General features: G+C 45.6%; 1 protein-coding gene across 5 annotated transcripts; it reads right to left on the bottom strand.

The window, feature by feature from the left end:
* Positions 1–61,872: 61,872 nt before the first annotated feature.
* Dicer1 (dicer 1, ribonuclease III) lies at positions 61,873–131,856 on the bottom strand. Of its 5 annotated transcripts, XM_077800069.1 has the most exons (31): positions 131,417–131,479; positions 121,538–121,575; positions 116,508–116,573; positions 115,285–115,380; positions 108,596–108,784; positions 107,817–107,979; positions 106,794–106,924; positions 105,734–105,868; positions 104,759–104,919; positions 101,955–102,123; positions 99,520–99,992; positions 92,683–92,815; positions 91,001–91,243; positions 88,858–89,012; positions 86,965–87,097; positions 86,136–86,211; positions 85,180–85,319; positions 83,507–83,686; positions 83,041–83,254; positions 82,693–82,846; positions 81,302–81,484; positions 80,955–81,060; positions 80,350–80,525; positions 78,183–78,963; positions 75,101–75,256; positions 71,221–72,124; positions 69,315–69,583; positions 66,757–66,919; positions 66,594–66,669; positions 66,083–66,233; positions 61,873–65,701 (listed from the first exon to the last, which is right to left on the bottom strand). In XM_077800069.1, exons 5-31 carry the CDS (start codon positions 108,737–108,739, stop codon positions 65,669–65,671), a joined length of 5,802 nt encoding a protein of 1,933 aa, XP_077656195.1. In that variant the 5' UTR covers positions 108,740–108,784; positions 115,285–115,380; positions 116,508–116,573; positions 121,538–121,575; positions 131,417–131,479; the 3' UTR covers positions 61,873–65,668. The 5 variants fall into 5 exon arrangements, with proteins under 5 accessions (XP_077656195.1, XP_077656197.1, XP_026267571.2 ...); XM_077800071.1 differs by lacking the exon at positions 121,538–121,575 and having other exon boundaries at positions 131,417–131,504; XM_026411786.2 differs by lacking the exon at positions 108,596–108,784 and having other exon boundaries at positions 115,285–115,385.
* Positions 131,857–144,179: the final 12,323 nt, after the last annotated feature.

Genomic DNA, 144,179 nt, shown 5'->3' with positions numbered 1-144,179 from the left:
TGCTCTCTTTGGCTTTGATTTTTTTCTTCTGCCTGTGAAGATGGACATTGCCGTACCTCCTTCTGGCTGCCTTGCTGCATCCCTGTCACTACAGTCCTACCCCTGGGATAACCTCCCTTTTGTTATGCCTACAGCTATTTAATGAACACATACTACATGCCAGGCCCCAGGAGTCAGAGACAAGCAATGTCTCTCCTGCCCAATGGGACTGGAAGGCTGGTAGGGAGGTATAGACCTTGCACTAGCAGTTCCACTAATAATTATGTTAGTACAATTCCAATAACCAGCAGCTGCCTGCAAATACTACTGAAGGACAGAAGTTGAAATAATATATAACTGGACTTGCTTATAAATACAACCCTCTAAATAATCCAGGTCTCGGCTACTTGCTTCTGTCTAGCTGTGCCGCTTTCTGGAAAAGACCAGCGCACCTGGGCCCTCCGAATCACTTGGCCCTCTGCCTCTGTCTGCTGAGTCCATTTCTGCCCCGTGCCTGGCCCTGTGCCCGCTGCTCTTCTTCACTGGAAAGGGAAAGTTTTTGCTTCGTGAAAGCTCAGAACTCATGGGACAACTAGCGAGTGACCCCACACGTCCACGGGATCCTTGGCTCTAAAGGGCCTCAGCCTTTTTGGAGGAAGGGAGGACACGAGGGCACCATCGCGAGCCCATTATCACAGTCCTGAGACCCTCAGCTAACTGCCTGCCCCGGCCAGTCCCCTCCTGGACTGTGGTTTCCTTGCCGCAGCCTGGCCCAGGCAGCGGGGATTTGGTGGTGAAATTGTCTGGGCCTCAGATCTTGCCTGGGACCTGGGGACAGCAGGAGAGGGCATTGGGGCCAGGAGTGGACATCCATGGGGAAGGCTACAGCCTGTTCCAGGAGAAACCTGGAAATGCCGAACCCAGATATAAATCAGTTTCTGGTCAGGACTCCACCGAGCCAGTGGTCAGACAGTGGACACCCTGTTGTCTGTGGCATGAGGGTAAGACGGTCTCCAGGGCCCTGCCCAGCTCTGCCGCTGTGGCTCTTGATCCTGATTCGCCCTGGTGTTCTGGGAACAGATGCTGGGCAGGGCCAGCATGGCTTCCCACCGGGATCAGTCACCGCTGCTCAGCCTTCCCCGGGCATTTCTGCCAGTGCTGCCCCCCCAATGGCCGGGAGAGCCCCTCCCACAGGCTGATGGGGGGTAGCATGAGCATGGGTGCAGACCTTTCCGTCCCCATCCCCGCCAGCATCCTGCTGCTACCAAGCTAGGTGGGTCGCCATCCATCTCCATCTTCAGACAGATCCATCCGGGACTTCGGCCTTGGGATGGGAATTGGAAGGCAGGAGAGAAAAACATCCACCCACAGTTCCTCAGCTCTGCCTTCCCCCAAAATAGCCCCTCACAGGAGGGGCGCCGTTCATAAAGAGAGCGAACTGCCAGCTAAGATTTTCTTTTTCTTTTCACCTTCCATTTTTTAAAATCTGGTGTTTATAATTCCAATTGGTGTAAAATTTCCTGAAGGTTAACACATCACATTACCCACACTTTTGAATGAATGACTCATTCCCGAATAATTGACTAGCTTTGTAATTTGGGAAGTAAAATCACATTTACGAGTCCCCCGAGTGGAAGGTCTATATTGACATGCATAAAAAGTAGATAAATCATAAAAGCAAAATCTGCAAACATTCCCATTAGCCTTTGTCCCAGCACCGAGGCAGGGCCTCTTAAACTCGCCCAGCTGCCTGGAATCGCCAGAGTGCTTTAAAATCGAGCCCTGTTTTATCTTGATGGTAAAATTACATGTTGGTTGCTATAATCCTGTCTGTGTCCAATGGGCCAGCCATGCTCCTCACCCTTTTTTCCAGCCTGGCTTCTCGTTCCAGCTCAAACCAGGCAGGCCACATTGACTTTGGGCGCTTCGTGACCAAACGTGGAACCCCATCAAGAAGAATCACTCCCCAATTAGGACAGATTTGATTACATGCAGCATCCACAAATAATAAATAGGTACGTTGCCGATGTGGGGTTCGACAAACCCACAACATGATCCTAATGAGACCTGACAAGGGTTTTTTTCTAGTGGTCGGGAGTCAACTATTATTACTGTGTTTTAACTACACACATGCGTGCGTTTTTCTGCATATCTATTTTTAAGGGCAAAAAAGTCCACACGCAACCAAAGGGCAGATGCGAGCCTGTGCTATTATGTGCAGAACCCTAATTGTGTTTTTATGTGCTGTGGATTTGAAATCTAGAAGTCTTGGGGATTTTAAGCCTCGGGTTCTTTTTCCCACTTTTCCAGAGTACTGTAAATTAGTTTAGTATGCTTGAAAGAATCCCTAATTGTAACTGTTCTTGTTGACATATCAACTTGAGGCCGCCCAGAGCTGGCTTTGGGACTGTTGCCCTTGGTTTTGTAGTTACAGTGCATTTCAAGGGCCTGACAGGTCCGGTGCTAAGATGTTCTGAATTAGATTTGAATTACAACCGCTAAATGCCCTTGTCAAAGATGGTTAGTCCTGACAGTAGCCATGTACCTTGAGCTGACTATCCGAAGCAAGGCCTCCAGCTTAAACAAAGACATGCCCCCACGTTTCATTCCGGATTGTCAGAACGTAATTGAGTTAAAAAGAGCAACTACAGCGTCGGAATTGCAATCTTTGCTGCTTCTTTTCGCTTTGAAATAAATCCAGCGGACAATTTTTGCAGCACTGTAGGCACCAAACGAGAAGAGCGCCTTTCTACCACGATGTGAGATTCTCAAGAGATAAAAACCCAAGCCCCAGGCCCCAGAGTTCAGGATTAGAATCACCAAAGGCCTTTTCAAATGCCTTTCGGTTTGGGACCTGGTCTCTCCCGAGTGCCAGAAGTAAAAAGCATCAGCAGACAATCAACCCAGCACCATGCCAGATGAGACGGCCACTCGGCAGACGCTGGTCACCAAAATGAATGAGTGTATTGGGAGCTAGATCGTGGGTAGAAAGGTGAGCTGTCAGAGCTAGGCAGCCTGGTGTGAGTCCCCTGCCACTCATCTCTGCAGAGCCTCCCTGGCCTCATCTGTCAACCTGGGGGTGACCGTGCCTGTCCCCCAGGGCATGGATGGCCTTGAAAGCTATGGTAGCTGTGCTGGGACATTCCAGCCAGTGGAACCATTCTCTTTCCTTCCTCAAGAGATCTCCTGCAGCAGGCTTCATAAAACTGCCATGGGAACTCCCAACAGAGTCCGCAGAGGACAAGGTGTGAGGAGGCTGCAAGGAGAGCGTCCCCCCAGAAGCCATGGAGGCCAGGCCGCATGGACATTGGGAAGCCGCCCTCGCCTAGGGGGTGGGAGGGGGATCGTGGAGGCTGCAGAGCGCCTGCTCCATCTAAAAAAAAAAAATCCCCCCATTCAAATTTCAAACACATCATCCAAAATAAACTTTGCTGCCGGAGGATTCAGCCAGGGGCCAACGGTTCGCACCTAGAGGATTTACGCCTCAATACATTTAAGAGAAGGCAGCCCGGGAACCGACACAGGGTGCCAAACGGAATGCAGGATGCCCGGGGAAATCTGAATTTCCCAGACGAACAAAGAGTTTTGTTTTAGTTTAGATAGGCCCCAAATATTGCATGGGCGTATTTAAAAATCACTCATTGTTTATACGAATTTCAGTTTTGCAAAGTGTCTTTTGTATTATTATTTTTAAATTTTTTTCCTGCCAAATCTGGCAGTCCTCATTAGAAAGATCCTAGAACTGGGAATCAGAAACAGACACAGGGCACCGCCCAGCTCCTTCTTATAACGCATGTTGCCTCCCCAAGCCTGAGGTGCCTTGGCTGTAAGTGCCACCAACCCTCGGTCCCAGGGGAGGGGAGGAGTGCTTCAGGGTCCGGGAAGTATTCCGCTGTGGCCCCTGCAGCCCTTGTCCCAGCACTGGCCAGTGCCAGGAAAACACCAAGGGCAAGAGGCTGTTCCGTGACCAAATGGAAAGTGCCCCCCCACCCAACAAAAGTAGGCAGCGTCTCAACTGCACATGGATTTCTGAGCAGGGAGGGAAATAGCAAGTTATCAAATTGCACCGTTGGATTCTTGGACTTGGAACAATGAGCGCAAATCTGGGGAGCTTAACATGAAAAAAATACCGGAGAAGACGTTCCAGGGGCTTGTTGGGGGGATCCCCAGCCAGGGCCAAGGGGGTGCGATGAAGGATGAGGCTCCCGGTCCACATCTGGAAAGGCCATCTCCAGCTCCGAGAGAGAAAAGCCCGAGGCCCCCAAGGAATGTGTGCCCAGGAGAAAGCTGGCGAGCGGGGAGAAAGGGCAGGTAGCAGGCAGGGTGGAGGGCGGCTGAGGCTGGCTGCCTGTACCCGGCCGTGAACTTGGACCCGGAGGGCCCAGAGCAGCCACCTCTTCTTCTCCAGGCTGCACACAATCTCTTCCCTACTCTCAAAGAAATACAAGAGAGGAAAATAATATTTTTCGTGGGTCAGGCATAGAACCCCCCAAAGCAAAATGTCCTCCTTTAAAAAATAAAATAAAATAAAAGGCTAAATTGATGAAGTATGTGTCTGACGGACGGACGGGGCTTTGCAGAGGTAGATGATTTCCTGGGCAGGAGATTGAGGACGCTGGTCTCCAGCCCATCAGCCCCCGGCCATCGAGTCCCCGGTTGGGGAATGAGCTCCACAGGACGCAGGCTGCACCGGGCCTGGCGTCCATTTCCAGTTCCATTAGGAAGCCCCTGGCCCCCAGCAGCCCCTCCTCCCCGGCCCGGCCTGATTCCGAGACAGCAGAGCCCGGGCTCAGGCTGCTGCAGCTTATGGAAGCCTATTTTGACACAGTAATTACAGGCCTCGAACGATGCTTTACATTAGAGTATAAAACACTCATTAAATTAAAATTCTTCCATGAAATCATGAAAATAAACAGTCTGTCCAAACTGGCATCAACAAATTCGCAGGGCGCCTCTGGGTTTTTTCAGGCCCGGCTCCGCTACAGGCCGCGTTCAACCACGAAGTGTGAACGGCTCACATTCCTTTGAAGGGCGCATTCTGCTTCTTTTTAAGATTATGGCTTTAATTGTTTTTACAACTTGTAAGATTTTAAAGCTATTAAGCTTCAAAGTTGGGGAGTGGGAGAACTTGAAATGGGGGACCCTGGTGCCATGCCCAGGTTAGAGGTGGGGGAGGTTAGCCATCCCGAGCCCTGGACCCTTCAGGGACAATTAAAATGCAGGGGGACAGAGGAGATGGGTGGTTTCTCCGTGACCCCTTGAGGGACAGAAAATAAACCTCACGTTTCAAAGGTCTAGGCAGGAGGAGAGGCACCGTGGTTTCATGGAAAAAAAAAACAAAAAAACAGAAGGCTCAGAGCCGGCCAAACTGGGCATGGACCTGGGACCTAGCTCCCTGGAGTTCGAGTCCCTTCTGCACACAACGGGGACAGATGAGGGCAGTGGCTTCTCCTTATCTGTGGCAGTTACGCTCTATCAAGCTGACACAGACCAAATTAGCCAATGCTCAGCCACTGCTCCTGGGAGAAATCCAGGGGAGTTTCCTATGAGGTTCTGGTCCCATTTTCATGAACTACTCAAGGCCTAACCTTGTTTTGTGTGTGTCTCAGTTTAAAGGCACTGCATTGAATGCAGGCCCTTGGTTTATGGACCTTGAACTCATGGCAACAGCACTAGAACTCATGCCCAAGCAAAGGTGATCTAACATAAGTTATTGTCTCCATGAGGCACATCGGGGCCTCCTTGTTCTTGGTGACACTAGCCAACAATTGGCACTACACGTAGGGGGCGTTAAAAATGGTGAAATCGAGCCAGGCACGGTGGGGCTTGCCTGTAATCCCAGCAACTAAGGGAGGCTGAGGCCGGAGGATCATAAGTTCAAGGCCAGCCTCAGCAACTTCACGGGACCCTAAGCGACAAAAGTGCAAAAATATTTTAAAACAGCCACTAAATAGATGGCAATGAATTCGTGGTGTCACTTGCAGGGTGAGAACTGAAACAGGAAAGCAGAGTATCATCTTAGGTACTCCCCTGTGTGTGTCCCCTGTGTGTGTCTCTGGGTGACGGCAAGAATACCATTGAGGTTACAAATAGCTTTCACCAGGGAGGCAAAGTGACAAATACAGAATTCATGAATAATGAGGATCAAGCAGGCTGGATAAGCACAAAAAGGTAGAAGTGTTTTGGGGGAAAAGTTAACCAAGAACAAAAGGAGCCACTTTACCTTCCAACGGAGTATCAGGAGGAATGGAGAGGACAGGCAACATAGTGTGCTTCCTGCTACCCACCGAGGTGGGAGGGAAAGAAGTTGAGACAGAGTTTGATCAAGTTGAAGAAAGACAAATTCTAAGACAAAACACAGGTCTCTAGAAATTGGTCTTCAACACTTTCTTTAGCTCGACATGCTGGTGGACAGAGACTTTGTCCAAAAGGTGGAGGGAGAGTTCTAGAAGGATAATGAGTACAAGCGAAGAGAGTTCAGTGTTTCTGGGGTGCTCGGGAAGAGCACAGGGTTGGGGTGGGGGGTGGCTACAAGGAGGGACAAGGGGCAGCCTCCGCCGGCCCAGCCAGGACAGGTCCCCTGCAGAATGTCCCACGTTCCGTGTCAGCCCGGTGCATCCCAGTGCTACAGCAATCACATTCCTGTGCACGGTCTTCCATGCTGGGTTTTCTTGAAGGAGAAAATCCCAGGTCGAGGGATGGACCCTGGGAAAGGGGCCAGAAAGGAGAGGAGGAGCAGGTAAGCTGGAGAATTCAGAGGAAAGGGGATTGGAAATCTCGGAGATCAACAGGAATGTACGCCTTCCACCAAGGTGACCTTTCGGCAGCACTGGGGACATCTAGGAGGCTGATACTTGGGACACACTGGGCTGTAGGAAAATTCAAGATGACTTTTAGGAAGTGCTCAGACCTCGGGGCTCAGCAGTGGGAGTGGCCCAGGCCTTTGCTGCTGAATGAATGGAGACTGCCTTTCCCTCCACGCCGCCGCCAGGTTTCTTATTGAAACCGAATGATCCCAAAAGTTCGGGTTAAACAGAGTTGGATCGGGTCCTGACTCTGTCACAGGCTCTGGAAACACTGCCCAAGCTCTCTGGACCCTGTTCATTGGTCTGTGAAATGGGAATGATGACACCTCTCTCCTCAGATGGCCACGGCAGGTGACTTAGTCCTGCTGTAACAATGCGCCAGACTGCGTCATATCTAAGCAACAGAAAAGTTCTCTTCACGGTTCTGGAGGCCAGGAAGTCCAAGATGGAGGCCCTAGTGGAGCTGGTGCTGGGGTGGGCTCACTCTGCTTCAGACAGTGCATCCTTGATGTGTCCTCACGTGGTGGAAAGATGGAACAGCCCCTCAGAACTCTTTCCTAAGTGCACTGAAGCCATTCACGACGGCTCCTTGTCTCAAAGGCCCCATCTACTCACCTGCCAGTACCACCCCTTGGGGGATTAGGTGTCGCGTTGGGGAGGACACACACATCCAGCCATAGCAACAGGCCAAGAGACACATTGCATACAAGACACCTGATGTGTCCTTGGAGATGTTCAGCACATGTCATTTCCCTCTCTGCACGTCCCATCCTCCACTCCTGCTGGGAAGTGCCAGGATTTATGGCGTGGCATTAAAAATAGCTTTAAGACTGATTAACTCATTACAACTGTTCCAGGAACTCAGAGGTCTAGAGCCGGCTTTCCATCCCATGAGGTCATCAATGGCCAGGGCCCTCTGTTACATCTCCAGCTTCCTGGTCTCAAAATCAGTTCTCCTCAAAGCAGAAAGCAATCGTTTTCCCAGTAGCCTAGAGCGACAGGCTGCTGTTTACCCCAACCGCAGGGGATCTGGGAAAGTCATTTTAAACTGAGGACTTTGCTGCCCTGAACAGAGTCTGAAGTTCTGTTTGTGAGTAAGAGGAGGAGAACGAGACTGAGTAGGTAATGGTGTCTGTCTGCCAGGAGTTGATACTCTACCAAGAATGTAGCTCTGGGTGCTGCTATAAAGAAATACTTCAAAAAGACTTCGTGTATAAAATCCTTTAATTGCTGAATTACTTTATGATGGTAAAAATTCAAAAACAACTTATGTATCCAGAAATGAGGATGGGTACTAGTCAAGTTATGGGGTGCATGGTACATAGTCACTGTGAAATATTATGCAGCCATTAAAAATATTCTTCAGAAGAATACGAGAAATGCTTTACGCTATTATGTTAAGTGAAAAACCAGAACTTAAAGTCATTTCTGCTCATGAATAAAACATGGTAAAATATTTATGCAAATGGAAAAACACCAAAGAGAGCTCAGAAAAAAAATAGTAGCCATGATGGTGTGGTGGTGGTGGTGTTTATGAACATTTTCTTCTTTATGTCAAAATTTCCTGCAGTGCTCCTAGACGATTTCCTTCCAATAAAAAGCCATACATAAAAATTAAATTATCCCCAAATCAAAGCAGAAAACAGAACCAAATATTTGTCAAAGTCCTGAAGGAGTGATCATTTTCAAAGCTTTGAAGCCCAAAGCAAAATTGCAAAAGAGAAGCCCGGCGAGGTCTGAGGAAGCGAAATGTAAACAGGCAGCAGATCGCAGTCCTTAACCCCCACTCGACTTAGCTATTGAGATGGTTTTAACAGGAGACGCACTGCTGGCAATGCCATGTGGGGACCCAGGGCCAGCTGGCAGGGGGAACTGGCACGGCTCCTGAGGAAAGAACTTGGCCACGCGTCTCAAGAACCGTGAGCAGGATCCCTGGCTTTGGGCTGGTATTGCACCCTGGGGACAGTATGCTGAAGTCACCATTCAACAGAAGATAAAGCCGTGTGCCAGCAGATGTCCCTCGCAGCGTTGTTTACTAGAGCCGTTCTCACAAGGCGGCCCCTCCTGGCCATGGCTTGGGAGAGTGGACCCCACGGTGCTCCTCCGAGTGCTACTGACTCAGCCTTTGGAAGGGATCTCTGTGAAGATCATGCACAAACTGGAAATGCGTTTGCCGTAATAATAGTTGCTTTAAAAATAGAATCAACAGGAACACAGAGCCTACTTATTCAACAACTATTGAGCACCTTCTGGGTACTAGGGATTCACTGGCGGTGTTGGGGACACACGGTCGTTTAAGGAAAAGTTCTGGGTGCGAGGGGAGGGTGGGAGAGGGCTGAGCGGAACCTCATCCGGCAGCGTGACTGTATGTGTGCACACCCGGGTGCACTGTGCGAGGTGTGCAGGGGTGTACCAGGGTCACACGAGAGTGTCCACAGTGGAATTAAGGGTGGTTTTTTCCCCCTATGTTTAAAGTTTTCTTAATTTTTCTTATATAGCTTTGAAAATAAAATTATTCCAGAATAAGATGATCCTGTTCTCGTTCTCTAAGCTCGGGAATCCGAAAAAGGGTGTCAGAATCGTTAAAAAGGCCAACTTCATCCAAAAGTCCCGCACAGAGCTACTGGGGATCGGGGGGCGTCGCTGCAGTTGATTCTCACTAAATCCCAAACCCGGAGCAGAGCGTGAAATGCTCCCCACCACCCTTCCCTACACGCACCCCGATACCAGAGTTGGTCAACACTAACATCCCATGTGTCTCGTCCCTTTTCTGTGGTGGCTGCTACAGCCTGTAGCCAACCGCGTCCCTCTCCTGCCATCCCACCCAACAGCCAGGTCCTAGTGTCCAGCAGGTCAGCGGGTTTACAGAACCCTCTCCTAGTTTGACTTTGTCTTCGGGTGTCACGGAATCACTGGACAATCAGAACCCCGGATCCTTCAGGAAGAGACAGATCTGTAAATCACAAGCCTCCCAAGAAACAGCTGAGGACTAGGACGCATCGGCACGGCACCGCAAAACGCACACCCGGAGGGGGCCTGCCTTTCCTACTCACGTCCTGATTCCATCCGGGTTTTTTTTCATGGTGCAAAGTAGGGACCCATTTTTTTTAGTCCAGTATAAATTGCCATGTATACACCCCACACAGTCTTAATCGCAGTCGCTTGATATTATTAATACCTGCCAGGGAAAATCATAAAATTATACTGGTTCTGTTTCTTTTCCAGGATGGTATATGCCTCCCTCCCTCCCTCCCTCCCTCCCTCCCTCCCTCCCTCCCTTCCTTCCTTCCTTCCTTCCTTCCTTCCTTCCTTCCTTCCTTCCTTCCTTCCTTCCTTCTTTCCTTTTTCCAGAGATTAAACTCAGGAGAACTGAACCACTGAGCCCCATCCCCAGTCCTATTTTGTATTTTATTTAGATACAAGTCTCACTGAGTGGCTCAGCACCTCGCTTTGGCTGAGGCTGACTTGGAACTTGCGATTCTCCTGTCTCAGCCTCCCAAGCTGCTGGGATTCCAGGCGTGCATCATCATGCCTGACATATTTGCTGTTCTTTGATTAGATTTTTTTGTTTACATATTAAACTTTATGACCAAACTGTCAATTTTCTTCCAAGAGGGAAAAAATAGAAAAGGAAAAAGAGAAACCCTCTGGGAGAAACGGCTCTGGGGCCATAAATCAACTTGGGAAGAACTAACAGTCACAAGATGCTCTGTCTTCCCACCTCACGGTTGTGGGACCCTCCTCTTATTCAGGAGTTTTAATGCCTCTCGATACATTTGCAGTTTCCTACTGTCTTGAACTATCGGGCTCATTCAACTTCACGATACCTCGATTCTTACACTGCTGCAAATGGTGTCTTTTATTGCGTTTCCATTCACTGCTGATTTACAGAAACGTAATCAACGTACACACATATGCTGTTCTTAAGCCTAGTATGTAATTTGGCTGGGGCCACCACCCACAGACTGGGCGGTTTAAGCAACAGAAATTTATTTTCTCACAGTTCTAGAAGCTCAAAGTCTAAGATCAGATTGCCCCCAAGTTTGGCAACCCTGTGGGGAGGCCTCTCCGCTGGAATTGCAAGCAGGTGCCTCTCTGTGAGCTTGGGGCCCCTTCTCTAAGCTCAGGAAGAGAGAGAGGGGGTCTCTGGGGTCTTTCCTCTTCTTATAGCAACACTGGTACTTCTGGGTTAGGACCCCAATCTTATAACAATCTCACTTCACCTTAATACTCTCCTTTAAAACCCGATCTCTGAGTATGGTCACATCAGGAGTTAGGGGTTCAACATATGAAGTAGGGGACCACATGGAGCCCAACATCTACAATCTTGCTAACTGCCTTATTAACTCTAATAAATCTGCACATAGATTCTCTTGGATTTTTCCACGTGGCTAAGAGTATCCTCCGTAGTAATGATACTTTTGTCTCTTCCTTTCCAATATTTATGCAATTTGTTTGCTCTTCTCACTGCCTAACTGGGACCTCCAGTTAAATGTAAATAGAAGCAAGGATGGCAGAAGTGGTCGTCTCGTTCCTGACCTGGGGGCGGCGTTGACCTGTCACCACTGAGTGGCATACTTGGTGCCAGCTTTGGTGGGTCCTCTTTTATCCACTGAAGGACTTTCAGAGAGGCTAAGGGATTTTTCTATGAGTTGAATTTAATCAAATACATTTTTTTAAGTATAGTAGTCCCCTCCGAGCCACAGGGGACACACTCCAAGACCCCTCTGGATCCCTGAAAATGTGTGTAATACATAAATACTATGTCGTCTTGTCATACATACACACCTATGGTAATGTCTGAATCATCAATAAGCAAAGCAAGAAATGAACAGCAATAAATGATAGTGAAATACAACTAGAACAATATACTGTGATTAAAGTTCCATGGATATGGATGTGCCCCGCCCCCGTCTCTCAATACCTTATCGTAGGGTACCCACAAATCTTGTAATGATGTGAGGCGATACGTGGCTCCCTGACGTGGTGGTATGAATCAAATGACATCCATTGTGGTGTGGTGTTAGGCCACTACTGACATTCTGGCCATCCATCAGAAAGAGGATGCTCTGCTTCAGAGATCCTAGGTCATGACTCTTGCACTTTGGGGCCACTGTTAAGTCAAACAAGGATTACTTGAACACACACTCTACAAAACTGCAACAGTAAGTCTGACAGCCGAGAAGGCTGAGAGTGATTAATGAGTGGGTAATGTATACAATGTGGATACCCTGGACAAAAGGTGGATTCATTTTCCAGGTGGGATGGAGCAGGGCAACATGAGATCCCTTCATGCCTCCCAGGACGACATGTCACTTAAAACCTATCAATTGTTTATTTTGAAATTTTCCACTTAATATTTTGGATCACATTTAATTGCAGGTAACAAACTATGGAAAGCCAAACCGTGGGTAAGAGGGAGACTATAGTATTGAGATGACCATGTGGTTTGTCTCCTTTAAGGTATTAACGTGCTGAATTTCCCTGGTATGTTTTCTGATGTTGATTCTGCCTTGCCTATCTGGAACACATCTACTTTAATCATATATATTTCTGGAACTAGTTCGCTAATATTTTGTTTAGGATTTTTGCATTTAAGTTCACGAGTGATAGTTACCTGTGATTTTCTAAAATTCAGCAGCGTAAAACAATAAATATTGTTTCAGATTTTTGGTCAGGAATCTGAGCATGGTGGGGTCTGTTCCCATCTGGAGGTTCACCTGGGGGAGATCCACTCCCAGACTCCCTCACGTGGCCTCTGTGCCTCACTTGGCTGCACGGTGGAGGCTGCCCTCTGCTTCCTATCAGGCGGCTCTCTCCTTCCTAAGAATATGGCAGCCAGTTCCCCCCACCGCAAGCGAGCCACAGGGAGGGGGACACATACTCAAGACGGAAGCCCCAGTTTTCTTTTATGATTTAATTTTGGAGATGATGTCCTACTCTTTCTGCTATTTTCCATTGCTAGAAGTGAGCCACTAAATCTAGCCCTCACCCAAGAGGAAGGGAGTCCACTGACCAGTGAATACCAGTGGACGGCACCACGGGGCGCCTGTTGAGGCTTCCCAGCACAGGAGGGAAAGAGGATCCCTTGCAACAGCCTCTCTCTCCTCCAGGGAGCAAGCTCCTCACAGCACCACCCCCACCCATCTCCCTCCCTGGCTCACAACTGGAAAACAGGAATCCTGGGTTTTAGTGCCTGGCAGCATTCACTAGCCATGTGACTCTGGGGAAATCATTGAAACTCACTCCTCTTTTGTAAGTGGAAATAACTTTGGTCTTTAGAAGAAAGAAGTTCTTGAACATGACGTAACGGTATTAGTCAGCTTTCTGCCACTGTAACAAAACACCAGAGGCAATCAACTTATGAAAAGAAAAAGGCCATGGAGCTCCAAGTTCTGAAGCTTCAGATCCAAGTTTGAAGGGCCCCTTTGATTCAGGCCTCTGGAGAGGACACCAGATGGCAATGGTCAGGAAGCAGAGACAGAAGACCAGAACCCCACAGCCCTCTTCAAGAGCACACCCCGGGGTCTAAGGACTCCTCTAAAGCCCACCTCCCAAGGTTCCACTGTGTCACAGTCGTGCCACCCTGGGACCAGGGCCTTAACCATGGATGGAGCTCTGGGGGACATCCAAGACCGCGAACACCGCAGTGGGTCTGGAAAGACAGGCAGAGCGCAGGGCTCACACAGGGTCTGCAGCCAGCACGGCCACCCTGCCTGCCATGTCACCGTCCTTCTGCATCTACAAAGAACAAAGGTTCCAGAGGCCCTTGTGGCTCAGTCCCTATTCAGCCTTTCAGAGGCAGGCAACGAGGGGCTGCGTTTCCCTCCCTGGGAAGGAGGGACAACCCCCAAGTCCCCGGGGGGCCCCTCTTCCAGCGGGAGCCCAGGGGCCTTCCAGCCCTCAGGGAGGTCAGTGCCCAGCAGCTCCAGGGCCGCTCCTGCCCTCTCCTTCCGGCTTCGCGCCCCAGCTCCCCTTCCTCTGGGACAAAGGTGACAAGTGGTGGTGGCAGCTATGGAGTGGAGCGGAGACACCCAAGTTCGGCCAGAGAGGCCAGCGTGGGATCCCAGCCCGCCGCCCTGGGTGGGAGGCTGCTGCAATCCCGGCGGGCGGCAGCGATCTTGGAACCCCTCCCTCCCACCCCAGTCTGCAATTAGGGCTCCTCTGAAGCCGCGCCAGGGGTGGCCGCTGGGTAACTGCGCTCTGCCCCAAGCTGCAGATCCCGAGCCCAGCCGCCAGCCTCGTGCAGGGGCAGCCAGCGCGGCTTCTGGGTTTGCACCCCGCAAATCGGAGACCTGCGCACACGGACATGTCGCCGGGCGCTGCGAGCATGCGCAAACCCCACGCCGTGCAGACCCTCTGGAGTTGGAGGGATGTTCCCGTCCCCTCGTCCCTTCATGGGAACGTCTCTGAGGTCACATAGGGAATGCGTGGGACGTCCGGAACAGGAACTCCCACTCCAAAGCGACTCAACAATTAGAACATGGATTTTCTTATCCAAACAGGTTCCTGCAGAGCGGCCTCGGGGTCAGTGAATCTACCTGCTCCAGGGTGAAACTGGCTTCTGCCCAGTGTCCACCCGGGGTGCCCGTGTCCATGGCCGGCCTCCCGTGGCCGCCATGGTCTCAGCCACCCCGTGAAGATGGCTGAGAAAGGGACCAGCCATCTTCAAGGGGAGATGAACAACATCATTACCAGCAACGGGAGAAAGGGAAAGTGAGTGGCTTTTTCTCAGTATGAAGAGCATCCTCTCCCAGATTCCCCCTGCCCAGACCCTCCTCACGTCTCACTGGGAGAACAGGCCACGTCCACCCTAGATCAGTCAGGCAAGGTCCAGTCAGGATCTACCTCTGATTTCTCACCCGCAGAGTAGACACCAGGGGAGAGGCTGGCTTCCCTGTTGGTAGCCAGAGCCCGCTCCAGGGCAGCCTGGTCCACGAGGGTGTGACCACTCATTCAGCCGCTTGTTGACCACTTCCTAGGGCCAAGCTCCGAACTGGATAAGAAGCAACGACAGAGGACAGAGCAGGCTCTTCCCTTCCGGGAGTGGGAGAGACGGACAGGTAAAGCCTCCATTCCAAGGGAGCAGCTGGGGCCGTAACTGGGATGGGCTCTGGATGGCGGGGAGCCCACTGGAGGGCTTCTTGGAGAAGCTACCTCTAAATGGAGGCTTAAGAAATCTAATTAAGAAATCTAGAACGTGGTTGGGAGCATCAGAGAAAGCCAGAAGAGCAGCAGATGCACAGGCTCAGAGATCGGGAGGAGAGAATCAAATGTGAGTGGGCATGAGACAGGAAGGGTCCTATCATAGAAGGCCTGAGATGTGGATGAGGGAGGGGAGAAGGGCTTCACCCTGGGAACAAAGGGATCTCAGAATGGATTTAAGCCCAGGGAGAATGTATCGAAGAAAGAATTCACTTTACAAGAAGGAAGAGGTGTCAGAAATGTTTTTGGCTTGTTTTCTGAGCCCTAAAGCATGAGCAGGAATTTAAAACCAGAGGCATCCCGGAGGTTAAACCAAGGCAGCAAGGCCAGGAGTGAGCATTGTCCCTGGGGAAGGAGCACCAAGCAGCCAGGGGACCCCGGCAGCTCTGTTGGCTGTGCTGCAGCTCACCAGTGCGGAACAGTGAGCGGGCTGCCTCTGTCCAGCCTGGGCAGCTGGAAGGTGCCTTGGTCAGTGGGAAGGCCACCATCTCCTGCTCCCCATGGCTACCAGGCCCCAGCCACAGAACAGGCCTCACCAGGACACTGAGGCCAAGACTCTGGATTCCACATGCCCCCAAGCCTGAACCATTGAGAGGTGTGGTCAAGGTCCAGTCTACCAGTCCCCGGCTCCAGCCAGAGGGTGTGGGGCTGTCCCACCTGGGATCAGTCAGAACTTTCCAGCTGAAATCATGTGACCTCCCAGCCAGAAGACAGGGTCAGCTCCGCCACTCGCAGCAGGCAGACTCTGGGCACTGGACAGGACCAGGCCCAGGACCAGGCACCGCTGGAGATCTGGGGCTCGGGAGCCAGTCCTGCCTCCGGAAGATTCCTGTGGGAGAGACTGGGGGGGGTACAACACCCCGTGAGCTGCTCTGTCTGCCCATCTGTCTCTTCCCCGGACAACACTGCAGGTCCCCAGGGCAGGGACTGAGCCTTCACTGTCCCCTCCGTGCAGTGGTGAGGGCTCCTGAAGCAAAGAGTATCCACGTTGGAATTTAACCAAGAATTCTGCCCAGGTCCTGCGGCCAGTGAGCTGTAGAACAGGCGCTCGTTCCTCTCCCCTCCCGCCTGTCTTTCCCTCCCCGTCCCTCCTCCCACTCGGTCCCCTCCCATCCTTCTTCTCCACCCCACCTCCCTTATTCCAAGTGTCCCCAAATAAGGAAGGCAGGTGTCTTCCAGGAGACCCTAACGGGCCCTGCCCTGCTGACACCCTCCGTCTGGAAGCTCCTGCATGGATCTAGGACCTGGCTGGGGACATGTGCTCACTACCAGTCATCCCCGAGCACCACAAGGTACCGACCGGGGTCAGGGCTCCTGGTCTTCTCCCAGAAGACCACAGCGCCAGAGCCCCCCCCCCCCAGGACGACCCTGTGCCCCTCCCCCAGGCAGCACCCTGTGCAGAGAGGCTGAGCCCCGAGCCTGAGCCTGCTCTCACCTGGCTCTGAGCACTTGCCGTGTGTCACGTGAAGCCACTGAAGCTGAAGACTGTCCCTGCGCCCCAGGATCCCACTGCTCCCCTAGAGGAAGATGTCGGCCAGTCGCTGGGCCTCAGCAGCCTCATCTGTGAATGGACAGAATGAAGCCTGACCGGGCACTCCCCTCCACAGCTGACTGCCCAGCCCAGGTGTCCAGCCCATGTGCCCAGCCAGCCTGGAGGAGGAGAGAGTGAGGGGGGAATGAAGGAACGGGCGGGGACCGCGAGCGACAGCAAGGCCATCGTGCGTGAAGGAGGTCTCTGCACTGTCCCTGAGGGCTGAGTGTGTTTTCCAGGAAGCTGGACACCAAGGCCCCGGCAGGCCCTGGCTTGTCCTCTCAGTGTCCCAGGGGATGGAAGTTTCCAAAAGTGATTGCTCCTGGGGTGACTGGTCCCTGTGCGGGAGCCAGCTGTGTCCACCACTGGCTCCTGGAGAGGCCGCGGGTCCTGAACAAGGGGCCGCTCTAGAGTTTAGAGCAGAGTCTGAGGGCCAGCAGGGTCCCATCGGGTCCTCCCTGCTGCCTGTGCAGCCAGGAGGGACAGGAGAGGCCCCCGGCCCTGTCTCTTGCCATCAGGCGTCACTTAGAGAAGTGGCCGGGCCTTGGCCTTGGAGGCCTTGGTCCTCTCAGCCGCAGGAGGAAGGGCAAGAGTGCACGCCCCTCCCGGGCCACGGAGGCTCAGTGCGATGAAGACGAGGCTGTGTGAGCTGTGGTCGGTGCCTGCGGGGGCCAGGCTGTCCCCTGGGGTGTCTCCCACATTGCTCCCCCGTGTCCTGAGGAGCTCCCAGAGTGGCCTCTGCCTCGATCCTGCCCCCTCTTCTCCCCTCTCAGGACAGGCCATGAACCTTTCAGACCCAGGCCTCGGGCTCCCCCTGACCTCCCAGCGGCCTCCAGCCCACCCCCCACCCCCACTTTCCCTCCACCACGGCTGCCCCGGAGTCTTTATCCTCTGACAGCTTTATTGAGATGCAGCTCACATCCGGTTCACTCCGAGCATACGGTTCCATGGTGTCTAGTGTTGGCAAGGAGGGTAGGAACAGGCCATGATCTAGTTTGGGAACATTATTATCACCTGAAGAAAACCCTCCCAACCCCTCAGCCACTGCTCCCGTCCCTGTCCCTGTCCCCTCTGCTAGCCAGAGGCAGCCACTAGTCTGCTCTCCACCCTGATGGATTGACCTGCGTGGGGCATTCCTGGGGTTGGAGTCAGACTCAGCAGCATCTCGAGGGTCACCCAAGTTGTCACATGCACCCTACATCACTACTTTTTGTCACCTGACTGTTCTCATCCTATGGACGGGCCACATCTCGGGTGCTCATTTGGCAGTCGATGGTCATTTCCACTCCTCTAGTTATTGGGAATAATGCTGCTGTCCACATCCAGATGCAGGGTCAGGAGCGGACGTGTGCTTTCCCCTCTTGGACAGATACCTAGGAGCAGAAATGCTGGGACATGGTGGCTCCATGTTTAACCCCTTCAAGAAACAGCAGAAGGGTTCCCAAAGCAGTTGCGCCATCTGACTACGCCACCCAGCCTCACAAGGTAGGGATCCATCAAGGGAGGATGATGGGGAGCCCTCTTCCAGGGTTCATGGGACACTCGTGTGTCTTGCAGGAATATCCATTGAAATCCTTTGTCTTTTGTTACAGAGTGTATTTGAACACATCCTTTCATATCCTTTAGACCGTCTCTAGATGACGGGTAATACCTAACACAGTGTAAATGCTGTGTGAATAGCTGTTGTACTCTATTGTTTAGGAAAAAATGACAGCGGGGGGGGGGGGGGAACCTGCACATGCTCCATTCAAATGCAATTTTTTAAAAACGTCTTTTATCTGCTGTTGGTTGAACCTGCAGATACAGAACCCACAGGTATAGAGAGTCTACTGAATATATATCCAATTGGTTCCGGAAAATTCTGACTCATCCATTCGAGCTGGTGTCATCTCGGGAGATTCTTGGATGGCAGGTGCCATCTCAAGGTGCCCTGTGACACCAGGCATCCAGAGGTTCCTCCAGTAGGCCCGATGACCTCAGCGAGGGTCTCCTTGCCTTTGAGCCCCTTACGGCTGTGCACCAAGGGGGACGAGGAGCCCATCCAGGCTCCAGGTTTCCAATCTGTTTCCTTTAAAACCAATGAAGTTCATATTATATGGGAGCCTCTTAAAGACAGCGCTCTTTATCCCATTGAAATTGAGTCTGTAAATGCAAAACATTTTAAAAAATAGCGAATTGGTATTTGATATTCCTATATTCCAATATTCCTTTGATATTCCAATATGAAACTTAAACTGCTGGGGTTTTATGCATTCTTCGTCTTTCCTTTGATTTGGCCCAACTCGTTGCTTTGAATAGGTTTGCTTTAATCACTGGACCATGGAGCAGGAGGGAACGTGCATCTCGCTGGGGGAAGGGCTCAGGGAACAGCCATCTGGGCCCAGAAAATGACTGCCTTCTGCGAATCACCGGATCTTCCTGCTGGAACCCGGCTGGCAGGATTGCCAGGCCCACAGGGAGAGGCAGACTCCCAGGGCCTAGCTCCAGAGGGGACACTGGAGCTTCTACCTTCCTGTTCCAAGTCAGAAAAGCAGAAAGAGCAGCTGCAGGGCCCCCGGCAGGTGCCAGAGCCAGGGCCAAGCTCCTGGGACATCTGATGGGCAGCTGATCTGGAACTCAACGGTCCCCAGGGCCTGCCGGGGAAGCGGGGCCACATGTGGGTGAAAGCTCTCACTGGGTGAGGCAGGCCCTGTCCTGAAGAAAAGCCTCCACAATCATAGTAATAGTGACAAGGACAGTGTTGGTAATAGTGACAAGGACAAGAGTCATGATGGTGGATGCAGAGGCCACATGGAGGAGCTGCTTCCTGTGTCACCACGGTGCTCAGCTCCTTAGAGGGACTGTCGTGTTCTACCCTCAACACTCTCTCCATTTGCACCCCCTGGTACCGAGAGGAGGACCCTCTGGCAAACTGGGAGTCCTGCCCTGGCTGCTGCCGTTCTCACTGCCACTTGTCCCCATGGGTTCCAGCACCACTCAGGGAGAGTCCTTGAGACGGCAACTCCCCTGCAATCCTGAGTGGCAGTTCCTGGCTAGGAGTAACCCCCAGCCACCCCCAGCCACCTGTGAGCCAGGGAACACCCTCAGACCGGGCAGCAGTGACCCGGCAGCTGGGACAGTCCACTGCACTGCAGGTGACCACAGAGATGGTCAAGAAGATATGGCACCAATGGCTACAGAATCTGCTGTGACAGTGTTGGGCCAATATCTTCATTAACTCCATTTGTCAAGGATGACGCTGGGGTTTAGGGGGTGGCCAGATCTTTGTCCAGCTGGGAAATGACCAAACCTCACAGAGACCAGCTCGGCCTCTCCAAGGAGCCTGCTGAATGCCAGGTGAGAAGGATGGATGGTCACACAGTCCTGGTCCTCCAGGGGTCATGCCAGATGCCAGCTGCCATACCCCTGTCCCCAATGTCACCTAGAAGTAAGCCCAGAAGTAGCACGGGGAAAAGAGCTCTCAGCACTGCCCTGGGGAGCCGGGAAAGCCCCCTGGAAGGGCTGACATGTTTGGGGGAGCAATCTGCTGTACATCGCTGTGTTGATATGCGGCAGTCCTCCTTGTTAAGGAAAACATAGAAATCGTCCATACTCCAAATGAGGCACCTCCTGACCCAGAGCACCTCCCTGCCCCGGGTCAACCCACCAGCCCTGGGCTGAGGAGGAGCTGAAGTCCTGCTCCACGTGTCCCCCAGGGGGCCAAGATTGCCACCTTTCTAGGCACAGTGGCTCTCAGAGGGATGCTTGCAGCATGAAGGACTGGCATTAGGGACACTGCCCCCCAGGTCTGCCAGGTGTTGGGAGAGCAAGGAGGGCTGTCTCCCAGCCTCCCCTGGGCAGGGAGGGACGCAGGCTCCCTCTGAAGTGCTGCCGCTGGCTGCAGAAGGGCCTCTCTGGAGCTGCGGGAAAGGCAGTGTGACACCTGGTTTCCATCCTCGTATCCCCCCCGACCAGTCCCGAGCTTCCTTCTCCAAGCCCAGCCTCCCCTGGGTTCCCACCTTCCTCCACAGTCCTCGGAGGCCACGCCATCCCAGCTCCACAGCACAGTGGGAGCACAGGAGAAGCCCAGCCCAGCCTCATCTGGGCAAGTAGAGGGGCGACTGGTGCACAGGAGGGAGCCCATGTGGTCCACCTGCAGGGACAGGCTGACCCAAGGACCCCAGGACACAGGAGGAACAGGGCCCTCTGTCTGGACTCTGCCCCCTGGGCAAGCTTACCCCATTCAGGGTCCTCAAAAGCTCTGAACTCAGTCCAGCTCTGCAGCCAACAGAACAGCCTTCTTCTGGAAGGTTCCAGGCCAGGGCCAAAACAGAGCTGTTATTGGCCAAGCCAGGTCACATGTTGACCCCTGCCCTGTGACCACGGCCAGAAGGAGGCTGGCAACTGGTTGGCCAAATGTGGATCACATCCTGGGTCAGTTCCAGGTGACCCCTAGGAACCAAGACCGACAAACAAGTCTTTTTGTGACCAAGTTGTGTCGTGAGAGGGTGGGTCCCCAAGAGAAACTCAGTCTGTCGACACCAGGAGGAGGACGATGGGGTGCCGGGTCTCCTTGTGTAAGAAGGTTGTTCTAGCAGGAGGGGCGGCTGTCAGTCAGGGCTCTCCGAGGAACAGCACCAACAGGATGCACAGCATACCCTGGAGACAGTGTGGGATTAGTTGCAGACCACTGCCATAAAGCCAATATCGCAATAAAGAAAGTCACATGAATTTTTTGGTTTCTCAGTGTATATAAAAGTTACATTTGCACCGTATTGTAGTCTATTAAGTGTGCAATGGCATTATGTCTAAAACATGTGCAGAGCTTCATCTAAAAGTACTTTATTGCTAGAAAATGCTAACGATCATCTGAGCCTTCTGCAAGTCTTACTCGTTTTGCTGGAGGATTTCTCGCCTGGAGGTTGACCGCTACTAACTGATGTGGGATGGTGGCTGCCGAAAGCCAGTGGCTGTGACGATTGAAGACAACAATGCATTTGGTTGACTGTTCCTTCCATGAAAGATTTCCCTTGCAATACTGTTGACAGCGTACGGCCTACAGTACAACTTCTTTCAAAATTAGAGTCGATCTTTTCAAACCCTTCCGCTACTTTATCATCCAAGCTAAGGTCTTATCCTAAACCCGCTGCTGTCATTTCGACAGTGCTCACAGCGTCTTTTACATTGTGTAAGGACTGCTACTTTGTGTTGTCGAGTGTGCTACACTACGCGATTAGTAATGGGTGCAGAGGCTGGGCGTTCCCATGGGAGAAGCATTTCTTACATGATACAGAGTCTCAGGGTAAAATGGAGTCTGTTTGGTCATTGCCCATACAGCCTAGCCCATGACACCTGGCTCAGCTCAATCAGAGGAATCACCACCTACGACAGCTGTAGCCTTACAAAATCCATTTCTTAAATAACAGGACTTGAGAGTCAAAATCCCCTCCCTGTCCCCCAGGAGGCAGAATGGTGTAGTGCTGACAGGCGCGGAAACAGCACTCATCTCGCTGCACGTCTCCATCGGGGCTCTTGGGTGACCAGGTGCCTTGTCGATGGGCAACAACGTTTTGAAAGGAATCTTTTCCTGAGAGTAGGTCTCAACCGTGGGCTTAAGCTATTCAGAAACCCATGTTGTAAACAGATGTGCTGTCAGGCAGCCCTGCCATTTCCCTTTATGGAGCCCAGGCAGAGAGGTTTAGTGTAATTCTGAGCGGCCCCAGGACTTTCAGCATGGCTTCAACTTTAAGCCACCAGCTGCATCAGTCCCTGCAGGAGAGTCACCTGTGCTTTGAAGTTTTGATTTCTCCTCTTGGCTATGAAAGTCCTACGTGATTTCTTCCCACAGGAGGATGTTTCCTCTGCGCCGAAAATCTGCTGCTTGGTGGGGACGCCTTCATCAACCGTCTTAGCCAGATCTTCTGGAAACCCACCTGAGCTTCTGCGTGTCAGCGCCTGCAGGACCCTGTTACAGCGGTGGCTTCTTGTCCTTCAACCTCAGGAACCAGCTCCAACTTCTCTTCTGCTGCTTCCTCGCCTCTCTCAGCCCTCCTAGGAGAGAGGAGAGTTGGGGTCTTGCTGGGCTAGACTTCGGCTGAAGGGAATGTCGTGGTTGATTTCATTTTCTATCCAGACCACTGAGATGTCACCCACATGGTGACAGCACTGCTCTGCTTTCTTATCATTTGTCTCCACTGGAGGAGCACCTCTAATTTCCTTCAAGAACTTTCCCTTTGCATTCACAGCTTGGCTGATGATTGGGAGCAAGAGGCCTGCCTTTGGGCGGGGGGGCACAGAGAGACTTGCTCAACAGGGGGTGGCCACAGGCCTTCAATTTATTTTTAAAAAATGCAATATCTTCAGAATAAAGTGAGGTAACTCTATATGTAGACGTACAAGGGGATTTCCCAGGGGAGTTGGCTCACATAGGCCCTTGAAGTCCCACCATTTGCATTTTGCAATTGGGAGAACAGGGTAGCCTGTGGTGGATTTAACCCATGGCCAAAGATCTGAGAACTTGGAGCGGGGTGGAGGGAGGGCATCAATGTGAAGGCCTGAGACCCAGACACTCCAGCTCCTGAGAGCATGAGGGGACAAATGTCCCAGCTCAAGAAGAGACAGGATTGTCCTTCCCTCTGCTTTTCTGTTCTCTCTTGGATCTCAATGGATCATTGATAAGGGAAGCTCTTCCTGAGTCTGTGAATTCGAATGCCAGTTTTTTTCCAGAGACTCCCTCACAAACGCACCTAGAAATATTGTTTAACCAGCTATCTGGGCACCCCTTAGCTCAGTCAGGTGCACACGCTGGATTTGCCATCACCGATATCCACACTCACTCTTCCCAGGGAGGGAGAGTAGGAACAGAAGAGTAGTGGAGAGTTGTATGTGTGCAGGTGGGGGTGAGTGTCTCTGTGGGTGACACACAAGGACTTGGTGACACGTGGCACTGAGCATGAGCTTGGAGGCCTGTGGGTGTCTGGAGCAAGGGGTCAGTGTGGGCAACAAGCATGGAGAAGAAGGAGCTTGGGAGGGAGGCCCGAGTGGGATGCAGAGCCTGCCTGGTGAGCAGGTCTGGCCCCCAGGAGAACACACAAGCCAGTCCTGTCACCGCCCCTGCCTTTTCCTGAGGCCTCCAGGAATCCCTGGGAGGGAGAAGAGCAAGTACAGGCAGTGTGGGACCAACAGAGCGCCCCTCAGCAAACGGCAAGATGGCCCACACTACGTCCAGGGCATGAGTGGTTCCAGGGCCGGAGGCTCAAGGACTGAGCTAGGAGCCTGTTCAGGGAGGCTCCTGCCTGCTGGACCTACGTCTCCTGGGACCGAACCCTGGAGAGGAGACGCTCATGTCACGTCCTACGGGGGGACCCTGGCAGCAGAACAGGCCTCTGAGCTCCAGCTGGGTCTGGGCCCAGGGAGTCTTGTCCCTTGCTGCCACTCTCCTAAGCCCAAGCCTCTCCCCTGAGGTCCAGCCCCTGACAGCAAGACAGGTGCAGCCCGAAACCCCTCCGGAGCTGGACTCATCCTTGGCTTCTCTTGAAACAGCCCCTCCAGGGCCTCAGGCTCCTGCGTCGTTTCCAGGGCAGGCAAGAACTCGAGCCAAGGTCTAGACAAGGTTGGCCCTGGCTGGGGCAGGGTCCCAGAACCTGGGTCCCCTGGGTAGTTCAGGAACAAAGAGTCTGCACAGTGTGGTGGCTTCACATGGGAGGGTGCGCAGTCAGGAAGTGTGGCCCACCATCCAGGGGTGAGGGGCCTGGAGACCTGGGGTCCAACTCTCTCCTACGTCCACCCTGATTTGCTTCTCATGGCCCTGAGCCTGCACTAATATGATAGTGACAGAGAGGGTCAAGGACAACTGCTGTGTTGCTAGCCCCTCCGTCAGCTTACCCTGACTGGCTCAAAACCCAGAAAGGACAAGCAGCTGGTCCAGTGTGTGGAATGTAATCTGGAAACAGCTGAAGACACCACCTGGGGAATGGGCAGGACAATGAGGTGACACAGAGGCAAGGGGACAAACCAAGGCCAGGCTGAGGCCCTGGATGCTCTGCTTGTGGGGACAGCAGGCGGTAATGACAGTCCACACCAGCAGTGCTTTGTTCAACCAGGGCCACAATGTGGGGCTGCTCCGAGTGGGGGAGGGGAGCGCCCACAGCCCGAGCACCGTCCCAGGCCCCCACCCGACAGCCGCCCCAGCCGCCTCACGACCCCAGTTCTGCAGCTGGGGGCCCTCTGCATCGCAGGCTCTTCTCCCTCAGGGTGACAGTGGGCCCGACCAGGGCTGAGGGCAGCTCAAGCTCTGCCTGGCAATGAGGCCAGAGTCCCCGTCCTGGGGTCCTCATGGGACACCTGAACATTCCAATAGTGTCCCCTTACCTGCATCCAGGGCCAGGTCCCCATGGTGTCCTGTCCCCTGAGGTCCCCAGGTCCCCATGGTGCCAGCCACCCAGCACCTGTGTTGTCTCATCTGATCCCCTCCATCCTACGAGCTGGCCCTGGGGTCACCACACACCACAGAGGGGGACGCAGGGAGTGACAGTCTGGAACTCAGTCCCACACCAGGCACTGCCACCCTATCACCCACTTGTCACCTTCCTGAAGGTCTGACGAGATAAAGGAGGGGCCAGTCCAGTGTGTCCCCAACCATGGACCCAAGACCAGGACAGCTCACCTGGCGGGCAGCTGTGTCCACACTTCAGAACCTCTGCAAGTAGTGAGTTCATGGTCTATGGGTCCAACACAGCTGACCTGGGAAGCGCACTGGACAGAACCCCAGGGCAGGAGGCTCCTGTCCACTCCGAACCCTCTGATTCAATCCAAAGAGTTGCTCCCTCCAAAGAGCCAGGGTCAGGGCTGGGATTGTGGCTCAGTGGTAGAGAGCTCGCCTAGCACGGGCGGGACGCAGGTTCGATCCTCAGCACCACATAGAAATAAAGGCATTGTGCTGTGTCCATCTACACCTAAAAAATAAATATTAAAAAAACAGAGCCAGGGTCCCCTCCAGGACTGCACACTCCCCTGGGCTGAGTGACGTCCAGCTGGCGGCCGGCAGCTCTCTGACACCTAGCTGGCTCCCGCTCAGTCACACACAGTGGACTCCTCCATGCCAGGGCCAGGGCCTTGACCACGTGCCTTGGAAAGAATATGTCACCTCCATGTCCTTTGTGGACATGAATTTTCATTTTGTGGTTTGTGTAGTCAGAGGGTAAAATCTGATGTGTAACAAATGCATGAGTTCACCAGGAACGGGCCACCAAGAGCCCGCTCCGAGGAAGTCCTATGTCACCAAATAATAAAATATCTCCGTCTGATTTCAGAAGCACTAGACAGTCAGGAGAGACCACAGGGGACCCGAAAACCTTCAGGCAGGATCTGTCTGGCCGGTCCAGCCTCATTCACTGTGACTCAGGACATCACCGTGGCAGGGGCTCAGCGGTGCCAGCACCGCCAGCTCTACTCCGTGCAAAGTGCCATCTGTGGGAAGATTTAACAACCACTTTTGGAGCAGGGAAAGGGACAGAAAAAAAGCCCACGATGCCCAATGTGCACACAGCTGGATCGAGTATCCCGATTGGGAAACGCTGGAAAATAGGGGAAGGCAAAGTGCATCCAACCCAACCGAGGAAACGTGGGCGTCTCTGCCCCTCGAGACCCACAGTGTCATCATTTCCAACCCTTCTCCCTGGGGACTTGCTTTTTAAAACTCCCAAGACCAATATGTAGCATGAGTCATAGATTCTAAAAATGAAAAATGGGACACTCCAGTCCCAACAAACCCAAGAGCCCGGCAGCTCTCTGGGCGCCCACCTCCAGCCTCTGCTACACACGGCCGACCCGCACCCCCAGCTCCCTGCATGGCCACCCCATGCCTTACGGGGTATCCCCTGCCACCCAGCCCTGGCCACATGTCCCTGCATGAGAAGATGCTCAAGGAAACTCAAGGAAGGGGAAGAGATCAACAAGTCTATACGAGCACCTCCCCTGTGCCCGGGGCTTGCTAGGTGCTGGCAGAGCAAGGAGATCCCATCCCCACTGCCTGAGATGAGAGGTGTGAGGGAAATCAGGGCTTCTGCATCAGCCACAGTGGGTGTCACACACACAGGTCCGTTAGGTCCTTGCAATACCTGCAGATCTCGACACACCCATTCCACTAGGAGGAAAGAGAGAAACGGGCTGGTGGTGCAGACAGAACCTAAACTCAGCCGCTGTCTGCGGGACCTGTTCCTGCTCTTTCTGGAACCCCATGCAGCCCTTTCTCCATAACCCGTGGCTCAGACAGGGGTCAGCAGGCACAAAACAGCATGGCCAGCCCCACCCCAGCCTTGGGCTCCGTCCCCCCTGCATGCACGTTAGACCTGCCCCCAGGACCCACCCCTCCCATCTCTGCAATCTGTCCACTTCTCTAAATTGCTGCTGCCAAGACGGTAGGCCAGACCACCAAGGTCATGGTCACAGGAAGCCATCCTGAGTTCCCAGCAAGCTCATCAGCAGCCAGGCTAATCTTTGAGAAACACAAACCAAGAAATGCCCCCTTCCCCCCACCGTTTAAAATGCTCCAGTGGCTTCCAGTCCCCTGGAGATAAAATGTTCCTTCACAAGGACCCAAATGATTCACCCACCTCCCCGCCTGACCTGACTTGAAGCTCCACACATCTATCCGTCCATCTTTCCAAGGATGCACGTCTCACCAACCTCAGGGCCTTTGCAGATGCTGTTCCCTGGCCTGGAATACCATTCCCCTCTGAGCAGTCCTTCTTCCTTGTGCAGGACTGTTGCAACCATTCCATCCAAAGTTACAGTCCTTCCCAGAACCCCACTCTTTCTCTGAAAAGCCTTCACCAAAAGTTAGAGTTGTGTATTTTTCTATTTATTAGTTAAGTGTTTGTCTCCTCCACTGAGCCATGAACTCAATCGATATCTGGAATTGGGTCTGCTTTGTTCACTGTTGCATTGCTCAGACTGCACCTAGTTGGTGTTACATAAATGCATGGAGGGACTATTTGAATTAATGAATAGGATGACACGGCTGCTCAGCCTGTCTCCCCACTAGTAGGACAAGGCTGTGTGATTTTATTCCTTATGGCTGTCTCAGCTGGTCTCTCCCCACTGAATAGAGTTGACAATTTTGGTGGAATTTGGGTTGAAAAAGCTGTGGTATATCCATGCCATGGGCTACTACTCAGTAATGAAAAGGAACAGACTATTGATCCTCGCAACAACTCGGATGAACTGCAAGAGAGTTACGCCAGGTCAAAGCCAATGTCAGAGGGGTTACAGATTATATGATTCCATGCATCTAAATACATTCTTGAAATGACCAAATTAAAGAGACGAGCAAAGACAGGCAGTTTCAGGGTCAGGCCGGGGGAGGGCGGGTGTGACTGCAAAGGGCGAGTGCCAGGGTGTCCCTTCCTCTGACGGGCAGTCTGCATCTCAGTGGGGCTGTGGCCTGGGCCCTTCTGCCTGTGGGCATACAGATCTATACATGGGATAAAATGTCATAGAGCTACACACAAAGATGCACCCCTCCAGAAAAAAAAAAAACCACACAAATGCATGTAAAAAACTGGTGAAATTCAAGTAAAGTTTTCAGCGTAGTTAATTACAGGATATAGTGACGGACAGGGCTCTGGTCTGGGTGATACCCTGGGGTTATGTAAGATTTGTCACCACTTGGGGAAGCTGGGGGAAGGGCACTCAGGACCACACTTGGTACTATTTCTGCAACTTCTTGTGAGTCTATAATTATTTAAAAAAAAAAAGAATCCCTGAGCCACCCGGGCTCAGACTCCGTCCCCACCTTCCCTACCTGCATCCTTGGGACACCAGGTGACTTCTCCTCCCGCTGCAGGGTTCCCCATGGTACCTGCCCCAGGTGGCTGCTCCTCCATCAGGACGCCCTTAGCAGATGGTCATTAGCTGGGGACCCGTCCGCCTATGCCCACAGGCAGAAGGGCCCATGGCCACAGCCCCACCTCCCTGGCGTGGCTGAGCAATGATAGAAGAAGTCAGACGCAGCGCCCACACCCGGCGCCATGCTTCCCTGGATTCTGAGGGAGGATCAATGTGTTTCCAGGGAACTGGAGATAAAATAAGGGAAAAAATCCTCCTCTGGACTTGATGCCTGTCCTCAAAGAGGCCTGGAGAAGGCCAGCCAGGACTCCAACCTCGGAAACCTTCCTTGCAGACCTATCCCCAATGACAGGGACGGAGAATCTTTAATTGAACCATTTTGGAAAGTTACCCGTCAGCGATGCCACAGGACAAGGGCAGAAGAGGCCCTGGTTTGAGTTACGGGTGGAAACTTTGCCAGTGATCACTGGATTCGAGCAGAAGCTCCATGCCCGGGAGCCTGCTTGGGTCTGTGGCTTGGGGATGGGACGGCAAGTCTGGTTTGGGTTCCATCCAGGTTCTGGTGGGGGAAATCAAAAACCAGAAAAGAGCTTGTGGCCACACAGAAAGCAGCAACCGTGTCTAGGCTGAAACGAGCCGGCGTGGGCACGATGTTGTCTTAACCGTTGGCTACAGCCGGAGTGATTGTCTACCCAGGCAAGGGCTGGAAGAGACAAAGGGGGTCTGAAGTGAATTAGGAAGCTGACTCGGCCCAGCGTAGAGCAAGCCCCAGATGAGAGTCCGTAGGGACCCATCTTGGCTCTGCCCTGGATTCACTGTGCAACCGCAATCAAGGTCCTTTCTCTCTCTGGGCCTCAGTTTCCCTGACTTCAACATTTGCTAAGTTCTGAGGTCCCTGTCTGATCCTGACATTCACCGACAGAAGTTTCTCAGCCATGGCACTGTGGACGCTCTGAGCCCACATCCCGAGGGAGCTATGCCCCCAGTGTAGACCAGACACCCTTGTCTCTTTCCACCGTATCAGAATTTATTGACTAATGGTGATTCGCAAGCTACACCCAGTTTCACGGGTTGTAATTCACCAAGTACTCACCTGGCATTCTTGGGCTGTGCAATCGCAAATTCTTTTATTCCCTCTTGATTTTTACTTTCTGCAAAAATCAAGTCACATATCATGCTTGACACAAGCTTTATATGTATGTAACAGAAAGAGTAAGGAAGGGCTAGGGAGGCCACAGGGGCACCGGATGCCGAGAGCAAAGGCAGAGAGGACAAGCAAAGGCCAAGCATCCCCGGTGGTCAGGTAAGGGTGTAACCACAGAATGGTCAGGTGCAATTTCAGAGTGTCGGCCTGAGCTGCGTTATTGTCACGAGCAGGAGAGGCTACGCTGAGCTCAAGCCCAGGGTCGGAGAATCAGAGGTTTGTCTCTGTGGAAGTTTTTCTGAGCAAGTCATGACCGAGTGGCAGGGTCAGTGGACCACCATGTCCAGTCTCGGTCGGGGTCTCCTTTTCTCATAGCTCTTAGGTGAGGGGGCTACAGGTGGTGGGGTTGATAAGCTTTTGTGTCTGATGTTCCTGATATGATTTAAGATGATCCTGTGTCCCAGGTGCTCCTGATTTCATTTGATAAGTTGGTTGATATCAATTACTTATCAATTCGTACCTTTGGTGCTGGGCAGGGGTGGTTGTTGACTGGTACGAACGAGGTGTGCACTCATTCTTCCTTGGTACCTGTGCTCAAAATGGAGTAGCTCCTGGCTTTATAAAGTAGAGCACCTGGGGTCAGGCTCAGCCTGAGACCTGCAGTTCCACTCATCACCAGCAGGGCCCAGCCTGCTCTCCAGGTAGAGCCTAGGCCTGGGGTTCCTGTGGGTGGGGGAATCCGTGGCTCCAGGCCTGCCACCAGCCCCTTGTGACACTCCAGGATCCAGTCTGCGGGATACCTGGGTGGCCCAGTGGGGAGAAGGCTCAGCCCGAGGTGTGGCTCTCTCTGTCCCCTGCTTGCACACAGGGCCGGGGACTTTGGAGTCAGCAGCGCTGCGTGTCCCGGCTCTGTGTTAACCATTCAGGGACCTTGAGCGTCAGCCCTGGAGCCAGCCTCTCACCTCTCTCCACGATGGGGGGATAAGTCACAAACTACCCAGGATGGTGGCCCAGGAAGTCCTCTCCCAGCAGGAATGAACCCTTATGAAGGGGCCCTCTCGATGACCGCAGGACCTGGCTGGGGCCACCACTGTCCCTGCCATGCCCTTCGCGGTTCACCCTTGTGGCCTGAACTCAGAGGCGGAGTGAGCCTTCACAGGGGGCCATTGATGCAGGACAGCAGTGTTAAAGGGAGGACCCCTGTCTGCGGTCCGAAGACCCCAGAGAGCTGGTGTCGTGAGGATCCGGTAAAATGAGGGAGAGATTTGGATCCCTGAAGCCAGAGCCTGAGGTGCGCTGGGCCAGCTGGACGGTACCAGTCAGTCCCGGAGTTGGCCGCACACTTGGAGGTCACATCAGCCTCTCTTGCTCAGATGTCAATGTATTTATTAACAGTGCAAATTAACACATTGACCAGCACATAAATGCAAGCTTGAGGACTGCTTAGTGTATTTGAATTTGTATGTATCTACAACCTGGATAGTATTCATTACAATTATTAAAGAAATCCTTCTAACAGGGACCCAGAGGATGATGTTCTGAAATTGGGTGACCCTTGGACATAGCTCTTAGGAAGTAAATGACAACCCTGTCTGAGCCCTGATTTGACAGGGAAATCCCCAAACTCTTCCAGCAGCCTGTCCCCAAGAGCCATCAAGCCCCTGGCCCTGAGCTAGAGGCGGCCATCCCCACCTGCACACTGGGCAAGGCCATCGGTGACCTCATCACCATCACTGTCCCTCACTCCAGCCCTTGCCTCCCCGTGCCCTCCCACTGCGGTCCTCGGCTCCTGTCCCCATGGATGTGTCACCAACTGTTGCCACCGCTCCTGAACCTTTAACACCCGTCCACCCTCCATCCCTCTCTCCGCCTTGTTTCTCCGTGGTCCTGGTGGCTGGCACCCCGCGTGCCCTGAGGAACACGAGCTGGGAGACTCCCGGGGATCCTGAGGGGGCTCCACGCAGGGGCTCATGGCCGCCATGCAGGCGGAGGACTGCCGAGTCCACTGGTAGGAAGACAGAATAGAACTTTTAAAGGAGGGGGGGAATGGGGGGAAGCCTGACTCTTCTGTCGATTACCTCATCTACACCCGGAACCTGCCAGTGTTTCCAGACCCCATGGTGGAGGTGAGAGGCTGGCTCCAGGGCTGACGCTCAAGGTCCCTGAATGGTTAACACAGAGCCGGGACACGCAGCGCTGCTGACTCCAAAGTCCCCGGCCCTGTGTGCAAGCAGGGGACAGAGAGAGCCACACCTCGGGCTGAGCCTTCTCCCACTGGGGTCCACCTGGTATCCCGCAGGCTGGGTCCTGGAGTGTCACAAGGGGCTGGTTGGTGGCAGACCCGGCACTTGGAGCCACGGCTGTGGGGTCCCCCCACCCACAGGAACCCCAGGCCCAGGCCCTGCCCCTGTTCCTGCCGGTCCGAGCTGTCGGCTCTCATCAGCGCGGGGCCTCTGACGTACAAAACCCAGGCCCTGCCTCGGGCTGGTGTTGGGTTTCTACGACACAGTAAATCGGTGTGTTTTTATTTCTCCATCTGTAAACATCTCTCCATCTAATACGGTAACTGCTGTTTATACAGAGCTATAAAAACAGAGGTCAGAGCACAATAAGATTATAGTCTTACTTCAATACATCCAACCCATAATAAAATAAAATCTTACAAACGATCCAGAGGACCCGTTTAGGGGTTCTTGAAGAATTAATGTCTGTCATATGTAAGGATTCTATCTGGGCATAATATTTTCCACAGCTGTCAGGACCCATTTAAAAGGCAATATCCTTTTGCTGGCACTTGATTTAGACTCTGTTTATACCATGTGGAGGACTGTTAATTCTGTGATGTCTGACTCAGGGGTGTTGGATTACATGAGGCCACCACCAACAGGGTGACACATGACATGGCTGGTGTGAGGTCGGGGAGCAGCCCCTGTCGCTGATGAGGTGTGCCCACAGGGACCAGGCCCGGCCCTGGCAGAAGGGATGTTCTGTTTTCCAGGCTGGTGGCAAGAAGAGCTGAACAGGACGTGGCCAGCCATGTGTGGGGGAGGGGCGGGAAAGTCCCCTTGTCCCCTGAAGCCCCGGCTTCCCGATCAGTGGGTGGAGAACCAGCCGTCCATCTGGCAGGGTGCGGCCAACTGAACTGGGTCCCCCTGCTGTTTGCATGAAGTCCCAACTCCCACTTCCTCAAAATGTGACTGTCCTTGGAGAAAGGACTTTTAAAGGGGTGAGTAGGTAAAATGAGATCACCCAGGTGGACCCTAATCCAGTAGGACTGGTGGCCTTACAGGAAGAGGAGATGAGGACTCGGAACCTGCAGGGAAGGCTACGTGGAGACAAAGGGACTCCGAAGAAGCCCCACTCCTGACACCTTGACGTGGGACACGCAGCCTCCAGAAGTGTCAGAAAATGACACCCCCAGCCTGTGAGTCTTCGTTACAGCAGCCCGATGCCCAAGGCACAGGGGGTTTCAAGGTCCGGGGACACCACGGCTGACGGTGCTAGGCCCTCGAGTGGCCATGCTCATCTTTGTAGTGGGTGTGCACCTGTCCTTAGAAAGAGCACTTCCTGCTCAGGCCACCATGGAGCGTGAGATGCTTTTGTTCCCAGTGAAGCTGATGCCCTTGAGTCCTCTGTCCTTACCCCCTCTAGTGACAATCTCTTCCCATGATGTCCACACCCACCGAGGACTCTGAGATGTTCAACTCTAGCCAAGTCCTGTCCCCTGAAACTCTCAAGGCCTCCTCACCTTGCTCATCCTCCCCACGAGTCTCCTCAGACCCCAGCTGACCACGGCTGGCTCCCTCACTCCCTCACCTGCTCCTCCACGCCTCATCCTTGAGTGCTTGCCGCCATCTTGGGAGTGGCATATTCTGTGGCTCACACCCACACCCACACCCAGCACCTTCAGCTTCAGCGGCCCATTTGTCCAGATCCAGCCACTTCCCACTCCCTCCGAGGAGCTCAACCTGACAGAGCCACCACCACCTGTCACCTCCTTACCTCCACCTGGATGCACTCATTTCCTATGGCTGCTATGACACATGAGCCCAGCCTCAGGGCCTAGATAGGCACACGGTCCTGCAAAGCAGAAGTCTAGACTAAAATCAGGGCTGGTTTCTTCTGGACGATCAAGGACAGAATCCATTTCTTTGCCTTGTCCAGTTGCTCTCATTCCTTGGCTCACAGCCCCTCCCTCTACCTTCAAAGACTGCAGTACAGTGTCTTCCACCCCCACCCCTGATTCCTCACCTGGTTCAGAGGAACCCAGAGGGCCCAGGGGAGCCTCTCACTCAGCTCCTGAGGCCTTGGAACTCCTCTTCTTCCATCCCTGCCATTCACCCCTCTCTAACTCTCTTCTCACAGAACCTTCTGGTTCTTTCTGGAACACACCAAACATCTCCCACCCTCGGGACCTTGGTCCTTTCCATCCCTCTGCACTCTGCTCCCAGAAACCTGTGCTGCCTGCAGGAACCTGCTGAAATGCCCCTGATTTCAGAGAATCCCTCCCAGATCATTCTGTCTATTGACAATCCCTCCCCATCTTCTGTTCTTCCAAACCTCCCCTGGCTGCGTTTTCTGAATGGGCTTTCTCACTGTCTATCGTGTGTCTTTGCACACTGTCTGTCTCTATGGGAACAGGATGTGACCTGCCTTCTCCCTGGTCCCCCCCAGCTCCAGCTAGCCCAGGGGAGTTGCACTCACTGTCATGGTTGAATAGAGAGGTGTGCACTTTGAGGAATCAGTGGTTGAGGACGAAACCTGAGAAAAGTCGCCGCTGCTGTTCTTGAGGCAGAGAATGTCCGCGTTGGAAGACCCTTCAGGATCTCTCTGTCCCACCTAATCCAGTTAAGAGCTCCCCACAGAGATCTGCCTGGCAGGTGGCTCACCTCCTCAGGTGGAAGAGCTGAACTTCTCCTACTTCTCTCGGAGTCCCTTGATGGGGGTAAAGGCCGGCCTTCATCTTTTGAGTTCCAGGATTCCAGTAAAGAACCTAATAGAGATTGTGTTCTCAATACATGCTTGAAAGATGTATGCATGCACGTGTGGATGGATGGATGGGTGGATGGATGGATGGATGGATGGATGGATGGATGGAAGGGTGGGTGGATGGATGGATGGATGGATGGATGGAAGGGTAGATGGATGGATGGATGGATGGATGGATGGATGGATGGGTGGATGGATGGATGCATGGATGGATGGATGGAAGGGTAGATGGATGGATGGATGGATGGATGGATGGATGGATGGATGCATGGATGGATGGATGGAAGGGTAGATGGATGGATGGATGGATGGATGGATGGATGGATGGAAGGGTGGGTGGATGGATGCATGGATGGATGGATGGATGGATGGATGGGTGGATGGATGGAAGGGTGGGTGGATGGATGGATGGATGGATGGAAGGGTGGGTGGATGCATGGATGGATGGATGGAAGGGTGGGTGGATGGATGGATGGATGGATGGATGGATGGATGGATGGATGGAAGGGTGGGTGGATGGATGGATGGATGGATGGATGGAAGGGTGGGTGGATGCATGGATGGATGGAAGGGTGGGTGGATGGATGCATGGATGGATGGATGGATGGATGGATGGATGGGTTGATGGATGGAAGGGTGGGTGGATGGATGGATGGATGGATGGATGGATAGATGGGTGGGTGGATGGAAGGGTGCGTGGATGGATGGATGGATGGATGGATGGATGGGTGGATGGATGGATGCATGGATGGATGGATGGAAGGGTGGATGGATGGATGGATGGATGGATGGATGGATGGATGGATGGAAGGGTGGGTGGATGGATGCATGGATGGATGGATGGATGGATGGATGGATGGATGGGTGGATGGATGGATGGATGGGTGGATGGATGGAAGGGTGGGTGGATGGATGGATGGATGGATGGATAGATGGGTGGGTGGATGGATGGATGCATGGATGGAAGGGTGGGTGGATGCATGGATGGATGGATGGAAGGGTGGGTGGATGCATGGATGGATGGATGGAAGGGTGGGTGGATGGATGGATGGATGGATGGATGGAAGGATGGGTGGATGCATGGATGGATGGAAGGGTGGGTGGATGGATGCATGGATGGATGGATGGATGGATGGATGGATGGATGGGTGGATGGATGGAAGGGTGGGTGGATGGATGGATGGATGGATGGATAGATGGGTGGGTGGATGGATGGATGGATGGATGGAAGGGTGGGTGGATGGATGGATGGATGGATGGATGGAAGGGTGGGTGGATGCATGGATGGATGGATGGATGGATGGATGGATGGATGGATGGATGGAAGGGTGCGTGGATGGATGGATGGATGGATGGATGGATGGATGGATGGATGGAAACCAGTGACATGGAGCTCAGCCTCTTTCAAGGCATCCAGTGGTCACTGGAGAGGACAGATAGACACAAAGCCCTTCCTTGAGTTGCACTGAAGTCCACTTCCCTGTGTGACAGAACTCTGTCTCTCTGAGAACTGCCTTCATTCCATTTCCTGTAGGTTTCTAGGCAGAAGAAAAGGGCGACAGATCTGTAGGTCTCTCCTCTGCTCTGCTCTGGGCTCCCAGCTGCCACTCTGCTAGAACTCTCGCCCACTGGGCTGTAGCCTGTTGGGGGCATTTCCTCCGGATACCACCAGCTATTGACTCCCAGCAAAATGTCCAGGACACCAGGAAACTCCTGTTGAAGGAAGACTGAGGTCCCAAGGGACAGCACCCTCCTACCCCACAGCAGGTCCCCCAACCTGATCTGCTGGTTCACCCAGGGGTGACTCCATTCCAGAAGCACCTCCCACAGGTGGCCACGGGGAGATGGAGTTTGTGACCCCCTTGAGATAAGCCAAGGTCATGTACTTCATGCCTGTTCTCAGAAAGCTTCAGAAAAAAGTACAGGAATGCTTTTTAACTGTATTAAACACCAGACTCACATCTTCACCTCCTTCCCTCTCAGAAGAAACCAGCAAGATGGCTTCACTGCCCGCTCTGTGGACAGGGGAGATGAAGCTGGCTTGGGACTGGTAACAGTGCACGGTGCAGAACCAGGATCCCCGCGAGCCCAGAGCAGTTACCTGTGGAGGGGCTGGACTGGAGGACACGGCACCACATACTCTCGTCTCGTTTCTCTTCCATTCCTCTGAAGCTTCTCGAGCACAGAGTGGGAAACTGGCTCCGGTCGGAGACACAAAGGCGAGCATGGCCGAAGTGGGCCTGGTCTTGGTGTCCTCTCCCCCAGACACCAGCCCTGTCTCCTGCTCTGTTCCTACCTGTCCTGGATCCCCTCTCACCCCCACAGCTCCCCGGCTTGACTCCCCTCCTGGACCATTCTGTGGGCCAGAAGGATCCAGTGAATTTCAGGATGTTCAGTTCTGTGCTCCCACCTCTCCAGCGATCTGCTCCCCAAAGACGAATGACAATTGTTCAGAGAACAGAACCCAACAGGGTGGGTTTATGTGTGATGTCCGAGTGTGTGCGCATCGTTTTATTTAATGATTTGGCTCCCGTCATTACACAGGTTGGTCAGGTCCACACTCTGCAGAGAGGACCCTCAGGCTGGTGCTGTAGTTCCAGGCTGTCTGCTGCAGAATTTCCTCCTGCTCAGGCCAGTCTTCATTCTAGCCATGCCTTCAGCTGATTACCTGAGGCCCACCGACATTGTGGAAGGCGATTCCTCAGAGTCCACGGGTTTACATGATCATCTCATCCAAGGGTCCCCTCTCAGAAACATCTCCTCCCTTAGAAAGGAGTGATGTTTGACCAAATAAAGGCTCCGGCTCCAGGTGTGCCACTGCTCCATCTGTTACCCACCAGCCTGGGGATCTTGGACAGGTCGTCTCGTATGTCTGGGTCATTGATGGAATGTGACAGTGTCCCTGAGAGGTCAGCAGAGTGGCTAGCACAAAAAGGTGTTCAGAAAATGCAGTTCTCCTGCAGCATGTTCCCGTGGCTGCCCGGCTGAAGGCTGCCTTCCACCCTACTTTGACTCGGCCACTGGTCCCTGGGCCTCTCTCATGTGCCTGGACTTTGCTAGGTCTTCAGCTCCACCCCGTCCCCTCCTTGGGCACAGATGGGCCGCTGCCTCCATCTGGACTCCGTGCCTGATGCTCCGGTCACCCTGGCTCCCTGGCAAACCGCCCGGCGCACAGTGAGGGCTTCATCTGTGGTTTTTGTTATTATTATTGGAAAGTGTTCCCAGGGCGCCTGTGCCTGTCCCCCGCGGTCAGCCGGCTGGCTGCAGGGATGGACAGCACACAGCAGCAGCATTCTGCCTGTGAAAACATTGTGGTGCCATTTTCTGACCCGCAAAGATATTTTTACAATGGAAACGCAGGTCTGGCTGGGGGCGGCTCCGTCTCGCTGCTTGTTTAGCTCCTTGGGAAAATAAACAAGAGTGAATTTGTGGACACTCGGGAATGGACTCCAATCACACAAGGCGACACTCTGCACCCCCCACGGCAAGCCCCCCTCCACACACCAGGCCACAGAACCTCCAACCAGGTCGCTGGACCCCAGACTGAATCACTGCCCGTCGCCCGGCAGGTTGTGCAGTGCAGGCCCTGCGGTGGGGGGAGCAGCCGGGGCGCAGGGTGCTCCTCTGACCCTCAGGGGAGGTGACAAAGCCCAGAGTGGGAAGGGACCTGCCCGAGAGCACCAGGAAAGAGCCTGCTGGCTGTCCTATGAGCTTGGATGTCTGGTGATGCTTAAGGAGCACACGCTGATTCCTGAGGGAAGCCAGACCCACTGCTTTCTAAGGGAGGAGAATGTGGTGAGGGGAGGTCACCCAGGCCACCGGAGCCTGGGATCTTCCCTCTTCCCTTTGGGAAACCCTCTCCCAGTCCTGGCTGGCTGTTTCCCCGTCGGTTCACTTTGTCATTGAGCACATGACTTACCAGAAAACTGTCTCCCAGTGCCACGCTAAGTGGACAGCCGTGGCCAGGCCACTACATAAAGAGTGCACTGTCCTCTTTAAGATGGCGGGTCCCTGCAATGGAATGTGACCCAGAAACTAAAGGAACCAACCACCCGTGCACCAACCACATGGACCTCCCAGATGTCACGTGGAGTCACAGACGCCAGGCAGAAATCAGAGGGCACCAGAGAGCAAGCGTGGGCGTCCGGCCTGTGTCTCCAATCAGACATCTTACTGGATGAGGGTGGGGTGCACTTTCAGGTAACTCACCCCGAGGTCCTGAAGGAGGCTGCCCTGAGTGCCTGGCGAGGTCCACTCACACAGGAGACCACGGGAAACCGTGGTTCTCAGCTCTTCCCATCCGTGCCCCCTTGAACTCCCAGGTGTTGAAAACCTTGGGGTGGACGACCCTGGAGACGAAGCTGGGCCTGCCTGGGCCACTCCTGCAGCCCGCGGGGCCCGAGCTCCTGTGTTCAGCCACAGATAAAGGACAGTCTTAATAGCGAGTTCCCCTTGAATACAAAATGCCAGCGGACAAGGCCACTGTTCCTTCTCGTTAGTGGAAAGATACAGCAGTGTGTGCGCTAGGCACAGGGGACCTGACCTAGGCCTGTGTGGCATGTGACATCTAGAGGGCCCGGAGCACCCCTCAGGTACACAGCATTAGACCTGTGACCAGCAGTGCAGCAGGGCTGAGAGGCAGCAGGGAGCTGTTGGGGAGGCCTGGCCTCATCTGGGGTGCAGGGACGTCTTCCCAAAAGACAAGGCACCTCATGGATGAGGTACCATTGACCAGGAGGCAGAAGGTCAGGGAGGGCAGCAAGTGGGGAACCTCGTGGACAAAGCCCTGAGAAGGCTCTGTGCATGGATGGGGGGAGAGGAGCAGGGGGGAGGGGAGCAGGAGGAAATGCTGACCAAGAGGATGGAGAGGGGTGGACCTTCATCAGTCCTAAGACGTGCACGCCTGGTGACCAGCGGGGGGAGGGTGGCAGAGATTCAGCATGGGGCCAGTGCTTCCACAGAGCACCTGCAGAGAGATGAGTTTGAACACCCCCAAGACCCTGCATGTCCTCTCTTTCTTATCAACACCCAATGCCAGCATTTACAGAACCCAGCTCCTGTCCAAATCCTGGCCAGGCACAGAGGCGCTGGAGAAGCAAGGCCAGTCTCAGCCAGCGAAACTCTGCAGGAACGAGCATCTCGGTGAACCACAGGGGCTTGGTACGAAGTTCTGGGTGGCTGATGCAGCAGTCCTTGCCCACCCTGGAGCAGCGAGGGGCAATGCGCACTCTTCTCTGGAGACCTGGGCATCTGTGCTTCCTGCCTCCGTCACAGACCACACGACGATGCAGATTGACTGTAACCTGAGCCCCCCTCAAAAGCAGGAACTCTGCTTCCTCTCCCAGTCCATCCTCAGCTGCCCCGGGAGCCCCACTCAGTTGCCATCGATGTGCTCATGACCACATCTCAGGGCCCCCAGTGTGTCCACCATGGTTTAGAGACATGGAGGCATCTGAGGCCAATAAGGTCAACCCAGAGGAGTTCCTGGCTCTGAGTCAGGGAGACTCATGAAAGTGCCACGGAGTGGGCAGGTGGACGTGCCCGGGGGGCGCTAGGGTGTCTGTGGGTCTGGATGGGGAGAGTCCTGGAGGGAGGTGCTGGAGGAACAGGTGCTGGCCAAGGCCCATGCACACTCATTTCATGGGGCTGCTTGTAACAAAAAGCACAAATCGATGAACTTAAAACAGTGGAAATCCATTATTTCACAACTCTGGAATCTGGAAGTCAAAATCAAGGCGACGGCAGGACCACGCTCCCTCTGAATCTCAGCGGAGACTCCTCCCTCGCCTCTTCCAGTGCCACTGGCTCTGCCCAAGCTCTGTCCCCATCTGACCATGGGCTTCTCCTCTCTGTGAGTCACCGTGTCTTCATGTGGCCTTCAATAAGGACACCCGTCACTGGATGGGGGGGTCCATTTGGGTCAGTACGACCTTATCTCAGTGGCATCTACAATGACCCTATTCCAAATAAGGACACATTTACAGACTTCTGGGGTCGGGGCTTCAGCATATCTTTTGTGGGGACACAATAGAGGAACAGCTCACAATAGAGGAACCCCAACCCTGGGGCCCAGGAGCTCCGCTGCTGCCCTCAGGACAGCCTCCCCACGAGTCCGTCCCCCACGGGCTCCTGCCATCTCCGACCAGCTCCAGCCTGCACTCCCCGTGCCCCTGGGGACCCTCCAACAGTGAATTCCCTGCCTGTAAACTCTGGCCCATTGGCTGTAAACTGTTTGTAAGGTTTTAAATAAACACTCCAACCCCTCTGAAGTCTGGTGACTCACTCACCCGGGGCCTTGGCACTTCTCAGCAGACCCCACAGCCCCAGTCCCCAAAAACAAACCCGTGGGCAGAGCCACCCACAGAGGCCAGTGAGGAGGGCTCCCATGGCAGTAGCCCAAACCCAGGCATGCTGCGACCCTGCCAGAGCCGGCCCCGGGGTGGGGACATAACCCGGGAAACGGGAGGGGCATTTTCCTCTTCTCCCCGTGCTTCCCGCCCAGCACGGGAAGGGGGACCTTGGGGACCTTCCCTTGCCAGCCCTGGTTCCCCCATGTTGCCCTGGGAGGTCCGACTCTGCGGGGAGAGTTCAGTGAACAGCCTTCGGCCCCTCAGCTGAGCGGAGCCGACCACGGGTCCTTCCCTTGCCATTTGGAATTCAGGTACCTCGGTTTCCCTGTCAAAAAGATGGATGCTACTTGTCTCCTAGTAGCATCTTGATACCACTCGATAGCCAGGGTCACCAGCTGAGGGAAAAGTGTAGCCCTCAGATTTTAAATGCTTTTAAATAGTGACCATCCAAGGAGCCCTAGCCTCAAAATCTGAATTTCAGGCTTCCCCTGACACATGATTTCAGGCAGTGGGGAGCAGGCATTGCCTTCTGGGGGCCCGTGAGTGGCAGGGCTGGCGGCTCCTGGTCCTGGGCTGAGGGCCACTTGTGTACACCGTCACCCTGCTGCTGCCATAGTGAAGAGGAAGGGAAGAGATCTTCAAGTCCTGCAGTCCACCAAGTGGGACAGCGAGAGATCCAGGAGTAAAAAGGAAGGCACGGCCTCCACTATCAGACTCCATCTCACTCTGCCCAGCCCAGTCTTTGTGGGGAGACCACCTGAGTTTTAGTCTCAGCATTGTGTTTCCAGAAGGCTCCACCAAAAAGCACCCATAAAACTGGACGTTGGCCTTGCGCTGTGAGCAAGGGCTCCAGACACCCTTGGGAGCTGGACCCCAGCCTCCACCCTGGTTGTGCGGCCTCAGCCTGATTGTGCAGCCTCTCCTAGCTCCGCTCTCATCCGCCAAGAGTGCCTGCTGCACAGAGGAAGCAAGTGGTCAGGAGAACCTAAAGTGGGAGAAATGGTCAGTACGCTGACCGGAGCCATTCTTATGGTTGTGGTTGTTTCTCTGGCTGCTGCTGGTGAAGGGCTTCTGTTTACCTCTCGGGAAGCAGATTTGGGTAGGTTGAGCAGGGGAGGCAGGACCCCAGAAACGCCAGCAGGGAGATGGGGAAATGAGACAGGAAAACAACTGGCCACGTCACCGTCCCCACTCTGTGGACAATGGAAGGTTCTGCTGGGGAGCCCCGGGGACAGGCAGCATCCAGCCCCACCCCCTAAGCATGGATGCTGTGGTATTGATACCCCAAATCCTGCAGCTCCTTGGTTGAAGCCCACTGCCAGGGCCTGGCGACCCCCTGGCCCTTCTGACCAGAAGAGCAGTGGGCAGAGGGGCTTCTGCTGCCAGAGAAAGCTGTCAGCAGGAAAGCACAGCGCGGCACCAGGAGCACAGTGGTCGTCCCTGAGGTTGGGACAGGGCACTCGGAGTGCCCGCAGGTCTGCTCTTCCCCTCCGCATGGGTGCCATGGTCCAGGTTTGATTAACTGGAAAGTGTGTAGGACTCGCCCTCCCCACCAGGAACTGGGCAAAACTGATAATGTGCAGAAGTCCCTCACATTTCCCATGTCCCTTGTGTCCCCTGGATCTCTACTGGACAGGAACACCTGAGTTAGCCCGCCCCTGTTTGTGAAAACTGGACAGGCCATGCCTTCTGCGGGCCCCCCACCGACCTGGCCCATTGGACAGTATTATCCCCAAGGCAGGATGAGGCCTGGGTGTTACGGGGCTTGCTGACCACGGTTAGGATGGGAAACTCCCTGGACGGTGGCCTTTTGGCACCAGAGACCACGCAGGCTACCCAGTGGCTCCCCTAAGTATCCTGTTCAGGGAACTCGCCCAAGGGGTCAGGGGTCTCCTGGGAGGGAGGGGCTGAAGCCAGACTTGTCATTTAGAAAGACCTGGGGGTGGCTGAGCAGGGAGGGGACAGGAAGCAGGGCAGGAGAATGTGGGGGTCCACTTTGTGGCTGGGCTGGGTGGGGAGGAGCCCTCACCAGAGCTTGGATGGGGGAAGAAGTGGTCAGGCCAGGGTTCCCTGGGCAGGGGTGAGGGAGGGTGGGGGGGCGACTGCTCTTGGCTTCTGGTCTGGGCGCTTGGCTGCACGGCGGTGCCTTTACCCAGACAGGAAGCCCAGGAGGGGGAGGGGCGTGGGCTGGCTGTGGAGATGGTCAGTCCTCCATGGGTTGATGTTGAGGGTCGCAGAAGGGGAGATGTCCAGGTGACGGACAGTTGAATAGGTCTGGGAGAGAGAAAGACTGGATGGGAGACTTAGACCAGGAGCCATGGGAGTAGAGGAGATGGCCCATGGGGAATAGGAGGGGGTGAGCCAGGGTCAGGCAGAGGGTGAGCCAGGGTGGGAGACCAAGCTGTGGTCACTGAGACCGAGGGTGACCTGGGAGAGAGGAGGTAGGGCCGAGCATCCCGGGGACTGCTGCTCAGTGGTTGCTCTCAGAACGTATTCTAGACCCAAGAAATGCCTGCAGGCCTCGCATGTCCCAAGGGCTTTGCAGTTTGCAAAGTTCTACCCCAAACAGGGGCCCTTTGACCCTCAGATGAGTCGTTCAGAGCTGGGCAGAGGCTGCAGGCCGAAACCCGGGCTTCAGGGCCTGGGAAGCGGGGTGGACTGGATTTGTAGGTTGTTTTTTTTTTTAATTTTTTAATATTATTTTTTAATTTTCGGTGGACACAACATCCTTATTTTATTTGTATGTGGTGCTGAGGATCGAACCCGTAGGTTTTTTCTAGAGTAATTTTTCGGGCTTTAATCCTGCCCAAGAGTTGGGCCCTTCGCCGGCTCACCTGGGGGCCAAACAGGGCAACTAATTGGTGCCCTGGGGTTAAGCACTTTCCCAGAGCCCTGCTCGGCACCCCTCCCTTGGCCTCTCCCCCTACACACCAGGCTGGTCCCTCGCACCTAGAGGGACATTTATGTGTGAGACCTGATTGGTTTTTGACAAATCCAGCCTGGCCTCTTTTTAGCACCTATTCATCCCCCAGGGGCTGGAAACCTGATATTTAATGATGTGGGCCAGACCCTTCGGGGGTGGGGTGGTGATTTTGTGGAGAAGCGCCGCTGGAGGAGGAGGCCGCTCAATGGGATTCGCAGGTGAGCGCTCTGGGGGCTGGGAAAGCAGGTGCTGTGGGCGCACGCAGGGCCACACCAGTGACCCAGGTCCACCAGGCAAGGGGACTCTTCCTCTCCCGCCCAGAGGGACACTTCCCAGTCCAGAGATGAGAGCCACTGCCGGGAGAGGTCCCTTTGACTCATGACTGGACACACCTTTCCCCTCTGCCTGTGGCCCCAACTCACCTGCTTTCCTTTCTTGCCTACATCCTTTGTACCCTTTCTTAGAATCTCACAGGAAGAAGGAGACTGAAGTTTCACCTCTTAGTTTTAGAAATGAAGAAACTAAGACCCAGTGAAGATAAAAGACTTATCCAAGGTCACACAGTGAGTTGAACTAATCATTACATCCTCGCCATATTCACCCATCACCATGACCACCACCAACACCAACACCACCATCTTCATCACCATCATCATCATCTTCATCACCACCACCGCTTCATCAACACCACCATCAACACCATCACCACCTTCATCACCATCACCACCACTGCTTCATCAATACCACCATCAACACTACCACCATATTCATTATCACCACCACCATAATTTTGACCATCACTACCACCACCAACATCGTTACCATCAACACCACCAACACCAACACCATCTTCATCCCCATCACCACCACCTTCATTATGACCATCACCACCACCACTATCAACACCATTACCATCTTCACCACCACCATCTTCATCACCACCATCTTCATCACCATCTCCACCACCTTCATTATGACCATCACCACCACCATCAACACCATGACCATCAACAACACCACCATCTTCATCACCATCTCCACCACCTTCATTATGACTATCACTACCACCATCAACAACACCACCACCATCTTCATCACCACCATCTTCATCACCATCATCATCATCTTCATCATCACTACCATGTCCATTACCATCACCACCACGTTCATCACCATCACTACCGCCATCATGATTCTCACCACCATCATAATCACCATCACCACTGTGTTCGGTCAGCTTGTCATGGACGTAACAAATACCTAAGAAAACACCGACTCGGAGGAGGAAGGCTTGTGTGGCTCACAGTTGGAGAAGTTCAGATGTTTCAATCTGTGGTCACAGGCTCCATTCCTCGACCCTGAGGCAAGGCAAAACATCATGGCAGAAGGGTGTGGCAAAGGAAAGCTGTTCCGCTCGCGGTGGCCAGGAGGGCACCTGCTTCCTTCAGCCAGGTCCCATGTCTCACAGTATCCACTGCCCCCCAGCAGCCCATTTAGCTCTCCGTGGATCAATCCACTGATGAGATTGGAGCCTCATGATCCAGTTCCCTCCCCAAGGCCCCACCTCTGAACCCTGCTGCCCCGCGGTCCAAGCCTTCACACAGGAGCTTCTGGCGGACATTCCAGATTCACATCATCATAAGCACTACTGCCATGATCCCACCATCATCGTCATCACTACCACCATCATCTCCGTCATCACCGCCATGGCCACCGTCACTGGAAAGTTTTTGTTTGTATTCAACATTATTCCAAAAAGGACATCCCCACTGGCCCAAGATCTGGGTCTCCAGGCTCTGGGGGGCCTTCCCGTCCTGCCATCCCCTACAGGTCTCGAGCTCTCAGGCCACCTCTTCTCACCTCCTCTCCATCACACAGGAGATGGCTTCTGGCACCTCGGTTGTCCCTCGGTTCTCCCACCAGCTTTATTTATCACACTGCTTCTCAAACCCCTCTGTCCTTACTTCTTCCTTTTGCTCGCAGGGTGATTGCAATTAAAAGATCCTGGAGAAAAAGGAGTAGAAAACACGGACCATGAGCACTGTGGTCTCCACCTGCAGTGGCCTGGGAGAGGAGCGCGTGTGCACGGGAGGTCTGCAGCGCCGTGTGGCTCTCACACTGTGGCTCCTTCTCGCCACGTCAGGAAGGGGGCCCCGGACGGGATTCCCTAAGGAGGGCAGAGGAAATACTCAGCACAGCCCCAGCCCCCATCATGTGCTTGTCTCCGGTCTGGGCACCCCACACGGCACTCGGGCCAGGGCTCCAGTGGCACGACCCCTGACAGTCCCTTTCTGGGTGCTTTTCCCTGGAGCCTCGTTCAGTGGGTCCAGGCTGGCTCACGTGGGAGGAAGCAGTGTCCTGCTATCTGCAAGGACAGGCACACTGACAGGGACAGCCTCCAAGCCTGTGCCCTCTTACCTGAGCTCCTGAGCCCATACATCCCCAGCCTCTCCTCTTCCCGCCCAATGCCACCATGGTGTCCTCTGCCCACCCCTCCCCTAGCCCTGGGCGCCTGACACTTGGAAATGCAGGCTCTAGGCAGCTCCTGCGCTGTGGGTCCCAAGGGCTGGGCCCTTGAGAGAGAATGACTCTAAAAACACTGGGCACAGTCAAGCCCCAGACGAGAGTGGGCACTGTCAAGACCAGTTCCCCTTCTTCTCTGGTCAGGGGTCGGACATCTGGAAGGGAGCCTCGACTGCAAGACACACGGACACAGACCACCACAGGCACGTTTACCAGACACTTGCCGGGTATCAGGCCCTGTGCTGAGCCCTCGGAACACCGTCCTGGGGCGCGGGCACGGATCCCTTTGTGGGGAGAAGGAAACGGGTTCAAAGGTCAGAGAGGATTTCCATTGTGCTGGGGGCATATTGGGGTTTCCACCCCAGCCCTGCTCAAGGCCAGAGCCCGGCCCGCCCCTCTGTCACGTGGCCTCTACCTCCTGTCCTCCACTCCAGCCAACCCACTGATCTCAGCAGCACAAGAACTGGGGGTCAGTGGGTACGGAGCCATGGACGGTGCCCAGTCCTGTGTGCCCAGAGGAAAGGCAAACAGAGGGTTCCAGAGAGACGAGCCAAGGAAGGAGAGACAGAGCCAGCTGACAGCCATGTTGGTCCAGCAGAGAACCCAGGCAAGGAAGTGGGGGGGAGTAGGCCTGAAGGAAGGGAGTGGAGGGGGCTGTCTGGGTGGGTGGGCGCCTGGTGTGCTCTGAGCTGTGTTTTTGTGCAAAAATTCTGGTAGTTGCCCAGGACAGGAATAGAAGGAGAGGGGGAAAGAAGATGGAAAAACCATGTAAGACTGTGGGAGAGGTCCTGGTGGGACAGAGGAAGGGCAGGGTTTGCACATATGGTGGTGAGGGTCGGGGAGAACCGTTCCTGAGGGAGAAGGAGAAAGCGGCCTGTGTCAGTCAGTTTTCCATGGCTGCGACAAAGCACCTGAGAAAATCCACTGAAACGAGGAAAGGTTTATTTTGGCTGATGGTTTCAGAGGTTTCCACCTGGGGTCACTCCGCCTGTCACTTTGGGCCTTGGGTGAGGCAGCACTTCAGGGTGGGGAGTGAGTGGTGGGTAGAGCTGCTCCCCTCACGGTGGCCAGGAAACACAAAGAAAGGGATGGGGGACACAGAGAGAAAGGGGCCCCAGCAAGATTTACCCGTCAAGAACACATCCCCAGTGACCGGCTTCCTCCCGGGGACCCGCCTCCTGCAGTTTCCACCACTAGCTGGGGACCAAGTCCTCACACACGAACCTTGGGGAATGTTCTGGATCCAAACTATAGTGGGACCTCAAGTTGCAGAGATGCAGAAAAACAGGGGAAACTGCAGGCCTACTGTGTGGGTGCCGGCGGGGTCAGCGACAGGGCTGAAGTGTGGCTTCGATGCAATCCACACACCTGTCATTCATTCATTCCATAAATAATGTGCTGAACATTTGTTTCAGGCTCTGGACCAGATGGAGGAGGTGACAAAGGGGACTCTGAACAGCCCATGGGCCACAGAATACCTGCTGCAGCACCAGGAGACCACGGAATCCTCACCTTCTCCTTCTTCTCAGAAGGGACCCAGGGACCCCCACGCCATCCCCACTGCTCCCTCCAGGCTCAACTCGAGGTCCCCCGATGTGAGCCCCACCTCCCTTCCCCTCTGATGGAACCTCCCAGAGCTCCTCCCTGTGGTCTCGGAGACGTTTCTCCCTGCTGTGGGGCTGTTTGCCATTGTGCGTCACCTCCCAAACTGGACAGGGGTCACCTCCCTGGCAGGAACCTCCAACCCCACCCAGTGCAGCCACCGTAGGGGTCTGGCAAGCCAAAAAGAGAGTCTGAAGTAGCGTGCTGAGCTACCCTAGAAAAGGACCCAGAGACAGTCATCATGAGAGGGTTCCCTATTTCTATTTAAAAAATTAAAGAAACGAAAAACAAGTCAAAGCAACCCAGCTTCTCAGGGCTGGGGACAAAGCTCATTCCTGGGGACCAACGCCAGCATTTTGATTCTCATTCATTCACCAGGCTGTGGCTACCCTGAGCCAGGCAGAGATGAATCTGGCCCAGAACCGCCCCCCAGCAGCTCCCATGGGCTCCAGGAATGTCAAACACAAGGCTGGCAGAGCGTGCCAGGTGCACTCCTCAGTGTGGAGGCCCAGCCTCCAGCACCACACAGGGCCAGCCAGGCACCAGGAGGAGGCTTTTCTTCAGAGCAGAGGCAGAGGGGTTGAAGCCAGGCCCTTGCCTGGATGGGCTCATTGGAGTGGAAGGCGTCGGTCGGCCAACCTGTTCATAACCTGGGGACCAGGCCAGGCCATTAGGCCATCAGACCCTGGGGCTTGCCAACTGTGGGCTGCTCCAGGGCAGCAGACCTGGTGCCCAGGGGACTTCCCTGAGCGCTGCCTGAAACTGCCAGCCCCCCGCCAGGGCCCCAGCTCCACCTCCCTTTCAAGGTGACCCTGATTCTTCCTCCCTCCATCAGAATTCCCTCCCTCCCCTCAAACTTAGGGGCATCTTTGGGACTGACCTTGGGATACAGGGTTCCCACTGGTCATTTGGGAATCCGAGTACTTCTTTGTCCCTTTGGGGCTGGTAGTGCTGTTTGAGGGAACAAGAGAGGGGACCTGGAAAAAGACCTGGAGGAGGTGACCAAACTGGATCAGGAGTTTGCAAGAGGAAGGGAGGAGGAGGAAGGGACGGTCAGGCAGAGGGAGTATCATGGGCTCCGGGTCGGAGGCACGGAAATCCTTGGCATACGCGGGGAAAGGGGAAAAGTTAGGTGAGGCAGAGGTGTGGGGTGCAGAGGGGGAGGCCAGGGTGTGAAGAGCACACAGAGTTCCCAGGTGCTGATCAGGCTGGACTGTCCATCTAGTGCCCAAGAAGGTGGACACAATGCGTCCCAGGCCCCTGCACAGAGCGCACATCAGGGGACCCAGCAAGCGATGGCTGTCCAAACGCCTGGGGGGGACTATGCCTTCAGCCTGCCCCATCCCCCCCAAAAACAACAGCCTCCTCGGAAGAGTCTCTAACCCACCCCAAGAGTGGGGCGCTTTCCGGCTGCACCCTGCTTAGCCCTCCGTCCTCCCAGGGCTGCGAGCCTGAGATCCTATCGGCCGTCGTCTTTATTTTTCATTCATTCACTCACTGATCATTATCCTCCAAACCTCTGACGCTTCAGACAGGCCGTCCATTTAATTTTGTAAAACTAAACATCACGCTGGGTTCTCTCAGGATGCACTCTGAGCGTGATGTGTTCTGCGGAATGTTTTTTGAGAGCAGTGAAAAATCTAATTTTTGCCCCCCAGTCTCAAGATGTGTCAAACATAATTTATGCCTGGACATAATTCATCCCTCAAGATAAATATTGAAACCCAAGAGAGGAGAGACGGCTGCAGCATTTCCAGGGGCAGGGGAGGTAGGAGAGGGGGTCTCCCTCCTGATCCCACCACCGAAGGGGTGAAAGAGTGTAAACGGAACGAAAGTCAAGTAGCTAACCCGGGTCTGGACTGGGTCTCCTTCTAGAAGGCCTGCAGATTTTTTTTTTTTTTTTTTTTACAGGCCTCTTTTGTGTCTGTTGGACCGTTGCTCTGTCTTGAATAAAGTCTCCTGCAATACAAGTCCTCGGTTAAAGTCACCTGCTGGTCTATGTCAGCTGAGCTTGACGCTGTCAAATAGTGCAGAGCTCCTTAAGCCAATACAAGTCATTAAGGAGGAGGAGAATGGAGATCCGACAGGGCGGACGGGAGCCATACATAATCAATTGATATCTTCCTCTGCCGGAGGCGGGGTCCCGGGGAGCCCTGCTCCCCACCCGCCTCATCCGCTGGGGCCTCCACCCCTGGATCCAATTAGGCTGCGGCTCAGCGGGTCTGAGGTTGCATTGAAAGGCCATCAGTAGGAGAGCCCATTAATAACTCGCCAGAGCCCTGTGTATTGTAATTGTCAGGCTGCAATTTACAGTAATCCTCCAATGCAAAAGCCTAAATCGCTGCAGCTGATTGGAAATTCATACGCCCATTTGCAAGAGAAAAACACAAGCTGCGTGGGTTAAAAGGCCAGAGCGTGCAAGTGTGTGTGTTGAGTGACAGACATTTTAGTACTAGCCTGGGACTATATTTTAAAAGGTCACTGAAAACTCTTGGCTTGGGCCCTCTGACAAACAATGAACGTTCCCTATATTTATTTGCCATCTCTTTGTTTTTACAGCAAGCAGAATAAATGAGTTAAATGACGTTGTGCGGGCCTGCACATTGTCAGCACAGGTTATAAGTCATTATTAAACTCCATCAAATCAAACCAAACCCGGTCAAGGCAATGAGACTAAAAGTTATTTGCATTCCTTCTGTCATAAAAAATCATATCCCCCTTTCTCAAGACTTTCGTTTCTTTATTAAATGCAGCCACAAGAGTATTTCAGGTCTGGCAATATAAGCTCAGGAAAACCTTCTCGGTATAACTCAGTGTAACAGCTTAGACCCGATTCCACTAAAAAGTCCCAGCTGAACATATCTGGGCACTCAATCAAGACATACATATTACTTTTAAATAAGATTAGCCTCTATATTTTGCTGCTTAAGTTAAAACTTTTCATGTCATTCTCTACTTTTATATAAACTCCAACATAATTCTGTTTTAGCAAAATACTTCAAACAAATTAAAAACCTCAAGTAGAACGTGTCCTTCGCAGAGACTTTCTTAATGGCAACGCAACACGTTGGCTGACACTAACACACTTTTAAATAAGATGGATTTCCCCTACACTTCCCTGCGTTTGTAATTAGGGCACTTGCAACCCAGGCCTCGTTACAGCGGCGAAAGCAGTTATCTGTGTTCCAGAAACCGCTTGACCAATAGCTCACCCGCGACCCGCAACATCTGTTTAAAAAATCGCTGCTTGTTCCCTATCTGTCTGCGATTGGGCTCCCCATCGAGGGTGAAACTGGAAGCGATGGGGGAGGATGAGGAGAGAGGAAGGAGGAGGACTCGGGGTCCCCTGAGTGGCACTCATGGTGAACTGTGGTGTCTTCCTGGTCCTGAAGAATGCTGGGGTGGGGGAGGGGGATGAGCAAGACAAGTGGGCAGCGCATCTATTCCTAACCCCAAGAAAGATGTCTGTGGTCATCATCGAGCGTGGGGATTTGGAAAGGCCACCTCTGCGAAAGGGGAACTAGGAGGGACTTCAGCACCCATTCACTCGGCTCTCTCGGATGGAAGGAAAGAACAGATGATCCATCCGTGGTGTCCCCCCTCCCACATCCAGTTGTATTTGCTGTGTCTTGAGGCAGAAGCAGAAGTACACTGGTGACAATCCCACATCTTGTTCTCTCATCCAGGTACTTCCTGCCTGCCCAGGGCACTGTGCAGATGGCACCAGTGGCTTTACAGCCTAGTGCCAGATTTCTACCCCTTTACCTCATCAAGGCTGATGACAGCCCTCTGGGACAGGTGGGGATTACCTTCCTTGTATAATAGGCATCAAAAGAGAAGCTCAAAGAGGTTAGGGTCACTCGGTGGTGTGGCAGGTCCCCCGACTCCTGCTCCTTGGTGTGCTTGCATTGCTAATACCCACCTGGGTGTGGGCAGGGCCTGGGAATGTGAAGAATGTTCTTGCTGTGATCAGACTACCTTATTCAGCAAAGGTGAAAAGTTTTTGCATATGTGATTAAGGTCCCTAATCAGTAGACTGCATTTAGGGGAGTGGGGGTTTGCAGATGTGATTAAGGACCCTAATCAGTAGACTGCATTTAGGGGAGTGGGGGTTTTCCAAGTGGGTTGACCTGAGCCAAGCTATGCTGACTCCAAGCCCCAGTGTGAGACAATGAACATGGGATTTGGGCCACTAAACGTGGTGGCTTGTTACAGAGCAATAGAAAACAAATACTCATGGCCAGGAACAAAGCCAGGGCCCTGACTACCAAATAGGCTTGTCCCACGTTCACACATGAACACTTCTCAACCCTGTGTGTGGACTTCTTCAAACCCTGAAGTCCAAGCATCAAATGGAAGCTTGCTTTTGTTGTTTTTACCGGTTCTTTTTTTTTAATCTTAAAAGATATTTATCTGCTCAATCTACTTCTTGATTTGGTGATCACTGTATTAACTAAGAGCTTCCTTATAATATAAATACATTTCTTTTTCAAAGGCCCAGTACAGCAGTACACTTGGCACCAAAAAAAAAAAAAAAAAAATTCTCTTGTTAAGCTCATAAACATTAGCACCTTAGGAGAAAAGCCAAGCCTTTAAAAACACCTGGCTAAATATTTCATAAATACAACACACAGCCAATTCCTACAGTAGATTCACTAGAGTTACAACCATCAAACTATATTAAACTTACAATATTACGATTTATCCCCTATTAAATGGAGTCTCATTTTAGTAATATCTCACATTTGATCCGGAAGGACCTCAAACACCTTCTACCCTTCACCAGGGCGCCCTACCGTAACTCACGAGGAGGCACTCAAAGACCCCATTGTAACCCTGCCACCTCCAGGACAGCTCACCTACCCTGGGCAGGTGGTGGCTGGAAGGCAGGGGCTGCTGTACAGAATTCAGAAATGGCACCACGGTCCAGACCCTGGCAGACCAGAGAGTCGTGCACCGCGAGGTGGTCCCCACAGGTTTCGGTCCCAGTGATTTTCTTTTCCATTTTTTGGAACCTGGGCTTCCAGTGCACTTGGCAAGCTCTCAGCCTGCAGCGGTTTTCAAACATCAACTTTTGGTGGCAGAGCTGATTCTCCCAATATATTGTGGAAAAAAGAGCAGCCATCCCCCAACAGTCCTCCCTCTGGCCATGGCTGTGTCCCCCACCTGGGCTATGCATTAGGCTCCTAAGGGAGACTCCTTTGAAACCCGATGCCCAGGTCCCCCCGAGAGGTTCTGATCGTGTGGGGGTTCCCTGGTGTGACCAAACACCATCTGACATTTGAGGAACCCGAGACTCCGAGAGGGAAAATGATCTGTTTAAGAAAATAGTTTTAAACGACAACCTAGAAAAACACAGCCCGTCCTCAGGTTGGCAGGGATGTCATTATCCACACGGAAACTGTAACCTGGGGCTAAAACATGTGAGTTAATTTTGAAGATTTATAGTGATCACATACACGTCTTAAATAATTCCTCAAAAATATTCAGGGCTTTATGATATGAGTAAAAACCATAAATGACATCTTAAGAGCTTCCCCAGATCCATCATTTAAAGAATAACGCAGCCTACTAAAGAGACACAATTGGCCATTATACCACTAACCATGACAACGGGAGCAAGATGCTCTGTAAGAACTCCTACTTACCCCTCAAAACCCAGCTGAAATCTCACCCCTTCTGTAAATGTTTTCTCAACATTCCAGACGCCTTCTCTGTGCCCTGGTGGGTTCTTGCTTATCAAAGGTGAAACAGGATGGAAATTTAGTTACACACGATTGTTCCCAGCCCTAAATGTGGGGTCCACGATTCACACCTTTACTCATCTGTGGATGGAAATGGCAGTAGTACCTATTTACACAAAGCAAAGCCTAGTGCTTAGTACGTAAGCACTGGATATGTAGGATCTTTCATTGCTATTGTACAGTAAGCACTTGATACGTGTGATCTATCATTATTATTTAAACTTGGCTGCAAGTTTTATTGCCTCCATAGCAGATATGGATCTCTGAACGCTAGGGGTTTTTCTTGATGTAAGGTCTGTCTCCCCACCCCTTCCCATCCTGCTGGAATTTAAACATCTATGTGTATCGGACCAAAAGGCATTGACCCCACAGTGCCCAGAAGTAAGTTGACCATATTGGGCACTGAATTGAGTCATGAGTGGATGAAGGAACAGAGGGTTCAGCAGAAGAGCGAGTCCAGCCCGGATTCACACCTCCATTCCTTGTGCATTCACGACTCAGGTGCTTGTGGCTCTGAGTATCACCATCTGCGGGCGGATCCCCGGCCAGCTCCATTCTGCAGATGAGGAGACTGAACCACAAGCAGTCCAGGCTTGGCCAGCATGTCTAGGCCAGCCTTCCCCCAGGCACAGGGCCCAGTCCCCACTGGCCAGTGTCCTCCAGGATCCCTGGCACCAGAGGCTTTAAGACCAGCTGTCCTGGGGGCACGTTGGACACTGCAGATGCCCAGACAGGCTCAGAGGCTGGTTGGTGCCTCCCTATGTCAGGGTGGCCGGTACCAGTCCCCAAGGGCTCCAGGGCACCGATGTGACAGTACAGAGCCTACAGGGCAGGATGGGAGTCAGGGAGCAAGGCCTAGGGGAAAAGCAGAGCTGCCATTCACAAGAGCTTTTCATGACTATGAAGCAGCATCCAGGGTTTGGTGTGGCCTGCCCTCCTCCTGGGGATGTCACTGCCTGGAACCAGGGGCATCCCACAATGCCCAGCGCTGGCGCCACGCAGAGGGTGGAGAGAAGTGCCTGGCAGCCTGTTTCAGTCAGCTATCCTCACGATGACAAAAGGACCAGACAAGAGCAACGTAGAGGCATGAGTTCACTTTGGCTCATGGTTTCAGAGGTTCAGTCCGTGGTTGGCAACTCCATTGCTCTGGACCCAAGTGAGACAGGGCATCCTGGTGGGAGGGCGAGGAGGAGGAAGGCAGCTCGGGACATGGCGACACGAAGCAGACAGCGCTCCACTCACCAGGGACGAAATATAAAGCCCCCAAGGCATGTCCCGGCCCACGCCTGCTTCTCCAGCCACCCTACCTGCCTTCAGTGTCGCCCAGTTAGTCCATCGTACCCGTGGGTAGTTCACGGGTGAGGTCACAGCTCTCACCTCGAACCCTTTCCCCTTGGAAGATTCTTGCATTGCCGCACACGAGCTTCTGGGGACACCTCGTCTCTAAACCGTTATGCAATCAAAGCAAAAAGGGGAAATATCAGCTACAGGATGCAGCACCATGTGAACCAGCTGCTCAGGAAAGACACGGGCGTTTCTAGACATTGCTGCACTATGTCCGACTGCCAGGGAGCCGGGCTTCCCCCAGACCGCCACACGCCAATACTCAGGAGAGGGTCTGCTCCTCTTGGTGACTTTTTTTTTTTTTTTTTTTAACTTCTAAAAATTGTCCCAGTTTGCTGGTAGCCCTGCCACTCCTGGTCCCCAGGAATCACAGGAACAGGGGCAGATGGAGGATAGCAGAGCGATGGGAGACGGATGTTGACGAGGGTTGTGCTGCAGTCTAGCTGCCTTAGGGACTGGGAACACATGGTGGGTGGGAGATGTCCTTTGCAACCCAGTGGCTCGGACGTGTGAAGAACTCTGTGTGCTGTGCTGAGCGGGCTGAGCACCTGTAGAGGGGACAGCAGGCTGAGGAGGGCTGGGTGTGGGGAGAGGGAGGTCTGGGAGGAGTCGAAGGCAGAGCAGCACACAGTAGGGCTCCCGGAGAGCTGCGGAACTGTGGGGAAGACAGGGCTCCCATCCCTGGGCGGGCAGGGGCAGTGCCCAGGGGGAGAACTGGTCTGTGTTCTCAGGACCTTTGGAGGTCAACGTCTTAAGAAACTCGTTTCACCTAAAACATGCATTTCAGTAGGAGCTTCACTTTGCAGTCATTTGTTCCAGGCCACATTGAGCCAGGATCCCAAGGACTAGACTCAGCCACCTGAATGGGGAGCCCAAGTGACTCACGGGTTAGAAAACCTCCTGCTCCTTCCAGGCCCACTGCAGGAACAGGGACCGCCTTCAGGTGTGACGTGGCCAGTTGGCCAATCACTATGGCCAGGCTGGGTTCCCGGATGCCATAGAGGTGGCCACCTAATGCCCAGGTGCCCTGGCTAGAGCATGCAGTGTGTTGCTCAGGACACACCAGGGTGAGAGTACTCCAAAGATGTCTGGCCTGGGAAGTTTGGGAGATGCAGCTGTCTCTGAGACCTATTGTGCCTAGCATAATAAAGGACCCAAGAAGTCCTGCCAAGAGTCCTCTTTAATTTCTGTTTACACAGTTCCTCAAACGGTTAACCAAGAAACATTTTTATTTTTATTCCATCTGTTGCTCTTCCTGGAATCTACTCAGATCTCCATCCAGTACAGTAAATTCAGGCAGAGAGGGAAGTGAGGACAGGGCCAGTGGAGAGAATCTTAAGGGAAAGGCAACGTTCAAAACCAAATAAACAGTGCCTGTCTAGCTGAGCCCATGGCGACAATCCCAGTGACTCAGGAGGCTGAGGAGGGAGGATCGCAAGTTCGAGGCCAGCCTCAGCAACTTAGCAAGACCCTGTCTCAAAATAAAGATCAGGGTTGGGGGTGTAGCTCTGTGGTAGGGCGCTCCCAGGGGTTTAATGCCCAGAACCTAAACAAACAAAAATAGGGGACATATGATGTTAGTAAGCTATCCAAGACCCATTTCCTTAAAAAGTTGGAAAAAAGGTTGAGAGAGGAAGAGAGCTTGGACAGCACTGCTTCACCACCTGCACTGCTTGACTAGTCCAGTCACCCATCACCACCCACCACCCCCACCCCCCTGCCCAGCCAGAGGGGCCTGGGAGGACTCCCCAAGCTCAGGAAGTGTCCTGCTCAGTTTGCAGGGGGAAACGGGCACTCTGGCCACACTTCTGCCGCAAGCCCGAGTGTGTGTGTGTATGTGTGTGTGTACATGCGTGCATATGCACTCATGTGTGTGGGAAAAGCACACATTCTGGAGCCAGCGTCGCTCACTTAAGAAAAAGGCTCCAAGCCTTCCCCAGTCACCTGGTCCCCAACAGGATGTTGGGAGAAGCATCCTCAGTCTCGGACCTGTTACGATGACACCTCACAGCATAACAGAGGTGGCTTTGGGGGATTCTCTTTTTCTTCAAAATAGCGGGACAGCGAAGCAGGAGAGGGACCCAGGGGAATGTAGAGGTCAGGTGATACCTGCTTCCCTGGCAGCAGGCAGAGCAGGGTTTAAAGTGAGGGGTGAGCAGCTTATCTTCCCAAGATTGGCCTGGTGCACATAGTCCTTCTGAGGACATTGGGTGTGTCCCTAACTGCAGGCTGCTGTGAGCTAGGCAAGAGGGAGGGGAGGTTCCAACTCTGGCTCTGACAGGCGACCCTAGGATGCCCCTTCCTTCTTTGGAAGATAGAGAAACCATCTAGGTTATATGTGGAGCCACCGTGTTCTGGAACTGCCTCCTGTCTAGCCTTCCTCGCAACAGGAAACGTCTCTTGTGCAGACACACATCCGTATGTGCACACCTTTATTTCAAATACTGTTACACAAAGGCAAACGTGCTCTTGTGTAGTGCTTGGTCAGGCCGTCCTGACTCCCTGTTCTCCAGCAGCTGCCTGTTCCATTCTTGTTCCACCAGCTGAGCCGAGGACTACAGGGACACAGGCACTGGAGACACCGAGCCCCACCAGGGACCGCACCGTCACCCCTTGTGAATGCATTTAGCCCCAACAACTCCTGGTTCTCATTGTATGGATGAGGGTGTGAAGTGGGGACAGGCAAAGGACCCTGCAAAGCCATCCACACTGGAGGACAGAGGGTGTGACTCCAGACTCCGGTCTGGACCTCTATGATCCACTTCCCTCCAAAGTAACCACTTTGGTAACTGGACTGAGGAGTAAATGGCATAAACTCTGTAAAACATTTAGCACTGACCTGGCACGTGTGCTCAAGCTCAGTTACTCTTGGCTAATAAAAATCAGTTCCACGAATCCTTCTGTGACATCTCTGAGGCCAATTTGTTTTCTGATCTAGGATTTACGGATGGTAATTCATGGCCCTCCTCATATATTATTTAACACATGCAGCGGGGTCCACTTGGACAGGTAGATGCACCTCTATGAAATCTATGAGCAGACCCTGGTGGAATGGAGCTGAATGGGCTCAACTCAGTGTAGGTCAGGTGTGTCAAATACATTCCAAAAAAGTTCAACTTTAGTACTTCTGGATTTTGCAATTAGAAAGCTATCTTGGCGGCCAAAATGAGCAGTATTGCGGGTATGCACAAGGCAGCCGGAGGATATTAATCACGCTTTTGTTTCTAACATACAACTGGTAACAATTCAAATATCAGGGAGCAGGCTAAATGAGGGCAGTGCCTCCAAATGCTGCACGTGTGTGAATGTACAAACAGGTAGCCTTCCAACCATGTGGACACACGTGCACACGTACCCTTGTATGTTAGACAGCTTTTGCGTTGCTGTGACCAAAACACCAAGAACTTATAGGAGGCAAGTTTATTTGGGGCTTGCAGTTTCAGAGGTCTCAGTGCAGACGGAGGCTCCACTGCTCTGGGCCCAGGAGAGCAGCATGCCACGGGGAAGGGCCCGTGGAGGACAGCTCTCAGCTCAGGGAGGCCAGGAAGCAGGGGGCAGGGGCAGGGGAAGGGAACGGGAAGATGCACCCTGCGGGGCTCACCTGTGACCCACCTGCCTGCAGTTACCACTCAAACTAGGATGGACTGAAGAGGTTACAGCTCTCATAATCTAATTATTTTACCTCTGATCGTTCCTGTGTCGACACAGGAGCTTTTGGGCCACAATTCACATCCAAACCATAGCATGTTGTATTTACACACGTCAAAACTGTATTCTGAAGATTGGTGCACTGTTTCTCTTCAATTGTAAGGAAAAAAGGTGGTTCTGAAATCAAGAGTCCATAATGTGTTTTTGTTCTAAGGAATGTGGGAGCCCTGCATGCTGGTTTTAGAATATCTGGAACCGCCAAGGTAACTGCTGGCATGAGATAAACAGCTGGCACAGGGGCCACATGAGCTTTGGTCCTACAGTACTGTAAGGTTCCTTGTTTTGCGGTTCGGCTTAGATGAATGGGTTAGACAACTGAATGGTTTTCTCCAGCCTGAGCCAGGGGCTGGGTCCTGGATCTACCCCACGTATAGACAAGAGCAACCTCGGAAGAGGATAAGGTGGCTTGATGTGATGCATGCCACAGCTGTGCTAGTGTGGTGGGCCACCTTCCCTTAAACACGGGCTGTCCTGTCTGAGATGGGTAGGTAGGGTGGGGGCCTGAACCACAGGAAAGAGCGGGGCTCAGACCTTCCCACCAAAGGCCTGTGTTCCCTGCTCCCCAGGCTCCAGTTTTGAGTACCACCCCTGCTGTGGTGGAGCAGCAGGCACTGAAACCTGCAGCAACTTGCCCAAGGCTGCAGGCAGCAAGGAGCAGGCCTCAGATGCAGGAAGAGCAACTGTCTCACCTACAACCAGCTCTATTCCAGGAGGAGCTGGAATATACCAGGATATGGCCACAAGCCTGGGCTGGTGGAGGGAGGAGGTGAGTGGAAGGAAGAGGCGGGCCCTCGCAGGACTGGAGTACAGGGCGTCTCAAGGCCACGAGAGGAGTTTAGGTCTCTGTGGATGTCTAAACCGAGCACTCCGACTACAGAATGGAAAATAGGCTAGAGAGGGACAAGAGTACACGTGGCGGCGACATGCCGAGGTAAAGACCACACTAGTTCCCACCATGGTGGGGATGGGATTAGGTTGTGCTTAGGAGGCCAAATCAACAGGATTTGCTGATGGTGGACTGGCAGGATGCAGAACAAGAGGGCAGGACAGGAACCAGAGAGCATGCTGGGGAGGCTTCCGGCCGGGCAGCCGGGGAGCAGAAGGGCTGCTGGCAACAGAACAAGAGGAAGATCAAAAGGTTCAAAAGGTGGTGCTGGAAAAACTGGATATTCACATGCAAAAGAATGGAGCTGGCCCCGTCCCTACACCACACACAAAAATGATCTCCAAGTGTCAAGGTAGAGCTAAAACATACTGCTAGAAGACAACAGTGGAAAAGCCTTGTGACACCAGACTTGGCAATGATTTCTCAGGACACCAAAAGCACAGGGGAAAAAAACAAAATGATAAGTTGGGTTTCATCAAGCTTCAAAATCTTTGTGCATCAAAGACCATTATCAAGAGAGCAAAAGGCTACCAAGTATGGGAGAAGATATTTGCAAATCATATATCTGAAAAGGGTTTAATATCTAGAGGATTAAATATCTACAGAAAAATATATATGTAAAGAACTCCAAAAACTCAACCAAAAATGGCTAGCCCAATTCAAAAATGGGTAAAGAACTTCAAATAAACATTTCTCCAAAGAAGAATGGCCAATACGCACCTTTGAAAATGGAAAGATGTGCACCACCCCTCATCATTAAGAGAAATGCAAATCAAAACCACAGTAAGATGTCATCTAACACCTACCAGGATGGCTACTACCAAAACACCACAAAAACAAAAAAGTGTTAATGAGGATATGAAGAAATTAGAATCCTGACTAGTGGCCCCTGGGAATGTACGGGAAACAGTATGGCAGCTCCCCAGAAAATTAACACAGAATCACCACATGATCAGCAAGGCCACACTGTGGTTCTGCACCCTATAGAACTGAAGGCAGGGACTCAACAGGTACATGTACATCTGCGTTCACAGCAGCTGCACTCACAACTGCTGACCAGTGAGAGAAACCCAAGTGTCCAATAGCAAAAGGACAGACCAACAAGGCGTGGTTGCACACATAGGACGGGCAATGGCCTCAACGGGCAAACGCTGACCCTGTTGAATCGTGGACAAACCCTGAAGACATACGCCGAGTGTCGTAAGCCTGACACAAAAGGACAATCATGTCTATTTCATGTCTATGAAGTTACACTATTGCAGAAAGAACGAGAGTGCGGACTCGTGGAAAGCGTGGGGTGAGTCCTGGAGGATTGCAGTGCTGATGGTCGTACAGCACCGAGAACTTTCTTTACGCCACGGGACTATTCACTTAAAGGGGTTAAAATGAGACGGTGAGGAAGCATCCTCCTGGCTTGAAGGTCTGCACACAGCTGAGCTGGCTGTGACCTGGGATCCACCTCCAACTAAAACCTGCCTTGCGCTCATGGATCTGCACACACTAAAACATTCCAATTCCATTTTGAATCTTTTCACTCACATCTCGATTTGCAAAGTGATCCCGTGGTGTGGCTGTTAGATATTGCTGGTCCCGGAAGCCACAGTCAACAGTGGCAGAAAGGAGATGAGGCCACGAGGCTCGGCTGGACCATCCAGTGTGTTCTGGGCAGGAACACCAGCACACACAGGCACGCAGCACTTCCCCAAGTACTTAGGGTTGAAATATATATACTTTTTTCTCCTTTGGTTTAGGGCCATCAGGAGGGATTAGGAAGAGATTAATTTAAACTTGCAAAAGGGAAGACTAAAAATTTTTTCTCATTCTATAAAACATCTGCCTATCATCTTCCTACAGTCAAGTGATTGCCCCTTCGCGCTTAGATTACTTACCGAGAGGTTGACTCACAAGCTTGAAGTCACAGAATTCTTTCTTAATAGATAATATGGAAAATGTGTCCTAAAAACCTGGAAGCGGAACATTCTGTCCACTGTGCTTCAGAATAACTAATTTCACGTAAGCAATGTGTCAAACATATCACCAATGATCCAGGACCTGGAACACGTTAATCAACTGTGACATAATTTAAAAAAAAAACACACTTGCAAAAAGACAATTGTTACAATATAATTCTGTTGGTAGACAAGAAGCATAATTTGATGAACCAAATTTCCTCCTATGAAAATATGCACTCTTACATGATTCACCAGGGAATTCAAACATTTTTAAAACCATTTCTGCTACCACTATTTAAATGTTATCATCCACATGAAGTAAGTCAAAACTGGAAGGGAAAAAGATAAAAGGACACAAAGTGAACAGACCATAACTTTATTGGAGATTTACTTGGCTACAATTATTACAAAAGAAAACAAAAAACAAACAAACAAAAAAAAAAGGTAATTGTGATCCATAAGGTGCAGACTGCAAATTTCTGCAGCATGATTACTATGAAAGAATTACATCATGTTCCTTAAAAAACAGCTGCAGCATGTGATGTGAAGATTCTATTGTCAATGAAATGATGTATTAGTATTACTTGATTTTAGTCATTTTCCTTTACTCTATTTACAGCAGAAAAGGCAGAGATCTTCTTCCTGTTCACCTATGCATTTTTGCTATATAACCTGCTGCTGCAGTGAATTTTGAGGGCATCTACAAAATTTAAACTGTCTGTGGTTGACGTCCAAATATGGATAGAAAAAAACAAGCAATGATGAAAACATATTTACAAGTTAGTTCTGAAAGCTCATTTTCACCGTTAGTGGACAATACAATGGTCTCAATGCAAATTCCCTAGATATTGCTACTGGCACCTCCAACAACTTTTAAAGTCATTTTACTACTCTTGGTCTTAAACATATCTTTAAAACTTCTCATGTACAATATAAAATAAGAAAATTTATTTGGAAATAATTAAATTTCAGAAAAGCAATCAGTGGCTGGAAAAATATACCTATTTAGATGTGATTAAAAAAACCACATGGGTGGTACACACGGCATGAGCTCCTCCTCCACGGACAACTGTAAACCAGCTACAGACTCAAACGTGACTCGGACACAGGTAAATAAAGACGCCAGTCTCTGCTGGCCTTCGCTTCTGCGGGGAAAGGATTAGATGCCCTAACCGAGCAGGATACAGAGTTTTACATTAACAGGGCCTTAAGAGTGTGGTGGGGTGGGCCCGGGTCTTGAATACTCTCTGTATTCTGCGGCCACCACCCACTGCCAGGAAACGACTGGAAGAGCCGACTGCGGGTGAGCAACTGCAGCTGGGAACTGGACGCGCAGAGCCAGAGCCGTCTCAAGACTCTTGCTACGCAGGCAGGGCATCGAATCTTTCTGAGGGCAGGCTATTATTATTAAGAAAGTAAAAATAGAAGTATTTTAAGGGATAATTACAGGAGTGTTAGAGGTCATTCTAAACTTAATCATTTCACACATGTAAAAGAAATGTAACAAACATTTTTAAAACATAATTAAGAGTTCAGTTAACAAATCTTTGCAATACTTTCACAAATGGTAAAAATGCCACAGACGAAAATGACCTATTTAAGTTGTGCAAGTATATGACACATTGCAGGCATTATAATCATCTTTTTCAAATTCGGCAAATCAAAACAGCAGCAAGGCCAAACGACATTTTTCCTCTCAGTTAAGCATATTCTCCTTGAAATGAGGTAAAGCATGTACCAAGTGCAACGCTCATCTGTGCATGAACAGAACAGGGGGGAAAGCTCTTCAAAACGCAGCATAGTCAGGACTGCAGAAAGTATATCATGAAAGAAAGGAGACATTTACAGTGAAGGTCCATGCCAACCGACCTGCACACCATCAGGGTTCCTGCAGTGGCTCTGCCGAGCGGCACCTCAGCGGTCCATTATCGTGTGCCGGGGACAGCCCCACTCACCAGCCCGTTTCCACGGCATGTTCTGCCCCCATGGCCATTGCAGGGGCAAAAGATGCATACACAGTTTTAAAGTGGGGCAACAGAGTGACTTTTTTCTTAATTGACAGATGCAAAACATGTCAACAAACTAAACTGGGGAAAACTTGACAGCATGAAAACTCAGCAGCACAAAAGCGTTCATAACCATTTAATGTGTCTAAATAATATTGTTCATTTATTTTTTACTTAGTCACCAGGGGATCATAGAATGCTTCAAACTGTTAATATCAGCTCTTTTTTTCCAAAGAAAAAAAAGAGGGGCAGTAATAGAAGTAGCTCATGTTTGCTGTTGATAAAACATTTTGAATAGTAGCAAGAAATTCGTGCCCCTGAGAATGTATGGCCTAATCATATGCAAGTCTGAACTTTTTTTAGTATGATCGTAAAATATTTTTCTTAAGGTTATAAAATACATTGAGGCATTTTCTCCCACGGGGAATCATGACTGAAACAATCTGATTTGAAAGCCAAGAAGCCAGAGAACGCCCTAACATTGGGATAAATGCATCAGATTCAATGCAAAGCCCAAAGCTCCTGGCATTAGGTAGTTTATAAATTATCAAGAGAGCCATGATATGACCACAAATCACCCCACAAGTAAAATTCATATCCAGCCTCACCTGTTACCTGTACACTTTCATAGTTATATAATTCAAGAATCGCTTGGTTTTACCTAATATTATCGCACCTAATATTTTTTTTAAATCAAATAGACATCCAAGGTTTGTATATCAGAATTATTTTCAAAATCAGTCACCTAGATTAATTTGCTCAAAAACTAAGAATTTAGATCTCAAATTAAGACAACAAATACACTGGAGAAGCTCAACATCCCCTTCACTTGGGGCTGAGTATGAAGCAGAGCTGAAAACTGCTGTGTGCGTGGGCAGAGGTCCTTCTCTGCGAGTGGATGGTGCAGAAAAATATCCAAATGTAATTGAAACGTAAATGCAGCATTACATGAAGCATCAACTTCAAAACGATGTGCTGGAAAGTACAAGACACCTCTGCTCAGCTTTCTTGAACTTCAAGCATAATTAATGGGGCAAATTGCAGCAAACTTCTACTGGTATTTTGGTGGGAGCACAAGACTGACCCACAGCTTTAAAAAGAGTAAATTAAGAGGTATTATAGTTACAGTGCAAAAAAAATTAAAATTTCAAGCATAATACATAAACATAGCACCAAACAGGGGAAAAATGCATGCAAAAGAAAAGAAGAACTGAGGTATTGAAGTGAAGAGTGCCTACAAGTCTAATCAAAGAAACTCTGGCAAATGCCTAGATTTTTTTCCCAAGATGGAAATAATGAGCTAGTTTATCTAAATCAATGACCTAAACCACAGATGTATCAAAGTCACGGCAGACTATCGCCAACGTTCCACTACTGTGGCACTGCCAGCACAGCTCTGGGGAGACGCGAGTGCCATGCTGGAAAGCACAGCAGGAGACGCAGGAGAGAGGACTATAGCAAGGTGCTCTGTCTGCTTCTGCAACAAACCACCAGCCAATTATAAAGTCTGCAGCATAGTTCAGGTGTGATATGTCTAAGGGTTATTTCATTAGAGCGACAGCCTACAGGGCAAAATCACTTGCCACAAATATTCCCATCACTGGAACTACCTAGCGGGAAATTTTCAGTAAAACTGGGTATTTAGCCAAAGATCATTTTGATTATGATGTTAAAAAAATTCATATTCTGGTTTTTAAAATGTCTTTGGAATACATGTGACAGGAATTCTAGTATAATCCTGTAGTAACAACTATACTAGTGAGCTGTAACTGACTCCATCTCAACATCTAATGCATAATAAAACAAAGGGAATGTAAATGGTTTGTTCAGAAATTAAAAAATATTCATGAAAGTTTTAATTTTAAGGCAAGAACCTTTTTATGCAGGACCACATGGCATCGAAAACTCAAATTTGATTCACCAACATGCCAGCCAATGCTGATCCACAATCCACTCCTTACCATCAAGTGCAACAGCGCCTGGAACTTCACCTTACACAACACAAATGGAAAGAAAAGCCAACACCTGCTCGCTCCTCCTCTCGCCGACTGCATCGCTCCACTCGGGGCAAGGACTCCCGCAGGAGTGGCACTACCACATGCACCGAAGGGTGTTCAGGACGCTATGGAATTCTAGGGGCTGTTTGAGGTTTAAGCTCCATGGCCTTCTAACGCTAGGCAAAGCTGACAAACGCAAAAAAAAAAAAAAAAAAAAAAAACCAAACAGACAAAAAACCGTCAATAATTATTTGAACACTTGCTAAATGTCGTTAAAGCACTCTTGTGATTTAAACAAAGCAGAAGTGAGGAAAGAAGACAAGATTGTGTTTGCGCAAAAAACTAAAACTACAATTAGTTTCAAAAATTTTATACATATGTTAAATGTTTTATTCTGTTATCTATCTTGTTATCAAACTTTAAATTCTGCCTTCCATTCATTCTGCTCAAAACCAACTTAAATCATTCTTTTCGATTAAAATATTTTCCCCTTAATTCTGTTATTTTATTTTATTTTGTTGTTGTTGTTGTCTTTAAGTTTAAAAAGGGGCTTCAGCTGTTGGGAACCTGAGGTTGATTTGCTTTGAGGCTTCGGAGGGCTCTTCTTGCTGCTGCAGATTTGGCAATCCTGTAACTTCGGCCAACACCTTTGAATTTCCCCTTTCCTACTACTTCCACAGTGACTCTGACCTTCCCATCGTAAGTTCTCTCAGCCGGGCTGTAAAAAACCCAAACAGCCTGAGTTAGAAGTCAGAAGTATTTATTATCATTGTCAGTCAGCATTCCATATGCACTGTCAGGCCGAGGTCCTGGGTACAAGCTGACACCGAACAAAGGAAACGTGCATTAGGGCTAAACGGGGGCACACTGCCGACAGAGCGGCTGCCGTTTCTGCCTTAATTTAGCTTTGCTTTTTAAAAACAAAAAGGAAAAAAGAGCTGTTTAGTCAGACGAAAATTGGATAATAGCATGCCACGGCATCAGTATTTTTCAAAATCATTGTTTAATGATATTTCAAGAACTTCTCCCCTTGCTCTTAAGGGAATTAATTATTTTCCACATTCATTGTTTTGCTCACCTAAATTTGGCAGTTTCTGGTTCCATTTCAAGCAGTTCTCGCACAGGGGAACGGGGCACATTTGCAGAAAACTTTTCTATAATCAAAATCAAAGAATTATGTGTGTAAAACCCTTGAGACATTTTTAAATTTTATTTTTCTTTCAACAAAGAATCCACAATACCTATTAGTGGTCGCATCATAGGATAGTACACCTGCCACACCATCTCCAGCGACATCCCACTATCCATATAGATGGCACCAGCAAGTGACTCAAAAATATCCCCCATGGCCTTTGGAACTTCAATATCCTCCTCTTTTTCTTCATCCTCCTCTGATCTCCTAAGCTATAACAGAAAGTGACATAAGCCAAAGGTCGAAGAGAGGCAGTGCACAGACACGTTTCCTTTCCTTAGCTAGTACTTCTAACAACGCTAACAATACCAACCATTTATGGATCGCCTGCAACACTGTGATAGGTTTTTCCACAAACATCATTTTTAATCTTAAATACAAATAAAAAAAGGGAGAAAATTCCCTGCCCATTTAGCATCTACACCCAGCAAAGGAGAAAAAAAATTACTTCTAAATTAAAACAAGTTTAGCACAAAACTAGAGGTCAATAAGTGTATTAAAAAAACCTTTTTTAAAATTCACTCATAATCAAAGAATTGCACATTGAAACAGTCCTCCCCCCAGGAAGGTTGGCGAGGATGAAACAGGATGCTAACGAGGACAGGCTGGGCAGGGTGTGCTCTGCTCTGGGAACAAGAGAACACGACTTTTATGGCAGATTTTTTTTTTTTTTGGAAGATTTTCCCCTTCAGGCTCTCTTTTCATTAAACTACTTAATAAATGTTCATTATAACAGAGTACTTGTCAGTATATTCAAATTAATAGGCTAAAATTTTATGTATCAAAAGCCTTTTTAAAAGTTCGAATTCTATGATGCAATTCTGCCTCAAGAATTTTTCTTAAAACACCCATGTTTACTAGAAGTCCTAATTAAAAACTATTAACTATTCAACCATAAAGGACCCTAAATTAGCCATATTTGACTCCACTACTGAAAACCATAATGCCAATCAATACATGGAAAGTCAGCTATAATATATTAAGTGAAAAGAATACTATACATTATTCCATTTTATGTGTTATGCATGTTTATTTTTATACACATGAGCAATAATACATCTCAAAATGTTAATATTAGTTATTTCTGGGACAGCATAATTAGGCAACTTGAATTAATTAATTAATTTTCTTTGTGTTTATTTATATTTTCTAATTTTTCTAAAATAAATGCACAATATCTGTGGAAGAGAAATAAACAGAGGATACTTAGTCACACAAACTTCTCTATGATGCTGAAAACTAGAAAAAAAAGATGCTTACTGTTTATATGTCATTGTTTTGAAATAGAAAGGAATTTTTGAACTTAGTAAGTTAAATTCTCTCCTTTTATAGCTGAGGGGAGAGAGAGAGAGAGAGAGAGAGAGAGAGAGAGAGAGAGAGAGAGAGAAACTTCTTTAAGATCAAATATTAAGCTAGAAAAGCCAGACCATGACATTCCCAATAAGCGTCTGTAACTTCTATACACACTTCTATAAACCAAGGGAAGTCAAAGAACAACCCTAACAGAACAAAAAGAGAACAGAAATCTAATTTAGTGAATTCTTCCACTTTTGAAGTACAATATTCCTAAAGAGTGAGAGGAGCAGGGACACTGGGACCTGGATGAGACAGTTCCTGCCCCGCTGGGCTGCGCCTGCTCTGCATCAGAGCTGGCCCTGCAGGAAGGCCCACAGGAGCCCGCCCACCGCCCGCCCTGCAGGGCGCAGCTGTACAGGCAGCACTTGACGCTCACCCTGTGGCAAGGCTTTAAAACCTACGTTCACTTTTTTCTCACAAAAAGCCAAAAAAATTCACTACAGCCCAACAGTAGTTTGGAGCAATTAGAAAAGAGAGAAGGTACAAATTAAAACAAGAACAATTAAGACAGCTTACAGAGTCCAGAATAAACTCCTATACAATAAGAAAACTAAAGGGATCAGAATGAGAGGAGTAAAGAATGGGAGTGCTCTCCCAGGGCCCTGGGTAGAGGGATGAACCCTGGAGGGTGGGAGGTGGCTGGCAAGGCCTCTGCAGCACCCTCTCCCACAAGGGCTCTGGAGAGCTCACTGTGGGCAAACATCAGAATTCCTTCTATCACCAGCGGACCTCTGGCTGAACCTACCCGAGATGCTTCCTAAATCCCAATGGTTAAAAATTTAGAAGTTTGGTTTTTAGATGAGATTTTCCCATTTCAAGTAAAACTGAATGTATTTGCGATGCTTACCTCAGATATTAGCAAGTATTTCAGATGCATTTTAAAAAGAAAAAAGGCATCATAAACCACCCTGAGCTTTCCCCAAGGTCAAGCCTGCTCTGGGGCAGGGGAGGTGCCCTTCTTTAGTGTGCATAAACATGGGAGCCTGATGAGGGGTGGCTGCCAATCCGCAGCGCCTCCTCTCCACTTCAATACTGTACAGCCCAGAGCGTGGGTAGTCAAGTCCAAAAGCCCACCCGACCACAGCAAGTCACTTCTCAGTTCTCCCTGAGGACACGTAGCCTGTGGACAGCGCAGCCCTGGCCTTCAGGTGTCCCTCTGGACAGCAATTAAGTCAGAGCTCAAATTACCAAGACTGCTAGTGGGATGGCTTTCTTCAACACTGAATTCAACATATTTTAAATGGCACTGACCTCAGAGTCCATCCCTTGCATCTCGTTCTTCTCAAGCTGAAACTGCACAAAGTCGTCAATGACATGGAAGAGCTCGGGAGAAACAGCTTTAAAGTACTTGTGGTAGTCATACTTCACAGCCAGTGACGCAAAGATGGTGTTGTTGACCAGAGCAGAGCGCAGGTCGGTCAGGACCCCTGGGGAGTGCTGCCGTGGGTCTTCGTAAAGGTGCTTGGTTATGAGGTAGTCCAAAATTGCATCTCCCAGGAATTCTAAGCGCTGGTAACAATCTGCGCGAGGATCCAAGGTGGAACCATCAGCTTGTGCAGCAACATTTACTCTCCTTCCGAATACGTAACTGATGTGAGGTGTGATCCCCAGACCCGTTTTAAAGACGTCTATTTGTATATCTTCCTCAATGAGAAAATTACTTATATCATATCATACTAAAGCCTCTGAAAATTAAATTTTAACAACAATTTAAAGCAAATTTATTATATATATAAATTGGGGTCATAAAATCTTCAAGTGGCCAAAAAAACTAATTTGCTATTTGCCAGGTGATATATCTAACAGGTGCTCTTCTTTGCACCTGCTGGCCAGGCAGGAGCTGGGCACCCTCTAGAGTCTCCACACACACTGCCGCTTCAACGACACCAGATCCGACACACACCTGCCACCCTTCATGCTGTGCTGCCACACTGCGCAGTGTCGCTGCCACGCTGCGCAGTGTCTCACCCACACTGCAGAAAGTGTGGCTCAGTGACACCACTCTTCACCACTCCTGACAGGAGAAGGAGACCCTCTTCTCAACTGGAACTAGAATGCTGAATCTGACACAAACCAAGAGACTGAGGAAGGAGCTGTGTGCGTGAGCAAAGCACTTGGGCAAGGATGGACGGCTGCCAAAACGTGAAGTTTTCAGTGCCAGCCAACGTCCCGACCTGCTAGCTGTGACTAAAGGAATCCACTCAGCTAAGGGAATGCAGGCAGAGAGACATGAAGTGACCGATCCCAAAATAGCCATGGAGTCAAGAGCTAAGGGCTGAGTGGGACAGGCTGGCACCCAGGCCTTGTGCCCAGCAGAGTGAGCACAGAGCAAGCAAGCACCACTCCTTCCCCCGCTGAGAAAACCATTGACCTACATCAGTCCTCAAGTCCAGAATCAGAGAATGTTTCACACTGTGGTTTTCTATTGTGCATTTCATCTTAATCTACATAGTGTAATCATACAAGCTACAAATTTTATGCTTTGATATTTTGGATTCAAGCATTTATTATTTTCATACAGAAAACAAAATATAAATTTTGTTTCCCAGGCTGAAGCTGAGTTTTGTTTTAATAACTTGTGCTGCTTTCTACTCTCACGGATTAGGAGCCTCTTCAAAAGAGGAGGAGGAAAGAGACAATGCAGAGTAGAAAGGTGACGGCAGAACCAGGGCAAGCGCAATGGAACCTTCCTGTGAAAAAGTTTCCTTTAATCTTTTCATCTTCAGATTTTTTAAAAGACCCTAAGACCCTGAGAGAGGGATGTTTTTGTCTACTAAGAACAATAAAAAAGATTTGAAAACACATGCAGAATATATTAATAAATCAAGAATCAAAAGCAGCACTGAGTGGGCATCAGAAAGGTACTTGGATGAGATGGGAAAGAACAGCAAAATAGTAGGGCTCAGATTTCCCTAACACTGCAACATCTAGGAGAGCACCCAGAGTGTCACACTCCCAGCTGTCAAAGCTACAAAGCAGTTCTTACTCCCCATAAGACGACGAAAATAAAGGATTCTTTCTGTTCTCGTCTGCTTCCTCTCTGACCAAGCACATTAAGCCCAGGACTGTGCAAGCACAAGCTGTTTTTATAAGGCCCAAACAATGGGACACACACAGAGGCTCCTCTGCAGGGACAGGGCGCAGGCGGGCTCCTTACCAGTGATAGTGTTGTAGTGGTAGGAGGCATGCGTGAAGGCCTGAAGAAGGTAAGCTTTATTCTTGAATCTGTAGTTGATTTTCTTCTCAAAATTTTCGAACCCTGATATCAGGTGGTTCAGGGTTTTGTCTGCATCTGGATGGTCAAACATACACCTTGGGGGGATCTTCAGACAGCCGTACTCCAAGTCCCTCCACGCCGAGGGCCGAGGGCCGGCCGCAGCGCAGCTCCCTGAAAGGTTCTTTTGTTGGCTGCTGGAATTCTCCCGGGCATGGCACAGGCCCTTTTCCCGACCAGTTCTCTTAATCACCGGGAGCACCTTCAGGCCGAGCGAGCAGAGGAACAGCTGAGCAGCCCGCTCGCCGCAGCTGGTCAGGTAGCAGCCCAGCAGGGCTTCCACGCAGTCAGCTATGCTCTTGTCGGCAATGCACTGCTCCGTGTGCAGGTCGTAGGAAATGGACTGCTTTCCCGTGTCGACGCCACAGTTTTCTTCTGACGGATTCCAGAACCCCACCACAAAGTCATCCTCCTCAACAGCTTTGCTAGGATCCAGATAGCACATGGCATCCCAAGAGCTGTAGTCAAAGTCCTCAAAGTCTGATGAAAATGGCATGCTACCTAACGAGGACTTTTTGGGCATTTTCCACTCATATGCAGAATCAGTGGTTGAGAAAGGAGAAAGAGAAATCTTCTTTACAAAAGCTCCTGAGCCCATCAGCATGTTATCTATGAACTTGATATGCTCCTGATCATACTCCAGGAAATCGTCTTCATACTCGGCTTCCTCCTTCGGAGCCCTCCACATCAGGTCCTCCTCCTCCTCCTCCTCCTCTTCCTCCTCCTCTTCCTCCTCCTCCTCCGAATCGTCGTCCAGTTTGCCATTAGCCAACATGCAGTCTTTTGTCTGAAACAGGGAATGGGGAGAAGGAGGGGAGTCATAGCTGCTGTTTTTAAAAGGGTTTGAAACTCAATAAAAGCAAGGGTTATGGATAATTTCAAATGACAACCACAAATACTAAAAGGCAACTTTAAAATCATGGCCATTTGTTTTCAATTAACATAAAATAAGTTATTTAATCATATAAACAAAGTAAAACATGTTCTTTGAATGTTCATTTTCTAAGTTATAAAATGACCTTTATCCAGTATAAAGCTTTAAGTTTAGACTCCTGAACATGGATATAAAGTTAAAATTAATGTCCACACTGCAAAACTTCAACTCTGGCAGGCCACACAAGGCAGGCACTCATCTGCTGATCACAGAGATATCCCACTTGGCTGACAAAGTTTTAAATCATGGTGACCTAATTTCCAAATTAATAAAACGAAATTCCAATGCAGAAAAAAAGCGTTATCTTTTCAATTAAGTAAATGTGTACTACAAAAACAAATGAAATTATTTTTAAAACCTTATAACACTAAAAACATATGCTAGGGTTTTATAATAAAGTTTTTCTCCCTACTTCTACTTCAAATCAAAGCACATTAGCTAGAATGTAGAACCAAACTGCTTTGCTTTCTAACAAATAAAAACGAATGCTGAAATAAGCTATGAATTTGAGAAATTATGTCTTTCCTCTCACTCTGAGTTGCAGTAATCAGAGTAACAAATTATAGCATAACTGACAAAAATAGAAAATTTAGACTAACATGAAACACAACAATCCAATTGCTGTCAAAAAATCTTTGCTAATTCCAATTTCTTTGGCACAAGCTTATTTGTGAATGACAACCTTAATAATAGGCTAGGCTTTTGTAATGATGTAACTTTTTCACAATGCTAGAAAGATGCCAAATTTCTGTTAAGCAGTGAAAACAAAACAAAATAACAACAACAAGTCCACCACTTTCCTTTGGGGAGAAAGGCAGGAAGGCATGATTCAATTTTGATTGTAACAACTTTTCAGAGTACTCTGACAAACATTTGCAAACTGCCAAGCATTTTTTAAATAGTGCAAAGATTTTCTTTTAAACCAGGTTTGAAAGAGAAACACTTGATTTTGTTGAAAAGAAATAACAGTAAGGCAAGCCATATATCTAGAACTATATATCCTTCAGTTTTTAAATTAAAAAAAATCTTTTGAAGAGTAAGAAAGGGCACCAAAGAAAACTACAGTGGTAGACCTCAAGGAACTACTTCCTGCTAAACCACTATATTTTCCAAGGTAATATGAGCTGTTCTTGACTATTGTTTGGTTCTTCAGACAAAATAGGCCAAAATGCAATTTAAAAAATCAGACCAGATAATTTTCTAAAAATTAAAATAAGTCCTTTTGTTTCTTTAATAAGGCATCACAATCAGCTGAAATCAGCAGAACACAAGGACACAAAGGACTAGTTTTTATCACCAATAGTGTGATCCTGGGCAAAGTCCTTTCATGCTTCTGGGCTTCAGATTCTTTATCTGAATAACCGATCGACCTCACAGAAAGTTCTCCAAAAGCACTTCACACCTTGTAAGGGAAACATCAGCGTGAACCCTTTTCTCTGAAAGTTCACAATTACCTCTCTACCTGAGTCACCACCACTCTCTCTTCTTGGAGGCACCTGTGTGCAAAGGTGTCAGATAACCCCATCTGCTGCAGAGCAGGAGTAAAGGGGGGGGGGGTACGGTGTCGAGGCACAAGACCTCAACATGATGCAGGGCCAGTTCCAGTCACACAAACCAAGATGGAGGGCCAGGCTTATGATGTGCTCCAAGAACCAAAGTGCCACACCATCAGAAACCCAAGGAGAACGAGAACCTCCATCTTAAAACAATAAAAACAAAGCTGACATGCCAGTCACCTTTATGCTACAATTTTTAAGAGTCAAATATATTATGAAACAGGGTTTATTTATAAAGACAACAGCTGTTATTAGAAGGTTTTTCATAGCAATGCAACATATTTTCTAAAACTCAATCTATACATTTTCTATTGGTTTTACATATTTCTAAATTAATAACAAACATGATTTTTCTGAAGTAACCTGCATTAAAATATTCTCTTAATGCTTTTCCAAATAAGAATCATTTCTGTAATAAGTCAAACACTACATGAGTTAAAAGTAGGCTCAATAAACAGGTATAAACTGAACAGTCGCAGAGCAGACTACCTGTAAATACTAAAGACATACCTACAACACATGTCCTAGGAAAGGCGTACAGAAATGCTATGCAGAAAATAGAACCTGGAAAACTGTGTGCTCGCCATCAGTCTGAGGGAGAAATGAAGTAACATGAGCCAATTTACCTTTGGTGCAGATAACCTGGGACACGAAGCTGCCTGAAGATGTGTGTGGCTGGAGAGGCCCCAGCGCTCTCCTACTGTCCACTGGGCAGCTGCGTCACAGCGCATAGGCCCCAGCCGCCCTCTGGTGGCCTTCAAGACAAGACAAGGGCAGGCAGCCGTGCTACATGGAGTCTCCTGGAGCACGACGTCAGGATCTCCAGGACAGCACAACCTTTATGTGTGATGATTTCTCCCCCACCCCAGTTCACAAGAACAGAAACAGTCCTGAGAAAACCCTAAGGTGCAAAAGCTAGATCCTACTGAAATCAATCACTCTACACACAGCCTGAAGATCATGGGTCACTGAAAGTCATTTCCTGGAATATAGCTAAGGATTTAGAATAAACTGTAATACATAATAGGAAAGTGAAACTTAACGGGCTGTGATTTTTTTTTAAGTCAAAATATAACAAAATCTCCTGCCTTTGGTAAAGGAAGATAAAAATGGAAATTATCCTCCACAGAAAACATGGTCTACTTAAAAAGAATTAATTCAATATATTAAATATCTATTGAAAACATACCATGATCAGAAAACAAACAAACAAACAAAAAACAAAATTCACCAGCTACCAAAAATAAAATACCTCCAATTACTAAAAACTTACCATTTCATCCTTTTCCCATTTATCTGTGTTACTTTTGTCTTGATTTACCACATAACCAGGAGGAAGCCAATTCACAGGGGGATCAAATATCGACACCACCATGCGGCTGGGCAGTCCTTTCTTTTTGCCAAGGCGATAGAGATTACAGTTGCTGACCTTCAGCAGAAAAAATCAATCATAAGACACTTACCATTAAGATACTGGGGGAAACTACACAAGGCTTATTAATATATTCTCAGCTAAATGTTCTTTATGTTACTATAATGGGTTACTAATTTTATGGGCTGCATAGATTTTTCTATCTATGATAGAAAAAGAGTTTTAAATTCCCAAATATTCTATAACTTTTAGTATAGTTAGTTAAATATTTCTTAATAAAAAAATACACTGTAATTTATATTATATATAACTAATGTATATATGTAAATATATGTATATAAATGTGGATTCCTTATTAATGAGCCAAAGTTCAAAGTCTTCAAAACAACCTGTTAATATAAAATACAAATTACTAATTACAACTATCAATGTAAGAAAGAATGCATGTCCAAAGGTGCTGTGCAGTACTCACAGTCTTCCCTCCTAGAGCCTACGTACAAATGTGATTTCAACTGTGATGCTCCTTTGTTTGGATGGCCTGCATGACATTTCATTCCATGGTCTGAACGTGGAGCAAAGGCGGTGCAAGGCACTCTCTCTGCACATCCTGCTGCACTTCCCTGCCCACACTGGTCCAGGCGCCCTTCCCAGAGCCTCTGGCCTCTCCCTAACCTCTCACACCACTGCATTCATCTAGTTCTCACTGGAGACTTGGGTTCAGAACTGTCCACCCCATTTCCATTTTCTAAAAATATCACTGCAGCACTTCCTGAGCCCTTGTGCATGTCACCCCGCTACTATTTAGCCAAGTACCCAATCCTGAAAGGCACTTGGCCAGGCAGCCCTGTGGCAACTGGTCAGAGGAACAAAGCAGTCCCTGCAAGGTGACTGTGGGTGGGGGAGGAGACCTGCCTAGGACAGCTGCTGTGTGCCAAGTGCTCTCCCCACTGCCTGAGCCGGAACTGACTCCAATAAAATATGAGTTGCCCTTTCCACACTATAAAGCCGCGCGTAAAGCGAAGGGGACTCCCATGGGCAGCCACATGGAGAAGAGAGAAGGAACTAAAGAAGAACTCAGGGATGAGTTGAAATTCGGGACAGGCAGGAGGCAAAGGGGGAGAAGCGCCGCGAGGAGCAGCAGGGCCAGCCAAGGCACAGGGCCGGGTGGTGAGCACGTGAGGTCCCTGTGTAGTAGCAGGCCACAGCCCAGCGAGGCCTGCCCTCGGGAGTCCTCTGACCTGGCCCTCATCCTGGCTCAGGGAGCGACAGTTATTTCTGTAAGAAATTAGGAGCCAAGGGCTCAGAGCTGATGCAGGGATGGAGTCCTCCCTCCTCCCTCGACGCGCTCATCCTCAGACTCCCAGATCTTCTTCGGAAATCTCATCTGTCTCAGAGCTTCAACTTCCACCCCACAGAGGCCTCTGCAGAACCACAGCTGAATCCCAAATCCCAATGATTGGAGCATTTCCCCTTCATGTCCTACGAGGTCTCGAGGCGCAGCCCTCCCCACCTCCTACCTCTCTGACCTCCACATGGCTGCTCTCCTCAGCCTCCCCGCTGGCAGAGCTCCCATCAGGGCATGACCACCTTGTCTCAGCTCATCAGGAGGCAGCAGAGGACAGGAGGCCATGGTGTGGCCTCCAGCCTCAGACACTCTCCCAACGGTGCTGGGCCAGCAGGGTGACCGGCACCATCCACCCACACTCCTCAGCACCTGCCTCCTGGAGCCCTGCTGAGGCAACTCCGTGTGGAGCCTTTGGAGAAGCGCTTAGCACAGTGCCTGCCATGAGAAAGCACTAGAAATAGCTGAGTGTGACAGTGACAGGCAGGGTCTCCAGACTCTGCCCTTACTTGCCACGTGAGTCAACCTCTCCTGCCTCCTGTTATATCTATCTATAGAAATGGAAGTAATGGAAGTACATATCTCTCCAAATTATACTCAGGATTTAATTAGGCTTAGGTATGTTTGTGCATGTGTGTGTGTGGGGGGGGGGACGGAGAAAGAGACGCACACACAAAGAGGCCTCACCAGTGCCTGGTGGTGGCTGAGGTGTCACTTCTTCCCTCCCCAGCCTCAGCCGCTCCCTCTCCCAGAACTCCAGCCTGCCTGCCCTGCTGCTCGGCCTGCTCTGGCTCTGCTGTTTAAGCCACGCTGCGTCCCAGAGACCACTCATGTTAAGAACTATCAGTTCACTATAGTCCTGGTCCCTCGCTTCACCCCCGACTAAGGCCCTCAGCTGGCTCGCCCTGCGCCTCCTCCACACCTCCCTCAGCTCTCCCATTCTTGAACTGTGCCGGCTGCACCTGCCGAGCACTGGCTCCTCTGCCGTTACTGGTGCTGGTCACACATGTGCACATGCCTCTTCTTCCAACTCACGAGTGGCCTTCCTTTGAGAGCCGAGGGTCACCAGCTCACTTTCTTTGTCACCACTTAACAGTCTGCGCGAGCCACCCTGCACCCACTCTTGTCTGAAGCACACACACTTCCCCAGGGTCACGGAGCCTCACAGCAACTCTGATGTGACTCCTTACACCAAACAGGGACTGACTGGCTCCGGGATGCCTGTGACTCTGTCCCCCACACAGCTCCCCGAAGCCTGTGTCCTACTCGAGTGTACAACCCCGTTTGCCCACACATGCCCTCCCACCCAAAGGCTTCCCACGCCTGGGGTGAAGCGCCAGCCCGGGGTTCTGTGATCCCTCTGTCTCCCTTGGGATCTAGGACTTAGACTTGCACCAACAGGTTTACCTGAACTGAATTTCTATGAATAAATAAAGCATACAAACATCAGCTGACCCCTGAACCCGAGTGTCGACAGCATGGAGCACTCGTGTCACCTGGCGAGAACCCACAGGCTTCACCTGGCCCTTGTGGAACGAAGGAGTGCAGCGCTTGGCGGACTGTCCCGAGGTCACACCACCCTGCAAACTACCAGCAAGCCCCTGTAGAGCCTGCCGCTCAACCCAGAGAACCACAGCTTACCTTTTTGCTTCTCATGTACGAAAGGCGGCCCTCGTGAGCATCAGGGTAAGTGCAAAACAGATACGTGGTGATGGCGTGCTTTAGAAAGGAGTCGCCAAGCATTTCAAGCCGCTCCAGGTTAAACCCATCACTGGCATTTGACAAAGTCAGAGCCTGAAGAATGAGTCCAGGATTGGGGCCAAGAGTCCTCGAGGAGTACCCAACAGAAGGGCTCTGCTCAGCACCCCTCCTGTCCATAAGCGCTCGAATGGTGTCTGTCGTACCGGGCATCGCAGCCATCATGGGATTTCCATCTGAGGTAGATTTGTTAGCATTTCCATCAAGGTATTTATTACTCAGTAGAGTACATTCATCGCTGGGCTTGGGCTGGTTCTCGTAATTGTATAAATTCTGAATGGGATATGAGGTAGTTGGTTGTACAGGTATTTCCTGCTTGTAGTAATTCAGCTGATTTCCTTGGCAAAAGTCTCTGTTAGCTAAGTCGTAACTGCCATTGGCAAGGTTTTTATTGTAAGAAAGACCATTAACTGCTGTCAGATCTGTTGAAACCTCAATCTGAAGCTTACTCGGCGACTCGCTGAGTAATGCTCTACAGTTCACAGACATTTGGTCGTGGTTTTCTAAGGAGGTTCTATTAGCACCTGGATGTGCAGCATTTTCAGGGACTACAATTGTGCTGTGCTTACAGTAATTATCATTTTCAGCCGTAGAGGAGTTAGAAATTGAGATGAAAGATTTGCTGTCAATAGATTTTTTCCACCCGAAGTCTAAATTAGGGTATCTGCAAAGACATTTTCATAACTTCTTCAGATCCCTCAAAAGGGCTAGCTAAGAATGCAGCAATTTCAATTTTAAAAAACTAATAGTAAAGAACAAAATAAAGACACTCCTCTACTTTTAGAGAGAAACAAGTTTCCAAGCTAGAAATCAACATCACTTGACACTCCACACAAAGTCAGTTATAAAGTGGGATTGGTTTCACTCAGCTGCCCTCCGCCCTGCCCTCCGCCCTGCCCTCCGCCCAGCCAGAGCACAGTGCGATGACTGAGGCACATGGCACAGCCTCAAGGTGGCTGTTAGGACTTAGAACCCAGGTCCTCTGGTTAACTAGGTGAGCAGCTTACACAACTCTGTGGCTCAGTTTCTGCAACTGGAAATGCAGCTCATGATTCCTGCCTCACAGGATGGCCCTTGGATTCAATGAGCTAATATAGGCTGCCTCATTTAAACATGTATTCAACGCTGTAGCAGGTACTCAATCAACAGAGCTACGATTGTCAATGTTATATTTTTTAAAGATATATTTTTAGGACTGGGGTTGTGGCTCAGCAGTAGAGCGCTCTCCTAGCACATGTGAGGTCCTAGGTTTGATCCTCAGCACCACCTAAAAATAAATAAATAAAGGTATTATGGCCAACTATAGCTAAAAAAAAAAATCAATATTTTAAAAATGTATCTATTTTTAGTTGTAGATGGGCACAATACCTTTTTTTAAAAAATTATTTGTTTATTTTTAGGTGGTGCTGAGGATCAGACCCAGTGATAGGCAAGTGTTCTACCACTGAGCTTCAACTTCAGCCCCATTAATGTTGTATTTTTAAAGTTCTTTCAATCCCTAGAATTGGACTATTGGATAACCAAAATTAATTTGAGAGGTTAAACCAAAAATTTCCTTAGGGTGCAGAGACTTTACTAATGGGGGAAAAAAAATAATGAACACGAAGAATACACTGAGGTAGACCTTTTTTTTGTGTGTGTGTGGATTGAACCCAGGGCCTTGTACATGTGAGGCAAGCACTCTACCAAGGGAGCTATATCCCCAGCCCAGGGCAACTGCTTTTTAATATACAGGGTTTTCTTCCAAAGAGGAAGCTGTCCTAAAGACCTGTTTTCACTCACTTCCATGTCAGCACCGAGGGACGAGTAAGCACCTCTGCTTCCGGGCTCCCCTCCCTCTGAAACTTGGTAAGAACAGAGGGCTTGATAACCTAACATGCCAATTTTCACTTGCACGTCCAACAAGACATTTTTTAAATGTGTTAGACATCCATGTTTTGCCTTTACTTTTAAAAGAAATACTTTATATAAAATTAAATTTAAATTAATTCCATTCTCACAAATAGGACTTCACGACCCATTTTTTTCCTGGCCAACAGTACAGGCATACCTAAAATCCGCTGGAAGTGATCGGACTCCCACGCCAGCATCGCTGGCTGTCTGGGCTCTTAGCTCCTCTGCAGTCAAAAGGCAGTGAAGGCGATAAAGTATACTGGGGAGACAGACTGCTTTTCTCCACAGCGATGCTGGAATTGGATGTATAGCACAGAGTTCTGGAACCAGTATCTTTGGAGTAAGGAAAAAAGGTGAAAAGATAAATAAAAAGCACACACATGTGCACTGGCACATACACAAAATGTTTTTAAAGTAAATTAAAAGACCAATTTCACTAATGGATGAAGATGAAAATTACAAATGCTAATAAGATCTAATTTCACATATATTTTTAAAATAATTCTTTAAGCCTAAATGGAATTTGACCTAAAATTCATGAGGATGATTGTGTGATACAGCACGGACTAATGACAAAAGCAGAATGCTTAATTCTTACTGAAGAAGATATTCAATAAAATTCAATATGTAATACTGATTAGAACAAAACAAAATCTAAGGTAGAGTGACTTCCCCCAAATTTGCAAATCACTCAGTGAACCTGATGATATAAAACTGAAACTTATCTTCAAACACAGTGACTACACCAGCAACAACCAGTACCTGTTTATTCTGCAGACTCTCCCACTTGGCTTTTCTCTTCTCAGCACTGCTGAGAGGAAGAGCTTTCCCCTTCTGATTCAAATGTCGAGGTGTCAGAAGATTAAGTCTATAAAAATTTCAAAACAATTTTGTCAAACAAAAGTAAGTATGCTTTCACAGTGGTTTTCCAACTTCAGCGTACTCACTTAACCACAGACTCCTAAACTCCCCAGGTATGCCTGGGTGCAGAGGAGTCCTGATTTCAGAGTCTATGGGTAGGCCAGGGGCACAGGGAACCTCTGCATGTGAACCCGACCTCCAAAATGAAACCCTCCAGTGCGATCTGACGTCACTTATGGAGCTCTCACCTGGAAGATGTGTGGTCCACATCCAGCAGTGGCTGGTTGAGATTGGTCAGGTCAAGGTTATACTTCGTTTTATAATATTCTGCAAAAGTTTCATACTCAGGGGAAGGAAATTTACTGAGTGGGGTAAGATCAGTGTACACATCAGCTACGTAAAATCGATGAGGCTGATCAAAATTGCGGTATCTGAAAAGAAAAACAATTACTTTTCTGTTTAAATCAACTTTTGTCAAGACACAACTGTTTTAATTAGAAACACAAATTATGATTAAGAATTCAAAAGGTTAAAAAGAAATGAAAACATCAATTCCAAAGGATGTATTCAACTGAACAGGAAACAACATATTTTTTTAGATGTTGATGGATCTTTATTTTATTCATTTATTTATATGTGGTGCTGAGAATCGAACCCAGTGCCTCACACATGCTAGGCAAGCACTCTACCACTGAGCCACAACCCCAGCCCCTAAAAAATCTATTTTTATTTTTATCAATTAAAAATTGACTCTCTGCTCTCTCCTATTTTGTTATTTTTGTTCTTAATATCTACACTTTGATAATACATGAATGATACATGGTATCTTTGAGAATCTATTTCATCAATATAATCAAAAGAGAAAGCTTACAAAAACTTACAACTAAGTGAATATTGGTTTCTTGTTTGTTTGTGGTACTGGGGAATGAGCCCTAATTTTTACTTTTCATTTTGAGACAGGGTCCCACTAAGTTGCTGAGGCTGGCCTAGAACTTGCAATCCTCCTGCATCAGCCTCCTGAGTTACTGGGATTATAGGGTGTATACTCACATGTTCAGGTTAATGAATACTTTGAATATCACTAATGCTAACTGTGAGATATTTTCCACATAAAATGAGTTACTATTTTACCTATGACAGTGATAGACTAGTGATAACTGTCATTTAAAACATGGCTTTAAAGGCACACAACCCCCCGCCCCCCCAAAAAAAATCAAAGAAAGATTAAATTATACAAGTACTCTAATTTTTGAAAAGTTCCTACATTTAATTTTATTGTCCCAAAAGTTCATCCTTAAATTTTCACAAAATAAGAAAAAAGTATTCTGACTTCTTATCTTCATGAGCTTACATAACATTTATATAACTTATATAAATTTTAAGAAGCAAAACTATTATATGTGATCAAATTATATAAGACTTTAGGAAATTAAAAGGATAGAGGCTTTAGGAAGAAAGACAATCAACATAATTTAGATGTTCTGACACTCATAAGTAAAATCTCTTTACTAACAATGCTTAGGTTTCTGTAAAGCAAGTAGCCCAGAGAAAATAGCCCCTTCTACTGTAAAGGGTCATTCAACCCCACTGCCGAGTTCACGAAGCACCACACTGCTTTCCCTCCCGCTTATGCACCTACCTTGGAATGATAACTGCATCTTGATAATCTTCTAATTTAAAAACAAAGGGAGTTTCTTTTGAATACTTTGTGCTGGGAATGCCTATGCGCGCTTCAGATTTCTCAATATCTTCCATGAATTTAAAATCAATGTCCAAAGTGCTGGAGTCATTAACTTAGGAAAGAAAATAGACTCTTTAGCTTATTAAAATATAACACAGATAAGATTCTTTCTGACTTGAGCTGTGTACTAACATGTACCTAATGTAGAGTCATCAAAGTGAGAGATTGCTATAGTATATCTGATTAACTAATTATCAGCAAAACATTTCTTTCTGTGGCTACACTTCAAGCCTGGGCCCTTCTTACCAACGTTAAGAGGTAGAACACAGTATGCTGAATCAGCGTCTGTAGGTTTAAATTCTAGTGCAGGTTTTTCAAGCCGAAGAATATGTGAAAATATATACTGGTGAAGCCTTGTAATCAACTCGAGCATCTGCAGAGACAACGTGAATCCAGACTTCTTTAACTCAATGGATATGGTGACCTCTCCAGAGCGTGTGTACACAGGAAAGTGTGGAATCTAAGCAAAAAGAAAACAAAAGCACCCTTCCAAGTCAATAAGTCTTTATCCCAATATAGTTAACTTGAGAAGAAAATGATGCCTTCTATCAGCAGGAGAGATACCCCAGTCTTGAGAGGTACCCCATTCTTTAAATGTTAAATATGCTGAGTTAACGAAGACACTTACTACTAATTTTCCTTTCCCTATTTCTTTTTTAAAAAAGCAAAATCTAAGATATTTTCAACCCGACAGTCATGATAGAAGGTCTACCTGAGGTATGGGTTTGGCTGTCAGTATCCCAAAGCATCGTGTGGTATCTTCGGGGGGATAGAGCTTCCGCCTTCTGAAGTTAAGTTCATCAGGTAACGGAGTAGTTAAGACCATTCCTATCACATACAGGTAACAGGGCTGCTCGGGTTTGGGATAACTATCCCTTAAACACTCTGGAATCTAGAGTTGGAAACAAAAATTGAGTATCATGCACAAGTATAAATAGCCTCTATTCTAGGTGTTGGCAAAAAAATTCTTCCTAGCATACTAGGGTTGGGACGCAGTTCAGTGGTAGTGAGCTTTATGTGTGAGGCCATGAGTTCCATCCCAGTAACACAACAGGGAGCAACAGAGAGAAGGAAGGAGAAAGGGAGAAAGGAAGGAGGAATCAAGAATCACTGCAATATCACCACTAATGTACTACATTAGATCAACAGTATTTTTTTAAAAGAATCTTCAGTCATATTTTGATATACTGCATAATTCCTTAAACTTTTTTCTGTGCATAAACATATATACACATATACACACTCCTATTTTTCAATACAAATAAAATCACACAACAGACTGTGAGCATGAGTGTGTCTGTGTGTAAAATAATCTGATTTATCTCCAGTTAAGACATGAGAGTATTTTTCAATGAATCACCACAATCATTTTTAATGGCTATCTCATTATGAGAGTGAGCCATAATTAAATTATCTCAATTGTTCCTAAGCTTTCACTATAAATACAGCCTACAGACTAGGGTCCTGCAGATTCTGAGATAATGACAAATCACTGCATCTATAGTTAAAAGGTACAGAAATGCTGGACAAGGGACAGCAGAAGTCTGTTCAACAGTTCACAGGGCAGTACTGCGCTCTCAAAACACTCATCATTTGTGGGATCCGCCATACCAAACTAGTCCAACAGGAAGACTCAGCATGAAGGAAAGGAGCTTTCACAAAAGTGGATAAAGCTCATGAGTTTTACAAAACCAATGTGGCTGTGAATCTTGAAAATGCTTAGTTGGGTATAAATTTGTTAAAAGTGAAACTAAATAAAACCTGTAAAAGCAAAAGAACCATACATTTAGACTAAGATAAAAGTATATTGCAAAATTTTGCTTTTGTTTGAAGTTCTTAAGACATAAAAATGTAAGTATTTTAAAAATAAATACTTTAGCAAGCATGGCTATACCCAGAAGTCAGACTCGGAGGTTTTAGTGTGTGAATCTGCCAGATGTCACAGACCAGGCAACAGTCCACAGAAACCACCTGTTCTGACCTCAGAGGCCCACACCTGACCTCCTGGCTGAGACCATGCTCCCACCCTGTGCACTTTTCGCCTGCCCACTGCCTCACACACACCTCTTGTCTCAGTGCCAGCGGCAAGCAGGGCAAGACTCACACCATAAGGGACAACCCAATGGAGTCTCTGACTAAAATACACTCATTCTAATGAGTCCAAGTATCCTTTTGAGAAAAAAACAATAACCCAAAATGAATAAAACAAACAATATCTAAAGTGAAACAAGCTAATCTGAGAGAAGTTATGAAATGAGCTGATATCCACTAAGTGGGTCAAATCACAAGACTGGAAAAACAACCATGCAGAGAAATTTAGAGTTGATACAACAGGAAATCAAGTCAGAAAGGCCAAATTTTTATTCAGTTCTAACCAATACTAACTGCTTTTGGGTAGCACTGCCTTCGTTTTGTGGAACCTGGTCTTCCTGGAACACTGGTTTCTTCTTCATCGTGTAAATCAAGCTCTTCCTCATATTTAACAGTTTCTTTTCCAACTGGCATCAAATGTTCATCCAGTTCACCTGAGAAAACAAAAAAGAGTTAATATAAACAACCCAGATTTTGCTAATTGGTTAGTAAATAACCTAAAACAGTACTATGCTAAGAAGTCAGTGAAAAAGCAGTGAGAACTAAAGCACTTCTACCTTTAACAAGGTCAAAGCAACCAGAGGTGAGACGTCAGGCAATCCACTTTGACATCCATAGACTCAATATGAGCAGAACTGCAAATTCTAAGTCTTAAAACTAAAAACACCTAAGGCTGGGATTGTAGCTCAGTGATAGAGGCTCACCTAACATGCAAAAGGCCCAGGGTTCCAATCCCCTTCACTTGGGGAATAAAAATGAACGGGAAAATAGCACATATCCCTTCTAAACAAAAGGCCACAAAGAACAAGTCTTCCCATTTAAAAACAAAATAATTACACTCAACACAGTAAAGATGAATATGAGAGACTAGCCTCTCTCTCCCTCTCCCTCCCTCCCTGCCTCTCCCTCCCCTCCCCCTTCTCTCTGGCGCGCGCACGCGCGCGCGCACACACACACACACACACACACACTCTCTTACACCTCTACACACAACCCTAACCCTAACTTTTATGTCCTTAACAGGAGTCAGAAAAGGAAGCAAATAAGTAGCATTTGTTCACAGGAGAGCTCCTGTGACGCGGCAGGCTTTCCAGTTATATTTGCATTTATATCCATAAAAGCTCACCAAGAGCACCATATTCACAGCTCTACAAACTCCCCAGAAACATGTCAAGTCCTGATGTACTTCTTTTTTACAATGTTTAAAACTTATTTTTATTTACATATGTTTTTCAAACATGTTTACTTACCAATTTTGTGCAGTTTTTCACAGCAAATGAGAGCTACGACTCTTTCAGCCAATCGCACACAGCTCATTGGTGGGCCCTAGAAATGACAAAAAACTTTTCCACTGCATATGCCTGAGGCCATATTATCACCAGCACATGAAACACTATGAAATCTCTGCCCCAGGAACTTTAAAGTTCAATTTACCAGAAAAAAATTCTTCATATTTAAAAACACCACTATGCTTTTAAATATCCTAATCTCCATACTTGAAATGTTCATCTTTAAAAACTCTGCCCAAGAAAAACTAATAACTATTTTAATAAATTTAATTAAGATTTTAAAGTACCTAATTTTACTAATCTACAAAAATATACAAAAATACAGATACACTGGGATATAACACAGATTAGCAGCACTCAGCAGCTTTCTATGTACAATATAAAGCCATCATCTTGCAGTATCTGCAAATGAATGCTGGGACCAACAGATTTACAAAAGGCAGATTTCTGAGCTAACAAGATAACTAGAGTAGCTTAGCTACATGTAATGAGTTCTGTGTCACGGTGAGTCTCAAGGTCACAACTGAATGATTCAGTTAGAAGTGTCTGCACAGTAGACCTCAGGGAACTGCAGAGGTCCCCAGTACAATTCTAAGAGCCCGTACACTGTACAGTCTATTCAAAATCTGAATAACCTTAATATGTAGCTGACTGCAAAAGAGAATTGAGTCTACTTTTCAAAGAAGACTTTAAAGCCAAATGTATAACTTGTATGTCTTAGAGAAGCTAGGAAAAAAATCCACTAATGACATACTTTAAAAGACACAATCCTTTGGTTTTTTTAACTTACAACAATGGAGGCTCGAAGAGGTGAGTTGATTGGCAGGTAAAGAGTTGAATAAAATGTACCATCAGGCAACTCTCGGGTTCTACATTTGGGAGCTAGATGAGTAAACGGATCACTTGGTAATCTAGCACAGTATCTGTGAACAAAAAGAAATCATAAAGCTGAATATACAATGAAAAATAGAAAAACTTGTACTGATATTCGCAATTGAATTTTAATTTCTCATGTCCCTCTTCCTGTTCACTGGATTGGCATTTCCATGTGAAGTATGTACTTCATTGCTTCAAACTTTCAATAAGATACAACTGAGAACTTGAAATTGATGTGTGCAACTAGGGAACTACACTTTTTGTGTGTGTGGGTGAGTTACTGAGGACTAAACCCAGGAGTGCTTACCCACTGAGTCACATCATTCAGCAATTTTTTATTTTGAGACGAGGGTTAGGGGGCTCTCACTAAATTGATTAGGGCCTCAAACTTATGATCCTCCTGCCTTACTTAGCCTCCTGAGTCACTGGAATTACAAGCATGTGCCACCACATCCAGCTGGGAAAAGTTTTAATCTTACTTTAATTTAAACTGAACCTTGAATTTAAATAGCCATATGTGTCTAGTGTGACCATTTTGCACAGCACACAAAGCTTTCTTCTGAATCTATGAACAGGAAATATTGCCAGTGTTTGCTCCTTAGTAATCTTAACTTGCCAGCAACTATTAGGATGTAAGGAAGACATCAAAAAAAGGACACAGATAGCCTGACATAAGAAGAGCATCAAAGCAAGAAGAGTGACAGAGCAGCTCAGGAAGCCAGGCCCAATTAAGGAGGGTGCTGGAATGACACCAGCCCTGAGAAGGTACAAAGTGGGCAGTCAGGGCACACCACAGAGTGGGGAGACTGGCTCCAGGCAGGCTGACAGAGCACATAGATGTTTATGTTTGAGGACCACAAAACCAGACTCCTCACCATCAGAGAAGGGAGGTACAAAGACAAGAAGAAATCTAGAACAAATCTTTAGTGTCACATGAAAGTAGACGTACCAAAAGATAGGTGATCAGAAACAGAAGTAAATGGAGGCGTCAACATGTATTTGAACACAAACAGATATGAACATGTACATAATGTAAACAGGCAAAACAGCCCTGTCCACTAAAAAGTCTGGCAACATTAACACCCTAGTGTCAATGAACACACCTATGGTCCAGATCTTGATTTCTACACACAACCTTTTCTCCACTAAAAGAAGCCAGGGCCCATGGAAACCAGCCACAGGATCAGGGTTGGGGCAGGAATCTATTCCACTTGAGACTAGAACATCTTGTGCCAGAAAAGAAGGAAGCATTCAAGAACAATGGTGACATGTTTAAAGACAGAGAAGCTAGCTTGAAGGGTTCCCATTGGCCAAATTGGCATTTTTGACATCAAAATTTATTTTACCTCTGAATAAAATTTGTCCTGATATATATCTAGGTATGTATCTGTCTTTCTTAATTCTTAGACATGATATCAGCTCAGGACAAAGTAAATTAGAATATACTCAAAAATATAAATTTATTAATAATTTTGCTTAATCACTAATGAAGTCAACATTAGCCAATATTTATAGGACAAAACAACAAATCTCAAGATTTAGAAAAAATCATCACATCTAATAAAATTATCTAATTAAAAGAAGCACGTTACCATGTCAACCTTATCAATGACTATTGCGTATTTATTACAATCCTGCTTTTGCATGAAAAAAAAACTTTTCTGACATCAAAATACTATAACTCATAATTAAAGACTGATGATTTCAAAATGTAAAATAAATAAATAAATAAAAATCATACTTAACAGGCTGAGACTTAAGTCTTGCAATACTCACACGTTTCCACACAAATGACCTGACTCCATACCTATTGATGTGTCCAATGGCTGTGTTGATTGTTACCCGGGGACCCCCATCATCAGGCCTCAACACATACGGTGGGAAAACGTCGTCATCATCCACAACAGGATCAACATCAGCCTCACCAGTATCAACAGACTTGGAACATTTGTTTCTCAAAATCTGACATTCAAAAACAGAACTGAGATAAGAACAAATGTCTTCTCTGACGTGTGCGAGTTGTCTTCCTCAATACCCACAAAGCTCTGTTAACGGGACATATCCATCTCTCCTAAACACATTTCAAAACTATTTAAGTCACCTGCTAAAGAGAACTCTAGTGCAGAATCCATCCCAGCTCTAATCATATGGAGACACATGCCACACAGTATCAGGTCTCACACACACATGACCACCAGTGTTGCACAAATGCATATGCATTCCTCACCTCCCTCCACAACTTACGAACAGTAACTACCTTGTACCCTCCCCACAACCTTCCCCAATGATCCCTATGAACATTTTCATTGGTATTTTTTTTTTCTTCCGGCTCCTTAATCTAAGGTAACACTATTCTCTCTAGTGCCCCCAGCCTTATTGTGAATTAGCACCTGCATATTAGAGAAACATTCAGCCTTTAGTTTTTGGGGACTGGCTTATTTCATTTAGCATGATATTCTCCAACTCCATTTATTTACTGGCAAATGCCATAATTTCATTCTTCTTCAAAGCGGAGTAATATTCCATTGGATGGATACATACACACACACACACACACACACACACACACACCCACACACACACATTTTCTCTATCCATTCATCTATTGAAGGACACCTAGGTTGGTTCCATGGGTTAGCTATTGTGAATTGAGCTGCTATAAACATTGACATGGCTGCATTTTAAGTCCTTTGGGTGTAAAGTGAGGAGTGGGATAGCTGGATCAAATGGTGGTTCCATTCTAAGTTTTCTAAAGAATCTCCATACTGCTTTCCATAGTGGTTGTACCAATCTGCAGTCCCACCAGCAGTGTATGAGTATACCATTTTCCCCACATCTTTGCCAACATTTATCATTGTCTGTATTCTTGATGACTGCCATTCTGACAGGAGTGAGATGAAATCTTAGTATAGTTTTGATTTGCATTTCTCTAATTGCTAGAGATGTTGAATACTTTTTCATATATTTGTTGATCAATTGTATTTCATCTTCTGTGAAGTGTCTGTTCAGTTCCTTAGCTCATTTACTGACTGGGTTATTTGTTTTTTTGGTGTTAAGTTTTTTGAGTTCTTTATCTATCCCAGAGATTAATGCTTTATCAGCGGTGCATATGGTAAAGATTTTCTCCCAATCTGTAAGCTCTCTCCTCATGTTATTGTTTGTTTCCTTTGCTGAAAAAAAGCTTTTTAATTTGAATGCATCCCATTTATTGATTCTTGATTTTACTTTTTACACTTCTGAAGTTTTGTTAGGAAGTCAGATCCCAGGCTGACATGGTGAAGATCTGGGCCTACTTTTTCTTCTATTAGGCACAAGGTCTCTGTTCTAGTGCCTAAGTCTTTGATCCACTTTGAGTTGATTTTAGTGTAGGGTGAGAGATAGAGGTTTAATTTCATTTTGCTACATATGGGTTTCCAGTTTTGCCAGCACCATTTGTTGAATAGGCTATCTTTTCTCCAGTGCATGTTTTTGGCACCTTTGTCTAGTATGACATAACCGTATTTATGTAGGTTTGTCTCTGTGTGCTCTATTCTGTATCACTGGTCTACAAGTCTATTTTGGTGCCAATACCATGATGTTTTTGTTACTATAGCTCTGTAGTAGAGCTTAAGGTCTGGTATTGTGATGCCTCCTGATTCACTTTTTTTGCTAAGGAGATTGCTTTAGCTATTTTGGGTGTCTTATTTTTCCAAATAAATTTTACGACTGCCTTTTTTATTTCTATGAAGAACGTCATTGGGATTTTAATAGGAATTGCATTAAATCTGTATAATACTTTTCACTGGTATTTTATTGTGAACTTCCAAACACATCACAAAATACTAATGGGTCTTTGTAACAGATATTCTAAAATTTCTTGTAATATATGCATTGCAACCCCTTGATCACACTATTCTCTGTGGATAAGTCATTTTTATCTAGAAGACACCACATTAACTTTTTGACCTTACCTTTTCAATTGCTTTGTAGGTTTTCAGGTCTTCTTCAAAACTTTTTCTTTTGTCTGTATCTGCTAACATAATGTAATTAGAGATCGGTGCCCTTGCTCTTCCTTTAGATTGAACATAGGATCGATACTCTGTGGGCAAATCAAAACGAACCACCAAGTTGCATTTTGGAATATCAACACCCTCTTCTACAATACTCGTTGCAATAAGCAGGTTTGTCTCATGTGCTCGAAATTTCCTAAGTACCTGAAAAAAATCCACCAAGAAAAGCAATTCTAAGAAATTTTCTCAAGAAAACAATATAATAACAATAATTAATAATGTCTGTGTCTGACATACACGCTGGGCAGCCTAAGTAAGATAAGAGCATCACAGAAACCCATATGCATAGCTACATGGACACAAAAACTTTAATGACAGGAGTTTTCAACTGAAAATGACTGGAAAATCAAAATGCCTTTCTACTTTTGAGAAGTACCCATGTCACAAATCATAGCAAGCAAGTCTTCAAGTTGAAAGGGCTGTCTTCTTTATTGACAAGTAGGTCTAACGAACTAAGTGACCAAATGAAACCACTTCTAGAGTCCTCTAGCTATTCTGATTCTGCATGCTGACACTTCATGTCTGTGAGACCACTGCTAACATCCCACTGTGTGACAAATGAAACGGGGGCACTATCTCCAATATCAAAACTGCATCACTGAAATCGCTAATCCACTTAAAATTAAAAGTTACAAGCAGAGAATTGTTTACCTTCTAGCACGTTTCGAAATTTCCCATTTAAAAAGTCAGAATTGATTAAAATAAAATGAAAGCTTTCTCATGTGAGATTTAAAATCTTATCACTCCCCAGTCTAGGGTAAGTGAAATAACAAAGTAGTTGGTTTTGAGACAGTCACATCTATTTGTCTCCTTCTGGACTCCCTGAGCCCTGAATACTATCAAAAAGCTGTGATAAAATGCCTTTAACAATAGTTAGTCTGCTAAGTTTAACTTAAATAAGAACTTTAAATACAAGGTTTTTCTTATAAGCCTGAATATTGTATTAACTTTCAGAATCTTTAAAAAGCTGTCTTCTATATTCAACCTTTAAAAGCTCAACAAATTTTAAACTAAAATCTACAAAATATAGTATTATTTTTCAAAGTATTCAACCAAGGCATAACTCCAAATGGAAAAAAAAAGGGGGGGGGGAGGCTGGGGTTGTAGTTCAAAGGTAGAGAGCTTGCCTAGCATGCGTGAGGCAGTGGGTTCAATCCTCAGCACCACATAGAAATATAAAAAAATTGTGTCCACCTACAACTAAAAAATAAATATTTAAAAAAAGAAAACATTTTCTAGGAAAAGATTTCAGGTGCTGCTTCCTAGCTCTACGGAGCCAAGGGGAATTAGGGTTATCCAGGCTTTATTCTTTCTGTGAGATGCAGCTGTGACATCAATCCAATAAAGGAAAATGAACTGGTTGACAACAATGAAGAGACTAAATTGAATTACCAGATGGCTATTCTATATACCACCATAGAGCACCTCACAGGGGACAGCTGTTCTATAAATAAACAAGTGTCCTCTATAAAAGAGAAAAAAAAAATTGTTGGAGAACTCTGAAGATAGGAGTTGCTACAGCAAAGTTTGTCTGTATTATGTTCTGAAAATTGCTATCGTACCGCTATTTTGATTTAAGTTACCTCTTCCTGTTTTCTGAACTCTGCTTCCATCTGTTTGTTTCGAGGCTGATTCTTTCCAATGCCATGTCCAGTTATAAAGTTGCTGCTGATATAAGCCAGCTCTGGATCCTGTTTGCCAGCTTCCTTTATCAATCTAAGAAAATTATACACATTTGGAAGTTAAACACTGCTGAGGGAAAAACATTCAAGCTTTTGTTTTTAAGGTCTCTTTTAAACTAGAAATACATGTTCAGTATTTTTTGCCAACATACCAGACAACAGTATTGTTTTTTTTTCTTTCTACCTTGCTTCATCAGAAATCACTGCCACACACGTCTGTGGACCAAGTACTTACAATGCCATGCCTGAGGCTGATTCCTGCTGACAAATGAAACAGGGGCACTACCTCCAAGTTTTGATTGGTGAGGATGACAGAACAGGAACTTGGTCCAGAGTAGGCCCAGAGCAGTTAGAGAGAGACACAGCTCCTTGCACATTTTGGTTTCAGAACTAGACTTCTGAGGAAAGACACACTTGCTACATGACGGGCTTTGGCAGCCGCCATGCTCCTTCCTCTGTGACAGTGCTCACACAGAACAAGGACTGCCAAGCCTGACACCAAGCAGAGGGACTCAGACCCCTTTCCATGTGGCAAAAGAATTCTAGCCACATATGGAAAAAGACAGTTGCTTCTTTTCATCTTCCCCAACACTCTACATCTCTAGGAGCAGAGCTCTTGGGACAGAAATGCCTGGCCATCTCAATCCCAACACCTTCTGATCCCCAGACAGCTGACCGGCATCCGCACAGCAGAGGAATGGCCTTTAGTACAGCAATGCCATGGAGTTCCCACCCTACTCTCTTGAAAGAGACCCCTGAGCTGTGATCCCCTTCCTGCCTGGCCCTCTGTATTAACCTGGAATGCCAATAACCTAGAGCTGGCCTTCTGGCTAAGACATGGAAAGAGCTACAGGACAGGATCATATTACATGGGCACCAAAGGTTAACAGTTAGTGCTGCCATTACAGCTATTTTGGAAATACCCACATTCAGAAACTCAGCACACAAGATAAATGGTTCCACACCTGAGGTAAGTGATTCCATATGGATCCTCTGAAGTCATACATAGTATAAATTCCTAATAGAAAATTGCATTTTTAAGTCAGATCTTTTTTGTTTTGTTTTGAAATATGTGAAAGAGGTTAATATCAAAGAGTGGGAAGAACTGAGTGGCCATCCAGAGGACCTCTACTCCCAACCAGCAGAACACTGTTTGTCCAGGTGGCTCAAGCGTCTGCTCCACAGTCCAAGGACTTAAAATGTCCAGAACCTGAGACTTCTTTATTATATTCCAAGGTCCTTCATTTAATTATTTTATTATAACTATGATGCCAGTAACAGAGAACAGAATTACATGCAAACAAATAGCATTTCCAAAAGTCTAAAATCTGAAATAATCATCTTAGAAATAACATGTAGATCCAAATTTAACTTTATATAAATAAGCGTCATTTTGAACATGGTAGGGGTTTTAAAAATGCATTTAAAGTTACTCTAAATTAGGCAAAGAATATACCTGGCCAAATTTCTCAATCGGGTACACTTCAATTATCTGAAAAATAGAAACACTAACATAATGAATTTCCCCTTAATGACACCCACGTCAATACTGCAGAGAACAGAAAAGACAACATCCACATTAATAAAAACAACTTGGAAGCAATAATTAAATGTTACTCACCTATGCTGTAACATTAAGAAAATGATTTCTCTACTGGATGAATTTAAGAGATGGCCAACCATGTCCCAAGATAAAGCCACAGGCTACAAGGGAAACATGTGTCCACAGTCCTCAGGGAGTTTTTATAAAGACTAACAAACTACCTAGAGACTTCGTGGTGCTGGGCATAGTGGTGCACACCTTTAAGCCCTGCAACTGGGAGGGTGAGAAAGGATGACTGCAAGTTCCAGGCCAGCCAGGCAACTTAGCAGGACCCTGTCTCAAAACAAAAAATAAAGGGTTGGGGATAGGGCTTAGAGGTAGAGCACCCCTAGGTTAATCCCTAGTACCAAAAAAAAAAAAAAAAAAAAAGAGTCAGTTGATTTTCTTGTTATCCTGGACTGGGTCAGAGAAAATAGTGTTTTGATTTTTCAACTGAGTTTATATGAATTGTTCCACAAACACGCTGCTTGATAAACTATACTGTTCTCTGGTGCTCAGTGCTTCTCACACTATAAAGAGTGGAGAATCAGGTTTTCAAAAATTCTCCAATCCAGAGACTAATATTTTTGAAAAGTTCTGTAAAAATGCACTAATTAAGAAAATAAAATTGCCAGGTGTGGTAGCACATGCCTGCAATCCCACCATCTCAGGAGGCTGAGGCAGGAGGATCACGAGTTCAAAGCCAGCCTCAGCAACTTAGTGAGGCCCTGTCTCTAAATAAAATATAAAAAAGGGCTGGGGATGTGGCCCAGCGGTTAAGCATCTCTGGGTTCAATCCCCAGTACCAAAAAAAAAAAAGAAAACTTAAAAAAACATTAAAATTAAAACACCTATTTTATTATATTTAGTAGACATAAAATTACCATCACACTGCCTTTTTTTTTTTTTTCATGTTTATTCTTGACTTCTTGATGCAACTCTGGGTAGAGGGAAGACCGTGCTGTATTCACATACAACACCTTCCCCCATTAGACTGGAGTCAGTATGAACCCAAGCAGAAAATATGTAAACAAAAACTAGTAGATTACTTTTAAAATGTGATTTGACTAAACATGCAGCACAGACAATATAAAAGAAAAACTTTTTTCAAAAATACCTGAAATTTCTACCATGTACTTGAAGTACATCATAAATAAAACCACTAGGAGAATCCTTTACTGCTTATATTTTCTTGTTAGTGTGAGAAAACCAAATACATTTCTCTATGATCTTATGAAAAACAAAAAACAAACCCATACAAAAAACCTATCCCTTTCATTGACAGCCACAGAACATCATACTGATGCTACATTCCCCAAATGTGTCCATAAAAAACTTAAGAACTAATATCACTATGTGACAGGGATATAACAGCTTTTTTATATACACTGTCTTTTATTAACAAGCCAATAAAAAGGTAAGTATTAGTACTATAAAAGATAAAAAAAATTTCATAAAATATACCTCTGAAAGGCAGGCAGAAGTAAAAGGGTCACAGTCCTTTTGGCAAAATGGGCAGGAAAAACAAGAACTTTGCATTTTTATATTTAACAAACACACCCACATATGAAGTAACCCATAAACCCCTAGTAAGGTAAAAAGGGTAATGAAGCATCTTATTACCAAACAAGAAAACACTCAAAAACACAAAAGGATAAATGCATGTTAAAGTGACACAGGAGCTCAATGAACTCCCGATGGCTAAAGCTGCACTAGTGTGTGCAGCAAAACCAGTAACCGTATGAATTAGAACCTGAAGTCTAAGATAAACACGGGTCCACGCTGATAAAAAATACATGTTCTATGAAACACTTGGAGGTACTCCTCAAGACTGGCCATGCTTGTGAGAAACAAGGGAAGACAGGGAAACTGCAAACAGACCAGAGGACACTGGGGAGATGCGACAATAATGCATATGACACCTGGGACTAAAAAGAAAATGGGAGTAGAAAAAAGCCTAATGTTTAGTAAGGACCAAGGCGCCATGTTAGTTTTCTGTTATAACAAATGGTGACGTGTTGACAACGGGAGAAGCTAAGTCTGGGGATGAACATGAGAACACTGTGTAACGTCTTTCCAACTTTTCCATAGATCTAAAACTATTCCAAAACAAAATTAAAAAAAAAATTAGGAAAAAAGTGTGGAGGGGTAGAGACAGGATGTGAATTATTTGGGTTTGTTCAATGCCGATATCTCATAATACTAGTAAATCACAGGATGAAAAAAACAACACTTGGTGACCAATCGGGAACCATTTTCTACCACTTGATATCTGTTAATTTTGGTAGGATCACAAACTGAGTCTTGGTTTCTTCATCTACAAAATGGTTAAGAACACCTATCTACCTTCCTTCCTCATGGTGTGCTGTAAAAAAAAAAAAAATTAAGTATACTTAAAAGTAACCTATAGAACCCTATATATGCTAAAAGGAAAGCCATAAACACGGGGTGAGCACATACCTCCACTACACCCAAAGCAGCTGAGAACGAGCTTTCCCATCAGAAGAACAGAAAACTAGATGGGCACGGAAAGAGCTTACACTCCCATGAAACCAGCCACCGAAAGAGGGTTTTCCTCCCATTAAACTGATGGAAGGAAAGAATCTGGATTTCAGGAAGTTTTTCTAAGCTTATTAAAAAGCTTACTAAAACAAGACTTCTATTGTACATTTAATTAGCTGCCCATAAAGTCAACCCTCAGACTGCTCTTGATTCATCCTATAACACTAAATTCCAGCCGCATTTTATGAAAGCTGATCACAATTAATCTGATCCTTAAAGTCAATAGGAAGTAACTGATTGATTCTGGATAAACCTTTCCAGGCTAATATTCCTGCAATGAAAACTGACACAGCTCTACATGAAAACAACATGCAGATCGAGCCCCCACCCCCCACCACACAAGGCAGTTGTAGGGGACCATACAGAAATGGGAGAAGGAAAATAAACTCGCATCATTCTTCTTTCCAAGCCCCAGAAAATGACCCTAGAAATGCCTTTTTCCCATTCTAAGAAATAATCCCTAGTCAGTCCTGTGCAGGTCTCCTGGCCATCTTCCCACTGGGAAGCACTGGTTTCCAGTGTTGTGAGGCCCAGGGGCATGATGATTGTACAAAGAAATGGAAACTAGGAGTTGGGATATTAGGATTCTAGAATTGTCCTGCCACTAACTAGCAATTTAATGTAGAGCAAATCACTTTTCCTCCTGGGGCACTTTCTCTTTTTTATAAAAATAAGTGGGTTGGATTAGATAGTCAACGAGGTCCCTTTCCAACCTTAAACTTCTGATTTAAAGGTAATTCAGTACCTAAAGTTATTTTATTTCATATTCATCAGAAAGTTCAGGCTCAATTGACTACAAAAATTACCAGACTGAAAACTGCCAGATGACTACCCTCGAGTCCAATTTCTCGTTACTCAAAAAAATTTAAAACCCCCAAACATTCAGAAGCAGTTAAAAAAAAAAAAATCCCAAATTACCTCAGGAAACAAAGCTTAATTTTTCCTCAGAGATCACCACCTGCAGAAAAGGCTCTTAAGAGATCAACTGTAGCCAATTAATAGATTGCATAGAAAAGCTGATTGTCTTAAGTACAAAATATGGACCATTTTTTGGCCGAAAATAATAGACTATCCATCCACAAACTAAAAGGGCTACATGTTAGGTGACCATTTAGCATAAATTTAAGTATAGTTCTTTGGCTGGTCTATACTCAGGAAAAACTAGCCTTTATTGAAGAAGGGGAAGGAGTTGGAATCCATAACCTAAAATGCAGGTTCACTGTTTCCTTTGCTAATATTCTCAGAATCCTTCCAAACATTATTCTCTTCTAACTCAGAAGATTTTAACCCATAGTTGACAATCCAATTCATACTGCAAATCTAGTTCTCAGGTTTTCCACTGCCTCGTTGAAAGCACAACTCATAACTATTTAGCACGCTGAATAAACAGTCTTGCTTCAGCTCCCACACCACAGCAGTCAACCCAGAAGATTCCTGTGACCTCAAAAAGGGTTGGGACTTTCCCCTCTCAAGCAAGCAATTCTGCAGCAGCAGACACCTGGGGGATACTCTCTAATTTAATTCTGACACTATCTACCTGGGTATGGTCAGATCCTATAGGTTGTAAGGCAAAGCCCCTAAGCCTACTCCAGAACTTCAGATGCCAACCAAAGCCCCTGGTGGTTTTACCCCAGATGGCTTCTAGTGCTAGAGTGATCCAGAGAAGTCAGGAAGGCTCCGGTTTACCAGTTTAGTACAAAGAACTCTGACAGGAGAGGAGATGCCCTGGAGGAAGCCTATGGTAGGAGGCAGACCTCCATCCCTCTCCAGGCTTGCTACTCCAGGAGTCTGCATGTGTCCAGCTACCCTGACGCTCTCAAGACCCAATCCCTTGGTGTTTTTATGGAGGCTTCATTACAGAGGCATGAACTGACTAAATCACTGGCTGTTGGTGACCAACTCAGGTTCAGTCCCTCCTCCTCCCTGCAGGTTGGGGTAGGAGTAAAAGTCCCAAGCCTCTAATTTTGCCAGTTTTTCCAGGGATCAGCCCCATCCTAAAGCTATTAAGGGGCTGGCAGCCATAAATCACATCATTAGCATACAAAGAGACTTACATATCACCGTGAAGATTCTAAGGATTTTAAAGAGCTGTACGCCAGGAAATAAGAACAAGACTAAAAAGCTACTTCAACATATCACACTAAGGAAAAAATTCACATTAAAAAAGCCACAAAACTCAGATAAAATTTATCCTAAAATCCCTTGAAGGAGAGAGCTTGATGTGAAATGCTTAACACAATGGCTAATGTTTAATTAAAGGTGAATAAATATCTGAATTGAATCTAACAATCAAATACAAAACAAGGAATACTTTACTGAAATATTACTTAATCTTTCTATTTCCCTATTTTAAATCAGAAGAGATTAACATCCTTGAAGACAAAACTCTTGGTCATGTCAAATGGCCTTAAAAGACAGCAACTGTGTTTACAAATATGGCCTCTGCAATGCCAGCAGAGTGACAAGTGAACAACTTGTTGACAAAGGTCACCTGGACACCACTCTGCTGGCTCTGGAGCCATTTCAGCTGGGGCCTCACAAGGCGAAAAGGTGCTTTGTTCTACCTGGAAGCAAAGGTTAACCTAGAGGTTTACCTGTTTAGGACAACTGCTGTGTATCTTCTTTCCACAAAAATAATTCCACATAAAATATTGGTAAATGGAGAAGGAAAATTTGTCTCTGGCTTCTCTTTTTCTTCAATTTCTTCATCCTCATCCTCATCCTCAGAATCACTCCAAGACACATAATTGTCCTGGTTCCTGTTGTTGTACCACTCGACACTTTCAAACTGCTGCCGCTCATATGGTTTATATTTGCGCAAGATTTCGAGCAGTTTTATTACTTTAGGAGTCACAAATCTTAGGTCCAGCGAGGCAGGTGAGAAGTGCTCTTCACACAGTGCATGGATTTTCCTCAGAAAAGTGTCTGTAAACAATAGGAACTTCCTGTGCAGCTCCTCTTGCTCATGTTTGATGTACTTCTGAAGTTCCCTCACCATCATGCCAGCTACTTTATCTGCACACCAGGGTCCCAGAACTACCAATACTGCACGACAGTCTGACAGAATCTACCAAAAAAAAAAAGAAAAAGAAAAAAGAAAATGCTAGGCGATATATCATGGCAGCATTTTTACCAGGGTTTAATTGGGACTTAAATCATCCTCAAATGCCCTTCAAAATCAATTTATCGCACCAATATAAATACTGAGGTTAACTCCTTAACTCAGGGGGGACAGACCAATGGTCTTCTTAGCTTCTGCTATTTCATGTATCTATGCATAGAACCATCAAGACATAACATAAAGAGAGAAGATGCAACCGTACCAAGTTAATGAAACCTAGAAAAACTTAACTTTAGATCTGTGAAATTAGTTAGGACTACAATCGAGTCATTTATTTCTTGCCAAATTATGCAGAACTATGTAGTAGAGCAATTTTTCCATCAGCAACTTTTGCTCTTCAAGAAGTAAGGAGCAAAACAATTTTCCTTGAATTTTATCTATGTACACCATTTCTTGGTCTTATATATATATTCCATTACAATGAATATTAAACAGAGTAAGATTATGGGTCAATTTTGGCCAGCCGATAGCCCAGTACTTGTAAAGGTGAAACTGTTCCAAACTCACTGTATAACTGTTCTCTGGTATTATTTCAATGAAAATACCACCACAACTGCAGAGTTCCTTATCTTTAAAATCCCAGCTAAATCTAGAGTCTAATCTTGGAATCTGCTCAGAGTGCCATGCCTCACAACTCCAGCTCAGAGTCCTTACAGCTAGGCTATCACGGAGGAACTGTTAGTTCTACACACCAAGCACAAGACATGCTAAACTGAATATGGACTTAGCAAGAATTCAAAAAATCTTTTAAAAATCTGTGTATCAGCACAGTGGTACATGCCTGGAACTCTAGCTACTCAGGAGGCTGAGGCAGGAGGATCACAAGTTCAAGGCCATCCTGGGCAACTTAATGAGACCCTGTCTCCTAAGAAAAAATAAAAAGGATTGGGGTATAGCTTTGTGACAGAGCACCTCTGGGATGAATCTCCAGTACCAAAAAACAAAAAAACAAACAACAACCAAACAAACAAACAAACACCACAAAAAAGTCAGCATGAGAGAAAGTACAACCCATATTCAATACAATACCAACATCCAAAAATGGCTGCCAACTCTTAGGACAGTGGTCCTCAAACTTCAATGCATCAGGATCACTGGTGGGCTTGTCAAAACCAAAACTCGGTTTTGGGGACCACATCTAGGTTGATTAAGCAGGTGGAGGGGGGCACAACTTGCATTTCTAACAAGCTAGGAAATGGGATATTAGTACCACCCATGTGGAGCTCATTAAGACCACCTCCCTAAAGGCTCTCTCTCAAGCTGTACTACTCAGTACTCAGGATGACAGGCTTATGTCCAGTCCAACACCAGGAAACAGTGGGAGAATTCCTATGTTCAAGGGTTAGAGCAGGAACTAACTCACCTGAACAAAAACAAAACAAAAAATTGGGCTCACTCCTTTCACTTAAATAACCATGCTTTGGAATCTACCTCATCCCTTCAATCAGGGAGGATCAGGCTTAAAAATATACATATCTGGCCAGATGCAGAGGTACAAGCCTTTAATCCCAGCTTCTCAGGAGGTTAAGGCAGAAGGATGGGGTTAGGGACCAGCATGGACAACCCAGCAAGAACCTGTCTTTTTGAAACACCTGTCTCCATATAAAGTAAGAAAGCCTGGGGAATTGTAGCTTAGCAGCAGAACACTTGCCCAGCATGTGTGAGGCCCTGGGTTCAATCCTCAGTACCACAGAAAGTTAATAAGTAAGTAAGTAAGTAAATAAGTAAATAACTATCAGGTAAACTCAATCTTCAATTCAGCATGACATGTTCAATGAAAAATGTCCAAGGAGATAAGATGAGACTTTAAACTAAAATATATAGAAAGCAGCCTCTTGTTTCTAAGAAGCATATCTTATTTCAATATTATAAACAGAAGTTTTTTCATTATACTTTGTATTTGCTTACCTGTTTAGAAATTAAAGTAGAATCTCTTTCTTTTGAATGTACAGATATATTACAGTCATTGATAAAATTAAGTGCTTCCTCTAATTCCATCAGCAGTCTTTCATAAAGCCCACTTCTGTCAATAAATGGTCCACAATCTACCACAATCTCACATGGCTGAGAAGTGTATCTTTAAGATCAGAAACAGGTTGTCAATGTCACAATTAAAAAAAAAAAAAAACTTTAAAAACTTTTTCTAAAACAAGGACAAGAGTATAGATATTAAGAAATATTCTAAAATATTGGCAATGATATAAGTCTATAGGTAGCTATTTTAGTATTTTTCTGTATTACTCAATTTCTCCACAAAAAATGTGTAACATTATTTGCAAACTGGTAGGTCATTGTTTATAATACATTTTCCAAAGGAAGGGAAGAGGAGGGAAAAAGAGAATACAAACCAGGCATCTATCACAATGTGAGCCTTATGCCAGAACTGGCCTAACCTTCATTTTAATCCTCACACAGGATTATGAAGGAAATGAGAGTTCGAAGGCATTCAGTGTTTCTACCAAAACTCAGGATGGCCTTCCTCTAAAAGACTCTTTCATTCAGGCCCCACACTCTTCCCCAAACACCCTCTGCTTCATTTTTAAAAACCAGTAGGACATTACGACCCACGCACATCTAACTAGTTTCAGTTTGTATCTCCATGTGGGCCAGAGGCCGACTCACGGAGAGCCTTCAGAGTGACACTAGGAAGTCCCTTTTATCTGTACCACGTTGGCCTGTTAAGGTCACAAGGAATAATGGCATAAGGCTGGTGTTCAAAGAACTCTGTGGATAGATTTCATTATCATCCCGAGTTTTTCTGGTTTTGTTTTGGGGATTAGATTCCATCATTTGTTCCCTTAGTTATCAGCCAGAATAAGGAACAAAAAATGTTCAAAGTACTCATGAACTCATAACAATTCCTTTTCAGAAGTTGAAACAGAAAAGGGGGGATAAGTCAACGAGGGAAGTTTCTGAAATTAACATTTCCAAAAGTCAATTTTAATTTTTAATGTATCCTCATAAAGGAACCCCCTCCTGGCCCCCAGTTTTCACTCATTTCTGATTTCTTTGGCTCTGTCCTGCCTTTCATAAACTATGAATGGCATGATATCCTACCAGCACACACAATTATTTCACTTCAGAAAGATAGTAAAGACATATTTAAATACTATACTCTTCACTTAACCAAAATCAGAATGCACACTTAACTAAAGTTTGAAAAAATAGGTAAATTAAAAGCCACAAACATTCAAAAATGGCTGCAAACTCCTAGAATCACTTAGTAGTTATTACTTAAATGCTCTAATAGGCTCCTTCTTCCAAAAACTTCCACTACACCAGGCCAAGCAAAAAAATTCAGGTCTGAGAAAAGCACACTTTTTCTTTTTTTTAGGTGTAGATGGACACAACACAATGCCTTTATTTTTATGTGGTGCTGAGGATCGAACCCGGGTCCCGCCCGTGCTAGGCGAGCACTCTGACGAGGAGCCACAATCCCAGCCCCAGCCTTTTACTTCTAATCACAGCTCACACTCAGGAAACTCAAAAACAGAAGAGCCTAAAGGCCACGGGTTTGTATTTCATACAGCATTTGGTCAGCCCAAGTCCAAACTGTTATCTTTCCCTCTTACTCTACGAAGAGAAATTCCCAAATCTCTACTAAATGTCAGGCACACTACAATGTGACATTGAGGATAATGTAAAATGGCACTGACGTGATCATTGAAGAATCCCATGAAACCACTGTCAGTGCCATTTTACACTACAGGGAAGTGACCAGCCTGAGATCGCACAGCTTACAATTAGTGGAGCAAGAAATCAAACCCATGTCTGACTCAAATCCATAACCAGAGAAATCAGTCTTTTTCTATTTATCATAACTACCCTAAAAATCACCAGTTGGGCTGGACATGATGGCAAACACCTGTAATCCCAGTGACTTGGGAAGCTGAGGCAGGAGAATAGCAAGTTTGAGGCCAGCCTCAGGAAATTAATGAGGCTCTAAGTGACTGATTGAGACCCTGTCTCAAAATAAAAAATTCTTAAAAAGGTCTGGGGATGTGATGTGGTTCAGTGGTAAAGTGCCCCTCAGTTCAATCACCGGTACCAAAAAACAAAATCACCACTTGGTAATCTACTTAGGCTTGTTTAAAACTTTATGAACTGCATTAGTTATAATTACCTAAAAACCCATTTCCCTCTAATTTATATATGTTTTCTTCCACCAATTTAAGCACATCATTAAGGTTGTGTGTGTGCATTTCTGTGTGTATATTTCTGAAACTCAAAATAGTAACCTCCTTAAGGAGACAACCCTACAAATCAGAAACAACATCTTTCTCAGAAATCTGCAAATCATTTTAAAAACAAAAGGGTATTTCCAAATATTTTAAAGTATATTGCTCAATCCTCTCAAAAAATTAATGTTCTTTCAAAGTATCCTGTGAGACTCAAGGTCAGAACAACAAAGCACAGCAACAGAGGAGAACCTGTTTTGCTGCCCAGTCTTTAGTGGCCCCGGGGTGGGGAAGGCCTGAGGTTCATGCAATGTCCTCTCTCAAGGCAGATGCGCCTCCACCTGCTGCTCTCTGGGCTAATAAGGTGAGTTTCTGGAACTGGCAAGTACTTACAAAGAACGCTTAGTCTCACTACTTTTAACAGCTGCCTGTTGGCAGATACAAGTGCTGTCCACCAGGCATTACAAAGGATACTAAGGGCTTACTATTAGACATAACTAGTCTCCTAAAGCCAAGCCAATTAGAAGTGCTTACCTGTCTAAGACCACCAGGTCAGTGGCAGTTTCAGCATTACTCTTAAGGATTTTCTCCAGTTTCTGAATCTTTTCTTCTAATTCCTCTGGATCACATTTCCCATTTAAAATGGAAGCAGTTAGTCCCAAAATTCGAGGACATGATGGACAATTTTCACAGAGCTAACATAACAAAAGATACTAACAATAAAGACTTCATTTTGCAAGGCCATGACCAGAGACATTGTCATATGAAAACATCAAAATCACTGAAGGAGACCCTTATGGGTTCACAAAATACATATACAATGGTGTGAGGGGGAAGGAAAGAAAAAAAAAAGAGAGAGAGATAAGTGTCACAGTAGAGTGGATAGAGAATAGTGATGGGAGGGGAGGGGAGAGGAGGAGAGGGGGGGATAGGGAGGGCAGCAGAATAAAACTGACACTAGGATTGCTGTATGTATACACATGGATGTATAACCAATGTGATCCTGCAATCTGTACACGTGGAAAAATGAGAATTCATACCCTATTTGAATCAAATGTATGATATGTCAAGATCATTGTATTGTCTTGAGCAATTAATAAAAAAAAATTGAAAGAGAAAAAAATAAAAAATAATAAATAAAAACCAAAAACCAAAAAAGAAAAAAGAAAAAAAAAATCACTGACAAATACTAAAAAACAATTTGTCTGTGGAAACATCAATATATCAAGAACCGCAAAATTATAGAATTACTGTGGTGTGTTTAAAAGATCTGTTTTTTCAAAAAGTATATCAGATATGCTACAAGATTATTATATGTAATTCATTTGCAGTATAATGTTTAAAACATTATAGATTTATAAAAACATTAATAATCAGTCATTCATTTACTGGAACCAAGTTCTCCATATTGTTAACTAATATTATTAGCTTTTATACCTAAAAGTAAACCTGCATATACTCAAGTTTTATCAGGAATTGTGAGGACTGACAAAAAGTCTAAAAACTTACCTTCATAATTTCTCGATAGGGGTGATCCAGAATGGCAAGATGACACTCATCAAACACCAACAAGTTAATGTCCGACAGTGATAAGAAACCATTTTTCAAAACATTCAAGGCGACATAGCAAGTCATAATGAGAACCTAAAATAAAATTGATATTAATACATCAATATGCCATTTACCTGCTCGGATATACTTATGAGATCAGATCACAGAGCCATTGCATTATATGTGAGGAATAAGAAATTTTTTAGTTGAAAATTAGAACAAAAATTCTAAATGTATAGAATTCCATGCATTGGAACTATAAAGTAAATTAGGAAAACAAGGGCAAAAAATTATGAGAAAAACCTCCTGATAAGAGAGACCTTCAGGTGTTTTAAGGTTCCCATAGCCATATCCTCACTGATAAAATCTGTCAATTAAGTTAAATCATAGAAACATTTCACATGGCTTTTAAATTTCCCCCCACAGAACTGATAAGTTTGTCTGGAAGTCCGAATGTCCGTTCATAGTCTACAGTTCTGTGGACCATAGGGCTTTATTTATAAGGCTTTAGTCCATTATATGAGATAAAAGTATGCTATGGGCTGTTTAAAGTTAGTTAGGAAGCATCTCTTAATCACTCTATGTCACCAGTGTCACACACAAAAGGCCCTCAGCATAGGCTGGCTACTTGACAAAGCATGGACCTCAGAGGGAGTATCCATCAAAGATCCAAAGCCCTCAACCAAAAAATTTCTCCAGTCAATACATTTAACTAAAGAGCAGTCTCCTGAAAGCAGGTTATCTGCAAGTCAGAAACAGGTCACTCGAACTTGTGTGTTTCAAGTAAGTAAAAGTCAAGGAAAGCAGTTTCTTTTCTACATATTAAAAGCAACACAAATTAGTAACTTGGTTTCTTTTCAGATGAGCCTTACAATGAAAGGGCTGGTCCCTAGGCTGAGAAGAAGCAGGAAAGTGAAATTTTCAAGCCTAATTCAGACAATCAAGGCTACAGGTCATTTTATAAACCAAGTCAAGTACTTGTAGGATTTATAAAATGAAATTTCTCTATAAGTCTTACCTGGTGCTTAGTAAACTCTTGGTTCCATCTCTCTTTTGTCCAAGACGCATTTACTTCTAGGTTTGAGTATTCCCCAACCTTGAGATCGGAATGAGTTCTGACAGCTGACACTTGTTGAGCAACCTGGTTTGCTGAGTACAAATATAACACTCCATGTAAGTATAAGAAACTTTGCTTCATTGGCTTTCTGGTCTACTAATATTAAGACAGTCACAGAAACACTCATGGTCATCCATCACACTTAGCCACCAGTTTTTAAACAGCCCAATTCATAATCCAGTATCAAAATCCCCTCCAACAGGCACTTAGCAAGACTCCCCACGTGGCCCTCTGCCACTCACTCCAGGGGCCCTTACATCACCTTGCTTCGTTATGGTAGATTCCCTCCAACCTCAGACTTTCCCTTCCAGGCTGGAGTGGCAACCACTTTAGATCCACCCCTTCTGCCCTCAACAACACCAGGCATTTTCACCAAGAAATAAGACAGTCTCATGTGTACTCAGAACAGAGCTATGCCGACAGCATCAAAAGCAAGGATGAGGAGTGGAGTGGTCCTTCAGGAGTCTATTAGCTTAGATGCATACTTGATATTTTTAATTTTGATATATAATCTCAAACATATAAAACCAGTATTTTAAACTCATACTGAGTATCTAAGAGCATATAACTTTCTTCCTATAACTGGGCATAGCCAAATCACAAATCAAAAAGATATCCAAGCATCTTTTAACATATTTTGTGAGGCTAAAACATAAAGGATGAAAATGACTATAAAGGATGAAAATGACATATAAATTATGTTCCAAAAGCTAATTCATTCAAAAGACATACAACAATAAAACAAATCAGAGAAATACTATAAAGAAAATATTTCTGCTAGCAGAGCTTCAACAAGCACATTTGTCAAACTCTCTTCACTTACCTTAAGTTACCTTCACTTAACATCGAAAGAGATACTCTGCTTAAACATAAAACTCTCTTCCAATCTCTTACACACCATTTGATAAAATAAATTTTTATTACCAGAGTTGACCAAGAATACGGTCCTTTTTCCATTTCTGTTGAAATCTCCCCTGATCTGATAGGACAGCTCTTTAGTGAGTAGTACTGCAATAAATGTCTTCCCTGAGCCAGTGTTCAAACAGACGATGGTATTATGATCCAGAGCTGCTTCAAGCAGTTCAACCTAGAAATACGGTGGAAAACAAGATTATACATTTCCTAACCTAAAGACAAAATTTAGAAAATTAGATTTTTAAATTAGGAAAGTTCGGTATTTTCTAAAATTTTCCTCTAGTATTTTCCCCAAAATAAACTTGTCTACACCTTTATATAAGAATAACAGAGGAATAAAATGCCTGCAATACATAACTATGCTGTATAAACAGATGCTGAAATGGCATTTAATTTAAGAACTATTTTTGCACAGACTACTTCGACAGAATAATACAACTGACTAAACTCACAGTAACTGTGCTTCTGCCCATGCACAACTGAGCACTAGGAAACCAACCTCAGCTCCTGCCCAGCTCATTAGGAGAGACACGCCCAAATGGACATTAAGGAACAGTGAGGTTACAGGGGGATGTGGGGGTGAGGAATTTCATAAATAGAACAAATCAATTACCCAGCAGACGTTAGAAAAGAAAAGGACTATTAAGAACAAAAGTGTTTCAAATGAGAAAATTAATCAGAAGAGGGAGGCTTGAAAGGGTAAATGAGTTTTATAAGTTGTGTCAACTATATGCTAATTTATTCCATTTTAGTGAAAAATGCTCCAGTATTAGTGTTTTCATTAGTACCTGATATTTTCTTGGCGTATAAATGTTATCATGAATTGCTTCTTGTTGCCATGGCAGTCCAAAGAAAGGACCCATTGGTGAGGAAGCAGGGGTCATGAGCTGCAGGCCTGCCATGCTGAGGGGTTGCAAAGCAGGGCTTTTCATTCATCCAGTGTTTCTTTCATTGCATTTTTGTCCTAGCACAGCTTACTACAAAAGGGAAAAAGAATACCATTACACAACCATGCAGGGTTAAAACAAAAGAAAGCATGGAAACAAGAGAAACATCAGAATATCACTCCTAGGGGCCATTTCAAACTCTTCCTAGAGTTGTTTTAGTTTTCTCTTGATCTAAGAAGATCATTTTAAAAGTCAAGCAAGCATTCTATATGTGATCCAGCAAACCTCTACTGAGAAACTTTTCTAAAAGAATGAATCAGACTTCTGCACAGTTTTAAGTACTTGAACAGGTGTTGCTGCATTATTACTTAAAACAAGAAATAACTTTAAAATCAATTCATTGAAAATTAGCTGAATGAATGATGGTGTAGCTACCTGTATTCTAATTCTTAAATCCATTAAGATTATTATATTACTGAAATAGAACATACTACACCTTTAAAAGAAAATATGCACAGCATAATGCCTTATTAAAGATACTTGTATATATAACATATGTAAATATATACAAATATATTATCAGTAAATCTCTATGATGTTATCGATAAGATAACGACACAATATAACGGAAGGACTTAATACTGTGCCCACACCACAAAAGAGATTACAACACCTCACCCAATGATGTCATTTTATCAAAAGGCCTTGAATGCAGATGTTCACTCAGTTGACAATCTACCACACTACAGAACTGACCGATGATTTAGATATGTATCTTTAAAACTATATATACCCCAGATAAATTAAAATAAAGAATGCCATTCTGTGAAATGAAAATTTTTTCAAATTACCTAAGCACTCTTGCATATCTCATAGTTTTTATACAAATTTCATTATGTAAAATGATAAAGTAAAAATTGAGTCTTTTTTTTTTTTTTTTTTTTACAGAAGGCTAGGGTTTCAAATCTGTGTGAGAAAGTTCATCAATAGGCAGGACTGACTTGCCCCTTAGATGGGTATGTCCTCCCTTATCCTGCTTAAGGGTTCATTGCTGTCACTCTGAAACTGAAAGGAGAATCCAGATCTTCTTTCTCTGACAAACAAAACCTGTGACTCTTCCTAACATGTTAAATTTATAACCAGGGTACAAAAATGTGATTAAGTTGTTGTACCTAATCCAACAAGAAGCCTCAAGTATAGTTTCTTTCATGCCTAGGCACAATACCAAATTCTGATTGACAAAAATTCAACATCCAGGGCTGGGGCTGTGGCTCAGTGGTAGAGCACTTGCCTAGCATGTGTGAGGCCCTGGGTTCAATTCTCAGCATCATATTAAAAAAAAAATAAAATAAAGGTATCGTGTTCAACTATAACTAAAAATATATATATATAAAAATTCAACATCCAGCCAGTACAAAGTGCCATCTCAAGGATGTGGCTTGGGACACCTCAAGCTGCAGACCACAACAGGGCAGGGCCTACAGAGCACAGGGGTCTCACCATCTTTCTCAGAGGAAGGTGCAGGCACAGTAAGAGCGCTTCAAGAGGCATTAACAAGCAGCTATATTCCCCAGATCAACAAAACTATGTTCCTTACGAGAAGTAATCTGCTCACTAGCTGCTGAACCAAAGCCCCAACAGCCACTGCTTCTGCTCCACACCTGGCATCTACTTCTTCAAACCCTTCAGGCCCTCAAGACATGCAGTTCAACTCTTTTCTCAGCAAAAGAGGCTAAGAACCCCATGCAGAAGTCTAGTTCACCTAACTCCCAGAGACCAACATGCCACTCTGAAGGTCCCAGACTAAGGCAGGTGCCACCTTCCACCCCCTCATCCCCACCACGTCCGTCCTCTGATACCTCTCTATCCTTCACGACTGCAGTTGCACCCTATCCAGGGCTGTGTGCCCATTAATGCCTGATACCTCACTTTTTACTCCACAACATTAAGCCAGGTCTGTGGAGGACATGGTGGGACATGTCAGAGAAGAGCCCAAGCTTGGTGAGGGAAGACAAAAGGAAGCAGAAAAGAGGGTGGTGCCACAGTGCCGACCACTCTCCCATTCCCTCCCCGGTCCAAACAACAGGTGCATCCAGGAGCCAGCTGTGTCCCCTCGTCTCTACAGGACCCTTTCTTCTCATATAGACATCATATAACAATGACATATAACTCCAGAAAAATAGTCAACAGTGTTGAGTAATGTTGTTTTTTAAAGGGGAAAGAGACTATATTCTTCAATAATGTCAATAATGTCAATGCCAAAAAAGAAAGAAAAAATAAGAAAATATTGGGAGAAAGAAAGCTCTAAGAGGCATGATAACTAACTGCTGAAATACCTAATACACGGGATCTCACACTGAAGGAGAACAGTGCCATAAAGAACTTTCTTTTACAGTTGAAATTGCTTAAAGATGAAGAGTGTGATACGTTGGAAGAGTGTTTTGATATAGTTAACTGTTTATGATCAAGCTAATTAACCCATCCATCTCTTCATATAGTTACCATTTTGGGTAACTATATGAAGTTACCTAAAAGTACTCTCAGCAAATTCTAGTGTAAACGCATACAGTATTATTAACTACAGTCGTGACTCACCTTGTACTTAACATTTCTAGAACTTAGTCATTCTACAAGACTAAAACTTTGTATCTTCTGATTGATACCATCCTTTCCCCCCAGCACCCTAGTAACCATCATTCTCTGCTTCTAAGAAGCCTACTAAAATCCTCCATTTCAAGAGAGATCATGCAGCATTTGTCTTGCTGAGCCTGGCTTAGTTTACTTAGCATACGGTCCTCCATGTTCACCTGTTTTATTGCAAATGGCAGGATGTTCTTCTTTTTCAGGGATAAATATTCGTGTGTGTGTGTGTGTGTGTGTGTGTGTGTGTGTGTGTATTCCCACTCATTTGCTGACAGACACTTAGGTTGTTTCAATATCTTGGCTACTGTGAATATGTTGCAATCAATCTTCAAGTGCAGGGATCTCAGAGGTATTCCTTTCTTTCATTCATTAAGGACATTATTGAATCCATTTAAAATCTTGTAGATAACAGCAATGTTAAAATTCCTGATGCTGATAATTGCACTGTAGTTCCTTATTCTTAGGAAACCCATATCAAGTATTTAGGGGTAAAGGACCATGATGTATGGAACTTGTTCTCAAATTATTCAGAAAAAGAACGTACATGTAGACAGATAAGTACAGGCAGAAAGCAAACGAGACCAAATGGGTAAAGCACATACTGTCCTGTTGTTATTCTTGCAGCATAAACCTCTTTCTTCATTTTTTGAATAATATGCCTGTGTACGTGTGTGTACACGTTTGTCTGTTGACAAATGCAGGTTGTGGCTTCAATTTTAGCTATTGTGAATGATACCGCCACAAAAGCCAAAGGGTGATAATCTCTTAGTAATACTTATCTTGCTCATACAGGATATTACCGAGTCCCTTCTTAAATTCTGTTTTGTAATATGAACAAAAACTTCACTCCTTTATGTAGCCAAAGGCACAGTTACAGTGGATCCTGGAGCTGCATCTCACATGCCCACTGTGCACTTCCTCCACAGGTACAGTCCCTGGCTCTGTGCTGTCTCAGGTAAGCAGTAGCTCACTGATGTCACCAAGGATCCAGTTTCTTATTTTTCTGCTCTCATCCAGACCAATCCACAGGCACAAGACTCTTCCTTGGCCAGAGAAACTGGGTAATGCTAAGCCACTGACAAAAAGTTTAGGATTTTTATTTGATGGTTGAGAAGAAATTCATTCTTTCCCTATGAACATAGTTTAAGAAATTATAACAGTGTCCCACCTGCTGCAGAAATCACCCTACACCCTAGAAAAGGGTCATGAAGCCAACACTGCAGAAGACAAAAATAAACTGGGTCCCTGGTAGTATCAGTGAACTGCCCAGTCTAACACGGCCTTTTCAATTACATGTGCCAGAAAATTTCCTTCCTACCCAGGCTAGCTAGAGTTGAATTTTCTGTGATTCATGAACAAAAAAGTAAACCAAGTGATAATCTAAATCACTATTATAGTGATTTATAAAAGGTCTAGGGGGGAAAAATAATAATAGGAACAAATGGAATAGAAAAGAGAGGGAGGGAGGCAGGGAGGAAAGGGTAAAGGTAAGCCAGCGGCCAGACAAAAAAGAAGAGCCAGATCAGAAACAGACTGCAGCCACATCACAGGAAGGTTGAGAGGCTTTGTTTGTAAGACAGAAACCACTAGTCTAGCACCACTTACACCAAGAAACTGGAAGGAATTCCATCTAGAAGCTTCTGAGAGTTTTGAAACTTAGAATTTCTCTTCTAGTTTGTTCTTCTGAATTTTGGGAGTTTTTTTTTTTTTTTTCCTGTTATCAGTAAATCTTTTTTTTAAACTGCAAATGAGCAAATGCTTGTTTCAAAAACGAACTGGTGGGAAATGTGGCCGGTCTTCCCTCTGCAGTGAGTCAAGGAAGGAAACAAATCTTGTTCGAAAACAATATAGTAAAGTCACAAAGGAAAGCAGGCAGGCCAGAGAAGCTGGGCCGAGACCAGCAGAGCAGACTCAACTCCTGTTGAAAAGCAAGCCCTCCACCTCCACTGTTCCTCATGCCAGTGTGACCTCAAGATACCAACTTACCCATAAGTGACAATCCTGTTCCTATAAACCAACAGGTAAAGAGTCTGGAAAAGGAGGAGATGCATGGGGACTCACTGTTCAACCTATGTATTCCTGGAATCTCAAAAAGCAGAAAACTGTTTTGTTTTGTTTTAGTTAGAAAACAGAGTATTTCTCATAACTTTCCCCACCCACGATTTGCACAGAATTTGGGGAAAAGGACAGGTGATTAGTTTCTAAGAAGCAATTTGAAAATAAAAGTGACAAAACCATTAAACAACAATGAAATGAAAGCATTTGTCAGCAGCTGGGCTCTACATAAAGGAAAGGTCAAACCAGATGGCAATAAAGAGGGCTAGGGTTGGGGCTCAGAGGTAGAGCGCTCACTCACCTACTGAGTGTGAGGCACTAAGTTCGATTCTCAACAATACATGTAAATTAATTAATTAACTAAATAAAAGTCCATCGACAACTAAAAAAAATATTTTTTTAAAAAAGATGTCAATGAAGAAATGAAACATATAACTTTGAAAACACAAGAATTCTATCAGCTTTCAGGGAAAAAAATCTTGCAAGTGGTAATACAAACTGTTATATCAGAAGAGAATTTTTAGAAAAGACACTTGATGTTAAAATGGGAAATTAATCAAAGCACGTTCATCTATGATATCTGGTCCCAAAAAACACTCTGGATATCACTGTATCCTACTCACCGCTGCCTGGCCTCTGACACCTTTACTCTGTCACTTGGATCATTTCCAGCTTACAATGCTGTTTCCGCTTCCCTGCCCATTTCCACAACCCAAGTAATCTCTGTAGGCTAAATGTCTAATGCTCCCCGACTGCCCAAAATTTGTTTTAAAACTACAGAAATATATAAACAATCCACCTCCGATTCACATGTATAACTGAATGAAATGGTTAAGTGCAGAAGTTGTATAGTCTTATTTTTATTGTGACCCACTGCCTGAACCATACCCAGGACGTGGCAAAACAACAGTGCAAATTTGCAGGACAAAAATGATGTAGCCTGAGTGGATAAAAATGTTCCATCAGCTTCTACTCATCTGCCTTTATAATGTGCGCATCCCATACACTCACAGACACACTTACACACCTCCCTCTTCTACCGGAATACATGCTCTACAAGAATAAGATTCATCTCACTTTTTGTATCTCTTAAATTTCCTGCTGTAATGTTCCACATATACATTTAAATAAGTGTTTTTACAAGTTGAGTCAGAGATTCATGAATGTCCATATGATAGAGAACGAATCATGGATAGTTCAATATATATTTTTATTTGATTGGATAAGCCCACCTACCCCATACCTACTAGCTGACAGGTGAGTGTAGGAAAGAGGATTTACAAGGAAATGAAGATAGCAGTGTAAGCCTTCTGATTATATTTTCCAAAAGGTCCTTATATTTAAATTAATTTTCATTCATTTCATATATAGTGGCTGGCTCCAGTATAATGGGCTATTTAAGGAAAGTAAATATAAGTTTAAAAACGTAACAGATTATCTAATAATGTAAAAACAGAAAACCTGTAATTTTGCCAATTATTACTTTCTTTGGCATGTTTAAGCAGATTTTTTTTTTTTTAACTTGGCAATGAAAAGCCCCAAGTCCCTGTTGGTAAGTAAAAGTTCTATAATTTCACAGATGAACTATTTTGTTCACATTTTGTTTCACAGATTAACTACTTTGGCAAAGGCAAAAGAATAACTCCAAGTGACTGTTTTTCAACTACAGGTTTTAAATTTATAGTCAAGTAATTTATACTTATGAAATTGGTGAGGCTGTTTCACTGTGTCTATGTATTATTAATTTAGACATAACTTGGTACAATTGGGGTATAGCTCAGGGACAGAGCACACAAGGCCCTGGGTTCAACTCCCAGCATCACAAAAAATAATAACAGAACACAAGAACGAACTCTTTCCTTCTTTCCACATATGATGCATCATAGATTTACCGTTTTAATGTTTGAGATCTCTGTGTTGCTGCTGTCTGAACTGCATTTTGACATTGTGATAGCAGTTTATTGGAAAATCACAGCATGCCCACGCTTCTGCTCTAAAAATAAATGCAAAAATAGCCAAGTGTAAGGGTTCTGAAAACTGAACATACATGAGAGTCCTGCTGATAAAGAGCTGAATAAAAGGCCCTTATTTTGTATTAAAATTTAAATTAAAAATATTTGAGTTATTTTAGGTTATGAAGTCTTATCTTACAACAAAGAACAAGAGAATGAGCTCTAACAACATTATACCTAACTTCAAGAAACTCTGGAGTATTGGGTGGGGAGTGAAGGAACCTAAAGAAAAGATCAAGGAAAGATTTCAAAATGAATTCAAGGAAATCAAAGCTAAGTAAATTTTAAAGATTATGCTTTATAGATTACAGAAAAGTGAAAAAGTAATTATGCATTGTTTCCTAAATTCACATACACAAAAGAAATAAACAGCAAGTGGCACAGGCCTATAATTCTGGCTCAGGGGGCCGAGGCAGGAAGATCACAAGTTCAAAGCCAGCCTCAGCAATTTAAGAAACCCTATCTCAAAATAAAAAACAGAAAGGGCTGGGAATGTAGCCTAGTGGTTACATCCCTGAGTTCAATCCCAGGTACCAAAATAAAAGCAAAAGAAATAAAGAAGGTCACCAGAAGAGGCACTTGGCTGATAAATTGACATGACCTAGTATTAAGTCTGTACTACATGTGTAAATTCAAACAATTTTCCTTTCCCAAAGCAAAATTAAAAACACAAACTCAAAGAACAGTTATATTCACACTATAAGCTCTTTTATAAAATTAGTTTATAAACAAAAGAGTTCAAGAATACAGTTAATAATGTTAATATTGAGGAGAAGTTTAAATTTGGGGTGCCTCTCCTAAATAAGAGTATAGATTAAAAAAACTAAGAAAGCATAAAGCATCAGTAAGAAATATTTAATCAGTAAACCAGTAAACGTTGGTTTTGTTAAGATATTACACCAAATTTTATTCATGCAAATGAGCTTACTGTGATGGGTGGACTTCCCCTGGCAGTGCTCTGTCTTTACTCATCTGTTTCCAACCCTTCAAGACATTCATGGGGAGACTGAACCTCCTCATTTCATACACTTTTTTTTTTTTTGGCTAAGATGTTAACAAAGCAGATGGGGATAACCTTACTACTTTAGTGTATACATATTTACCTCAAAATGCTGATTCTAAGTTCTTTCAGAGATTCCAAGTCTGTATTAATTCATACCCTAGGTAACCTAAAAGCAATCAGAAAAAATATTTTAGAAGAGACAACTCATATTTAAAAATCAACTTTAAGAAATTGATTATTAACAAATTGCTACTTAACCAAATTTTCATATTCAACTTATCAGAATCAGATCCCTCATAAACCTACTTATCTACTGGAAGACAAGAAGATGTCTGAAAGAGCTGCCCTTTAAAATTAATGTTATGTACTTTACCACTAGGGGAAAAAAAACCTTGTTAGTACAACCCAATTAGATATAAGGGAGACCTCTTGGCATTAAGTAACATTCCCCCCAGTAAAATTTCACTTTAAAAATACTTAACACACACTATGGTAAATCATACTATGCTTTAATGATCATTTCTTCCTATCTTCTGTTATGTCAGAGTCTGTCCTAACACCACCTCATTTTTAATTCCATTCTGTACTGCCACCTAGTAAGAGGCAAAAAATATACACACCAACACAGCCTAATGTGTCACCCTCTAGATATCATTTGATTCTGCTAATTTATCCAAATTATTTTCCTAGACAATTCCATATACCCAATAGAAAGAAATATGACAAGTATAACGTTGACTTATTTTATGTTGATAATACCAAGCCAACAGGTCATTTTCTAGTTTTAATTGATGACCATGACTTAAATAATAAACCTGCAAAGTTCTGCTTCATGGAGTCCTTTAAGATAACTCTGAAACAGACAGATCACACTCCAGACACCTGGTCAAGTTTTAGTACAAACCAACAGACTTTACTCACATTAGCATCTAAAGGCAGCAAGTAGTAGGCTGCATCCTTTCAAAGACTAGTAAGGAGAGGCAACCACCTGAAATCATCCAGACCTTCCTGGTATGAATTTTCAAAACTGATTACAGAAACTTCCAACTCATTCATTCCACTATGTGTCACAGATCCCAATATTACTAACTTTATAATTACTATCAGATTTCATTCCTACACTCAAGTTCAAATGAACAACTTCCTTAAAGTCCCATGGTACACAAGACAGGAAAAGCACATTCTAATATGAATAATACTGTGGCATTAACATAATGTCAAAAGCACTTGTCAGCATACAAGAAAACTAAAAACTATTTGAAGGACTTTAAGTCCCTAGCAACAAAAGCTCTGTGGGGAGCTAACAAGGCATTGCTTTAACTATGACTGCTTAAGTCCTTAAAGGCACCTGTGGGTGTGGACTGCAAGGCATGAGGGTCACACACAGATTCAATTCTCCCTGCTGGAAAGGAAGGGTATGAAACTTCTCTCCCTGTCAGAATTTCATCCTCTTTCCCACCAGGTGCATGGACATCTAAGCTCCTGTCTCAACAGCAGCATGTTTCCTGGAGAACCTAAGAGCATCTCTGAAATGCAATCATCAAGGAAGACAACACCAATTTCCCAGTTATTTTTCCCAGTTATAATTTCCAAATTATAAAACCTACTCATAAAGACATGAGAAAATTAGAGATTTTATCTTGAAAACGTGGACATAATGCATAATAAACACTGGAAAATTAAAGGAAAAGTACAATGCAAACAACACTGAAAGACCTTTGGAAGGCTTTCAAGGGAGGACCATGTACACATGACTGCAGGTAGGCCCTGGCATGGGAACTGTGGTCAGTCACCTTCTGAACTCTGGGCAGTTGGAACAGATTAAGATTAGAGACACACAGCAAGAGGTTACAGGACTCTCATGAATTTTTTTATAAGTATATACATTCCTTTTTTCATTTTCTATTAGTCACACAGGCCCTCTGACACAGTACCTGGTCTCAACTCCAATAGAAGTCCCTCCACAAAAAAATTTTTATTGCCAACACTCTTTGCTCAACATAAATTCCCGCTTTGCTTGCCTTCCTCAAAACATTGATTCCCAGCCACCTGAATCTGTCTCCTGGATTGCAGTTCCTAGACCATGAAGAAAGCCCTTTTTACTTTCACAGTTAAAGTTTGCATTTCCCGACACAACTTAGCTACAGAAAGGTCATATTTCTGTTTGTCTTCTCGACTGCCTGGAATGGGAACCGCAGTCTGACTTAATGCTATTCAGTAAAAAAACAATTTTTTCTTCTATCTTTGTGAAAATATTTCCAGGGGTTCGAAGTTTTTTGAATTATATTTTCACAACATTGGCTTTTAAGTGACTACACATTAATAGCCAGAGCATCAACTTGACTTAGGAAGTTAGCTGAAGATCAGTGGGAGTGGTTTTCAAACAGCTTGGGTCCTTCTGTGTGGGGGTGCATTTTAGTGTAATGCATTATTTGCTCATTTAGCTCCATCTTCCTTTTTTTAACTTCCTCTCTCCAGTGTAGTAGGCAGCATATTGTAGGGTTCTCTAGTACGTCCAAGAAACAGGTTGTTGTTACTTGGTATGAATATTTGAAACCTGGGCTGTGATTTAGGAGGCACTAAGACCCCAGGGATGTACAAAGCATATTTTTTTTAAATATCTTTCATTTAAAAATCATCTGAATGCTAGCAAAAGATTCTGTGCCCAGGAAGACCGAGGTGAACATTGAGATGACACTATCCCTTAAGGTTGTGTCCTTGCCTATAAAACAGAAATGTCTATTATAAAGATGATATGAGATCTTGAACTTGGTAAGGAGAAAATAAAGGACTTGGAACATGGAAAATGCTCCAAAAACAGTAGCTTTTAAAAAAGCGCACCACTATCTCTATCTAGAATCACTGTTTATAAACAATTCTTAAACCCTTAAAATGTTAAGGAACTCCTTAAAGAAAACCTAAAATGCTTTATGAATCCTAAGATTCAGCAAAGAAAATGCACTCTGCGGGCTGGGGATGTGGCTCAAGCGGTAGCGCGCTCGCCTGGCATGCGTGCGGCCCGGGTTAGATCCTCGGCACCACATACCAAAGATGTTGTGTCCGCCGAGAACTAAAAAATGAATATTAAAAAAAAATTCTCTCTCTCTCTCTCTCTCTCTCTCACTCTCTCTCCTCTCTCACTCTCACTTTAAAAAAAAAAAGAAAGAAAAAAAGAAAATGCACTCTGCTATATATTTTAAATCATACAAGACTTTTACGGTACTTTCAACACCAACTCCCACGGGGAATTGACACATGCCACCCTCATATACGCTGTGCTTTGGCAGACCCATTATTTTGAGCTGAAGGCAATTAAGAGCCAACAGATTCAAAAAAAATTTTCTTTGCCCTCCTTCACCCCTTCTACCCAAAACTAAGGCATACATTCCCCCATTTCCCTAAAGTAGCAGACAGAGAGGGCCCCAACACTGGTCTGTATAAATAAACCTTACTAAATGATCCCCATCCACCACCAGCTTTCTCCGATACTTCCCAGGCCCCTCTCCACACTCAGCAGCCCTAGAAGACCACACCCTCTTTTCTGATCAAACCATAGTATCACCCACTCAGGGAAGATGTAGCATGTAAATATCTGAGCCAAGGTATTTCTTTGGGAGTTTCACTTCTATTTCTGAAGCCAGGTGCACACAAAACTAGCAATTGCATCAATAAAAATTTTAAGCTTTTTTTCCTGTTAATTTATCTTTTGTCAGTTTAATTCAAAGACCTTATGTATCAAACCTAAGAGGACAGAAGAAATGTTTTCCTCCTCTATGTTTCCAATTACCTAGTCTATGTGAAATTTGCATTACAATGAAATTTCTTAAAAATCATGAAATATGGTACATAATATGAAATAAAGTTAAACACCTTCGTATCTACTAGTTCTTTTTTAAAGCAAAAACAAAAACTAGTACGTGCCACTTAGCGGCAGGGCAGATGTCACTAAAAATACTTAACTAAACTTTTTTAGGCAATGAAATATTACAGACATGGGCAAAAAAATCCTATCAATCAAATAGATATATTTTCTGTTTATTTGCTTACAATACAAGTGCTACACTGAACCACAGCCCAGCCCTTTAAACCTTTTTATATTTTTTTGAGACAGAGTCTCACTAAGTTGCTCTCAAACTTACAATCCTCCTGCTTCAGCCCCTAGTGTCCCTGAATTATAGGCCTGTACCATCACACCTGACTCAAAATGGATAAATTTTATGATGAACAAAAAGCCTACATTATGACAAACAAAAAAACCCACTTTTATCCAGAATAAATTAATGATTTTGTCTTAGTTAAAAAACAAAGAAAGGAAAAGTGAGGAGAGGAGGAAGAAAGAAAATTCACCCCCAAATTTCTGCATTTTAAAATTCCCTACAATTTGAATATGTATTATTTGTAGATCTGGAGAACAGACTTTCATGCTGAGGATGATGAGTGTGAAGACAATAGCTTAGAAAGATTATTCTGAATTAGATAATTTTAAGAAATTTTAGGTAACAAAAAATTCCTCCCCTAAATTTACCACTAAATGTGGTAAAATTTACTCCAACATCTAATTTAAACCACAAATTCCCAGTTCTTTCCATGCACTTCTCTATGAACCAAACAAATTTCTGGGTTTTTCTAAATCTGTAACATAAATATATCATGTTTAGATTTCAACATAATCATGCCTAAAATTAGATTTGTCCAAAACTGATGCTGAGCACAGGTCAAATACCATTTTAACAAATTCCATCCATCAAAATCTCCCATATGAAACGCATCATCGAGGCTGCTGGCCAATGGCCCACTTACTGGGAGTACTTCTCAGAAAGATGACATTCCAACACCAAAGCTGCAGATACCCACCAGCCCTCCCTCATACCCAGTGACACTTCCCTGCAGTTCTGCTTCAAGGGACATCAAGTACATACACTACTAACTTTCATGGTGAGTTTTAAGGTTAATACTTGATTCCAAGTTTCTGTACTTTATTCTTCAGTGCTCAAATTTTATTCAATCCATGCCTATCCTGCTTTTTACACCAAAGAAAGATCTTCATGAGGAAAAAGGAGCTACAATTTTCTATAGGTTAAGACGTACTGAGAATATAAGGGGACTGGGAGCTTGGGGTGGAGCACTTACCTAGCATGCAGGAGGCTGCAGTGGGTTCAACCCCAGCACTGTGTAAGAAGAAGAAAGACAGCTTAACTTGAACACTTGAATACTAAAGAGAGACCAATCCTGAGACAAAATGAACCTAAGAGACAATAAATATAATGGACATTGAATAAATATGAGACAGGAAGAATTCCAGGCAAGGGATGAAGCACTGTTATGGTCTGGATGTGAGGTGTGCTCTAAAAGCTCACATGTGAGACAGTGCAAGAGGTTCAGAGGAGAAATGATTGGATTGTGACAGCTTTAACCCAATCAGTAAATGAATCCCCCATGAGGATTAACTGAGTGGTAACTGAAGGCAGGTAGGGTGTGGCTGGAGGGAGTGGTTCAATGGGAGCATGGCTATGGGGTATACATTTGTATCTGGCGAGTGGAGTGTCTCTCTCTCTCAGCTTCCTGATAACCATGTGAGCTGCTTCCCTCTGCCACACTCTTCTTTCATGATGTTCAGCCCCAAAGAATGGAGCCGGCCTTCTATGGACTAAGACCTCTGAAATCGTGAGCCCTCAAATAAACCTTTCCTCCTTTAAAACTGTTCTGGTCAAATCTTAGTCACAGCAGCGAAAAAGCTGATTAAAACAAGCACTACACCACAGCTTCTGTGAACACCACCTCACCCCATTACAAGTAAGTACCAACAGATGACCCCTGCTCCCTGGCCTCATGTTCATGTACCCAATGCCCAGGCTTTCCCTAAAATCCTCCATCTCTTGACTCCACATGTGGGCAATTTGTACCACCCAAACCAGGGCTTCATTACACCTACTGCTCCATGCAGTAGTATTATTTCCATCACCCCCCAAACTGTTAAAATATCTGCAAAGTACAATAACCTCATACTTCACTTATTCTCATACTATTATATACTCTTGGATTTGTTTGATTTTCATCTTTTGGTAAATTCATCATGAGAATATAGTTTAGACTGCAGGGGAGGAACTATTCACAAATACATTGTCATTGATTAATTCTAAGTTGAGAATAAGCTTTATTGTTCTAACCTTAACATCTATTGACTTAACAGGTCTTTTTGTAGTTCAAACACAAAAATTCAATTTAAATACCTTTACTTAAAAAAAAAAAAAACTTTAAAGAACCTGCTGAGAGCCACAGCCAGTTGGATGGCGCCAAAAGGAGTGGTTAAGAGATGACACCAGGGAGCCATTAAGATGATAATAATTAAGTTATAATTGCCGTGACTGGATGATGCTGGATTGGGACAGGCTGTGTATTGAGTTGTATATGGACTCCTGCTGTCTGGCAATAGGGTGGCTGGGGAATCAGCTGCTCCAGGAATAGGGTGGTTCCTGCTGCCTCAGGCGCCCACCACTTTGGAATTCCCTTTGAGTTCTGGAGAGAGAGAGAGGGCATGGAGCCCTGGAGAGCTGGGAGAGTTCCCAGGGAGAGTTCCCGAGGAGTATGCATGGAGTGCTGGTGGAGTTCGGGCAATAAAGCTTCCTGTTTGACAAGTGCTTTGTGGTGGCTAGGTGATTTGTGCCCAGCCAGACTGCGGCAAGAACCCAAATTATTTAACAAGTCAATGTCTCTATCCTTGGCACCCAAGCCCAAAGAAGGGCTAGCTAGAAACTGTCAAAGCTAGTGACACAGCAACTTATACAATGATTAACTTTGACATCATCCAGCCATGCCCCCACTCTAGTACTTCTAGGTAATTCCTAAACACTACAAAATTCTCTTCCACTTTAATGCAAAGTACTCTGATTCTAATCTTGAAGATGTTTCAAAAACAATTTAGTTCTTCAAAGTAATAGGTATAACTGGGAAAACTCTAAGGCTCAAACAATATTTCTCAACTTTAATTTTTCATTTTAGAAACTGTATTTTGTTAGGTTTAAAATTCAGGCAAAACTCTATTCAATTTCAACTAATAAATGTAACAGGAATGAAAGAAAAATCACCATTGCATTAGTAATTTTTAATCATCACATTAGTAACTAAGGCAAGAATCATTAATGAATGTCAAAACCATTGGGTGAAGATACAAAAGAATATTTACTTAGTCTGAAATTATCTCTGCACAGATTACCTACTAATTACAATAAAAACTAGTACTTTTATTATAGTGGAAAAACCTGAAAACCTCACAGATACTAATATAATCCAACTAACAAAGTTAAGATTACCAATATTAGGACAAACTGACAACATGAATCTCATGTGCAAACATGGATCTAAACATGAAAAACATAAAAACCAAATGTGAAGTTCATTTTACAAAACAAATGGCTCACACTCTTTAAAAATGTCAGCATGATAAAAGTCAAAAGTTGGGAAACTTCCAGATTAAAAGAACACAGAGACTTGACAATTAAATAAAAGATACAATCCTGGATTGAATATACATAACAATTTATCTCTCTAGTGAGATTATTAAAAGATGATCACCATAAAGTAGGTTCATGCATGGTGCCATAGAATAGGCCGACTTCTAGCAACTACAAGTAGTGTGTACCCTCATAGGACATGGATAACACAGGAAGAACTTTGCCAGAGCATCTGTGGCTTAGACAAGATGTAGATTGCATACATGAATGTATGAGTGTGTATATTTTATATTTTTTAGTTTTACATATTTTATCTATAGTACATTATACACTGAGAGACATACTTTAACAACAAACTATGCTAAAGAAGATTTAATTATATATCTCCCTACTCTTGACCAAAGTATGGTCTTGACTCACATAACAAACAAAAAATATTTCTGGAATCCTTCTAATGTTTAGCAACAAAAACGCTAAAGGTTTACAAAGACTAAGTGATAGCTACAGCCTTTGTAAAAACAGTATTCTCCCTCAGAAGTCTGTCATATGTCAATGGAAACTTTCTTTTATAAACAGATCCCAAAAGGAAAGCACTGTTTGGCAATGTCTTCACATATTTTATTGAAGAAAGGCTGGAAAATAAAATCCATATATTACATAAGCAAGGAAGAATTATTCCTCTTAAGACACTAGCAGAATTAAAAAATTTCAGCTTTAACTCCAGTTCAATGTTAATTTTCTTTTAGATACTGCATTAAAATGCCAATTTACATTGTTCTATTATTTGTCCACATATTTTTATCAAAAGAATTTTGCAATGGACTGAAAGTACAATATGTTTGGTCTAAGATTAATACATTATTTGAGTTTATAATATGTAACAGGTACATATATTTAGCATTTTCTTTTTTCTCTCCCTTTTTAACATCTAGCTATACAATATGTATGATCCTGAAAAAAAAAAAAAAGGGTAATGTCAGTACTGTTACATACAAAATGTAGTAAGCTTTTAAAATTAAAGTGCAAGGTCCCCATCAGATAGGATTCTCCAAAGCTTCCTTGCTCTTTGCTATAATGATCAGATGGAAAGTTTTAAAGAGTTTCTGTCAGATTCTGCCTCCTTAGCAAACATTTACTAAGCTGAATCAAATCTGGACTTAGAAGAAAACGCGCGTCTCTGAGAGGATCTGCTATCCCATCCAAGGCTTTATCTAGCTTTCAAGCTGTTCTTCCCAAGGGTTTTCATCCCACATTTCCTGTCTGAACAGCTGACAATTCCACTCCTTCAATTGCTATCAACACACTTAATGCCTGGCAGAGACAATCTCTCCATGTCCGGTACTTAGTCTAGATTCTCAAGTCTGAAATGGAGATGTCCCTGAATTATATAGGCATTTCGAAAATTGCTGACTATGGAATATTTTAGTACATTTTCTCATTATACTTGTGAGAAAACTAAAACTGAGTCTAGAAAGCCCAAGCTGACTTGTTTTTAACCACAAAATGAGTCAGAGGTAGAGCCCACCTAGAACAGAACATAGATTTCTTTTTACACTGTTCATTCAGTTCTATCGATCACATCTGCCTCAATTATCTGTTCCCAAAATTAACCTATTATTTGTATATGTGTGGCCATAGTCAAATCATCTGGATGGAGGCACTGTACCTCCCATAATTTTACATAAAACTATGAATATGTATAGGCATATTTTCCTGGGGATAATTTCATGTCCTCCAACAAATCAGGAGTCTCCAAAGCCTAAGAACTACTGTCTACATGAAATATATATGACACACACACACACACACATATATATAAAGCCTAAGCTAGTAAGCTGGTATAGTCTCATGGATACATTTATTCATGTGTAACAGATAAATAATGGGCTATTCCAGGTACGTTAGAGACATTTAAAGCATAATTAGACTTGGTATCAATATTATAGAGCTCCAACTAGAACAGCTAAACCAGTATGGAGAAGCCTCAGAGATAACTTGTCAGAGCAAACACTTTTCTCAAGACCTCTTTTCCTTTTTCATCTTCCATTACAAAGCTAGACATGCATTTCGTCATTAATAATTTTGAGCTGTGATATAATCCAATCACATTAAGAATGGAGAAAGATTTTTTCTAAAGCACATATTTAAATAAAAAACACTATCACCTAAATTGTATCAAATGCAAGTCACATGCCAAGACTGGGCAGAGAGCTTTTGCTTAGGAACCTGAACTAGATACTTTACAGATGAGGAAGCTGCAACTCAGGCTGCTATCTGCCCAAAGCTCCTCAGCCATAAACTATAAGAACAGGGATTATGGTGGCACATGCCTGTAATCCCAGAGGCTCAGGAGGCTGAAACAGGAGAATCACATATTCAAAGACAGCCCAAGCAACAGCCAGGCGCTAACTCAGTTGAGACCCCATCTCTAAATAAAATATTTTAGAAGGACTGGGGATGTGCCTCAGTGGTTAAGCATCCCATTTAACATTTAATTTTGCAAAACAGAAAAAGCCTAAAAGATCACTAAGATTACAGCTATCTTGTTGACTGCTATACAGCAGAAATTTAAAAGGAGGGGAGGTCACAGGCTCATGGCAATCTTGCCCTTCCAGCCACTCCCAAGGGAAGGAAGACAGAAATCTTGAAATCTCAGAATATCTATTACTGCTCTAAACCCTTCTTGCATTATTTAAGTATAGAATGCATTTTTAAAAAATTTTATACTTATATTTATACTTATACATATATTTTAGTTGTCCATGGGTCTTTTTAATTTTATTTATTTATTTATTTGTTTATTTGTTTGTTTATTTATTTATTTATTGTGCTGAGAATTGAACCCAGTGCCTCAAATATGTCAGGCAAGCGCTTTACCACTGAACCACAACTCTAGGCCTCATTTTAAAAAATTCTGAACTGGTTAATGACCCTATTTTTTAATCCCCAAGATTTTTTAATGTATTTTTTTAAATCTCTATTACATACAGTGAGCTGTCACTTAAAAAAAAAAAAAAAGGAATTTAGCCTCTTTCAACAATGAAAAGTTTAGAATACCAATAGAACTCCAAATAGTATACCAATTTTCTTCCATGATTCTTGATACCACTCTCAGTCTGCAACATTACTACACATGCAGTCACATGCAACTCACAAGTGGGGAAAGAGCACTAGTACTCTGTGTCCAGACACAGAACAGTAATAATCTTTTTGAAAGCCTTAACATGAAGCAGTATTACTCTCCACAAGACCGGCTTGGTTGGTTGGTTGGCTGCTTTTGTGGTCCTAGGGACTGAATCCAGGTCCTCCAACACACTAGGCAAACATTGTACTTGTGAACCTCACACCCAGCCCTTTTTATTTTGAGACAGGGTCTCACTAAATTGCCCAGGCTGCCCTCAAACTCAGGATCCTCCTGCCTCAGCCTTCCAAGTAGCTGGGATTACAGGTGTGTGCCACTAGGCCTGGCCATGAAACTATTTCAGCTTCTAAAAATGTGAAAAATTATTATAAACTAATTTAGTCACTTAGCAAAACTGGGCACCTCTTACAAGACAGATACTGTCTGGCAATGAATATGAATGAGATACTTAATGCTCACTATTTTACAAACCTTAACAGCCAAGAGCATTAACGTCAATATGAGCTTCAAAAACTAAAAGCATGAGGCCAAACTGAAGCCTGTCATGTCTTATTTCTAGTAACAGACAGATTGACATCCTTAGTTATGGTTTTGAGGCATCTTTTGAGTCATTTATAGTGGTATAGCTGAATGTTAATTCATTGGCAACTTTAGATAAATATGAAAGCCATTTTGGACTCAGAGTTTATTTTAACACAGGCTTTCTTACATGACTAAAAACTTCAATTTCATTAGCTACATCTCAAAAGCAAAGCTTCTCTCTCAGTATTCAGTCATTAATGGGGTAAACACCACCATATAAGCAGGTCTACTTTTTAGACAATACACATTCCCAAAGCCCAACAGAAAATCACTATTGGGAAAATCTTGACTGCCTGTATGGTCCAGAAAAAGAGTTCATTCTTGAATAGATTTTTATTTGACACCCATTAAAAGCATAAATAAGGCAAGTGACATTTAAGAGACACCACCTGAAAGACCAATGAGTTAAATCACTAGATTCATGTACACCTGTCTTATTCAGGCTCTTCCATCATGCCTGAGACTTTTATCCAGTTTACAATGGCAGGTGAAAAACTTTTCTCTATCATCCATAAAATGTGAAACGTTTTTCCACAGCCAAACAATTATATGAGAGAAAGGCCCACTTCTCCTAATTGGTATAATTTCTCTTTCTAAACAATGCCAACTATAATTAGTCCTATTTCCTCTTTCACTTTGGCAAATTAAAATTAAAAAGACAACTTTAGTTATCTTTCACCTAATTCTCTCCCTCCACACTAATGCCGATGGCTCTTTACCAATATTTTCATAACTCTCTACAACAGCTATTATTGTAAAAACATATTAAATTTTTTTTCTCAAAGTAGACAGATTATAAATTATTAAATAAATAGCTGTCTCTGCACAAATGTTCTAATACATGAGTCTCCTGAGAAAAAAATCAGCTAAGAACTGAAAATCAACTTTTAACATGTAAAGGATTTAGTAAAAATCAAAGTCTCAGAAAATAAATTCTAAAAAGTCCAAGCTCCGTAGGCTAAGAAGGTAGAACACCAAGGAAATAACACTGAGAAGACTGCAGTTTCTACTGCACATGTGTTGCTTTCACACCATCTTAAAGCTGAAAAACTATAAGTGAAACCACCGTAAGCTGGGGATCATGTGTGCATCCACAAAACACCATCCAGTCCTAAAAGAGAGGTACACCTGGCAGTCACCATGAGGAATGAACCCTGAAGGCACCATGCTAAGTGAAACCAGCCAGACCCAAAAGGACAGCTACCGCAGGAGTCCACTTCTATGAGGTTCCTAGGGTGGGCAGATTCAGAGAAGGAGAGTTGAAAGGTGGCATAGAGGAGGGCAGCATGTGGGGTTAGTGTTTAAATGGCTACAGAATTTAAGATGGGGAAGATGAATGGTGGAAAGAATTGCAAAACAATGTGAATGCACTGAATGCAGCTGAACTGTCCACTCAAAAAGGCTGCAACTGTAAATGTTATGTGTATTTTACCACATTAAAAGGAAAAAAGAAACAATCTGAAATATTCAGACAAGCAGAGGTCATCTGAACATTCAAGGTTAGACAGAGCTTCATTCACTCCACAGGATTTACTACATAGTGTGCAGATTTTCTCCCCTAAAACCCAGCTGGTACAATATATTGCAAAGGAAAGGTGAAACATCTCTGAAATCAAAAACAGTGATTCAGTCCTGGCTGTGCCTCAGCTAGATTAACAACTCACAACAACAATCACTAAGCATTAGTTTTCCTTCCTATAAAATAAGGATAATATTGAGTTTGTATTGGGATTACAGCAAAACTTAAATGAGAATATATGCAAAGAACTGGACACATCTTGGCCTATAATGAGGAGGTACTTAATAAATGTTTCCCATAACTCTGCCACAAATTAGCATGTTAAAGTCACAAGTGAATGAATGTCTATGAAATATCTGTTTTCTCAAATGAAACAAACATCTTACATGTTGGTCAGTGGCAAGAATTAAACACCTCAATGCTCTGAAAGTTATTCTCCCTAGAAATCAGTACTGCATGTATTCCTGATTATATAACATCACAAAATCACTATCAAGTAAGAATCATGAGTCACACCAAAATGTCTCTTAAAACTAAGCCAAAAAAGCTCAACAACAGCAAAGCAACCTAGCTATACAACTCATACAGAGCCACAGGCATAATACTCAGAACCAAAATTTTAATGATGAGATGGTGGCATAGACAGTAAAGAATACCCTTATTATACCAACTGCAAGAAGAGGCCTTTATCCTGAAATGAAAATTGAGTAATTCATCTTTTCTTAAATCAGCATGTGTGCCATGAGTAAATCAAAGCCACAGCTATGCCACATTACAAATGTTTATAATAAATAAATAGTAATCTTTAGTTTTTTTTTCTATGTACACGATTTATAAAATAAAAAATAGGCTAAAATAGGCTTTGAAATAATTATATGTGTATGTGTATGTGTATTGCATGTATTACATATAGCATACACATGCCACAGGTGGCTTCAAAAAAGACACTTTACAAAATACACTAATGATTCCAGAATCCAGTTCCCAAAGATATTAAGTTATTATTTGCTAAAGGGCTTATCCAGAATTCATGTTTTCATAAATTATTTGAGCTCTTAGCCTCGATAGATATTTGATATTTATACTAATAAATTTTTAACCTGGATGTTCTTTTGCAGGGGAGGGGTGTAGAAGGGACTGAACTCGGGGACACTCAACCACTGAGCCACATCCCCAGACCTATTCTGCATTTTATTCAGAGACAGTATCTCACTGAGTTGCTTAGCGCCTCTCTATTGCTGAGGCTGGCTTTGAACTCGAGATCCTCCTGACTCAGCCTCCTGAGCCCCTGGGATTACAGGCATGCACCACCGCACCTGGCTAGGTAAACTTTTCTTAAAGCACATCTTTAAAACACATTTCCCAAGTTGACTAACTCCTAATTTGAGGCCTGCACTGCTGAGTATACTGCACTTAAAAACAACCTCCGGCAAGATAACTGACAATCGGGATGGTAAAGATTTAGAAAACTGAGAGACAAGCACAGATTCCGAAGTCATACCTCCTGCTCATCAGACGCCTTCAAACCTGATCTTCAGACCTAACACGCACCATGTGCACAGGGAACTTATCCCTTCAACCACAACTTTCCTCACAAAAGCAATCGGTGACCACTGCAGAGCAAGGCCTCCAGCTCAAGTCTTCAGGGGACTGCCTCTGTCCTGCAGCAGGGCCACCTGGGCAGCTCGGCTTTCCTAGACAACCCACATAACCCTGACAGCTAACCTGAAACACACAGATTTCCCCCGAAATTGAAAACCCTGACGCTCCTTCGCAGATCCAGGCATCCTGGCACAAAATACATCCAAGGGGAGGGGCAAAAGATGGCCTCGGCCACCCGCCCCCTGGGGCCAGACCAGGTCCCTGGGCAGTAAACACACAGGTCCCTCCTCTGGAGAACAGGCTCGCGCTCTCCCGCCGGCACCACGCCCCGGCCTTGCCTCCCCCCCCCCCGCCCTCCGAAGGTGTCCCCCGGGCCGGCCGCGGTCCCAGCAGGCCCGGCCGCCGCGCCCTCGTGGACCCCTCGGGCCAGCTCGCCGCCTCGGGGTGCGGGACGCGACCTGTCAAAAGCCCGTGGCGGGGGCGCGCGGGAGGTGCGGGCGGCCGCACCCCGCGGCTGACGCGGCAGCAGGGACCGGGTGGGAGCGCGCGGGCAGGGCCGGCCGGGAGCCGGGAGGCTGCGGCCAGGAGGCCGCCATCTGCCGGCGCGGCCCAGGCCCTGGGCGCCCACGCGGGCCTCGCGCGGAGGCGGGACGCGGCCGGGCGGAGCCGCCCCCGCCCCGGACACAAAGCGGCCCCGCGGGAGCCCGCCTCACCTGCAGCACGGGGCGCCGCGGGCCTTCCAGAACCATCGGACCCCTCTCCGGCGCGCGCGTCACAGCCCAGGCCTCCCGGTGCCGCCCGGCGCCGCCGCCGCCGCCGCCATTTCCTGCCGCTCGCCGTCGCCTCGTCGCCGCTGTCAGGTTACTCCATTCACCTGGGCCTGGAGCAGCTTGCGCCGCGCCGCGCCGCGCCTCAACCCCTCCCGCCGGCGCCTGCGGAGACTGCGCAGCGCCCGGCTCGCCCGCAGCCCGCGCACAGCCCGCGGCAACGGCGCACAGCCGCTTGCAGAATCCCACCCGCGCCGCGCCGCCGCTCCGCGCCCCCACGCTCCGCTCGCCCCGCGGCGGCATGAGAGCGAGCCTGTGATTGGGCAGAGCGCGGCGGTGAAAGGTTAATCCCGGCCCCCCAGCCACTCAGGAGCTGGGACACAGCGGGCGCGGGCCGGGAGGCCGAGTCGGCCTGGGCGGCTCAGCGCTGGGACTCGAGCGGCGTCCCGCAGACCGCGGCCCGGCGTCCTGACTGCTCTCCCGCGGCCGGATGCCGGCTTGGCCCGGTGCACTCGCCAGTCTCCACGTCGGCACCGTCTGGCGCCCACCGCCCTTCGGCGCGGCCCTTCCCCGCGGTCGTAATTGTTCTCCGCCGAGCTCGGCGCCCTGGCTGCCCCTCCGGCTTCCCAAGGACCTTCCCAGTCGCCCGCCCCCCGCGTTACTGGTGCGGGGGCCTCCGCCCTGGGAAAGTCACTCTCCCAGAACCGGGGTAGCCGGATCGAGAGAAGTAGGCGGTGGCCCCAGTTACGCACACCGCTCGTTTGCAGGGGTCGGACCGGCGGTACACTGGTGGGTTAAGGATCGGTGGACCTGCGGGAAGAGGCTGAAAAAAAACCGGCTTAGTGTATCCCGAAGTGTAGGCCTCTCTTCCCGAAGACCCCCGTAGACGGCTGGGCCCAGGTGAGGTATAGTAACCGCAGGTGGGCTTGCTCACGCACCTGGTGGCAGCGGCGGCACCTGGCGGGGGCCGCACAGGTCAGGGCCTGCGCCCCTCCGAGTCCCATGTAGCCGCTGAGCCCTTCAGACAGCGTGAAGGTCTGTTCTTTACCGGAAAGGAGTGTAAATAAAACATCTAATAATTTTGTGTTGTGACACATTGGAACGGTACTGTTTTTGATATATTGGGATAAATCTAGTTTTATTTGTTTTAATATTCTGATGTGAGTACTATTCAAAATTTTGGTATTACCTGCTGGAATTACGTTGTTATTGGAGAGATTGGTCTGGGTTTACACGCCTGGACCTTGGTGGGTGCTGGAATTGCTCCCCTTTTAAACAGAAACAGAATAACTTCCAACATGCAGCGGCTAATAAGTGGGCTTTGGAGCTGATGGGCTTGATCTCTACTGTGCTGAAATTTTGATCATGTATTTAGCATAAATTGGCTTGAAGGTTCACTGAACATGGAATCATCATGGGCAAAATTAGGAAGTAATGGGAATGCTTTTGACAGATCTGCATATTCAAAAAATGATATTTCTTATATGCCAAGCACTTTGGGAATAGATTTCCCCAGTAAATATGTAAAGGGTGTTTGGACATAATCTTTTTTGAGCAGAATGGCCTCTCAGTGTAGGTGTACACTGGCAGTGGAAACTCATGGGCAGGTAAACTGTCCTCCTTCCTGTGTCCTTTCACAATCTATCTTTTCCATTAGCAAGTTGGTATGATTTTCATTGTTGTTTTTTTTTAATTTTTAAAATAAACAGTGCATACATATAGTTCATTTATCAAAAAGGGCTGGGGCTGTACCTCAGGGGTAGAGCACCTGCCTTGCACTTCTGAGGCACTGGGCTAGATCCTCAGTACCACAAAAAAAATAAATAAAGATATTGTATCTATCTAAACAAAAAAAAATTACTCAGATCATCTTACAGTAAAAAAAAAAAAAAAAAGCATCTAAAAAAAAAGATGGATTTGGGCCATAATCTTGAAAGACCCAATTCTCAAATGCCATAATCCCAGATGTTGGAAAAATCCCAAAAATATCATTCTGGAAAAATTTTTGAAAAAAAATTTTTAAGACATTTATACTTTTAAACAGGCTTTATTTGATACAGCTTTATTTTTACACAGTAAAATAGGCAACAGTAACATTTTTGTGAGCATCAACTCTTAGGATTAATAACAATCACTGCAAAAGCAGTTATGAGCATATGAACTATGTTCACAAATGGACCAAAAAGGGAAATATACAAATGCGTATTGCTGTAGTTGGAAATGTGTGCACCCAGCTTATTAAAACTGAAGACATCTGAACTTTGGTGATAGATAACGTAAATCTTGTGATAAGACCAGTCAAAGACCACAGTGGGTCATCTCCACATGTGCAGTTGCCCTAAGAGCCAAAATAAGAAACTTGATTTTCACAAATGCAGCTATAGGGAAAGGATCTTCCCTTCCACTCAAACACTCATCTCCTCTGGAAACACCCTCCTCTGTGCATCCAGAGTAATGCTTTACTAGGTTCTAGGTTTTCATTCCACCCAACTTGATGCAACTTTCCGGCATACAATCAAGATGCATCAATTTCTTCCCCAGAATTCATCTTTCTAACCTCTTCCAAAGCCTTTTTTTTTTTCTTTTCTTCAGTGGGTCTTAAGTGTTCTGGATTTCAACATTCAAAATTTTTAATCTCTGGGCATTGTGAATTTGGGAAGTTTAGGGATTTTAATCTTTAGAGATTATAGCACTTGGTATTGTATCTTTCCAGAATTACGATCAGTACCAATGAAAAATACACAGTGAAAAAAAAGTCTCTCCACTTCACTTGTTCTCATGCCCCCAAAAGACAATATTATATCTTGCTCATTCTTCAGAAATTTTATTCATACAAAGATAATTATTTATTCTTTGTGTTCCTCATTTATAAAAATGCCAGCATGCCATGTACATTGACTACATTGGCTTTTTTTATTAATATATCCAGAAGATGTGTCTGTAGTAATATATACAGAGCTCCTAGCTGTTTTCTCCAGACCCCCCCCATAATATTTTATTGCAGAGATATGCCATAATTTAAGATTTCTGTTTTAATGGACATGTAAATTTTCAGACTGTTGTAATTAAACATTGATCCATTTGGGATTGATTCAGTATATGAGATGATGAATGGTTCAAAATTAATTTTTTTCAAAATGCCTACACAATTGCCCATTAATTGTTGATTTGTTGAATAGTTCACTTCTGGACTTGGTATCTGTTATAGTGCCCTATCTTTTCATGCTCCAGTTGCTGTTTTTTTCTAAATCTGGAGATATAAAATACAAAATCTTGTAAGGGGTAGTGTTTCACACTTTGTTTGGATCATTAGAAATCTTATAGCTGATACTTCAGACCACATTAACCAACAGTACAATACCTCGTGGCATGCATTTTCTGTTTGCTAATTTTTTTTTCCCTTAGAAATCCATGAGTCCACACTGATATTTTTAAATAAATAAATGAGAAGCTCTTCCTTAAGATAGAACACATTAATAAATTTAGAATAATGGAATTATAAAACCACAATTTTGCAATCATCAGACAAGAAATATCAGTGTTTGCCAAATCTAGTGGGTAAAAGTTGGACAAGGAATGAGATAATTTACATAGGTTCAAAGCTTCTCCCATGAAATTCTTATTTAACAAATGAGAACTTTACAAAAGAGAAATCTGATAGATACCTACCCTATTCAAGTAGTTAACTGGCATGTGAGAGAAGTAGCCATACCCCATTAGTGTCAAATCCTCCAACTTATCAACTCAGAAATTTTAAGTGACATGTTGGTAATCCACCTATTACATGGGGTTTGTTGGGAGAAACTTATGGAGAGTGATGCAATGTATACTGTCCCCTGAACTTTCATTACCCAAAATAGGCTGAGTATAGATGTGTGTGCATCATGGCCACAGTTCCAGCAGAAATAGGGTTTGCCGCAGCCAGATGCAACAGACAGTCACAACCCAGACAGAATGTAAGCCCTACTCCTACCATATTGTGTTACATAATTGTATGTTAACCTAAGTAAGGTTTAAGGAATTCCTAGTTTCTCTAAGTAACAAGAAATGTATCAAGGGAAATCATATGTACCATAGTAGTTCTAGGACTAGGCATACTAAGGGCCAAGATCTGCCCACAGAGAGCCCTGGGAAGAGCCTTGCCCACCAACAAGGTCTTGTCCCTCCACAGACCTGATTGGTCCAATTGGTCCAGCTCAGCCAGACTCAGTTCTGCTACTAAAGATGGAAGGATATGAGCCTCCAGGATCTTCCTGATATGTCTACTGTCATTAATGTCACCAGTGATGGAACAAATCATCATGAGCATCATCACGTCTGTAGTATTTCTGCCAAAAATGAATATTCTGGATATTACCACATGGAAACACAAGAAAGACCCAAATTGCGAATAGTTTTTTTTTTTTTTTAAGGACTATAATTGCCGATGTTTTAAGATAAGATCTAAACTGGTTTTAGAATGAAAGACTGAAGATTCATAACAACCAAGTGAAATATGTTACTCCTGGCTCAGGTCTTTTTGCCCTAAATAGTATGATATAGATAGCAAAAATGAATGGGCTTTCTAGGTGATGGGCATGGGGGAGTTCTTTACACTTTCTTGCCACTTCTGTGTTTGGAATTATTTTCAAATAAAACGTGAAAATTAGAAGCCAACCGTAGAAAAGACTCAATTTTCTATAAAAGAGCTGATAAAACTAATATACAGATCTACCAAGATCACTGTGTGCAAGATCAGCATTCAGAAATCACATTTCTATATTCTAGCAATAAAAAAAATTAAAATTTTAAAATCATTTACAATGGCATCTGTGATATCTGAAATATATATTTGGTTTTCATTTCCATTTCCTGGCATATACCTCCTGAAATCCTTGGAATCATCAAAATAGTGTCTTTTATGTGCCATTGAGTTGACGGGTGGCTGGCATACCCTAGCTGTAGCACAGACACTGGTCACCAGAAAAACCAAAGCAGGTTTAGAGGATTGGGACTTTCAGCCCTACCTGCCAGTCTCCATGGAGAAGAGAGGGACTAAAAATTAAGTTGATCACCAATGACCAATGATTTTATCAATTATGCCTATGTAATGAAGCCTTTTTGAAAAGTCAAAAGGCCAGACTTTGAAGAGCTTTTGGATAACTGAGCACATGGAGATCCTGGGGGGTTTTGGGCACAACTTGAAAGGGCGTAGAAGCTCCATGTCCTTCCTCCCATAAGTCACCTATGAATTTGTTCGCCTGTATCCTTTGTAACATCCTTTGTAATAAACCAATAAATGTATTTCCCTGAGTTCTGTGAGCTTCTTTAGCATTTAAACAAAAGAGGGTTGTGGGAGTCATGATTTATAGTTGGTTGGTCAGATGCACAGGTAAAACAACCTGGAGCTTATAATTAGCATCTGAAGTGCGGGGTTATTATCGAAATGTACCCCACCCCCCTGTCCTTTAGGATCAGATGCTTTCACCATGTAGACAGTGCCTGAACTGAATCAGATTACAGGATTACCCCACTGTGTCCACTGCAGTATTGTTTGCTTGTTGGTGGAGAGAAATCTGCACACCTTTCTGAAGTCACAAAAACCTGTTTTTTTATGCTGTGAAAGAGGAAATCAATTTGATTTTTCCCTACAACATCAAAAAATATAAAACACTTGGGGGAAAGTCAAAATAAATACATGCAAGAGTTTTACACTGAAAACCATAAAACATTGATAATAGAAGGTAAAAGCTACATAAATAGAGAGTATACTATGTTCATGGAGCAAAGACAGTATTGCAGAAATGCCAGTTCTCCCAAAATTGATATATAGATTCCGAGCAATTGCAATCAAAATCCCAATGAGCTGGGTGTGCAGGTGTGTGCATGTAGAAATTTTTAAGTTGCAAGTTGAAGGCTGCAACTACCTGACTTAAAGACACAAAAGGCTACATATTGTAGGATTTCATTTCTATGCCATTCTGAAAAAGGCAGAACTGTAGGGGAAGAAGAGCAGTAGACATTAGGTGCTAAAGGAGACTGGGAGAGAGATGATTATAAGAGGCCATAAGAGATCTTTTTTGGGTAATGGAAATGCCCTTAGTCCTGATTGTAAAGAGTGGGGACACTAAACATTTGTAGGCTCTTTGACGTATACACTTGAATTTGTTGAATTTAAATTAGACCTCAACTTTTGTGTGTGTATATACGCACATGTGTGCATGTACTAAGAACTGAACCTAGGGCCTGGCACATGCTAATAAACTTGACTTTAAGACAAAATCTATGACTCTCCAGTGGAGTGTCACATTTTCATGGCCACCCTAAGCTCTATTCAAATTGCATTTTCATTAGAAAAATATATACACCAGTCAGGCACAATCAACACCTTTTCCACTGCCCCAGAGCACGAATAGATCATGCCTCTCTTCAGCTCTTCACACCAGAGTAAAAATTAAATCATTATTTCTTGATATCTTCTTTTTCAGGCAAATCAGGCTTCTCCTGCCTATGACCTCTGCCCTCACTTCCATACCAATTCCCTAAGGCTTGTTTCATTTAGTTTTATAGAATCCTACCCTCAGACCATGTAGTATTTTACCAGGAAGTTGTCTAAAATTACTTGCTGCTTTTCCAGTACCCTGAGGAGCTCTCTTACGGAGTGTATTTTCCCCAGAGGAAAATGAAACAACAGAAGACCATAGCACAGGGTAATCAGTGTCAAAGTATTTGATCAACTGTCCCCTTCAGAAAATTTCCCCACCCTTGGCATCAGTTCTTTTTCATCAGAAAAAAAAAAATGGTAGTGACCTTTTAATTTAGATTGGATTGTCACTGAATCAACAGCAGGCAGGCAGTATTACTACTTCTGATAAGCCAATTTCTGAAAAAGCTTGGAATTACAAAACCAAGTTTGCAATTTTTTAATGCAACTAGACACAAGGATAGATTTTAAAATTGCTTTTATGTAGCTCTATCATTTATTGCTTCACTCTTCACTACCAACCCGTTTGCCTGGACCTGTGAAACTTCTCATGGCTTCTATCTCAGTTCTCACCCTCCTGACTTTTTCCCCTATGGTTTTCTGATGCCCACCCCCCCCCATGCGATATGAACCAGGACAATCAGAGGAAAGCAAATGTCGGGGTAGTTCCATGTCCATCCAGTGTCTTGGAGGACTTTGACACACTGGCTTAGTCTTCCCAGGGTGCCACAACAAAAGGATCAGGCCAGATGGACTGTCAAGATGTATTTTCTCCCTGCTCTAAAGGCTAGAAGTTCAACATCAAGGGTTATCAGTGTTGATTCCTTCTGAAGCCTCTCTTCCTGGCTTTCAGAAGGCCACTTTGTCCCTGTGTCCTCAGATGCCCTTTTCTGTGCTTGCACATTCCTGGCATCTCTATGTGCCCAAACTTACAAGGACACCAGGAACCTTGGGTAGGACCTACTCTCACATCCTCACTTATCACTCCAATAAAGGCCCTGACTTCAAGCACAGTCACGTTCTGAGGTGCTGAGGGTTGGGATTTCAACATAGGTGTTTCGTGGGGACACAATTCAACCCTTACCCCTGCACGATCCTTCTCTCTGTTTTTTCAGAAACACATAACTGACCCCAGAATAGCATCCCAAACTGCAAGCTTCCGCACTGCCCTGTTATAACCTTCCTTCTTCTTCACAATTCACAGCGAAAAGACTGTCATGTCCGAATTCCCTGAAGTCCCCATGAGCTCAGGACCCACTCCTTTCCACATCCAGGATCACTACTTTCCACTTCAAATCTCACATTGCTTCTAGCCTGAGTTTTCTAACTCACAGTCTGATTAAGTAACTCCACTGCTCAAAATCTTCAACTGTGCCCAGCCAAGATTTCTAGTGTGAAATTTAATGTCCTCCCTAGCTGGGCTTGTCCTGCTTCCATAGTCCCTCGCTCTCTGGTAACACTGACCTCCTATGACTTCTATTTTTTTTTTTATTCTACACCCATCCCATTTAAAAATGCCATCACAATCTCCTGGTGCCCACTGGTTTAACGTGTCATGCTTCTTATTTTGTAAAAAATATTAGGACACTACTGGCCACTAAATGAACTTTTTAAATGTCTTATAATATCTAGCATGGTACTAAAATAATACTTGGATAATTTCTCCTATGACTTCTATGGAAACACTGTCCTTTCCAGAGACAGGACATTGCGGGGTCACTGTGTTTTGACTTGGTAGTAGTTATTCCACTTTTTTGCTGGGAAGCCCTCTGTGCTCTACAGACAGAAGTACTGGTCCTTCAAAACGTGGCTTGAAAGCCCCTCATCCTGCTGTTTTCCCTGGCTCCTCTCCAAGACAGTTGATGCTCCCCATCTGGTTTTCCCACGGAAACATCACCCTGATCATAGCCGAACACCCCAGGTTCACTCTTCTCCCTGACCTCCCCCACTCCACTTTCCCACTAAGCACAGTGCCCCAAGTATACAGATGGTGCTTGTTTTCCTCATCTCTGTAGCTCCAAAGTCCAGCATATAGCAGAAAGAAAGAGAGGGAAGAAGAGGGCAAAACCTAAGTCTTTATATGATCCCATGTAATTTAAACACATTTCACTCAATAAATTCATCTAGGTTACCTGCTTTCGTGTAATTTCAAGGCAAGTTACATGATGCAATGACTTCCACACTAAAACATGGCTGGGCACATGTTTTAGTATGCTGCACAAATGTGGAGTATACAATGCATCCTGTGGGACTTCTGGTCATGGACCCTACCCTAACCTCGGAGTTAGATTTATGGAGGCTGAAGCAATCATGAGTCACCAACTAGATCCAAGATCCCAGCCAATCAAAATCCTCCAGGATTTTTTTTTTTTTTTTTTTTGCCAAGAGTTAGTTAAAATGAATCCCTATGTCTCACTGTTGGGATGCTATAAGTATGTCATTCTAGAAGCTTCAGGCAGATATGTACTGTAAATACGAGAGGGTGCATTTTCAGAAGCAAATGAAGCCAAGAAGCAGAAAGGCAGAGGTCAGAGCTAGCTGCAGGCCCAAAGTATCTGAAGAGAGGAACTGTCTGTGTGACCAGTGTTGATGGAAGCATTATTCAAACAGCCAGAGGGTAAGAATAACCCAGACGCCCTGGACATAGGAATGGATGGACAAAATGTGGTCTGTTCACACAACAGACTATTATTCAACCATCAAGGAGTGACATTCTGATACTTATTAACACTAACAAACCTTGAAAACATTTTCTGAGGGAAATGAGCAGATATAAAAGGACAAATATTAAGTGATTCCACTTATATTAGGTGCCTTGAATGCATAAATGTGTAGATAGAAGAATGGTGGCATGGCAGGATTTGAACAGGGAGAAATGTAGAGTGAAGGTTTAATGCAATCCAATCTCAATTTGGGATGAAGATAAAGTTCTGAAGATGGTTAGTGATGGTGGTTGCCCAACATTGCAAATTTACTTACTGTCACCGACTTGGACACAAAAACATGGTGAAAACAATTAAAAATTACATGTATTTTACCATGACAAAAAAATAATTAAGGAACTGAAAGGCACTAGGACGGGATCCCAGCGTGGGTTTGAAGGGAGCTAGTTGGGAGGCTGAGCAAGATCACCTAAGGAAGAACTGTAGATGCAGCTGTGATTCCCAGTGGTTGTGGGGAAAGGAACATTTTTAGCTGGGAGCCGGGATAAGCAGAGTGAATGTACATCATAGGGAACCCTCTTGCCATTCCAGCATAGGAGCTGGGGTGGCAAGAAGTGGAGAGGAAGATGAGACCTGCTCCTGGAGGACAGGGACTAGCGATTCAGAAAGGCAGCTTGGAGGAGAAGGTTTCACCTGCTCCCCTGCCCACCCCCACTCTGAGCTGGGGCCGCTTTCCAGTGCTCTGGGCTTTGGCTGCCTCATTCCAGCGCTCAGAATGACACCCCCCACACACACACCGCCAGGCAAAAGGAGTTTTGCTATCTGCACTGTGCAGAGGAAGTAAAATCCAGGGGAATGTTTTAGTTTGCCCAAGTTTAGATGGACAGTGTGAGGGTTAGCTGAGTTTCAAATATAGATCTCTTTTGATCCCAGAAGATGTTAAGAGTGCAGATTCTCAGGACGACTCTCAGATTCTGATTGAGGGCTTGGGCTAGGACCTGCAACTCTGCAGGTGCATGCAGTTCCTGGGTAATTCTGATTTAGGTGGTCTTCCGTGAACCTCAGTAGGGAAAGCCCTCTCTCTCCTGCTTAGAGTGCTCCTGGCCAGTCCAAGGACTCAGGATGGACAGTACCACTGTGAACCTAGACCACAGTCCACTCCTCCTGCTGTACTGGGCCAGTTTTCATCCAAGCAGACATTCCCTGAAGCCTCATTGTTCGCAGGCACCATGGCTTCCTGGTCTGTAATACAGAATACATTTTAAGCTAAACATCCGTTTCGAGACTTCCCATGGCATCTATTCAGCCAAACTTTCCTTCAACCATGATCTCTCGTATGAGGCTATGGTTGAGAAAGCTGCTCCCAGGGAGAACATATCTGGTGGCTTAGCCTCAGCTGCCTCTGTGTAGGATTCTGACTCCCAGGGAGTCTATCAGCGAGTCGTTGGGCACTTCCCTTGGGTGGATCATTTGATAATTTTCTGAGTCTAAAACATTATATTTTGTTTAAAAGAAAGTTTCTTTTTCCCCAAGCATTTAAATCTTTTTTACCATTCCATCCATCCATCCATCCATCCATCCATCCATCATCTACTTTTGACAAATGCCTGTGGAGCAATGGCTACCTTATAAGACTCCCCTGGAGATTGGGGATACAATGGAGAATACAGTTAAGTGTCTGACTTTGAGAAGTGCACAGTTCCTTGGGAGGCTAGGAGACAGGGGTAAACTGGGTGTCATTATCCTAATAATTTGCAGTTGCTTCTCAGAGGCAATGTTGAATAGACATGCATTATACAGGCTTTCATTCAAAGGTTAATGATATTATGGGCAATAAATCATGTTTTCTAGTGATCTCTGGTAGTTTGCTTACTCTAAAGAAATCTAATTACCTTTTGCTAAAAGTTATGTATAAAGATGACCTAGTTTTTTAGGTTAATAAAAATAATAATAATAATAATATACAGAACATAGATATAGCACTTTCTATGTGTAATTCACTGTATTGGCAACAGGTAGATCATAATCACCTGATCATTCCTTCTCCTGACTGTCCCAGCCTATTAAAGGTACCACCCGGGTCCAGCTATCAGCCCAGGCTATATTCCATAGGTGAATTTGAACTTCATGTGTGATTGTTTCCTCCTCTTTCCCCTTCACTTCCCTGGTTCGGGTCCTCTGCGTCTCTTCTGAACTCTTTGCATTCTCTTCTTGACCAGCTTCTCTAATCTGCGTCCTCATCCTGCCATGACCCACCCTCCACTTTGCTTTGAGGTGATTGTTCTCTTGTCTCTGCTCCACTTCAAAGCTCCTAAAGGAGCTGGTGCACCATACATTCCCAGCTTCTTGGGAGGCTGGAACAGGAGGAATTCAAGTTTGAGGCCCACCTGAGCAACACAGCAAGACCCTGTCTTAAAGGAAAATTTATAAATGGGGTAGGGAAATAGTTCAGTGGTAGGGTGCACCTGGGTTCAATCCCTAGAACTGGAAAAACAGAATAAAACAAAAAAACCTCTCAATGACTCTATGATGTGTGCAAACTTTTTGCCTTAGAATTCAAGATTTTTAGAAGCTGGTCCCTGCTTAAGTAACTTCTTGTCCTGCCACCTTACCAACCCTTAGCCACACCAAGCTGCACTGTTTCCTAAACACATGATGAAATTCCACACCTCGGGGCAGCCATCCACGCTTTTCCTCTTAACCTGAAACACCCATCCTCTCTTTCTGTGCCCTTGGAAATCCATTATTCTTCAGTGTCTATCTCAGCTGTTCTTGGTGCTATTGCCCGATTCTGCCACCTGATGCCCCATTGCTCTGAACTTTACTCATTGCAGAAAGAAGAATTCTTCCTCATTACTTCCAAGCCATGCTGCATATAAGTTCATTCTAACACTTACATCAGGGGCTGCTTTCTACTGGAGTGTCCTGTTCATCTCCTAGAGAAGAGTTGCTTGAAGGTTCTCCCTGCTCAGAACATGCTGTCACTCATACTGGACATAGTTACTATAAATGAATGACCTTGTCCATCTAGAAGCCCTTGCCCCTGACTGTGCCCTTTCATTGCCTTGAAATGCTGGTCAGCATAAGCAGAAACACCATTAGCATCTCCTTCCCCTTCACCCTGGGTTTCCAATTCTCCAGACACCTCTTCGCACTCTCCTAGGTCTTTGCCCGACTCATCGATTAATTAAGTAGAGCAGAGTAACTCCCTCTTTCTCCTACACCCTTGGCCCTTGTGAGGCAGCACAAAGTCTGCAGAGCATGAAATGTCAGCCTAAACTAGCTGCTGCCTTCCAGCTGTTCTGCCAGGAGCTCCTTGAGGGCAGCAGCAGCCTCAAGTTCGTCAGGTTTATATCCCTCCCTGCTCAGTAAAGGACTGTGAGCACGACGCCACACAGAGAAGTCCCAAAGCCATTATGAGAGGAGCCCCATGGAGGCAAAACCCAGAGCTATCCAATTCAAAGTCTTTACAGTAGATGGAGCTGTGTCTTTCACTGTGATCTGCTCTGTACTTCATGTAGCATGAAATCCTGACCATCTTGGCAATCGTTGATGCTCATACTTTCTGCTTAACCACAGTAAA

The sequence above is a fragment of the Urocitellus parryii genome, chromosome 6 (assembly GCF_045843805.1).
Source record: "Urocitellus parryii isolate mUroPar1 chromosome 6, mUroPar1.hap1, whole genome shotgun sequence".
In the NCBI taxonomy this organism is placed as follows: Eukaryota; Metazoa; Chordata; class Mammalia; order Rodentia; family Sciuridae; genus Urocitellus; species Urocitellus parryii.
The sequence above is the reverse complement of the archived record's forward strand: the minus strand, read 5'-3'. Positions and strand labels throughout refer to the sequence as shown.

What these genes read in the sequence shown, in the direction of transcription:
- Dicer1 (XM_077800068.1), bottom strand. Translation starts at nt 131,773, where the DNA reads ATGCCGCCGCGGGGCGAGCGGAGCGTGGGGGCGCGGAGCGGCGGCGCG. An exon ending in CCTACAAAGCAATTGAAAAG is followed by an intron (nt 89,013 to 91,000) that starts GTAAGGTCAAAA and finishes TTTGAATGTCAG; the next exon opens with ATTTTGAGAAACAAATGTTC. An exon ending in TCAAAGCAAATCAACCTCAG is followed by an intron (nt 65,702 to 66,082) that starts GTTCCCAACAGC and finishes TGCGTTTGTCAG; the next exon opens with CTTTGCCTAGCGTTAGAAGG.